General features: G+C 43.2%; 1 protein-coding gene and 1 long non-coding RNA gene across 6 annotated transcripts in view; one reads left to right on the top strand and one right to left on the bottom strand.

The window, feature by feature from the left end:
* Window positions 1-6580: 6580 nt before the first annotated feature.
* LOC112403383 (uncharacterized) lies at window positions 6581-62902 on the bottom strand. 4 transcript variants are annotated; one of them, XR_003003894.1, is made up of 4 exons: window positions 62649-62902; window positions 48305-48419; window positions 25057-25251; window positions 6581-10258 (listed from the first exon to the last, which is right to left on the bottom strand). It is a non-coding gene; the product is annotated as an uncharacterized LOC112403383 (long non-coding RNA). The 4 variants fall into 4 exon arrangements; XR_003003895.1 differs by lacking the exon at window positions 25057-25251; XR_003003893.1 differs by lacking the exon at window positions 6581-10258 and having other exon boundaries at window positions 24940-25251.
* Window positions 62903-111085: 48183 nt separating this feature from the next.
* FUT8 (fucosyltransferase 8) overlaps window positions 111086-112090 on the top strand; it is a 321926-nt gene continuing 320921 nt past the window's right edge. For both annotated transcript variants that reach the window (XM_024750842.1, XM_024750839.1), the window contains exon 1: window positions 111086-111251. The gene's annotated coding sequence lies outside the window, so the exon portion shown is untranslated. The remainder of the gene's footprint in view (window positions 111252-112090) is intronic.

Genomic DNA, 112090 nt, shown 5'->3' with positions numbered 1-112090 from the left:
CGGAAAAAAAAAAAAAAAAAATAAAACAGCACAACTAGTCTCTTCTCAATGTGGCTGCCATGGCTTATGAAAAGTTGCTGGTGGCCCAACTTTTCTCTCCTGGAGGCAGAAGATAGGGTACGGTCTAGGGTACAAGCTGGAGGGCTTGGCTAAGCCAGAGCTGAAGTTAGATTTATCTGGCGTACAGAAAACTAGAGAGCCACCTCTCTCCCGAGGCATATATTTCTCTAAGGACCTGTTTCTGCTGAAGAATCTTGTGCGAAAGGAAACGAGCAGCATTTGCATGTGGAATTCAGAAATGGATAAGAAAATCTGAGAGCCTTCCAGGCTATAGAAGGGGATGCTAGGGTCCCTAAGAAAGCATTTAACATAAATTAAGCATGATCCAAGCTCAACTATATCTGTCTGATTTCACAGTGGGCAAGGCTGCATTTGGAAGGTGGAAAGTACTTTATTAGGGTCCTTTGTGGTTGACTCTTGAGCTCCCTTTCAAGCCAACCACAATGATCTCACTCCCCTTGCCAGAGATTGGTTTAAAAATAGGAAGGTACCCAATTCTGGCTGATGAGACATGAAAGGAATTCTACAGGGGACTTTTGGAAAAAGTTTCCATGCTTCTAAGAAGCAGACATAGGAAGAGTTTGCTTCCTCAGGATGTTTCTGTGTCTGATGAAGACGTCTCGTTACCACATAGGGAGCCAGCTGGAGGACAAAGCCAACATCTTGAGGACAGCAAGACAGACATGAAGACAACTTGAGTCCTTTACACCTTGAGCACACCTTGTACTACACCTGGAATCCACTACTAAATACGTAGAAATACTTCTAATGTATTTCTTTATATGTTTGAATCTGGGTTTTGTATTACTTGTGGCAAAAGCATCCTATTATTTGCAGCTAGAGCATCCTAGCCAACGGAGCATGGGACTGGAATTTCTCCCTTAGCTGACGGGAGCTTAGAGCTGATAAGGTTTGGGTATTAAGGTGATGTAACTGGTAGCTTTGCCAGGACAGTGGGGTCATTCATGCGGCTATGCATGTCAGGATGTGACTCTTACTTTAGAACCCAGCTGAGCTAGGGATATTGTATTCCTCTGCTTTTTCTTTCTTTTCTCTTTAATCAAGGTAAACCTGATTCTGAGCCCCCAGTCCTGTTCAGTGGGCTGATTAATCTGTCACTTCAGGGGCTCAAGCCCCTGAAAGATGGTGTGTAATTGGGTGAAAGTGTAGAGGTGTCCAGTCCACTCATCAGCCTGTAGTCCACACTGAGTTTTCCTCTGATGCCTCAGGTCTCTTGTAGTTTGGTGATTTTGTTGTTTCCGAGTCATACCCCAGGATCTTTGGTGAGACTGGAAATTCAGTGCCTAAGGCCTCACGTCCTCTTGAGATCTGGCCATTACCCAGGACCCTGGAATGGGTTCTCATAATCAGCGTTTGTTTTTGTTTGTTTGTTTACCTTTTTCTATCTTTCTGGTTTCTGATGGCTCTCTTTGCCCTTTCCTGGTCCTTCAAAGCCCTCCTGTCCCTTACCCCGACTCCCCCCTCTCCCTCTGAGTATCTGCATCATCTCCTCAATAAGCCAGGGCTTCTACCCAGACAGGAAGATCAGTTAGCTTCAAGAAGCTTTTGCTTTCTGTCCTGCAAGAATTCCTAAGGCAAGAAAAAACAAAAAGCCTGATTAGCAGTGCCTGCCCGGAAAGAGAAGGAGGCAATGGAAAAATACAGCAAGTGAGTTAACATCGCAATTATCTTGTCACAGGTACCTCAGAGGCGACTTGGGTAAACTCAGCCCAATAGGAGGGCTGACCCCATGGTGAGTGGCAGCCAGCCAGCCAATGAGAGTGAGTCAAAGAGAAAGAAGGCGGGTCCTCAGTACTGCCGGAGAAACATTCCTGGTAGCATGCGACACCTGCCTCACAGCCTGGAATCGAGAGCCTGGGAAGCAGGCTGCCTGTTTCCTACCTCGGGTTTCTGGGTGTTCTTAAAAATACATTTCCATTCCCATAAGCATTCTCTCCATCTCTGCCTTGTCACACCTGGGGCTACTATAAATACTAACTTCACTAGGGAGTGGGAAGGATCCAGTGAGATAATGTAAGTGAAAGACCTTTGAGTTTTCGGAGTTGGGAGGCTCCTGGTCTTCCCCACCTCCTCTGTGGGGGTCATCCGTCTTGTGGCCATGGAGGTCCCTGTCAGCCTGTATCTGCCCCAGTCCTCCAGGTGGCACTGGGACTCCTGGGCTTCTGGGCTTGCCTCAGAGGTAAACAAGAGCAGCAGTATATGCCCCTTGGATTGATACTATCTTCCCACCCATAGCTGAAAGGACCTTCGAGATCATTAAGGCCAACTCCCTAATTTACAGATAAGGGCCCAGAGAGGCCAGCCAGGGGACTTGGCTCAGGTCATGTGAATTTATAAGGGAATAACACCAGGGTGTGGGCTCTTTTCTCCCAACCTTCCCTTATCACCCTGTTCTCCCAGTCTTGGTTCTGTCCCTGGATCCTCAGGTGCTTTTGAATGTTTGCCCTGTACTCTCTTCTTGTTGCGTCTGAGGCCAGCACACCTCCTGCTGAAGGATCTCTCTAGGTTGTTGGGTTATGGAATGATCAACCCAAGGACAATGATGGCGTATAGAGCCCACAGGCCTCATATCTTGGGCTGGGCTCTTGCTCAGTCTCTCTCATCCTTAGAGCATTTTTGGAAGGAAATGGGACTGTGGGTTACTCAGAAGGCAGCCATGGGCATTCCCCATTTTACAGTTATTTTCTGGGCAAGCTCATTTGTGACTCTGGCCTGAAGCATTTCAGTCTAGAGATAACCTGCAATCTAACCATGGGGCAAACAGATCTAACAAAAACCTTGGGGCATTCTGATGCAGGTAGCCTATAGAGTACCCTGTAAGAAACATTGGGAATTCCCTGGTGGTCCAGTGGTTAGAGCCCTGGTGGGGGAACTAAGATCCTGCAAGCCATGCAGCGTGGCAAAAAAAAAGAAAGAAATATCAATTGGTGAGACTGGGCAAAAGCTTCATAGGGTGATAATGAGAATTAAATAAGATGATGAGATGATGGAATGTAAAGTGCTTAGCACAATGTCATACACGTGGTAAGTTCTCAACAAATGTTCACTGTTATTGCTGTTATGATTATTTGAATCATGTCACTGTTCAGCTAGGCTCCTTGGTACTACTTCCTGTTTCTCATCTCTGCCTGGTCGGAGAGATCTTCTATTAGTCTCCTTCCTCAACTTTCTACCTCTCCATCCCATCAAATAGATTTCTGATTACTTACTCCTGGCGTAGACTAAAATTCCGGGATCACCTCCTTCCCCCACTCCCCCACTCCTCAACCACACACACCCAACCTGTGCTCCAGCTTGGCTCCTTGCCTCCTGCAAAATCTGGTTGTCAAGGTGTTGAGAGACTTAAAGACAACTTAACAGAAGTTGTCTTTGGGTGGGTGAGATTGTAGGTGTTTTTTTTGAAATTTCCTTTCTTTGCTTGTCTGCATTTTCTGATTTGTTTGTCATGGGCATGTATAGAATTTGTACCAAGAAAATATTATTTTTAATTTTTATGAAATCTACTCACTACCTCTAGGAAACTTTCCCTGAAGGGTTCTGCTGCATTCTGAGCACTCCTTTTCACTTCCCGCCCCCTCAGTATCTCTCTTCTCTGTGCTCTGTACTGTATTCGCATTCACTTGTGAGTCGCTCTGTAGATGTTCTTAAAGGGCTTCAGCATCCATGAGCAGGCAGTAGGCACCTTGAGTGTAGAGGCTGTATCATCTCTTCGGTAGAAGAAATTTTCTACAGAAAATTTCTATTTCCTGTAGAAATAGCTTGAATGTTTCTTAGATGATTTTGGCTCTACACCCTCTTCTGTACCACTGAGCCTAGGTGACTGAGAGTCAAAAGAGTGCTTGGTTAAACAGGACTTGGTTCTGCCCAGCTGAACTTCCCATTGTTCCCGTTTTACCCTCCCTGACATCAGGGCTAGCAGCAGAGGGTGGTTTCTGGGGAACCCTGATGGATATACAGGGTAGCTTTCAGCAGGGACTGACTGCATCATGGGGCTTGGGGCAGTGTCTTAACCTGAGCATGGATTCAACCTAGATCTTGCAAAACCTCCAGACTGCTACTTGTGTGACACAGAGAGAGTCTCAGGTAGCATAGCCATAGGTGGGAGAGAGTGAGGGGCACACAGTACATGGAAGTGCTGAGAGTGTCATACTAAGGGGAACAGTCTGGGAAGTCTTCAGAAAGGAGGTCTTTGATGGACCCAAAGGGATAGGTGAAGAGATGGAGAGAAGGGGGTGGGAAGAAAGGCAGGGGGCGAGGTACAGTACAGAGGAGAGAAGGCGGTGGGTGGGAGGATAGGAGCTGGCTAATAGCAGTAAAGACTAGTGGTTAAGAGCTTAAACTCTGTGGTCCAAAGTCCTGTATTTGAGTCATTCACTAACTATGTGATCTTGGGATAGTTACTTACCCTCCACAGGCCTTGGTTTTCTTTTTTTTTTTTTTTGCGGTACGTGGGCCTCTCACTGCTGTGGCCTCTCCTGTTGCGGAGCACAGGCTCCGGACGCGCAGACTCAGCGGCCACGGCTCACGGGCCCAGCCGCTCCGCGGCATGTGGGATCTTCCCGGACCGGGGCACGAACCCGCGTCCCCTGCATCAGCAGGTGGACTCTCAACCACTGCGCCACCAGGGAAGCCCCAGCCTGGGTTTTCTTATCTGTGTAATCCAGCTACTGGTAGTTCCTTCTTGTTAGAATTTTTATGAGGAGTTAATGAAATAATGTTTGTAAAATACACTTTAAACATCTAATAAATGCTAGCCAAGGTTACAGATATTATTATAATTACTATTATAAACTCAAACCTGGTATTTGTTTTGCAGAAGAATCCCATTGCGCATCCATTCAGGCCCTCCTTTCCCATATTTGTTCGCCTGCATGCATTCATCTATCACATAATGGTAATAGGTAATACATATATATACTAACGTAATAATAATAGATAACATTTGAATTGCATACTCTATGTGCCAGCCGTTGTACTAAGTCCTTTATATGTATGAGGCTCATTTAATCCTCCCACATATGCTGTGAAGTAGGTACTGTTATTATGTACCCTTTGTCGAGGATGAAATTGAGATACAGAGAAGGTCACACAACTAATAAGTGACAACACTAAAATTTTTGGTTCCAAGGAATCTGGTTCAGAATCCAGGCTACTTGGCTATTGAATGCCCTCGCTGTTTTCAAAGACTCTGGAGAAAATGGAAGGACAAAAGTATACATTAAACACTGATCCTACCTGTAGGAGATAGTAACCAGGAGGAGTGCTAAGACGCAATAAGATCATAGCCAACCAGGGCAGTGTGATCATGGCTGCCTGGAGGTTTAGGTAGAGCCCGTGTAGGCCTCTTGGCATGCCTGAGTTTTCACTCATAATTAGTTTGGGCCATCAATGAAGTCCCTGTTGTAGGTTATCTAAGGAGACCCCACTAACTTAGTGCATTGCTGATAGCTTGTAGCCACAGTTGGTACCTCCTACCACATGGAAGGCTGGATGACAGAATGTGGTTGGATGGGTATAAATCCCCACAAATGATTGAACAAATCACTCAAAGTACACAGCCTATTGAGTGTGAGTTGTGTCGTTGCCTCATTGGGTTGATGTATCATTCACTGGCTGGCCACCTAGTTTTCGTTCCGTGCTGTTTTTCAGTTCAGTGATGTGACATCAGTAGCTTGAAAGTAGCCATGGTGGTATTATCTACACCACAGAAGTCAGCAAACACTACAAATCAGCACCCCCATCTCCGACCAAGCTTGCTGTTAAACATTTCTCAGCACCCTGGCCCTAGAGATAATCAGATCTGGTGATTCTCACCTTGTTTCAGCTGACAGGATGCGCTGAGGGTGCTTGGTTGCTGCCTGAAGGAGAAGGAGGTGGTGCTGGGCAAGGTGAGAGTATGTGGGGCTCTGCACCGAGCTAGGCCAGCAATGTGTTTGCTTGTTTTTAATATGAACTTATGTGTAAGACTTTGTGTGACGACAGTTCTTTTCACATTAAAGCTCTTTTCACAGTTCTTTTTACAAAGTTCATTAAAAGCAATGGAAAGTGACTAATCTGGTCTAATCTTACATTATGGTCAGGAAGTGGAACTTTTTATAGTTCAGAGCCAGAAAAGTGAAGTGACTTTCTCTAGGTCTCCCAGAGCCTAGTCTACTGCTTTATATGAGGAAGTGGACACCATGGCACCCACAGTGGGAGACAGACTCCTGCAGACACTAACAGGGGCTTCCCTCGGCCCCAAGCCTCAGAGACTCTCACTGCGCTGCTCAGATAGGTGTCTTCCCTAGAGCTGCGTCCTCTGTGCCCCTTTGTCCTGGAGATGGGGTGGGCCTCCAGCTGAGCCTTCAGGTGTTTTTCTCCCATAATGAACCCCCTCCTGGTACCTCAGGATGACTTTCTGCTTTTCTGAGCCCATCGTCTCAACTGATGTGAGGCCACGTTGAAAATCTTACCCTCACAAAATGGTTTTAAAACTTGCTCCTGACTTTTGGTTCGGGAGATCTGCTTAAAGCCTTAAAAACAAACAAAGCAGCTATTTTATTTTTTATTAAGGAAAGCTAGAAATGGATGTTAGGGCTTGCTGGAGGGCAAGTGGATATGGTGGTGTAGGGGGTACGGTTTAGGGAAGAGTAGAAGGGTGGCAAAGTGGGAAGAGAAGAGGGTATGGAGTGAAAAGATAAAAAGGAACATTTAAAAGAATCATTTTTAGTGGTAAGAAAATTTAGCTACAGGTGCCAAGGGGTATACAATTTCCTGAGACTGTAGAAAGTCTTGCCCATTGCTTCCCTCTAGCAAAACCTGATCTCTTGTGCTATCAGTCAGTTGTGCTTTATTTTGTAATCCCAGTTACCCAGAGCCAGTGAGTACATGAATGTGTTGTACAAACACAGCTTTGTGGTAACACCTCAGTGAGGAATTCTGTAATATATGTGGTATTAGTTTGCTAGGGCTGCCATAATGAAAAAGCACAGAGTGGGTGGCTTAAACGGACATTTTCTCACAGTTCTGGAGACTGGAGGCTGAAGTTTAAGATCAAGGTATGGGCAGGTTTGTTTTCCTCTGAGGTCTTCGCTCCTTGTCTTGCAGGCGGGCACCTTCTTGTTGTGTGCTCACATGGTCCTTCCTCTGTGAGTGCATACATCTGGTGTCTCTGTGTGTCCAAATTTCCTCTTCTTATAAGGACAGCTGGATTGGATTAGGGCCCTTGCTAACAGACTCATTTTAACTTGATATCCTTTCTAAAAACTTATCTCCAAATGCTGTTATATTGTGAGGTAACTCAGATGTCTGAGATAATTCATATTTTGAGGTTGGGACTTTAATATATGAATTCTGGGGCACACAATTCAGCATATAACAAATGTGTAGGCACTGTTCATCCAATATATATGCGTAGGACCCAGATCACATACTTGGATATTAACAGTGCCCCCTCATTGACACTGAGAGGTTTTATCATCTACACAAATTGACTGCCATGCCTTGGACTGAGAGCTCATCAGGCGACATGCCTTTACAAAAAAGTCTCATGTTGACTTAAAGATTTTTGGAAGTTTCATCTCTCCTTTAAATTCTCTCTTGTTTTGTTTTCACCAGGAATTTATTTTCCTAGGTGGGATGTCCTCAAGGGACTTTCAATACTAGCAGAAGCTAGTGATGTGGAAACAGGTGCACTGGCTGAGCTTGACCAGTCGTAGCAAGGAGAGATCATTGGTGAAGGTAGACAGGGCAGGTGAATGTCAAGTCATCCCCTTCTAAAACATGTATTTAGTACTTTCTCTTGTGCTGTGTCTCCCGTTCCTTCATTCTTTCCTGAATCCTGTGATATTTGTCAGGCATCTAAAATGGGCTGGACAACTGCAGATGGACAGGTGATTAATGTCATCAAGTTCCTGCCAGAATGAGTTTACAGTTCAGCTGTGCTAAATATTAAAGAAAATGGTTCAAATAGACACAATTCCTGCATTTCAAGCAGAGAGGACCCTGAAGGGATCATGACCAGCAATTCTCTTGGACCTGGAATAGTGGTTTCATTCAATCTCCAGAAAAAGACTTAAAAGGTTTCTGTAGACTTTTTATGAGCTGAAGTAAAACTACTTCCTGTTTCCCCGTACACACACATTCAAATGATTCAGAAGTATGAATTTTAGGTGTCCCTTTAGTGACCTAGGTAGTGAAAAATAAACAAGAAAAATCATTATCTATACATTTCTTGCCCCCTGCCCCATTGGATTATAAATCATTTGAGGATAAGAACTGAGGTATGTACTCTACAGCCCCAAGTGTTCTCTGCATGAAGTGAATACTCAATCTATATACTCACTGATGTGACCTGAATCTCCAAGAGGAAAGATAGTTTAACCAAAAGCACTAGAATACTCAAAAATGTCATCACTCTCTCAGACTAAGGAAGGAGGAAAGACCTGATTACCCCAGGAAAAAAACCCAAGTGACTATGAGAAAGTCAGCACTCTCCTTACTTCAAGGGCACTAGAGGCCTGTGTTCTTCAAGCAGTGAGTTGGAGAGGAGGGGTTGGCAGTAAATTCCACCTGAATTTCCTACTACCGTTCTAAGGTGTGGACTTGAATAGCCTATAACTTCAGTGTAATTGCTCTGTGGTCTGCTCTCTATAAGTAGTGGCTTATTTGTGGGTAACCCAGGGCTGCCTATGAAGCTGCCAGACTCAGAAATTAAATCAATTCAATTCAACAGATATTTATTGTGTAGTTTAAGACAAGAGAACTCTCAAACAGCCTAGATTATAAGGAGAGAAGAATCTAGGAATCTGGAGGGGTAGCTTAGAAGAAAGTTGGCCTTTGTATGTTGACAATTTCTCTTTTAGTTCTATACACTGGACCGCAAGACAGAGAATAAGTAGAGCTGGGCTGCTAGATGGGAAAATACAGGTCTAGAAAAGTGGAATGCTCCTCATTCCACACTGGTGATTCGATGATTAGTATAATCCAAACATGCACTTGTATTCCCTTGGCTAGTGATAGTTTTAGGTCATAGGTATGTGACCCAGTGCTGGTCAAGAAGAAATGAAAAGAACCAATGCAGGAGGACAGGAAGGGGAGAGGAAGGAAGGTTTCTGGGAAAGGCTAATACTGATAAAACGTTCTTCAATCATTGTTATGTTTCAGATAACAGACACCACTTGAACACTCTAAGCAGAAAAGGATGTAATTTAGAAAATTAGGTGCTTAAAAATCTGTGGATGGGCTAGAGGAGAAGGTCCTAGGCAGTAACCTGCAGAGCCCTGCAGAAACGTCGGCTAGGGTGGCTGCTACCTGTGTCACAGTGGGGAAGCTGGGGGAATCAGGAAGGCACCACAGCAAGTGTAGCTCCAGAACTACACCCTTTATCCATATTTAGGAATCAGGAAACCACTTCCAGGGCCAGACTGTCCCTGCTTGGTCTGCCTGGGCGAAAATGGATGCCCCACTTCCTGCTTCTCTGTACCCAGGAAGCTGGTGATGGGGCACTGGGACTTCTGCTGATAGTAGAACAAAAGTCCAGTGCCTCCATGACCATGTTTGCCAGGAAACAGCAGGTGAAACAGACCACACTCTCCTCTCACATCTTAAGAAGGTGCATCTGATGTGCATTCTTCCATGTGGAGGAGCTCTGCTAGTGCAACCCTCCTGCACTCCCTCCATCCCTTCATACACCCCTTCCCAGGGGAGGTGGAGTGACGTATCTGATTGGTAGATTTGGAAGAAGAAACTTGACACGCATGAACCAGTCCTTCCTTCTCTTTCTTTTGGGAGTAAGTTGCCCACAGGAAGTATGTTTTTCCCTCTGCAGTTCCAGGGACAAGCTTTCTCCTGTCGGGGGGAGGTATGGTCCAGAGTTGCCTGGGACTGGTTGGCCTAATGTTGAAGTTCAGAGTTAGGAAGCTCACTTGCCTACAGCTATACTTGCTAATACAGACTTATCAGAAATAGGGTAATGTTTGGACCTCTATATGCCATCTTTTTCTTTTTTTAGTTCTTCTTATTTCTTTGTTGATTTGGGAGTCTGGTGAGGAGACTAGGACTGGAGACATGGAATCAAACTCTCCTTGTGCTACTGAATGACACCAGGCTTGTGGTCTGTCACGATGCCTCCAGTTGTATAACCATCAGCAGTTTTGAAAGCATTTCATCCTATATCTCATGTGATCCTCACAGCAACCTGTTGACAAAGGCAGGACAGAGTTTGTTAGCTGAGGAGCTAACGCTGCAACTCTTGGTGCTTCCAACCTTTTCCATATTATGATACACATAGGACGTTGCAAAAAATGTGTATATGTGTACATACATATATACATACACATACACACATACTTGTATATACATACATATGTGTGTATATGTACATATCTCACTATGGAAAAGGGATGTGGTTGCTGGCGCCGGAGGTGATGAGCCCAGAGATTCTGGTTGCCCTGGGCCTTACCTGGCTACTCCAAGAATTGAGAAGATCAAAATCTCAGCACACCTATAACCCAGTCCCTGTCCACCGGTTGGGAAGTTCTAGCTTAGAGAAGTGTGCCAGCATTCAAGGCCACAAAGTTAATATACAGAAGTTTGAACCCAGATCCTCTGAATTCAAATCCAAAGCATGTCAATGTAGCCTGAAATGGGGGAGGCATTTGTTACCATCACACGTCCTCACTGTAGCCTACTAGGTCAGACAAGTTTCAAAGGAATGGCTTCTCCATCCAGTCTCTGTCTACCAGCCTAATATCTATAAATATCTCAGTAATAAATCTATTTGTAGAATATGCCTACTACATGCCAGGCATATTCTGGGTACTGGGGATACCTCAGTGAACAACACAAGGTCTCCATAATCATAGAGCTTACATTCTACTAGAATCTTCTGTAAGTTCCATTTTGGGTTTCTTTAAATTAGAGCAAGAACTTAAAGACACAAGGCGATCTGAGTACAGACTTATCCTAAGATGTTTAGGACTTTTTCCCAGCCTTTTCCACATGTCGTTCCCATACCACTTCAACAGGAATTTTGTGTGTGTGACTTGTCTTCGTCAAGCCTTTCCAAAGTATACAGCGTCATTTGTCACAGGAACAAAACCTCTTTTTGCACTCTCATTTCATTGGTTTTCATAATAATTAAATTATATAATCAGAGTTTCAAGAACAACAGGCAGAAATGGGTTTGGGAACAGATAGCACTGACCCTGGTGAGCACACAGCTCAAAATTTGTGGCCCCAGAAGTCCCTGAGAGGACCTCTACTACCTGAGTATCTGGAACGCCGTGGACACTTGTGGGCTTATAGAGGGAACAGCGTCCGTTAACCTGGTGACTTGTCAGGTGGAGGTCAGTTTTAAGAGCTTCTGCCACACTGATTCGCTATCTTCCCCAGACTGTATGCATATTGAACTTTGAGAGTAGCTTATGCCACTCTTTTACTGAAGGGCTCAAGTACTTATTCCAAAGCTTTACAAAGGTGGGGGAGACCAGGATTTGTACTTTTGTTTAGCTAGGTTTTGTTTTGTGTTTTAGTAAAATTTCTAAAGGGAAAAATATGACTCTGTGTTGCCTTTTGTGTGATATCTCATGATATGTGAGATGTTCTCTTCTCCACAATCCTCCCTTATGTATCTCCCCAGTCAGGAGTCCCAGCCCCTTCCTCAGATACCACTTCTTCCCTCAGGATAATGCAGCCCCAGTGCCAATCTTTTCTTGTGCCTTACAGATCCTGTCTCTCAGGCACCAAGTGAGTATCACTGCATTTTCCCTTAGCTCAGGCTTCTGCAGGCTCTGTAGGGGGGAAGAGGTGAACTCTGGTATGTGATTGGTACCAGAGGAGGGTAAGAGAGTAGAAGCAGGGGAAGACTAGCTTCTTTCCATCTGGAGGCAAATGTAAATCACTACCCCCAAAATGCAGATTTCTTCAGAAAATCACCCAGTCTGGTCTTCTTTATTTTGCATTAGAAATTTATATTTATTTTATCATTATGGCTTGGCCCTGATTTTCTTGGCCTGGACTTCATGCAAATGAGTGCCCCCTTTAATGGATTTTATAGTTTATAATGTGTAAAAGATAGCCATTAAAAAAAAAAAAAAAAAAAAGAGTGCCCCCTTTACTGAAAATGCCCCTTGCAGGATCATTCAGGACATGTGGTACTGTGTTCAAATAGCATATCTCTGATGTGCAAGTTTCTCCCCATGAGTAGAGGTGGTGTATTCAGTCCATCCTCTATAATAGAACACCTGCTCTATGGGAGAGCCAGTTGCCCTTCCGTTTGTAAAGGGATAGGAAGAGAGTATGTGCCCATGTGTATATACTGACAACAGCACACCAGAAAGAGCAAGCCATATCAGAAACAAACAGGCAATAATACTGATAAGTCAATGATAAAGATTGTTCAGTGTCCCACAGTGTGCCTAAATTGACAGTGAGATGATAGAGATTATTTAATCCAACTTGTTTATGTGGCAAATACAGAGACACTTGAGTGAAATGACTTGCAGTAGACAGAACTAGCCTGAGGCAAAGCTGGGGTAAGAATTCACTGACCTTTAGTCATTCGTTGCATCTCCTATACCTGCTGTTCTCAAAGTGTGGTCCATAGACCTCTGAGGAATCTCTGTGACACTTCCTAGGTGTTCATGAAGTTGAAACTATCTTCATAATAATATTACAACACTTGTTGCCCTTTTCACCTTATTGACATTTGCACTGAAGGTGCAAAGGCAGTGGTGGGTAAAATTCCTACCATCTGAGCGTGAATCAAGCAGGCACCAAGTTGAAGTAGTCACCATTGCCACACACTTGCAGTAGAAACAAATGCCAGTTTCATTTAAGAATGTCCTTGATGAAGCAGTAAAAATGACTAATCTTATTAAATATTGACACTCTTTACAACATTCTGTGTAGTAAAAGTTGGCGGTTTGCAAAAAGTACTTTCATTGCATTCTGAAGTGTGATGGTTATCTCTAGGGAAAGCACTTAGGCAATGGAACTGTGAGCTTGTGAGTAGAAATAGCCATTGTTTTCATGGAACATCTTTTCTTTTCTTTTCTTTTTTTTCCTTGCTTGAAAGACTAAATGGCCAAGAATGCTTTTTCAGGCTGGGTATTTGGCAGCTATTTTCTCAACATGAACAAAGGGGGCCTGTCACTTCAAGGAAAACAAGTGATAGTATTTATTGCCAATGATAAAATTTGAGCTTACAAGCAAAAATTAGAATTTTGGAAAACTTGTATTCACCACTGTGGAGCTTGACAGCTTCCCCAAACTTAAGGATTTTTCCATAGAGATCAATGGTGATACTGATGAATGTGATTCTTTGATATTATATGATGAAATGGGTCAACATTTAGAACATCTCCATAACTCAGCGAGGCAATATTTTACAATGACCTATGCGTGGTATTACAAAACCATACGTGGGTAAAAGATTCCTTCAAGGCGCACAATAAGCCAAATGGATTTTAATGTAACAGAACACTAGAAGTTCATTGGGATGCTTTCAGATTCCACATTGCAACTAATCTTTGAGAAACTTGTTACGTTTTGGTGCAGTATCAAAAAAGAATATCCACAATTATCTAAAAAGACTATTGAATACTCTGTTTTTCCAGCTCCATATCTGTGTAAAGCCAGATTTTCTTCACATGCTTCAACCAAAACAACATATTGCAACACTGACTGTCTATTAATCCAGACCTTTAAAAAATTTGCAAAAATGTAAAACAATGTCACTTTTCTAATTTTCTTTGTTTTAAAAGTTTTTTAAATGAAAATATGTAATTTATGTTAACATGTAATGGATTTATTGTTATTTTAAGTTAATTAATAAAGATTTTAGATTTTCTACCAATAGATACAACCTACATAAAATTTAAGAGTAAAAGGGTCCTGAGACTAAAAGGTTTGAGAGCAGCTACATTTCACCATGCTGCCTTCCAGAAAGTGGGCTGGAGGATGTACTTCCTTCCCCTTTACCCAAATAAATCAATGCTATTGCTGTTTTATTTTTAAATCCAACATGCCTTCTTCCTCCAAAACTGTTAAAAAGTAAACGGCAAAAGTGCTGTAAATACCTGAAACCAAAGGACCCAAAACAATGAGAGAAGGCAAAAGAGCGAATAAAGGAGTTTCTCCAAAGCCTGAAAGGCTGACCAAGCACCACCTACCCTCTGGCAGCCTGGCAGGAGTTGCCTATTTCTTCTTTTTTTAAAAAAAATTAATTAATTTATTTTTGGCTGCATTGTGTCTTCATTGCTGCATGCGGGCTTTCTCCAGTTACGGCCAGCGGGGGCTGCTGTTCATTGTGGAGCACCGGCTTCTCATTGCGGTGGCTTCTCGTTGTGGAGCATGGGCTCTAGGCGCGCGGGCTCAGTAGTTGTGGCTCGCGGGCTCCAGAGCACAGGCTCAATAGCTGTAGTGCACGGCTTAGTTGCTCCGCGGCATGTGAGATCTTCCCGGACCAGGGCTCGAACCCATGTCCCCTGCATTGGCAGGCGGATTCTTAACCACTGTGCCACCAGGGAAGCCCCGCCTGTTTCTTTTTGCTTCACTGGACTAATCTTACATCCATCCACCCTCTCCCACCCCTTAAGTCTCAACCCTGTCCTGGAACGCTACTGTTCTCTGGGGCCTTAAAACATAAATGGCCTTATTAAAGCTTTGGGCTGACACTCACCCCCAGGCCCCTCCTTTCATGTGTCCCCTCTGGGATGACAGTGCAGGGAAGGGTTCTCTCAGATCGAGCCTCCACCAGCTTGCTGTCTTCAGGCTCAGGGCTGAGATGGAAAGGGAAGGGCTCTGTTTGAGGACTGAAAAGGAAATGTAAATCTCTCACAGGCCATGTGCCAGAAGCTGCCAGGAGACCATTTCCCTGTTAGTAAACAGGGCCACCGGGGCCATCCTTCTCTCCTTTAATAACCTGTGGGACACCTATTGATTGCACATGCTGGTCCCTCATAAATTAGAACAAGGATGGCTTCCGGTTGCTCAGGAGCTGTGTGGCTGAAGAAATTGCTCACTGATACTTCATGCTCATAGAGCACAGTGCATTGCACCACAAAAACAGGTGCTGAGAACACGTGGGAATCAACTCCAGTGGCTGCGGAGGCTTAGGGGCGTGCTGCAGACCTTAATTAGGCTGTTTCTTGTGCTCCTACTGGAGACCTACAGACACACTGATTGCATGCCTCCTGCTACAGCATGCCCTGCAAATGGGAGGGAGCACCAAAATCTGGTGGGTAGGAGACAGGCCTGCTCCCATCTTTACCTCCTCTCCAGTATGGGAGCCAGCAAGTAGGAAGGAATGTTCATGTCTTGTGCTGTGGTGGAAAGAGCACCGGGTTAGGAACCAGAAGACACTTTCTAAACTCCTGTTTCAACCATTTACAGCTCCGTGATCTTGGGCAAGTCCCTCAATCTCCCTGAATCTCAACATCTCATCTGGAAAGTGGAGAAAGTAATAATACCTAAGAAAATAAGCCTGCCTGATGTGCTCTCAGTAAATGAGTATACATTGCTAACACTGAATTTGAATCAGTTAAAAGACATGGCAGCGACAGGTATAGGACTGAAACGATTTCTTTCTCCCACTTCCAAAACCTGGCATCAGGAACTTTCCATCGTTATCCTTAGCCAACACCTTGCTCTTAAGTAAGAAGTGAGGCCATGGAACTCATAGCTTGATATGTGGGAAATGTTTCTCTCATCCTTCTGTCTTCCTGTGCCCCTCCTGACTTGGCTTCCAGGTTTAAAATTCACTTCACAGGGACCTCTCTAAAGTGGATAGCAAACACAGAAAAACGTGCCAGCATATCTCACCATTCTACTGAAAAACTTGACATCCACATGCCTATTCTTGGCAGAACCTTCAGAGTTTCCCTGACTTTAAGGCTCTGGGTAATTGTGTCCACTTAACGCTTTTCCAAAATGAGTAGCACTCTCCCTGCAGTTCTACCATGGTCCCTTTTGCCATTGCTAATTAAAATGGACCAGAAGGACAGTGTGTATAGCCGTGTTTTCCTACCCCTTCCCCTGGTCCCGGAAATGAAATCTGCTGTTCTGGGACAAAGTGTGTAGTGGGTTGGATGGTACCCAACCCCCCACCCCTACCCCCACCAAATATGTCCACATCTTGGAACCTATGAATGTGACCTTACTTGAAAAAAGGGTCTGTGTAGATGTAATTAAATGAAGGATCTTGAGATGAGATCATCCTGGATTACCTGGGTGGGCCCTAAATCTCCGGTGCAAAGTGTCCTTATGAGAGACAAGAGGAGAAGAAACAGACATGGAGGAGAAGTCTATGTGAAAATGGAAGCAGAGTGATGTGGCCATGAGCCAAGGGATTCTCAGGCCACTAGAAGCTGAGAGAGGCAAGAAAGTATTATCCACTAGAGCCTTTGGAGGGCGTGTGGCCTAGCTGACACTTTGATTTCAGACTTCCGGCCTCCAGAACTGTGAGAGAATACATTCTGTTGTTTTAAGCCACCTAGTTTTGTTACAGAAGCTCCAGGAAGCTACTACAAGTGTGCTCCCCTGGGGATGGACCCCAGCTCAGGTTCTTCAACAGGAGATGTTTCCTCCCCCTATGAGAAGATCTGTCTGAGAACAGCCTCAGATGGCCCGGTCAGCAGCCAACTCTCAGAAAGTCCAAACCCCCATCTGGGGCTGTGGCTAAGCATCCACATGGGAGAACGCATCCTGAGGTATTTTCAGCAACCATTGGTGGGCAAGGCATAGGGGAAATGGCCTGAATTTTGGAAATAGACCTTGGTTTAAAACTCAACTTCACTATTGGCTCTGTGCCTCTAGACAAACTACTTGCCTTCTTTGTGCTTCAAGTACCTCATGTATAAAATGAGGAAAATAATGCCTACCTTGTAGGCAGGAACGGATCCAGGATGTGAGGCATGCATAAGTTTAGGGACCCTTTCAAAAAAAAGAATCCAAAGGTTCAGTGAGGAGTGGGGCCTTGAAAGGGCCTTGTGTTAGTGAGGGGCCCTGAGGCTTAAACTAAGCCTGCCTTTGCTCACAGGGTGTTCTGAGGATTATAGAAGAAAACATGAAGCCCTACGCAGTGCCTGGCTTCTAGTGGGTGCTATGTGAGAGCTAAAGCTGTCTGGATAAAGACTTGAACACTAAGTGTCTCCTGAAAGGTACATAGATATGTTTGCAATGCGTAGAAAAGTGTCTGGTAGGATACATTCCGTGGCACGTTGCTAGCTGTTGCCTTGGTAGCCATTTTCCCTTTCTTTTCCATAACAGAAAACTGACTTTTGGGGGGATGGCCATGTACTCAGCTAAAGCCTAGCTTCCCAAGTGTCTCTTGCAGCAAGGTGTATTTATGAGACTAAGTTCCGGCCAAAGAAGTCTAAGCAGAGAGGTGTAAGAGACTTCTCTAAAATCTTCTTATGGGAGAGTGACATGAGTTGAATTGTGGACCCTTGCAAATTCATATGCTGAAGTCTTAATTCCCAGTATCTCAGAATATGACCTTATTTGGAAATAGGGTCCTTGCAGATATAATTAATTGAGATGAGTTCACTAGGGTGGGTTGTAATTCCATATGAATGGTGTCCTTATAAAAATGGAAAATTTTAACATAGACACACACACAAATTGGGAGAATGCCATGTAAAGATCAAGGCAGAGAATGCAGTGATGCTTACAAAGGCCAGGAACAACAGATTGCCAGCAAATTACCAGAAGGAAGGAGAGAAGCACGTAATAGGTTTTTTCTTATAGCTCTCAGAAGGAACCAACCCTGCTGACACCTTGATTTCAGACTTTTAGCTTCCAGAACTATGAGTTAATAAATAGATTTCTGTGGTGTAAGCCACTCAGTTTGTGGTACTTTGTTACAGCAGCCCTAGCAAACTAATACAGAGAGATATGCCCTTCTTCACCACTTTTCCATTCTGCTGCCTAGAATGCAGATAAGAGGGCAGAGCCTCCGTTAGTCATCTTGGCCTTGAGAATGAGAACTACATTCACAGATGGTAGATCAGAGAGCTAGCAGCCTGGGACCCTAAAAACTTCATGGAGCTACCAGACTAGCCCTGGACTGCCTACCTTTGGGCTTATTTTCCTGAAAAATGAATAAACCTGAAATTTTGTTGTTATTGTTTTGTTTGTTTGTTTTTTGAACCATAGCTGAGCATAATCTTATACACACAATTTTGATAAATTAGTTACTCTTTGGAGAGATGACTAGGATTAGGTATCAGTGGTAGGGAAATTTTAGCTTTATCTGTAATGTCTTAATTTTTATATCAAGAATATATTCATGTATTCTTCTGTAATTAAAAATAAATTTCTTTTATAATAAATTATAAGGAAAAAAAGAGGGATGAGAACCTATAGATAAAAGAGACCAAGAAATACACCAACCAATTGCAATGTGTGACCCTTATTTGGCTCCTGATTTAAACAAAAATATTTTAAAAAATTATTTTAGATAATTGAGGGAATTTTAATATTAATTGGATATTTGATATTAAGGACTTACTGCTAATTCTTCTGTATGCTAATAATATTGTAGTTATGTATTTAAAACGTCCTTCCTTATCTTTTAGACTCTAGAACAGCGCGGCTCAGCTTCAGCGCCGTTGTTATTTTGAGCCAGACAGTTCTTTGTGGTGGGGTGTTCTCTTGTATGTCGTAGGATGTTTGCCAGCATCTTTGGATTTTACCCACTAAATGTCAGTAGCAACCCCCCCCACACACACGTTGTGACAATCAGTAATTGTCTCCACACATGGCCAGATGTCCCCGGGGTGGGGTGAGGGGCAAAGGGCACTGGGTTGAGAACCAGTACCATAAAACTGAGAGATATTTACTGAAATATTTATGGGTGAGGTGCTTGGATGTTTGGGTTTTGCTTCCAGATAATCCAGGTGATGGTGTGGGTAAAGTGTTCCACAGTAAAAAGTTTAAAATATATTTTAAAAAGTTGAATCTATTTAGACTTCTCTTTCTATCAAATGGTAGACTCAATATTTTAAAATATTTTCTTACAATGAAATCTGAATATATTGGATTTAATATGGTAAATATTTACCTCTCTTCGTCACAGATTTTTGTCTCACGTCTCCTACATGACCATTAAAATGCAAGGCTCTGGATTCCAGGTCTGACTGTGGGCAGGGCGCCCTCCCTCCCCAGCACTCTCTCCCACGTGCTAGCTCAGCTCCACCCTGCTGCTTTTTTTTTACCCAGGGGCTCCTCTTGGGCCCTACTTCTCTTACCCGGTGACCTAACTCTTGAGGCCTGCCTCCCAGCTCTGCGCTGTGGACCTCCTCCCCTAGTCCTTAAGCTCTAGCCCAGAGCGGGCGTGTTTAGAGCCGGATTCATTAGGGCCTTGCTGCCTTGCCTGTCCCTCAGAGAGTCCAGCCCGTTAGCTTCTGGCTCCCTGTTTGCAGAAGCCTTGTGCCCTGACAGCACCAGGCCAGCACACTCCCTTTACACACGCACCACACCTCCACCCGTATTCTGCACCTGCTGCTTCACTTGGCCACCTGCTCCGGATGCTCTTAGGCCTCCGTGCTGCTTATGCTCCCCTGGGGCCTCTGCTGAGACTGACTTTCAGGCCCACTTGGTCCTCTCAAGGCCCTGAGCTTTCTGGGGTTTAGGCAGGACCCCCTCACGACGTCGGCTAAGAGTTACCACCCGAGTCCACCAGGGGTCAGTCGGAGTGTCGGTAGGGGCAGGGGCCTCTGAGCTGGAGCCACTGGGGGTTGAAAGTTCTCTCCTGAGGGGCTATGCAGTGGGCCCTCTGGGGCCTTGGTGGGGCTGCAGGCTCAGCTCCCCACCCGAGGTCTGAGGGGCAGTAGGCTCTGTTTGCAAGATGCCCAGGAGCCTATCCGCGGCTGAGACACCTCCATCAGCCCGAGGCGGGTGGAAACAGCTGAGGCACCGAGTAAACTGGGACTGCAGACAGTCTTCAGACAGAGCAGGGTGCAGCGTGGAGTACGATGGGCCTGGCTCTTTTTACACAGACACTGTTCCAACCACAACTGACAGCTTTCAGACGTGGGCGGTATCTATCTGGTGGAAGGATCTTTGAGGTGAGAGCGTGGCAGGGGGCCTGAGCACCCCCACTTCCTCTGCGTTTCTGGGTATACTGTTGTCAAGCTACTAATCCTGGTTCTGCTCCATTTTTGTGCCCCTTAAAGGAGTAGAATGAGGTGAAATCTGGCCACCTACTTGCCTGGGAGGCAGTCATGGCCACTGGTGAGTTTCCAGTGCTTTGAGAGCTGTGGGTGGCTTTATGTGAGGAGTCATTTCCCTCCCCTTCATAGAAACCGGATGATGTGTGGGTTTACAGCAGGGCCTAGGATCGGAGAGCCCTGGGTTCAAATTCCGGGTCCTCTATTTATTAGCTGGTGAGACAGGAGGCAAGGTGCTCAACGTTTCTGTGCCTCACCTTCCCCATATGTGAAATGAGGATAATCCTGCCTGCTTCCTGGGTTGTTGTCTATTAAGTGAATTTATATGTGTGTATATATATAAAATATATACTTATGTATATTATGTACACATACAATGCAGAGGCAGGACAGGAAAGAGTAACGTGGCGTTTCATGTCAGAGAGGTGGGGGATTGTTCTCAGTCTTCCTTTCCACAGTCTCAGTAGACACGTACTTATGATATTTGAGGGGTCAATAATACTGCCTGTGCCCATTACCATAGCTCTCTCTAACAACAGCTACAGTTTATTGCGAACCTGATCATGTATAGGTAGAGACCCTATTCATCCTTGGCCCTTTTGTCAAGCAAGTGAAGTAGACCCAGCAGGAAGATTGCTCACTGGCAAGGGTGTGTGTGGGGGGGCAGGGGAGAGCCATTTAAGATTCTGGAGGAAGAGCATTATTGAAATAATCAAATACAGGCACAATAGGACTACTGTTATTTGAGGGTGGAGGCCTACTGATTGCTCAGAGGTGTTTGAGGTTAGGGCTCACCAGCAGCAGAGCTCCTAGCCTTTGTTTGTGGAAACTTGTTTTTGCCTACACACCATCCCCTCCCCCTTCTTCAATACCAAAGGGTCCTTTGGGAACCACCCGTCTTCCACTCTTTCCGTGTAGTTCAGGTGGGAATGACCTCACCCCCACCACGCCCACTCTGCTTCTAGGGCAGGTATATGACCCAGACTTGGCCAACCACAGTCACAGTGATTGGTTGAGGAGTAAGTCCTTTGTCCAGGGAGGGTCAATGAGAGTCAGCACTTCTGCTGAAAGAGGCACTCTTTTTCCACTGGAGTTGCTAAGCTGAGAAGACGTAAGCCAAAGCCAGTGGTGGCCACCTTTGCCACTGCATGGGCAGAGTCTACCTGAGAATAAAGACAGCAGAGGGAGAGGGCAGATCCAAGAGACAGAGTCACGTAGAGTTCTTGTTGCCCTTGCTGAGCACCTGAAACTAGCCGTTCCTGAAGCTGTCAAGTTTTAAATTACATGAGCTAACATATTGCCTTTGAAAAGACAGCTTGAACTAGGTTTTTGTTAATGGCAACCAAAGGGGTTCTGACTAACTCATCTTTCTGTTTACTTTTATTTTGATGAAAAATTTGCCATTTTTTACATTGTGGCGTAAAAAGAGAAGTCTGACATGTTTGACAACATACTTTTGACAGTTCTATCTATTTCTGACAAGGACATGCTGGGAAGTTGTGGGAACGCATCCCCTGTGTCCGTCCCCCTCCTTTCTGAGTACACTTTTATTCAGAGCTACATAAATATATGCTAATGACCTTACGATGATGACAATCAGATCTGCGCTCCAAGAATATTATAGCAGAGTCATGAGTAAGATTAGAGTAGGGAGAGACAAGAAGCAAAAAGTCTACCCAGGAGGCCAATCTGATGATTCAAATGAGAAGTGATAAGGATCTTTATGAGGTGGTAGCCACAGAAATGGAAAGGAGAGAGCCTGCAGAGGTGGGATTGTCATGGGTTTGCAATATGTTAGAGGGTAGAAGAGTCAAAATAAAATGTTTTCATCTGCAAGGCCTGACCGCCCTGTTTTGTACTTGACTTATCTCATAGCACTCTTTCTCTTGCCCTGTCTGCCCAGGTACACTAGCCTTTGTGCTCACTGTGCCCTCTGCTCAGGACACTCTTACCCCAGATAGATCTTGGTTCATTTCTTCACTTCCTTCAAGGCCTCTGCGCAGCTGGCAGTACATCAGAAAGGCTTCCCTGAACTTCCCCTCGAGCTGTTTATTTTTACAACCCCCATCCTAGCACTCCATATACCTGCATAATTTTTCTCCATAGTATTCAACCCCTCATTGACTATGTGTATATATATATATATATATATATATATATATATATATATTTCTTTTCTGTCTTTCTTGACTAGAATGCAAGCTCCACGAAGGCTTGGTGACTTCTGTTCACTGCCAAGTCCCCAGAACTTAGTACAGAATCTGGCACAAAGTAGGTACAAAACAAATACAAGTAAAGAAATCTTGAACAACTGGGACAGTGATGTGGCACTGACAAAAACAGAAACACTGGGAGAGGAGTGGGGCCAGGGTTGGTGGAGTGGAGGAGTGAGGTGGTGAGTTCAGAGCCCATGGAATTTCAGTTTAGATGTGCAAACAGCACTATCAGGCGGGTGGCCCAAGTGCTGATCGGTCTGGCACTCGGAATTAAGCATTAAAGGCTGGTGGAAGCTCTGGTGTCAGTGAAATTCCTGAGGAGACCATGGAGAGAGAGACCAGACATGGGTTCAGAGCCCTAGGGAAAGCCTACGGTGACCAACTAGTCCTAGGGTGCCCAGCACTTTCCTGGGTTAAAAACTGGAAATCTAGCTTGGGAACCGCCTGAGTGTCAGGCAAATTGAGAAGGGCCTAAGAAGGCCCTTCCACTGAGGTAGAAGGAGGGGAAGGACTGGTTGGAAAAGGCAGAGGAAAAGCAGCCTGGAGCTTCCTCACAGAACCCAAGGAAGGGGAGGACTCTGATAAGGACATGTCTCCACTCCTTTCTCTCCTCCCCCGAGACCAGTTTGGTTCTAACTTTCTGAGCCCAGGAAGGCTGAGTTACCTCTGAGCTTCGCCCGACCCCACCTCCCAGCAGCAGTTGATGGCTTCCTGGGAAGCTTGGCAGTTGGTTTAGTTCCAGGGCCAGGCCCCAGACCAACTGGAGCAAGAGTGAAGCTTTAAATTCTGGTGTCTGGGATCTTAAGTGATACCTTGGGTAAGGAGCTCTCAGTCAGTGATCATTTTCTGCTTGTCCCAAAGTAGAGTTTAAGAGGGTAAACAACTCTGCGTGTGCCTAGCCACTGGGGCTAAAGAAACAGGAAGTTGCCTCTTCTCTTGTAAACAACACCAGCCAAGATTAGCAGCACTTGTAAGGTGCTAGCTCTTAGCAGTGGGCACTGAGTTGAACCCAGGACTAACTTTCAAGTGAGGGAAATGATTGCTGGGTAGATAGAAATTCAAAAAAATCCTAAGGGACTTTTTTTTTCTTTTTTCACGGTACGCGGGCCTCTCACTGTTGTGGCCTCTCCCGTTGCGGAGCACAGGCTTCGGACGCGCAGGGTCAGCGGCCATGGTTCATGGGCCCAGCCGCTCCGCGGCACATGGGATCCTCCCGGACCGGGGCACGAACCCGTGTCCCCTGCATCGGCAGGCGGACTCTCAACCACTGCGCCACCAGGGAAGCCCCTAAGGGACATTTTCAAACCTCTTTCTGAACTTGGTAGTTCTTGGAATAAGTCTTGAACTAAGTATTTGGAATCTTGGTTATTCTAAAGAGCAGATGAGACAATAAATTATAAAGTACCTCAAGATGTGTAATTTAATTCCATAATTAAAAGTGTATAATTATTTTAAATAATTACACAAATACAAGGTCTTATCACTAGGTCTCATTTGAAATGAAAGAACTGTCAATATGTGATCTGTAGAAAACATGGTCCCTGTCCTCAGAGAATGCTATGGCTTACCTATAGAGTCAGTACATATTCCCAGCTCATGATAAGAACTTAACTATATTTACTAACTGATATTTAAGGAAGTAGAAATAAATGTTGTGTCAACTCCCCGACTCTCTCACCCCTTCCCAGCTCCCTACAATATTCACATCCACCTTCCCATTGAGCATGGAGAAAAGGCCAGAGTGCGGCCGTATTTCCAGCCATCTTTCTTCACCCACAGACCTGTTCTGGGAAGAAAGGGTCAGGAATGTGGCAAGCCTGAGTTTAAATACATTGCCTAGAAATTTAATTCAGTAAGTGTTTACAGGCCATCTACTTGAAGCCTAAGGCTGCATTGGGCCCTTTGGGGATCTAAAAGAAGGTCCCTGCCCTTAATCTCACTGGAGTGAAAAACTCCAAAAAAGTCCCCCAAATGAGGTCCTGTGTTATTAAGTGCCAGTGTTAGCTATAAGTGTGAAAAAATTCTGGAAAAGGGAAACATTAATATTTTAAGCAGACTTTATATTTCATGGAGGCTAGGCCATGAACTGGGCAGCCTGTCAAGAGAAGGAAACTTGATGAGTCAGGGTGTAGTAAAATGAATAAGTATGGCAGTTGGAAAAACAGTGACAAGACTTTCTGCTGAGATCTAGCTTGAGAAGGAAGGGGGAAATGCTTCATCATTCCTTTAAAAATATGGATAGCTTTCAGTAGTATAAAAAAACCCCATGGCTCTTAAGAAGTTAAAGGGCTTAAATGAAGACACCTCCATACCCTAGGACTTGAGCAGATAACCTGGCACTTAGGCATTTAAAACCGCAGGTCTCTCTGGAATATGAAAGCCCACTGTGCTGGGAAGAAGCACTAGCAACTGGTCGATACAGCTTTATAAATTCATCAGGATAGGAGAGGTTACGCTATGGTAACAATGAACCTCTAAATCTCAGTGTCTTGATACAATAAACATTTACTTCTTGCTCATGTTACGTGTGCAATATAGATAACAGTGCAGCGGGGTGAGCTCTATTCCGTAGAATCTCCCAGGAACCCAGGCTGATGGAGACTCACCATCTTGGAATGTTACCATCTTATCTTATGGCTTCCAGGGTTGCTGTAGCAGGGGAAAGAAATCTGCAGTATCACGCAAGATGTTTAAACGACCCAAGTCTGTAGGTGGCTTATATCACTTCTACCAACATGCAGTTGGTGAAAACCCAACCATAAGCGAAAGGAACAATGGGATATATCAACTTCTTTTGAGCCCTGAAAGAGGAAAAGTGAAATAGGATTTAGTAAACACACTGCGTTATATTCATCATGACCTATGATGTAAAGAATCTTACTCTATTGATAATAGCTAACACATATTTTGCTAATCCTTATAATAATCCTGTGAGGTAACTTTTATTGTTATCTCCATTTTAAAGATGAGGGAAGTGGAGGAAAGAGGAGTTAAATCACTTACTCAAGATCCCACAGCCAGTAAGTTAGCACAATAGAGTTTCAAACTCAAGTAGTTTTTCTCCAGAGTTCACACTCTTAACCATTATGCTATACTACCTTTGTCATTGATTTAGTTAAATTGGAAGTCAAATCATGGCCCCATGTACCCTGAACCTCTCACACTGGGGTAGAGAAAGCTTCTAGCAATAGTGCTAAGCTTGACTTTCACCAGGCCCCCTTGCCAGTATTGCCATAGCATCCGTAGTATAAATATATTCACAGTGTTTTTGACCTGCCTATCTTGGCATTCTATCTGTTCTAAGGGATGTGGCTGAGAACTTAATGGTGTAAAAACTATATGGGTAGGTGCTGTTTCTAAATGCAACACATTCTTGCATAGGCACCAGCAATTGTCAAAAGCATTGTGTCCTCTATTTCTGTCCTTGGGTGAGGCATTCTTGTTCCCCTGTTCTTAAGTGCTCTCCAGCATAAGTTCTTTTCATTCTTTGTAGAACAGAGGTTACGTGAACTATATTTTTCTTCTAAATCAATGTAATGGAGCAGCTTATGTACAGCCAAGTGGTGGGGGAGACACTGGCAACTGGCCCTGAGCATGGCTGAGTAATGGTGTACTAGGAATCCAAGTTATCTCAAGCCTCAGACTTACTGAGGTTTGCTTATGTAACCCACGTGTCCAAGGTTAGACCAGCCTGGAAGCAACATTACGGCTATAATTTCAATTACGTCCACAATTTTAAACCTAATATGAGCTGGAATTTTGTTTATTTTGTTCACTGCCATATGGTGATCATCTAGAGCAGTACCTGGCATATAATAGACATTCAATAAATGTTTGTTGACTGAATTCTGATCCTCTTTGGAGACACTGGTGTACTGGGAGAGCACTGACTTTAGAATCAAATAGACTTGGGTTCAAATCTTACAAGCTCTGTGACCCCTTGTAAGTTATTTTTTCTCCCTAACTTCATCCTTCCTCATCGATAAATGAGGCTAACATTACCTACCTCTTAGATAGCTATGAGAATTAAATGTGTTAATTCATGTCAAATACTCAATACACTGTAGCTAGGTATGGCTTCTGTCCTTACCAGAAAAATTCCTGGAAATCCAACTGTTCCTCAACGTTCCCCTCAAACATTTCTGAGTCTTCAGGGGTACCTTAGGTACATTCACAAGTAAGTCTTCTTGGCTACAAAATCTCACTCTTCTCTTGGGTTCCCCATCAGCTTCCTCCTCCTCTGCTCTGGTTTCTTTTGGTCTTGTCTGATGCTGAGTTCTCCACTGCCATTTTGCAGTGCCCACCATGTAGGGTGCTAATATCTGAGCTGATACACTGCCTCCTACTGGAAGCCAATGATGTCAACGCTGAGTCAGCAGCACTGAGGCCACTGCTGCTGCTGCCATCCCCTGAAGCTTTCACCAAAGGCACCATCATTGCCCATTAAAGTCACCGTGTGCTTCTCTGCTAGGCCATCTCACTGGGCTGTTGCTTCCAAGCACAAGAATCCCCCTGCTGAAGCAGGAAGCATTCTTAGGCTGTTCCTATTACCCTGGTCACAAATGGCTCTGCAGATTGAGGAGTATTCCTCATCCACACTCCTTTCCACATGTCCCCATTGTGTTGTTTGTGTACCCCAATATCTCACAGAAATTTTCTGTGACTGTGCCTACCTCAGTTCTCCACCACCCCAGGCCCATCCCGGGACTTAGTCACATCCATAGCCTGCTGGGTGGGAACAATCTGAACGGCACACACCAGCTGTTACTCAAACCAGTCCTTCCCCCACAAGTCATCTGTGGCAGCTCGTGTCTACCAGTTTCTTCCTCTCCTAGAAAGAGTCCTTCCTTGGTGGTTCCTGGGTCCCTCATACAAATAGGTTCCTGACAGGCCTCCCCACTGGCTCTCTAGACCAGCCCTGACATGTCTGAGCCCCAGAATAAATATGGCTGTCTCCAGCCCAGATCCTCACCACTTTTAAAAGGGGAAAAATCGACAGTAAAGGTTAAAACATAACTTTCTTGGGACTATCAGAGCTGATCAACAGAAACTTAATACTGAGATTTCAAAATAAGGACTTCTTGGATAAACATTAGAAAAACAAAGGGGGCACTGATTGAGATGATCTGGTAAAAAGTCCTACCCTTTAACAGATGGGCGAAATTGCACCAAAATCAGTGACAAGGAAGTTACCTGCACATCTGGCGTCAGTGATCTGCAAAAGCTGATGGAGCTGGGAAACTCAGAAGAGCTAGAGGAGGTACCTTTGGGGATGTTTGACGAAACAAGGGCTATCACAGTGCTAGGGGCTGTGCTAGGAGCTTTTCATACACTATCTCTAGTCTTCCACCCTGTGTTACTGGAAAAAACCACCCGTCCCCATCCACTCCCTCCCATGCTCACTAGACGAGGCCTGGGAGGAAAAGAGCCTTGTCTCTCAGAGTGAGTGTAATCTGGGGCCCTCAAAAAGTACAGTGGGTAACTTTAAAGCTTTGACAGAGTCCTTGGACATGTTAAGGGAAAGCAGCATTTGCAAGTAGGGACTGGAGAGAGATTAATTGCTCTCATAAGACCATAGGAAGAATCTGTTTTTCCCTTGAGGATGGCAGCAGAGATGAAAACAGGCAGAAGAGAAAGAAGAGGAGGTCTGAGAGCCGTGGAAAACACCTGAGGAATGAGAGACCGAGAGAGATGATATTCATTTTTTGGTATGCTTGCCTGGCTGTAAATCCCTCTGTGCACTATGAACAGGCCTTAGACGAGTGAGTTTTCATTGAAATTAAGGAAAAAGCTGAGCTCCACAACTAGATTGACATGGCACAGTGCCGAAGCAGTGTGTGGGGATGATGAAACACTATTCCAGAATTCAGATAACCTTGGGGAAGCAGGAGCTCACAGAGAGACCATTCACATCCCCAGCAAGTTTTCCCAGGGGGCACATGGGACACTGTCTGTACCTGTGTGATGGGTGTCTGAGCACATCTTAGCTAAAATTCAGGGCCAGGAAGACCCTCTGACTGACCTCTGCTTATTTATCCCTGTAGCCGCATGCTTTCCCAGGGGGCACATGGGACACTGTCTGTGCCTGTGTGATGGGTGTCTGAGCACATCTTAGCTAAAATTCAGGGCCAGGAAGACCCTCTGACTGACCTCTGCTTATTTATCCCTGTAGCCGCATGCTTTCCCAGGGGGCACATGGGACACTGTCTGTGCCTGTGTGATGGGTGTCTGAGCACATCTTAGCTAAAATTCAGGGCCAGGAAGACCCTCTGACTGACCTCTGCTTATTTATCCCTGTAGCCGCATGCTTTCCCAGGGGGCACATGGGACACTGTCTGTGCCTGTGTGATGGGTGTCTGAGCACATCTTAGCTAAAATTCAGGGCCAGGAAGACCCTCTGACTGACCTCTGCTTATTTATCCCTGTAGCCGCATGCTTTCCCAGGGGGCACATGGGACACTGTCTGTGCCTGTGTGATGGGTGTCTGAGCACATCTTAGCTAAAATTCAGGGCCAGGAAGACCCTCTGACTGACCTCTGCTTATTTATCCCTGTAGCCGCATGCTTTCCCAGGGGGCACATGGGACACTGTCTGTGCCTGTGTGATGGGTGTCTGAGCACATCTTAGCTAAAATTCAGGGCCAGGAAGACCCTCTGACTGACCTCTGCTTATTTATCCCTGTAGCCGCATGCTTTCCCAGGGGGCACATGGGACACTGTCTGTGCCTGTGTGATGGGTGTCTGAGCACATCTTAGCTAAAATTCAGGGCCAGGAAGACCCTCTGACTGACCTCTGCTTATTTATACCTGTAGCCACATGCTTTTTGAATTGTTTGTCATTTTGCATCACATTTATAAACATTTCCAATGTCATTAAAATCTCTTTGGAGACATATTTAAAAATTTTTTGCACAATATGGGTGTACCTTAATTTTCTTAACTCTATAAAACTGAGCATTCTGGCTGTTTCCAGCCTTGTTTTCTGTTTGTAAATAATTTTTTACTGAGCAGCAGTTTGTCTGATACCAACCAGGGTTCTTGGCCTTCCCCAATCAATAGGAATTGACTAGAGGACAGGCAAGGCTTTACTGGGGCTCCTGCAGCTGCAGGAGGGAGTGAAAACAAGTAACAGTTTCCCTGGCTCATCCTGGAGATGCGGCAAGCGGGTTCCTTATATGGGGTGAGGGTATGGAGGGGTGGCTTAGGTGTTTTGCCCACCCCTTTGGTGGTGTTGAGTGCAGGGGCATACACAGTACCCCGCTTTTGCTCCTGATACCCTGTTTTTGCTCCTGGCTCTTCAGAAGTGGCAGTTGGGATTTTTTGGTCTTTTTGTCTCTTTTGTCCATAATCTGCCCGCAGTTATTTTTAGTCCCTTATAGTTTCTTTGTATTTTGTTGTTTGAGGAGATGTTTGTCCAGGTGCAAGCGCTGCAGCAAAGGGTCCCAGGCCCAGCCTGTCTCATAACTGTCCCAACATGAAGTTAGGTAATCTAGACTAACTAGCAGTCTCAAAGCTAGTCTCTGTTGAGAGCCTGACTATACAGATGAACAATGGCCAGACCATATATGAAAATTGAACTCTGACCCACAAGCTCTGCAACAACGGCCCAGGAAGCCAAAATACAGCGTCTGTAGCCATCAGCCCATAATCGCCAACTTCCCTACATTTTGCCCCTGCATTCAAGTCAGGACCAACCAGAGACAGTCAAATACGCTTTCCAAAACAATCACATAGGGTGTTCTGCTTCCAGGTAGCCTCATGCCCAAAATCTCCAATCAGAGCCTTGAAGCCTTGAAGCCTTCCCTGTTTTTCACCATGAGGTTTTCCCACTCCACTACCTGTCTTTGAGTCTCTGCCAAAAGCCAGTGATCGTGGCTGAGTCCATTGCTATAGCAAGCTCGGCAAAAACAGTCTCTGCTTGTTCTCATCTGGGTGGTCTTCCTTTATGTCCACACTCCCCTCGAATTAACCTGGTGGACACTGACCCCAAAGGAATGTCACAGGCAAAAATACTGCTTCAGAGTTTTTTCCACCATGAGCCATTGGAAAATACCGGCTAGAGAACCCAGAAGCTATTTTCAGCCAGGGGCCTCTCTGTGAGTGGTGTAAACCCCACCCCATGGCTGCCTTAAACCTACCACCCTCCGCAGTACCAGGAAGCTTAGGCTCTCGTGAGAGCTGGATATCCTACCATCACCCCACCACCTCCAGTCCCCAGCATCCTGCCACCAAAAGTACCCAGTGTGGAGTTAATGCAGTAAGAAGAGCCCTGCTGTCTACCTTCCTAGCTGTGTGCTCAAGGATAAGAGGTCTAGAAGGACATCTAAGAGAAAAACACCTCCATACCCCATGCACCCCTATCAGACAGAAGGTCCTTGGCCCAGTGTCTTTCTTGGCTACTTGGTGCCTGTGGACACACAGCAGCAGCGGAAGGAAGCCACAGAAAATAAATCAGCTGCTCCGTTCAAATTGCTCCAGTCCATCACATTGCCACGTCACCAGCCCACGGTGCTGTGCTAATTACCACAACATGCACCAAAGTCCCTTTTCAAAACGTGGTCAAACAAACTACAGCAGGGCTGGCCAGGCATTAAAACACTCAGGCACAATTGTCAAAGCAAAGAATTATGTGGCAGTAAATACGAGTCTGGACTCCAGTTAAGGCATCACCTGGATGACAGCCTGAAGGTTGCTAACCCTTTGTGGACAGACTGGCTCATCACCACTTCTGCTAAAGAGAGAGCAAAAGAGCATGGGATGGGAGCGACCAGGCATGAGATTCAGTCAGACTGAAACTGGGGTGGTTTTCTCTACTGTTATCCCTGGGCAACCACAACTTCGGGGGCTGTGGGTGACGCTGTCACCTCAGATTATCTGAGGCAGGTGTAGGTGCTTTACATACTTTCTTAAGCCTCTTGGCCAGTTCTCCCAAACCACTGGGAAACTGACAAATGTTTCCTGATAGACTACTGTGTGTCTAGCACTGAGGTTCCTCTGTGGTTGTCCTTGGAGGACACAGGACAAAAGCCCCAGTTTGTCTTCTCAGGGCTTCTTCTCTAGGAGTATTATCAGAGCCACTGTAGGTGCTGATACTTTGGGCTCCATGGAAAGTTCTGAAGAGCTCCTCGCTAGCCCCACGTTCTGAGAAATGGTGTGGCTAACACTTGAATAGGCTTCTAAAGTCTATTAAGCACCATTTACAAAACCCACTTGGTTTAATCTCTGCAAACCTTCCAAGTCGGTATTATCATTATCACTATCCTTCTTCTGAGGCTCAGAGAGTTTGACTAACTTATCCTTGAACACGCAGCTAGGAAGGTAGACAGCAGGGCTCTTCTTAGTGCACTAACGCCACACTGGGTAACTTTGGTGGCAGGGGGGCTGGGGAATGGAGGTGGTAGGGTGGTGGTAGGATATCCAGCTCTTTCCAGAGCCTGCGGTGCTTGCCTTAAGCTTCCTGGTACTGAGGGAGGGTGGTGAGTGTAAGGCAGCCATGGGGTGGGGTTTACACCACTCACAGGGAGGCCCCTGGCTGAAAATAGCCTCTGGGTTCTCTTCAAGATCCAGAAAGGGAGTGCCTAAGTGAAACAACTCCTCTGCTATTTTAATGGGAAAAGAAAAGCAGGAAATACAAGGAGTTAGCTGGTTGCCCGGATGCCCCTAACACACACTTTAACTGTAGAACTGGTCACTTCCTGGATGTAAAAGAAAGGTTTACGAAAAAAGTGCCCGAGAAGTCTCCCACTCCCAGCCACCAGCCCAGCCAGATGCAGAGGGGGAAACAAATGAACTTCTATAGATGGAATCCTTTGTTGGAATAGAGGTTAATTGTGGCTTCTCTTTGCTTGTAACCTGGGGTGTGGAGGCTAACACTTTAATGCTTCTCTTGGGCCGTAACTAGGAGTCCCTGGAGAGATGACCATTGTCAGAACCCCAGAGGGGACCACTTATAAGAAAGGTCATGAATCTGGAGAAATTAAGGGATCAAGTCAGAGGGGTAAAGGGACTGTGGAGCTGGGAGAGAAGGGATGTTTTCCTGCAAAGGGTTTCTCTTCTTATCCTCTTTTCCATGCTACAATTAGGTAACAAGACCCCGTGCTAATAAATACCCCTTGCCAACCCTCAGCCAACCAGGGTAGGAATGCCCAGACTGGCGGGCAGCCTGTGCACAGAGGCCACGGGTACTGGCTGAGTGCAGAGGTGCCGGGGCAGGCCTTTGTCTCTGCCCCTCCTGACCCCAATACCACGACCCTCCACCATGGTGACTGAGTACCTCCTGGAGGCTGGGAAGACAGAGGCCCTGCCCATTTGCTCCCCCCCTGTCGTTTCCCTCCCCCACTGCCTCTGCACAACTTCCACCCACCAGCTCCTCACACCTCAAACGGCCTTTCCCACAGGGAGGTGTGGCAGAGACAGCTCGTGCATTTTATAAGTGGTGCTGGGAAAACTGGACAGCTACATGTAAAAGAATGAAATTAGAACACTCCCTAAGAGCATACCCCAAAATAAACTCAAAATGGATTAAGGACCTAAAAGTAAGGCCAGACACCATCAAACTCTTAGAGGAAAACATAGGCAGAACACTCTATGACATAAATCATAGCTCGTGTATTTAGATTGATTCTGTGCTTTGTCTCCTGATGACTACGTCACTCAGGGTACTAAACTGCTTCCTGGCCTGGGAACAAGAGAGAACAAGGAGCTGGAAGTGGAGAAAGCCATTCTTCTGCCTTTCTTCACAGGTCGTGCCCCATGAACGGCAGTGTCATGTTGGTCAGTGACTCTTGCTGTAAAACTGTTGCAGGAAGGGGGATCCCTTCCAGGGCCCAAGAATGGGCTCTTGTCTAACATCTGGAAGTGAATTGTCCGAGGAGACACACATGCTTACAGAGCAAGAGCTTTATTGGGAAGGGATGCCTGGATGGAGAGCAGGAGGGTAAGGGAACCCAGGAGAACTGCTCTGCCACGTGGCTTGCAGTCTCAGGTTTTATAGTAATGGGGTTAGTCTGGTTGTCTCTGGCCAATCTTTCTGACTCAGGGTCCTTCCTGGTGGCACGCGCATCACTCAGCCAAGATGGATTCCAGAGCGAAGGATTCTGGGAGGGTGGTAGGACATATGGACTGGTGTCTCCTCTCTCCTTTTGACCTTTCCAGAATTCTTCTGGTTGGTGGTAGCTTGTTAGTTCTGCGTTCCTTACCAGGACCTCTTGTTGTAAGAGAACTCATGCAAGTGGTTACTATCTTGCCTGGCCAGGGAGGGCAGTTTCAGTCAGTGGTTTCCCTAACAAAACCAGCCTCTGGGCACTGGGTGGTGTGCGAGCAATGGTGGTCAGTGACACAGATGGGGAAGGAGATCTCAGTGTCATGGTTGCAGGGCTGGGCCATGTGCTTCAGAGACTGTACAGGGAGAAGGGAGCACAGGATGCATGAACTGGGACTGAGTTTTGTCCTAAAGACCTTTGAAATCTTCGTGAAAAGAATAGAAGACACATACGGAAAATCACAGTAAACCCAGATTTTAAAGAGTCCATAAATGAGCCTTGGGTTTTGCAAGATGCAAGACTTGGATACAGCTTTAGGGCAGATGGTTACTTGGTTCTGGGAAAACCAATGTAATGGCCCATTTAATTATGCAAATGTGGGAATACAGTGGCTGGAAGAGAAAAGTTCTCTGGGTGGTAAAGTGAATGAGTGTATTTGTTGTTGGAGTCTGATACAGGTCTCCACTATGCTTTCTTAGGAAAAACTGGATTTGCTGAGAGAGAATTTGGCCTATGCCAGGCTGATGCCCCATTGAAGCTTGCTTATGTTTTTGCATAGCTCACCGTAGATGATGGGCCTGCTCTTGCAAGGGTTTTATTGGTACCCTGGGCACAAGCAACACAGATTTGGGGAGATTCTACTAGGGGCCCAGCCATACAGGCTGCTCTGGCATCTCCAGGAGAGACCCCCTTGGCGAGGACATTGGCATCCCCTGATGGACACCATTAACAATAAGGCTTTTTTGAGGGGCTTCTCTAGTATCAAACATTCAGTACACTAGGCACTGGAGTTCTTACCCTGAGTCTATGCCCCCTAAGAGGTCAGTGAGTAGAATTCAGAGACTCTATGTACTTGAATGAAAAACATTTAAAAAAAAATTTTACTAATTTCTAAATGAAATACAGCATTTCCTTCAATAATGATGTAGGCAATAAACTGCAATAGTCTTAGCAGAACTTATGACTTTGTTACCAATAAAAATCACAGATATTTTCTTATCACTTTGCTGTTGTTCCTGTTATCTTAAAATCTTTTTTATGTTCATCACTGCTTCAAAGCTACAGTAACTGTTAGATCTGCCACTAGAACCTGGCAGGATTAAACTAACCTTCTAGTTGGGATTAGGTAATAGAATCATTTGTTAGGTAGCTTTCACTGGATTAGATTGAATCCTTGGCTTAGGCCATCCTGAAGGACATCAGTTATTGAACTGTTTGGGCAACATAAAATACCTATACTATATTTTTAGCCAATGCACCTATCTTGAACACAACTCATTTTACCAGTGAAAACTAATATCTAACATATACTATGCTAACTAACAAGCCCTCCGGTGTTATTGTAGATAAAGGTAGTTGAAGTTGTTGTGGTATCCCTCTCTTGTTAGAGTGTTTTTTGCTTCGAGTTCTGCTTAGGGTCTTTTTTCAGATGCTATTCATCTCTGAAGAGTACATCTCTTTCTGGGGACTCCAAATGTTAATAACTGCTCCAACAGTGGAGGTGGCACATTTGTCATGTTAACTATGCTGAAATAGTTTAAATTAAATGACAGCAATAGAACACAAATCCAGGCTGACCCAGAGGTTTGGTAGGAATTGTAGGTTATCCGGCACTTAGTGAATACTTGTGCTTCTCTTGAGTAGCTAAACATCAAACTTCTTCTTGAATTTACAGTTGAAACCATTTGGGAGATAGCACCAGCTATATGGGCTCACATCCTATGAATCCCTTGGTCATGGGTAGACAGCCTCCAGGGCAGGTTTGGCAAACTCTGTAATGCCAGGTCATTAGAAAAAGAGTATCCTAAAAGCAGGAGACCACTGCTGCATCCCCTTGCCCTTTCTTTGGAAAGAAGCGTATTATTTCACGGAAAACAGATAAATGCTGAGTGGCTGCCTTACCTTGCTCTTAGCTCTGTATTTCAAGTGTCCTATTCCCAAAGGTGCCAGATCTAGCTAAAAATAGCCAAGACATTGAACCCAAGAGCAAGAGGATGCTAAGTTTCACTACCTTTGGTATCAGTTTCAAATGTAAAGAGGTTCAACGCCCTTTAGCAACTAGAACTACAGGACTGTTTTCTCCCCTTTGAAATTGAACTGCATTTTGACCAGAAAGAAAAAAAATTATTTAAAGCCTTAGTATTATTAATGCAGGAAAGGACTACAAGGAGCATTTGGTCCAACTTCCCCATTTTAACAGATGAGGAAACAAAGGCCAAGCGAGATAGCTTAATAGCTACATAGCAGGCATGCTGACCAGTCTGAGAGGATCTTCCTTTAACACAAAGATGAGACAGCGGGAGATGATGGAATTGAATCTTCAGAGCAAGCACGTGTGCATATGCTAGCAATAACGCTCAGAAAATGCAATGGGAAAAATATCTCACTTATAGTAGTAGAAAAATGATAAAATTGTCTAGTTAGATTTCTCCTTCATTTCATCCACAAAAATAAATTCTAGATGGATTAAAGATCTAAATGTAAAGAAAAAAACAAGTTGATAAAGGTCCTAGAAGAACATATAGGTGAATATTTTTATATTTGGGTAGAATGAATGACCTTCCTAAGCAAGACACAGAATCCAAAATCATAGGAGAAAAGATGTACAGATGTGATTGAATAAAAATTAAAAACCACTGTAAACCAAGGCAAATAAGAAGCAACAGAGTAAGAGGAAATACTTGCAACATATATTACAAGCAAAAGGTTAACATCCACAATATATAAAACTTTTCAACAAATAAATACAAAAAATAAAAATAATTCAATAGGAAAATGGACAAAGGACATGAACTGGCCAATCACATAAGTTTCAGAACCATCTAGGCAAGAGTATTAAATCATAGGCAAGGGATGGTCTTCAGGGAAATGGGCTTTCCAGAAAACTGCAAAGGTATAGGCAGAGCTATTATTCAGGGAAAGCCAGCCTTAAATTTGTTTCAAGAACCAGGAGAGTTCAAGTTGGATAAACCTTTCCTTAGACAGAAATATGGCTTGTGTGTATAAGGGGACAAAAACTCTGAGTATGGAAAGTTTAAGGCATAGTCAGACTTGAATTTTTCTACATCTGGCTTGACTCCCCTTGTAGGTGTGGTGTGCCCCACCCCGAGGCCTGGGGCCAGGGAAAGATGCACTGAGACATCCACCTTTGCTCCATGTGGCCACCCCACTGCTGATAAGATTGTATATCACTGGCCAATTAAATCCAGACTTTACTTTTTTTCTGCATTGGGTGTGTGTGTGTTTTGTGTGTTCCCTTCCCAACAACTGGTAAGCACCTGAAATGCTGCAATGTTTATTCTAATTAATATAAGAAATTTAGTTCAAAATATGATACATCTATTTTTGTCTAAATGAACAGAACAAATGAAAATACCCATAATATCCAGTGCTGGCAAGAGGTGAGGCCAAGTAAACTCCAACAAACTGTTGGTAAGGATGTTATTTTAAATATTTATTTATTTAGGCTGCGCCAGGTCTTAGTTGCAGCATTGCAGGATCTTTTTTAGTTGTGGCACACAGGCCCGTGGTTGTGTCGTGCGGACTTCTTAGTTGTGGCATGCAAGTAGGATCTAGTTCCCCGTCCAGGGATCAAACCCTGGCCCACTGCATTGGGGGCATGGAGGCTTACCCACTGGACCACCAGGGAAGTCCCAGTAAGGATGTTATTAATAAACCATTTGGGGGCCAGTTTGGCATCGTCTCTTAAATACCAAATGTAGTTTTCCCATTGACTTAGCAATTGTAATTCAGGAATATGTGCATATGCTTAAGCCAAGTGGATAAAGATTTTATTGAAGTATTATTTTTATTGAAAAATCAGAAGCAATAAATGGCATTAATAAGAAAATGATTAAATAAACGGGAGCATTAAATAAATCATTAAGAAAATGATTAAATAAACATTAGTTTGTGTTCTTCTGGAAGGAGATCTTGTGCCTAGGATTCAAGTGCAAGATGTTTGGGGAGTGTAAGTAGGGAACTGGGGAAGTGATGCAGGGAAGGACAGATGGCCAGTAAAGGGTGTGTTATTAAGCCAGTGAGTGACTAGAGTTTAATCTTTCAGGAAAACTCTGAAGGTAGTGCAAAGCACGTGACTTGGAATTATCCTAGCCAATGGGCCAGGGAGCTGGGGTATTTATACTCCTACAATTTTTAGTCATTGTTGAAGCTGTCTTCCAGAGGTACATTAATTCTCGAGTACTTCCACTCAACCATCCATTGGCAAATTGGTTTCAGTGGCTGGAGGGAGCTACCCAACAAAAGAGGAGGTACTGCCCATTGGCAGTCAGGCTGTAATGTGTGGAAATGATAAGGGTTTCCAAAGGGATATGAGTGGATCATGGACAGTGTCTGCTACATATGCTAACAAATGCAAAGAGGCCATTAAAAAGAATGAGGCGAATCAAGGAGCAAATAAATATATCGTATACTCTCACTTTTGTAATAAAAATACACATCACATAGTCCACAGTGGTTACCTCTAAAGAGAACAAAGTAAAGGAAAGGATGGATTTTTAAAATTTTATTTTATACCTTTCTGCCATTTCTTTGTTTTACAAGCCTATAGAATCTTTTAAAATTAAAAGAAATAAGGGAAAAATGAGGAAACATATTCATGACGTAACAAGGAAAAGATGAAGAAACTGAAAAAGAGTATGTAACTAGGACCAAAAAATACATTCACTAATTCAGTCACTCATCATATTTTTATCAAATGCCTTCTACGCAGCAGGCTTCATACTAGATTAGATACTGGCTAAAGTGGCCAGTAAAGACTTTGCCAACTGATGTACTAAACTTGCTGATCCAAGAACCTCTCATGAGTTCCTGGCATTGGTGGAAAGTGTTATTTTTTTTCCTTGAAGAATCCATCCCATTCCCAAAGCTTCCGAAGCTAAATATTCATGCTCTTGAGAAATTTCTAAAGTTGGTCCTTTTTAAAAAGGGAAAGCACAGAGCTTTGGAATACATGTGGATATGCTTTTAAAAGTTAAAAAACACTAATGCATAGTATAGGGTTAGCCAAAACCCAATAAATTGTGATTTTTTTTCATATGTATCTTGAACGGAAGTGAAGTGTTCATTGACAAATACACAGGATGGTGGCTCTTTCACCCACCTGAGAATTTTAAATGTTTTTTCTGGATACATGACTCTTGTGCTAAGTGGTTATGCTATTGGGGTTAGCAAAGTCTTCTCTGGGGAAGAAAAAAAAAAGACTGAATCTCCTTTCCCTGAAATCATATATACCGACTCTATGAAAAAGAAGAATGTACATAGAGGGCCCCTTTTAGCTCCCAAACATGGACCTCCATAACTTTTGTTCCTTCTTGTCTAAAGCCTTGGGAACCATTGAGGAGGTGGTATCAGTGTGACTTAGGGTGAATTGCTTCAAACTCTTTGTTTCTAGCTTTCTCATTTGAAAGGTGGAAGAATAGTAGACAACTATAGGGATGGTAGAGGACCAGAGGTAGTCAGTGGAGAGCGCTAATGGAACTAAGTGTTCCACTAGTGTTAGCTTCTGTCCTTCCCCACTGGCAAGACCTGTCTCCCCCTGCACCTCTCCTAACCTTAGTGAAAAACTGTATAAAAGTAGCTGGTGAATGAATATTGTTCTACGTCCTGATGAGATCTCTGTGTCATTGTAAGGTGACCTGCAATGATGTCCAGTCTCCTGTGTCCCCACCTTTGTGTAATCCTCTGTGCTTGAACCACAGGGAGAGCCTGTGACTTGCAAAGGTCATGGGATGTCACTCCCTTGATTAGTTTACATTATATGGCAAAGTGGAGGGATACTTAATGTAATTAAGGTCCAAAGTCAGTTGATTTTTGAATTAATACAAAAGGAGATTATCCTGGGTGTGTCTGATTCAATCAGGTAGAAGCCCTTTAAAGAGGACCAGGGCCCTCCCTGAAGTCAAGAAACTTTCTCTCTATTGCTGGCTTTGAAGAAGTAAGCTGCCATGTGGTGAGAGGGCCACTGGAGAGGATCTCACTGCAAAGAACTGAAGGTGGCCTCTAGGAGCTGATAGTAGCCATCAAGGAAACAGGGGCCTCAGTCCTAGAGCTGCAAAGAGATAAATTCTACCAACAACCCGAGGGAGTTTGGAAGTGGATCTTGCCCCAGTCAAGCTTTTGATGGACTGTAGCCCCCACCAACACCCAGATTTCAGCCTAGTGAGACCCTAAAGCAGAGAACCCAGCTAAGCCAGCCCTGGACTCCTGACCCACAGAGACTGTGAAATAACGACCGTGTGTTGTTGTAAGCTGCTGATTTTGTGATAACTTGTTACACAACAGTAGACCACCAATACAATTTCCCTGTAGCTCTTCTGCTTTATACTGAGATAATAAAGAGGATGGTGAGGATAATGAAGGGATGGGGGAGGGGGAGGAGGAGAAACACGAAACATTTATTGAACAGTTATTATATGTCAGGCACATTAGTCATGGTCCTGAAAGGAGATAAATGGGACACTCAAGTGGTAAAACAGGGAGAATCTAGCAAAAGGGCTATATACAGAAGCATGCATAGGGTTACGATGCCCAACAAGGGATGCTGGGGCCATGAGCATCTCTAGGTGTGAAGGTCCAAGGTGAGAAAGCAGAGTTAATGGAACCTTTAGAGAGCTTAGCTGCAGGACGGGGCTGCCTGGCAGGAGCTGGGGATGGAGGTAGAGGTATACAGCCTCTCTTGAAATGGTGGCCCACCATTGTGAAAGCCAGGGAAATAAATACCATGGGTTCTTATTCCTGTGAGTAGCTATTCTTCTACTAGTATCTCCTCTTTGGCTGAATCCAACCAGAAGCCAGAGGGCAAAGGACACTTGGTGATACAGTCTTAGAGGTCAGTCTCTAGGGCACAGAGCAGGGATGAAGAAAGGGGTGGAGAATGCAACTGGATGGGTTTATTATGGAGAGTAAGAAACCCTCATGGATTAGCTCATTGATTTTTGGCACATGAGGACTGACGCATGGAGATGTTACATAATTTGCCCAGGGTAAGAGGATCAGTAGGTGGTAGAACTAGGACTGGAACCTAGGCATATCTAGTCCCGGAGCCCGAACTCTTGACCACTCCAAATACAGTCCTTAGGACCCTTTGTGCCTGCTGCCTTTCTATTCTGGGCTTTCCTCTGGAGCCAGGAAGTCCCTTCCACTCACAGCAGCAGTGCAGGCTTGAGTACCTCTTTCTTCACCGTGGCCACCTTCATTTCATCAAAGTCAGGTACCAGCATCTTGCTTGTGGGTGGCCAGAATAGGTCCTCCACAATCAACATGTATGACCAGATGAGGGGAGAAACAAACCTTTGCTCATGAAATTTCCAGCCTAGTTGTTCAGGACCAACAAGAACAGAAAACTCTCCAATATTTCAAGAAACATGGATCAAAGCCTTTGACATTTTCTCCTAGTCATCCCCAAATTACTTCGAAGTGTTTGTTCACACCTGGCAGGAGGGCAGGAGAGGGAGCTTCAAAGCCATCTGTGGAGACTTCCTCCTCTGAAGAGGTGATGAATTCAGCTATTTCAGGAGCAAGAATATAGATGTGACCCTGGCTCAGCTCGGAGTAGCTGCCTAGAATTCCCACCAATATCAAGAAGGAAGGAAAAGGAAAGTTAAAACCTCTCAACATAGTTCATAAACCTGCCAAACGCTTAATTAACTTCTTTATAGGTCCACTTCCCACTTTCTTCCAGAAAGTGTCCTGGTAGGACAGCAAGGATATAGGATTTGGGGGGACAGAGGGCTTGGTTCTGGTCCCAGCTCAGCCTCGTATTAGCTGGGTGACCCTGAGCAAGTCATTCACTCAGCAAACTTTTATTGAGGGCTTTATCCTTGAGAAGTGCAAAGATGAAAGACACAGTTTTTGCCCTCAGGGAGCACACAGAAAATTGAGTAGAAAATGTTATATAAATAAATAACGATATCCCATTGTGATAAATGCTGAGGTAAGGTCCCACCAGGGGTGCCCGGAGAAGGGGAACCTAGCTCAGCCTGGAGGGGCTGATCTACTAAGCTCTCTGGGTTTCCATCCCTCAGCTGTGAAATAGAGAGGTTTTATGTGTTTGTGAGGGGAGCTAATACGTTATTCATTCATTTAGTGCTGGGCACTGAGAGGAATGCAAAGCTGTATAAGACTCAGCTCCCACGCGAAGCCGCATCAGTGACTTGCACCTGTCTCTGTGAGAGGGGAAGAAAACCAGCATGGCCCTCAAGCCCTTGCTCAGCATACTTGTGAGGAAGAGCTCTTGCCTCTCGCTGCTCCTGCCTCCGTTTCCTACACATTATGTGCTTTCTTGACTATCCATATGTTTCTGGTGTACTGTCCCTGTAAATATGCTAAGCTGAGAGAGGTGAGGTTTACTGGATTGGCAGAAGCAGAGCTGCTTGACAAAGGGAGTCAAAACTCAGCTGGCGCGAGACCCAGAACAAGGAGGACGGGAGAGAGTAGAAGGGAGGGAACCGGAAAAGCTAGAGGAAAATTAGACCAGCTCCCAGGAGAATCCAAGGCCTGGCGTGTGCCTTGGTGGCTCCAGAAGTTCAGGACAGATTGGCTTTTCATGAGGATGAAGAAAAGCCAGCAGAACTGTTTCTTATTAGCAGCCAGATTATTTTAGCAAAAGTTCTGCCTTCTAAGGAGGTAAAAATCAAGACGTAATTAGGAAGTGAACACAGACTTCTTGAATAACTCGGGAGATGATACCGCTGCTTGCAAAGGCGTATGCTTTTCTTCAAAGGCAAGTCTAAAACGGCATTTCTCATTCATGAATGCCCCTGTCATTCATTCATTAAGTGCTAGGCATTGAGAGGGATGCAACGTTGTACAAGACTCAGCTCCTGCCTTCAGCTTTATTCTAGTGAACGTTTATTGAGCACCTACTATGTGCCAGGCACTGGACCCCATCCTAGAATCAAGAATAAATAAGAGCACAATTTCTTACCTCAAGGAGCTTATAGTCTAGTGGATTTGCTAATAAAATGTCTTCCCACTTAGAATATTCTAAACACTGACTTGAACAGATAGTATATATTTTTCTCTCCTGTGATTCTCTCAGTTCTTTGGCCCTTGTTGGGAGAATAAATCTTCTGGATTTATTCTAGAAGCTCACCAGTTCGGCTCTGAGCTCGCAGTTATTTGTGACTGAGAGAGAAAAAAAGTGGTCTGTTCCCTATCTCTCTCCACAGGTTTAACAATGCACCCGGCTGCATCAGGAACATCCAGTTTGTTCTCCAGATGAGGTGTTACACACTCTGAGTCATTTTTCTGGCTTTTGAAAAAGCTCAGTTCAACCCTCCAATTTCCTACCTTTCTCTTCCACCTGCCTTGTTTAATAATTAGGCTATTTAATAAAAGCTTCTGATGAAGAGTGGGGGAGGAAGATGGTGATTGTTCTGGTTTACAAGTGCCTGGGGAATAGAGCAGCTACCTCTGCCAGAGTCATCATGTTCTGGGTCATTCCCTGGACATCATGCTGAATGAAAAGGCCAGAGGCCTTTCCCACTTCAGGGCCCAGACATGGCTAACCGGGGGTCATTCTGTCTCCAAGGGCCCTGCCAAAGAATCAAGTTTGGTTCCTGTCTCCAAGATGCCTTGTTGTTCCTGCTCCTGACTTTTCATTGCATATACTTACTTGGAACTTCTACTAACAGCAGACGAGTTCAAGTACACACTGGGTTTGGAGGGTAGAGAGCAGATCAGACTGGGTAAAGGTAAGGAAAAAACTGCAGGTCAGCTTATAATGAGGCAGAAGAGTCCAGAGGCCTCACTGGAGGAACACATTTCAGTAGGAGGGCACTCAAGGCATGGATTTGAGCACAATAAGTGACAAGTTCCTGCAGAGAGAGGGAGAGAACATCATACTGAAAGGCTACATAGCTTGGGGGGAAAGAGCACTGGTTTTGGAGTGATCGAGATGTCAGTTCAGATTCCAGCTCCACCATTTACTAGCCATACGATCTTAGGCAAGTCGATTAGCCTTCTCAAGCTTCAGTTACCTCATCTATAAAATGGAACTAATAATCTTGTATAGTCATTGTGAGAACTAGGAATAAAATATATCAAGTTACTGGCGTGCAATAGGCCCTCAGTAAGTGGCGTCTGTAATTATTTATTGAGCGCTTTTAAAATACTAGGTACTAGGTACCTTATATAGTAGGTTGGGGGCATATGTGTAGAAAGTGGTTTGACCAGTAGGACTGACCAATGTATTATCCCAGGAGATTTTCCTTGGGTTGCCAGGCAGTGGGCTAGCTCCCTCTTTCTCCAACAGGGGGACCGGCTGTACCCAATCTCAACTTCCTGTGGGACCAGGAGACCTCAAGCTGGGCAGTTCAAGCACTTCCCTAAGCAATGGGCCCCTAAGCTCATACTGCTTAGTGTCTGAACCCCGAGATATTTACCCCCTCAGCACAGCCCCTCTCAAGCTGACCTGTGTAAAGGAAGAGCAGCAAGTGATTCCTCCTTAGGAGTGCTGCTCCAGAGCACATCCAGCCACACCCCACCCAACCCTGCCTCTCTGCAGGATCCAGAGAGAACAGAGGATCTGCGTACCTGCCCCTTTTATGAGCGTCACCTGCACCAGTGATGGTACTAGTACTGAGTCCTTTGCCAGAGCAGAAAGCCAGTCTCTACTCAGAAACAACAACTCTAAATGCTGTATGAAAATATTATGCTATGATACATGGTCCTATTGGGGTGCAGAGGAGAGACGTCTAATTGCCTTTTGGAGAATGTGCTACTTGAGCTAACTTTGAAAGGAGAGTTGGCTGGGCAGATGTGGGGAGGGACATTCCATTCAAAGGGAATAGCAAAGCGTGGAGGTGAGAGAGGAAGTCTAAGGAGTTCTGCTTGCTCAGTTACAGGAGTAGCGATGTGACACATGGTGCTGGGAAGGTAGACACGTCTTTGAGGCTTGTGCTGAGAAACTGGACTTTATTTTGGAGGTAATGGAGAGTCACAAAAGTACCTGAGGCAGATGTGCAGTTTAGAAAGATCATCTTGCAAGCTCTGTGAAGCGTGATTTTGGAGGAGCAAGACTAGAGGCAGTTGCAACAACCCAGGGAAGAGCTGATGATTGCACAAACCGGGGTGGAGCAATGGGAATAGAGCAGAGAGGATTGAGAGAGAGGATTATAGTCATAACATGTTAGGATTAAAAGAGAATTTAGGAGTCATTAGTTCTTTCATTCACAGCTCAGGAAATTGAGGACTAAAGAGATTGTATAACTTCTTGCAAATTGAATCTCCTTGCACCCAAACCTCCTTTTTCTAGGGAATTTCCCAGGTGGCTAGGAAGACCTGTCATGTTTTTCAGGGTCCGCTTCCCTAGGTATGGTATTCTTGGTCTTTGGAAGTGTAAGGGTGGGATAGGTGGCTGACTTCTAATGAAGATTACGTTAGAAAAGGGAAGGGAGCGGACTGTGGCAGTCTCTCTCCTTCTCCTGAGGGTCTCTCAAAGCCTCCTTCATTTTAGAAGGATGTGGGGTTTATTTGCAGAACCGCAACCTCTTGTGTTGGTTTGTTTGTAGAAGGATTGACAGTGTTACCTCCTGGCAAACAAAACACACCCAATTTGTTCACAGTTGTGACGAATGCATGGGAGTAACCCTACAATGTACACAAAGAAGCAGAAATTCTATCTCATGCAGTGAATGTGGGATATCAGCAAAATCTGATTGGTCGCCTGGTGTGCTCTGACAACCAAGCTTTCAACATCCTTTCTAGAGAGTGTCACTTGAGATGTGTATATGAAATAGTCCTGTGATATAGGTATTATTGGGCACATTTAACACAGAGGGAAACTGAAGCCCAGAGAGCCTAAGATCATGCCTGTGGACACAAGTAAGTAAGCAGCAGAGCTGGGGTTCAAACTCACAAGTGCTCGATTCGTATTCCCTATTTTTCCCACTCCACCTGTTTACCTTCCTGGAAGTTGGTGCAGGACTTGCCATCGTTTTCTCTTTTAACCCTAATGTGTGCACATCTACGGCTGTATGATTAGTTGATCAGAGAGAGGGTATGTACAGCCTTATATTTTTGATCCTCTGACTTAAGCATGGACTGAACCACCCATGGATGAGTTTGAGTTGTTCTCAGAAACAGATGTCCTTCAACAACACAGCTGTCATGCTAGCCCTCTGCAACATGGGGTTTGTATAGGGCCAAGGGGACAAAACTACTGGAGTGGGGTCCTGGCCTTATCAGAGTCCTCCCTTTTAAGGCCAATTTTCCAAATATAGTACAATCTACACGTTTAACAACAAGCACTTCTCTTCCCTTAAGTGAGGGTGGGAAAAAGAAATGCTAACACCAGTTAGCTTTTTTCTTAAACATACCTTGTTATAATGTTCTTTAATTATAAAATATCATATATTATAAATATTATAAATATATTGGTTTGGCCAAAAAATTCGTTCGGTTTTTTTCTATAAGCTGTTATGGAAAAATATCTATAAAATTAACAACATAAAATAATAATATTCACTGTAAAATTGTATATATAAACATTTGAATATATACTCATATACATGTATCTGTATATTTGCATATGTGAGTATAGATACAATGAATAAAGCTATCTGTGTATGTACATACATAGGCATAACCATATTTCTTTTGCACGAATGGGCTCACGATGTACAGACTATCCTGCAATTTTCTTTTTTTTAGTTATCAAATAAACTGAATTTCTTTGTAAGATCATACTGATGGGTTTCTCTGACGCAGTGGTTGTGGGGAATGTCAGTACCCCCACTGTTTCCTGATTGCTCCTGACACCTGCTCATCTTGATAAGGCCTGTATGTAACCGGATCAAATAATATCATGTATCTGAGAGCTCTTTACAAATGTAGGGCGCTGTACTCATATTAGTTATCAAAATACCATATGTAATGTGAAGATACATTTATATAGGAATGGATTGGATGCTTCTTATAGTGTTCTTGTGCCATAGCTAGGGGAGAATGTTTGCACTTTGGACCGGGAGAAGAGCAGACACTGAGGTTGATAATGTAGTTGGTCCTGCCTGCTGTCAAGTGCTCACCGTGGAAGGAGTTTTTAGCCCCCTCTGTGCCTTGCTTCTGGTCACCTCTGTCCCTCGAACCACCTGGGTGATTGATCTGAGGAAGTTTCCTAATCACATCTATTTCACCAAACAAGGCGACAGCCACAATGGGGGCAGGGATTTCTTCCAACCTCTCCTGGGAGCCCAGAATCTGAGGACGGTTGAGTTGGTGGAGAACAAGGGGCACCTTTTAGCTCTTTAAAACACCCCTCAAAAAACTCCAAATCCCTTTTTGGTTCAGTTTAACGTTTCACTTCTCCCTGCTTCCAGCTGACAGTTGGAGAAAAACCAAATTGGTGGTTGGCTGGTTGGGGTTTTTTTTAACCTAATGACAAGCCTGGCTTAGAACTGCTCAACCATCCTTCAGCTCCCAATACTGTAGGTCTATAGATAAACAGGCATGTATATAATCTACTTTTGTTTACTTCTCCCCAGATGGAAGTCCATTAATTTCCCAATATATTTTACAGAATGACTTGCCTGTTTCCAGCATTGGGAAGATATATTAATTCTTAGTTCTGAAATGTTTAAGTTAGAAACTAATAGGAAATAGAAGAAATAGAAGGACTGAGATGACTCATTTATCTCAGATGTTCACCCTAAACTACTTCAGAAATGCCAGCAATGAATTAAAACCAGAATTCCAGAGGAATGACCTAAATCCTACTTCACCAGAGACACTCTTCAAGTTCCTTAGCAAAAATTGCAGTTTATCTCTAGAATGGAGGAGCTTGATGATGACTTGAGTCAAGTAGCATGAACTTAGCTCCAACTGGTCTGGGGATGACAAATCAATATTGTCTCTCTATGGGCAGAGACCTCCTTAGAAGATGACAAAGGGAAGACACAGTCAAGTATAAGACACTGATTTCCTGTGATATGTTAGTGCCGAGAAGGAGAGCTGGCTTGGATAAAGAGAAAGATCTTTTCTTGCTCACTGAATTGTAAACCAAATCTGCTCCTCTGCTTGTTCTGTGGTGCTCCTCCTACTTTAATTTTTCCCTAAGCACAAATGAAATGGCCCTACAGAGATCCATCAAGTAGCTGCCCCATCTTGTCTTTGATCATGGGGTCCTCCCCACAGGCGTCCGAGTTTTCTGTAAGGTGATCTGAAGCCTGGGGATCCCACCATGCAATGGATATAAAGACTAGCGTTGTGGTTGAGTCAAAAATCAGGGAAAAGATAAAATTCAGGTCAAGGGACAGAAAACTTCTTCGTCGAAAGATTAATAAAACTTCATCTTTAACTAGCAACTGCAGGGAAGAAACTAATCTTACAACATAATAGATGTTGTTGATAATGTTAATTACCTCCTTGGAAGCCACCAAGAAGTGGCTTTCAATTTTATGCATTTATTGTCCAAGTTGTAAATTTGGTCTTGGAATGAACAGGTAGTAAAAGACTTGAGAAGCTTAATAAGGGAGGTTATTTACTTTGTGTATAAATGAAGAGAAGGTTTTGAGTGAATAAAGATTAAGAGACAGAGAGAGAGAGACTGACTAACCCTAACCCCGGGCTGGTACCTTAGGTGAGCCCTCCATAGGGTGTTGGTGAAGGTAGTCTCAGAGGCAGCACTGGCTCTCGGTCTTGTGTATGCAGGACCTCCATTTTATCAGTCCACTTGGCAGTGAGCAGGCTCTAGTAGGGTTGACAGAAAAAATACAGGGCAGTCAGTTCTAAGTTTGATAGATAACAATGAATATTTTTTTAGTATAAGTATTGCCCCTGCAATATTTGTGTATCTATTTGGTAAATCTGGCAACCCAATCTAGGAGGCTTCCATTAATTAACTCACCAGAGACTTGTTTATAAGTCAGAATGCCAGTGTGTGGATTTTCAGGGCAGGGTACACCTTTCCACATATCAGAGTCCTTGTGCCTACTATCTGTACCACTGTCCTTTAGGTGTTTGGAAAACCAAGTTTGCCATGGTTAGTGAATCCCACCTTGTAGTAAAGTGGTAAAGCAGGCTCATGGGCTGTGCACCCAGGCTGCAGTAGAACATGGGAACCCTGGGTGTTTGACTACAGGGACACCACCCAGAACCTGGAATAGCAATCCAGTCAGACACAGTGTCTCTCTCTCTCCACAATAGTGTTGCAATAATGTTGGGCTTAAACTCTCCTTTTTCAATATTTATTTATTTTTATTTTTATATTTATTTTTGCGGTATGCAGGCCTCTCACTGCTGTGGCCTCTCCCGTTGCGGAGCACAGGCTCCAGACGCACAGGCTCAGCGGCCATGGCTCACTGGCCCAGCCGCTCCACAGCATGTGGGATCTTCCCGGACCGGGGCACGAACCCGTGTCCCCTGCATCGGCAGGCGGACTCTCAACCACTGCGCCACCAGGGAAGCCCTTCAATATTTATTTTTAAAAAATTTTTTACAAGTCACCAAAATCTTACTCCTCATCGTAGACATGCTGCCATTTCCAAGATATCTGCTGACTCTGCTGATTAAATCAATTTACATTTTGAAGGAGTCATGCTAGATGTCTTTTGAGGTTTAGGAAACTTGATAGTCTTAACTAGTAGATGTTAATTTTACAAGATAGTTTCAGGTACATACATATGTGTCTTTGATTTTCTAAAACAGAAGAGTTTTCATCTCAGACTCCCCTTCTGTGCGATGCAGAAAAATTAATCTAGGAACTACCAAGGAGATTAATTCTATTCTATTATTCTACTCACATTCTCTCCCTTGCTCTACTTTAGATGGACTCTCAGTGGGATCGGAGTGAGAGAGGGGGGACCATGTAACACCATGTGCTCTGTGTTGGTGGTTCCCAAGATGAGTAGCTGCCCCATCTTGTCTTTGATCATGGGGTCCTCCCCACTGGAGTCCAGAGTTATCCTCAAAGGTGGCTGCGTGCCCATCTGGTTTGCTCAGCTTGTTCTGCCATCCATTGCTCTTCCTCCATGGTGTGACTCCTTCGGGCTGCTGGCTGTCACTCTCAGCTAACTTCTCAGAGTATGAGTAGGGTTGAGCTCCTCTCCCACACCTCTTTGGGGCCACAGGAAACAAGGCTGTCACTGAGTTCTCTTCCTTTATCACCTGTAAAGCCATCTCTTCTCTGTTGACCCCATGTCAGTGTGGCATAAGCACATCTGTGGAGTTAGCTGCCCTCCCTAGATAGGAAGTAGACACAAGCCTCCTCCATTCTCAGTTTCCTCAAAGCTCATCTGGTGTTCTACCCCCAACCACATTTCCCTCTCTTCTGAGGGGATTCACCCTGGGAAGATGACAGGGGGCTGGGGCCTCTCTTGGAGACCACGCATCCCTACTGTCCAGGTAACCCTATTGGACTGCCTGAGGCCTGGTTATCTTGGACGGTTCTTTTGGATCAGTCCTATTTGTCTACTGGTTAGGCTTAAATAGTTGTTGAAAGCTCAGAAAGTCCTTTCTCCCAAGTCTAGGTCTTGTGTTCAGTACTCTAATTTGAATATCAAAAGCTAAGCACTGACTTTCTTGCCATTCCAGCTGTAGTAGTATCACTTTTCCCTAGCACAGGGCATGCCTTGGATGACACAGTGGGAGAGGACAGTGAAGTGTGCGGTGTTGATGGGTGCAAGGAAGACCTAGTTAATGTCTCAAAATGTCCTTCTGCACTGGCAGTGGACCTGTCACTGCACTCTGTGCCTTAGACCCACATAATCCTCAGAACAATCCCCCAAACTATTATCATTCTCATTTCCAGATGAAGAAAGGAAAGGTCGAAGAGAGGATAGGTAACTTGTTCAAAGATTCCAGTTATAAGTGATGGAGAAAGAATTGAACTTAGGGTAATCTAATTTCAAAGCCTTCATTTAAAATCCTAACAATGGTCTCTTTACCTTGGTGAACCACTGACTCTCCAGGAGTTTGTTAAAAACAATTTTGATAAAGACGCAGTGCAGGAGATCCTGATCCAATTGATCTGCGATGGGGCCTGGTCGTCGTATTTTGAACTGTCTCTGTAGGTAATTCAGACGCACACCAAAGTTTGAGAGCTGGCTCTGTCACTTGTTAACTGTGTGATTTGGGACAAATTACTTCACCTCCCAGGGCCTCAGTTTCCTCATTTGTTAAATTGGGGATGGTGATACCCCCTACCTTTGTGTTACTGTGGGAATTAAATGAGTTTAAAATAAAAGCACTAGGAAGACTGCATGGCACATAGTAAGTGCTTGATAAGCATTAAAGATGATTACTTTCTCTGACTCTTGGCAGCAACTTACTTAACAAAACATTTTTTAGGAGCTCTATTTCCTGGACAGATTACATAAAAGAGTAATTGCCTGCATTTACATAGATTTTTAATAGTTTGTATCTCAGAAAGTGATTTTTTATTTAGCTTCTTTTCCCAAATCTCGGTTTATGCCAAATTTGGATCCCATGGTCTCCTGTCGTCCTAACCATCTGGAGGCCATATTTTGAAGGTAAGTTGAAATTAAGCCACAGATGTAATGACGATGGCAGGTCAAAGAGAAATAGGTCTATGAATCTTGACCTTGGTTGTAACTTAGAAATACAGAGAGAGCTTTAGACAATACCCAAGTCATATCCTAGAGCAGTTAATATCAGAATCTTGGGGAATAGGGCCCAGCCATCAGTATATTTTAATCTCCAGGTGATCCAATGTGTGGCCATTGGGCCCCACCCTAGCTCTACTAAGTAGAAACTCTGGTGGTGGGACCCAGTAATCTGTGTTCTAATAAGCCTTCTGCAAACCTCAGGACCTTTGATGTGAACCATTTCATTATCCTCCGCATGTCCAGGTCTCTGTTTCTGCTTCTCTGTCCAGTAGGGACAAAAAGCAAGAGAGAAGATGTATTAACTCAGTTCCCTTAAGAAGGCACAAGTGGGTCAGTACTGCCCTAGCCAGGCCTGCCCTAGTATGGGGCAATGAGGGTCCTTCAGCCTAAATGCCTCAAGTATCTCAAGGGGAAGATGATCCAATTAAGAGAGGCCCCACTTTCTCAGAATGGAGACCATGTCAATATTTGCCTAAAATACCCCTTTTTTCCAATCCTAACTCTGCCCTGGAAGCTTAGCGGAGACCAATAACACGTAAACAAGTTCCACACCAACCCATCTGCTTCTCATTTCCTGCGGAATGCTAAAATGAGTCTTTTAAGGTTGCTTACGATATGTCCCTCTCCTCCTGCCCTGCCCCTGGGGCGCTAGCTCTGCGTCCTCAGACCACCTCAGGCCCTGCCGCCTCCTCCTCCACCCAGGTCCTGTCTGCGCAGACTTGGCTTCACACAACGGTCACAGTTATTCCTGGCATTTGCTTTTTTGGCTTAGGGCACAGCCAATGATATCGTTTTCTTCTTCTGTTTAAAGCACTGTCTTCAGTCTCCTCCTTTGTCCCTTTCTCCTCTGGCAAGTGTAATGCTATTGACAATTGAAAGTGGCCTGGTTCCCTGGAGCCTGGTAAATGGCCCTGCTGCTAGAATTAGGGTGAGAACCGTGGGCAGAAGTGAGAGCTGGGCTAACAGGACCTGCTCTCCCGGGGCTCCAACGCCCCTCTTGGGACCTCCCCAGCGTACTTGGGAGGTCGGAGTACTGGGGGGGCGGATTGGGGGGGGGGACCTGGAGTAAGTCTGAATTTCCTTCCTAAATTTGAGCAGTGACTCCATGTGACCTTAAACCACTTGTGGCTTTGCTCTCTTCTGTTTAGCTTCTCTTAAGTAGACCTTTGCCGGAGTGACGCCCTATTCAGTTGCATACCTTATTTTACTGTACTTTGCTTTATTTCACTTCCAAGATATTGTTTTTTTTTTTTTTTTTTACAAATTGAAGGTTTGTGGCAACCCCATATCCAGCAGGTCTATCGGTGCCATTTTCCCAACAGCACTTGCTCACTCCGTGTTTCTGTGTCACATTATGGTAATTCTCACAATATTTCCACCTTTTCATTATTATTATAGTTGTTTTGGTGATCTGTGATCTTTGATGTTACTATTGTAATTGTTTTGTGGTGCTATGAACTGTGCCCATATAAGATGGTGAACTTAATCAATAAATGTTGTGTGTGTTCTGACTGTTCCACCAACCAGACATTCCCCATCTCTCTCCATCTCCTCGGGCTTCCCTATTCCCTGAGACACAACAGTATTGAAATTGGGCCAGTCAATAACCCTACAATGGCATCTAAGTGTTCAGGTGAAAGGAGGAGTCCTACGTCTCTCAATTTAAATCAAAGCTGGTAATGATTAAGCTTAGTGAGGAAGGCATGTTGAAAGCCGAGATAGGCTGAAAGCTAGCCCTCTTACGCCCAACAGTCAGCTGAGGTGTGAGTGCAAAGGAAAAGTTCTTGCAGGAAATGAAAAGTGCTACTCCAGTAAACACATGAATGATAAGAAAGCAAAACAGCCTTATTCCTGATATGGAGAAAGTTTTAGTGGTCTGGATAGAAGATCAGACCAGCCACAACATTCCCTTAAGCCAAAGCCTAATCCAGAGCAAGGCCCTAACTCTATTCAATTCTAGGAAGGCTGAGAGAAGGAAGCTGCAGAAGAAAAGTGTGAAGCTAGGAGAGGTTGGTTCATGAGGTTTAAGTAAAGAAGCCGTCACTATAACATAAAAGTACAAAGTGAAGCAGTACGTGCTATTGTAGAAGCTGCAGCAAATTATCCAGGAGATCTAGCTCAGATCATTAATAAACGTGGCTACACTAAACACAGATTTTCAGTGTAGACAAGACAGCCTTGTCCTGGAAGAAGATGCCACCTAGGACTTTGTAGCTGAAGAGGAGAAGTCAATGCCTGGCTTCAAAGCTTCAAAGGACAGGCTGACTCTCTTGTGAGGGGCTAATGCAGCTGGTGACTTTCAGCTGAAGCCAGTCCTCATTTAACATTCCAAAAATCTTAGGGCCCTTAAGAATTATGCTAAATCTACTCTGCCTGTGCTCTGTAAGAACAAAAAAGCCTGGATGCCAGCATGTCTCTTTGTAACATGGTTTACTGGATATTTTAAGCCCACTGTTGAGATCTATTGCTTAGAGAAAAGATTCTTTTCAAAACATTACCACTTATTGACAATATACCTGGTCACCCAAGAGCTCTGATGGAGATGTACAATGAGATGAACGTTGTTTTCATGCCTCCTAACACAACATCCATTGTGTAGCCCATGGATCATAAGGCTATAGCTGCCATAGACAGTGATTCCTCTGATGGATCTGGGCAAAGTAAATTGAAAACCTACTGTAAATGATTCACCTTTCTAGAGGCCATTAACAAGATTCATGATTCATGGGAAGAGGTCAAAATACCAACATTAACAGGAGTTTGGAAGAAATTGATAGCAACCCTCATGGATGCCTTTGAGCAGTTCAGGACTTCAGTGGAGGAAGTCCCTGCAGATGTGGTGGAAATAGCAAGAGAACTAGAATTAGAAGTGGAGCCTGAAGATGTGACTGAACTGCTACTATATCTCATGATAAAACTTGAACAGATGAGTTGCTTCTTATTGATGAGAAAAGAAAGTGGTTTCTTGGGATGGAATCTACTCCTGGTGAAGATGCTGTGAAGATTGTAGAAATGATAACAAAGGATTTAGAATATTACATAAACTTAGCTCATAAAGCAGAGGCAGGTTTTGAGAAGATTGACTAATTTTGAAAGAAGTTCTACTGTTGGTTCAATGCTACCAAGCAGCATTGCATGCTACAGAGAAATTGCTCATTAAAGAAAGAGCCAATCTATGTGGCAGACTTCACTGTTGTCTTATTTTAGGAAATAGCCACATCCACCCCAAGCTTCAGCGACCACCACTCTGATCAGTCAGTGGCCATCAGCATTGAGTCAAGATCCTTCACCAGTAAAACGACTACAACTCACTGAAGGTTCAGATGATGGTTAGTATTTTTTAGCAATAGTGTTTTTTAATTAAAGTATGTACATTGATTTTTTAGATATAATGCTATTGCACACTTATTAGACTGCTGTATGGTGTAAATATAACTTTTATATGTACTGGGAAACCAAAACGTTTGTGTCTTGCTTTATTGCAATGGTCTGGAACTGAACCCACAATATCTCTAACATATACCTGTACTGTTAGAATGTGAACAAACTTGGAAAGACCAGTTCCAGGGGACACTGTGGAGTAGGAAATGTGTTCCTGTATTTTCCTTTCAGTTTCAGAGAGATGCTTCTCTCCTCTTCCTCAAGGACTTAATCTGGACCCTATTCTAAGGGCAAACCCCAAGCCCTCTCCTAAATGTGCTGTCCTATCCCGTACTTCATCTTCTCATCATCCTGCCAAGACCAGGTTAGAAAAATGATAACTCTCATTATCCTAATATATTTTTTCTCCGAATCTGTCAACAGCATAAACTTTGGAATGCCCTCTTTATACCAGACATTGTGCTTTAAGACTCAGCTCTGGCCCTTAAGAAGCTTGAAGAGACAGGACATGCACATGCAAAGGTAATAGCTTTGGACCATGTCAAGTGAATCAAACAGATAACAAAGCTTAAAGGATTATGCAATTATTCAATAAATATATATTGAGTGCTTATTATATGCTATGTTACATGCTAAACCAGTGAAAAAACAGATAAAACCCCTGGCTTCATGGATCTTAGATTCTAATGAGACAAGACAGTGTTAACAAATAAATATATAATACATCAACTTGTGACAAGTGCTCTGAAGGAAAATGAAGCAGAGTAAGGTGAATTTTTTTAGATAGGAGGTCAGAGAATGCCTCCCAGATAAGGTGCCATTTGAGTCAAAACCTGAAGAAAGAGGGAGAGCAAGACATCAGAATATCTGGAAGAATTTTCCAAGCAATCTGAATAGCAAGTGCAAAGGCCCTGAGGCGGGAGTGTGCTTGGTGGGTTCTAAGAAGGACAAGTAGGCCAGTGTGGCTGGAGGGCAGTGAGTGAGAGGGGATGGGCAAGATATAAGGTTAGAGAAAGGACAAGTGTAGATCGCCAATGTTCTGGAGGCTGTGGGAAGAATTTTGGATTTTATTCTGAAGCCATTAGAGAGTTTTGAGAGTTTTGAGCAGAGCAGTGACATGATCTGAGTTATACATTGAAAGGATCATTCTGTGTGAGGGTAGATTTAGGGGTGCAAGAGGAGAAGCCTGAGGCCAGTCAGGAGGCTACTGTAATAATCCAGGGGTGAAATGATGATGGCTTGGACCGAAGTGATAGGACTGAGGTTGGTGATATGAGGTTTAATTCTGAATATATTTTGAAGGTAGACAAAATAGCTAAGGTATGGGGTTATAAACAGAGAAATTAGGAATGACAGCAAAATTTTTTACCTGAACTGAAGGTTATACATTCATAGGAGAGAGTGGCTGCTTCTGGCTCAGCTAATCAGAGTAGGATTAATGAAAGACCTAAGATTTGAGTTGCACTTGAAAAAACTAGTAGGGTTTTGTGGCTTGTGGAAATTCTCAGTGGCTTATTCTGAGACCATTTTTTCTTCCTAGACCCCATCACATCACCCCAAACCCACCTGGGATTCACCCAGCCCAAGAGAGGCAGATCTTGATTCTTTAAGCCAATCATGGAAATTCCTTGCTCTTGCCAGTAACTGGTTTAGAAATGGGCTGGTTTAGGAATGGGCATGCCCTACAATTCTGGGCAATGGAACGTAAAAGGGAACTCTGAAGAAGGGACTTCTGGGAAACTTTCTGAGTCTGAGATGCCCTGGATTTGAGATGCTGTCGTGTAAGGACATGGTACTCAAGCTGCCATTGTCATCTTGCAAACATAAAGGGGGAAGATGAGGTCAACAGCCACATTTTGAGGGTGGCAGAGGAAAAAGGTTGGAAAAAGCCTGCTTCTTTGAGGACATCGTTGAGTCACTGAGTTACCCAACCTTGGAATTGTGCCACTTCTGGACTTCTTTTTTTTTTTTTTTGCGGTACGCGGGCCTCTCACTGTTGTGGCCTCTCCCGTCGCGGAGCACAGGCTCTGGACGCGCAGGCCCAGCGGCCATGGCTCACGGGCCCAGCCGCTCCACGGCATGTGGGATCTTCCCGGACCGGGGCACGAACCCGCGTCCCCTGCATCGGCAGGCGGACTCTCAACCACTGCGCCACCAGGGAAGCCCTGGACTTCTTATTATGTGAGATTAAAGAAACTAAAAAGCCCTCCTTATCATCAAATGCTTTTTAAAAACTATTTATTTATTTTATTTATTTATGTTTTGGCTGCATCGGGTCTTAGTTGTGGCATGTGGGATCTTCACTGAGGCATGCGGGATCCCTTTTTTTCGTTGCGGCGCAGGCTTCTCTCTAGCTGTGGTGTGTGGGCTCCAGGGCGCGTAGGCTGTGTAGTTTGCAGCACGATAGCTCAGTAGTTGTGACGCATGGGCTTAGTTGCCCCACGGCATGTGGGATCTTAGTTCCCCGACCAGGGATTGAACCCGCATCCCCTGCATTGGAAGGTGGATTCTTTACCACTGGACCACCGGTGAAGTCCCTCATCAAATGCTTTTGAGTTGGATAGTTTTTGCTTGAAGCGGAAAGTAAGTCATTTTAGATGAGGAATAAAAACTTTAGGTAGGAAGACATAGCAAAATCAAAGATACTTTGAGGCGAGATTTCCTTTGAGACAAGAGGAATCAATACACATTTGGGAAAGAGTAGGTGGAGTAATTTGGCATTCATTCATAGGCTTGTTCAACAAATATTTGTGGAGCCCCTACTATGCGCCAGATGCTGTTCTAAGATGGGGGATGCTGCAGTGAACAGGATAGACAGGATCCCTCTTCTCGTGGAGTTTATTACCTTGTGAAGGAAAGACAGGTGGTAACAAAGGAAACACAATAAGAATAATTTCAGGAAGATGTAAGTATGATAAAGGAAATAAAATACACTGATGTGCTAGAAAGGGACTAGAGAGGCTTCCTGAGGTTGGGAATGGTACATTCAGGAGACTTAAAGAGGGAAAGGAGTCAGTCAGGTTGACAAAGTGAAATGAGGCTGGTGTGGCTGTAGCCTAGGGAGAGAAAGGAGAAGGAAGAGGCCAGAGAGGGAAGCAAGGCCATGTCCTTTGGTCTTGGGGCCAAGGCAGGCATGCAGATTTTATTCTAAGTCACAAGGGAAGTAGCTGGAGGATGTTTAGCAGGGGCGTGATATGACTTTTTATCTTTGTAGATCTTTCTGGTGACATCATGGATGGGCCCAAGTGGAGGGATGTGGGAGACAGAGGGATATAAGTCTGGGAAAGCAGTCCCTGCCAGGTAGCTTCCTTCCATTTCAACAACCCAACCCGACATTGTGGCTCAATGGAGAATTTCAGGCATGGGAGCAAGGGCATTGGGGGAAAAATTATGGCAGAGGCCCTTTCCTCTGCCGGGTCATACATTTATCCTTCCTCTTCCTTTTTCTAGAAAACAAGTCAGCCTTGCCACAGCACTAGCTACAAAGAACCATGTTGATTAGAAATAGAGCTGATTACCTAAGATGCTGGTCACATTATGTTACAGAAATACTAGGACAGTGCTGTCTAAAAGAAATAGCATGTGAGCCACATAGGTAGTTTAACATTTTCTCTTAGCCATATTAAAAAAGTAAAAGAAAGTAAAGATAAGAAATTAATTTTAATAGTATATTTTATTTAAGCCAAATATCCAAACATTATCATTTCAATATATAATCAATATAAAAATTATTAGTGATCTATTTTTATCTCTTTTTTTCTTCCCTTTAAGTCTGAAATTTGGTGTATATTGTACACTTATACACATCTCAGTTTGGACTAGCAACATTTCGAGTGCTCAGTAACCACATGTGGCTAGTGGCTACTGTACTGAAAAGCACAGGCATGGGAATATGGCCTGGGAAGGCCCCGTACAGGGAGGCCATGTCAGGATGGAACCCTGGACTTTGGCAATGGTTTCATGATTCTGCTGCTCTGCTCTGGATCCATTCTCTAAAAGAGATGTATTAGGTCAAAGGACATGAACATTTTTAGGACTCTTGATTATTTTCCTAATTGATTACATCTATTTATGATACTACCCACCATGAATACAGGTGCCAATATCACCAGCTCCTGATTTAGAAATTTGCATTTTAATTTGGGGGGGTGGTTAAGTTTAAATTTAATTTAGTGAAAGAAATACCATGCTTCTTTTAATCTGCTTCTCTTTGATAACTAGTAAAATTGAAATTTTTTTACATATTTATTAATATTTGTTCTTTTGTGAATTGTTTTGTTACAAATCTTTGTTCTGTTATCAGCTAAAGTCTTAATGACATTTTTGAGTGGATCAGAATGCTTGCTCAAGTCAGCCTGACGATCATATTTTGTCTCCTTAGATTGGCCTCAGGGGCAGCCAGATTATCAGGCAATGCTTAGGAAGCATGAAATCAGACCAAGGACGGAGCTGATCTCAGGTGTTTCTCAGCTAAGTCAGATCACAGCCCTCTATGGCTGGAAGTGTATGTGGGAGTCTGCTTAGTAAAGAGATTCCTTTCCTTTAGCTGTGTTTAGGGGGAACTGGTGTGCTTGCTTGCTGACTAATTCCCTTGTATGTACTGGGTCTTTTTTCAACTTATGTGTAAGTTTCTGTGTTCTGCACTACTGTTGCATTCTTTCCGTGCTCCCCTGAAATTACTCCCGGAGCACCTGGGCTGGAATGCTGGCTCTTCTCAACCTTTCAGTCACAAATTTACAACCTCTAGATTTACCTCTGTATATAACCAGTCATGTTTGTGATGGGGGAAATCTTACCAATTTAATATTGAAATCAACTTTATTTCCAGTTTCTTGGATAACATCTTGTGATCTTTAAGAAGTGACAACAGCTTCTACAAAATCACCATTGAATATGATGTCCAATGTTAGGCACTCTTTCTTATGTGAAGAAGACTCATTCTATCTCTATTAAAATTTTTTTTTTTTGGCCGTACCACGCGGCACGGGGGATCTTAGTTCCCTGACCAGGAATCGAACCCGTGCCCTGTGTGGTGGAAGCGCACAGTCCTAGCCACTGGACCACCAGTGAATTCCTCTATTAACATTTAAAAATGAATGAATATGGAAAATTAAATACGCTTTTGCATTTATAAAAATAATTTTAAAATTTCTAGTTTAATATCTTATGATATTCTTCAGTTAAGGTATTTTTTATCATTGAGATTGACCCCTCCTTTTGTTAATGAATCATTCTGAAAAGCTAAAATATACACATGGCATAAAATTCAGAAGGTACAAAAAGCTATATAATGAAAGTAGTCTTCTTTCCTCCTCTGACTTCTACCCACTTAACTTCCCTCTTGAGGGCAACTGATGTTATCTGTTTCTTGTTTATCATTCCAGACATGGTTTTTGCATTTTCAAATATCCAACACATACACACACATACACATACACACACACACACACAAATAGTAATGCACCATTCTATATTATTCTATCCTGCATATTGCTTTTCTCACTTATCAATATTTATTTGATGTATTTTCACGTCAGTACAAACACAATTGTTTCCTTCTTTTTAATGGCTGCATATAATTCAATATGAATGTAATGTGATTTATTAATTGGTTTCCTACTGCTGGTCAAAGGGCTAGTTTTCAGCCAATTTGCATTTACAAACAATGCTGTAACTAGTATCATTGTGCATGTTATTTTGCTCACATGGAAGTGTGTCTATAGGATGAATGCCTAGAAGTAGAGTTGTTGGGTCAAGTGCATTTTTAGTTTTGACAGTTATGGCCAAATTGCCTTCCATAGATTTATACTGTTTATAATCAGCAACAAATGGGTGTGCTGGTTTCCCCTTGGCAATATTGGATATTATCAAGCTTTTTGATCTTTGACAAAGATCATTGTAGCTTTAAAGTGCATTTCTCTTTAAAAGTGAGGTTGAGTTTTTCATATGTTTAACAGTCACTTTTGTTTCATTTTGAAGCTGAAGTTTGTAGCATAGTATGATCTGGCCTTTGCATCTCAAATCCTGCCTTGCAGAAACCAGAACATGTCTTTTATATCTCCACAGCTTTGCATCAGTTTAGGTTCATTTTGACTGCAAGTAACATAAAACCCTGACTCAACTGACTTTAACAATAAGGGAAATCTTTTATCTTACATGACATCATGTCCTGGGATAGAGTAGCTTTAGGATTGGTTAGTTCAGCTACTCACCAAGGTCACCGAGGTCCCTGGTCTTTCTATCCTTCTGATTGCTGCCCTCTTCATGGTCACTACATGGCTGCATTACAGTCGGGCATCCCATAGAGACAATGCAGCAACCAGTAGAAGATGAGGGATGTTTCTTACCATAAGTCTCTTTTTAAGAACAAGGCAACTTTTCCTGAAGTCCCCTTTCAGAAGATATGCCCTTGAATCTCATTAGCCAGATCTGAGTTTTATGCCATTCCTAAACCAATAACTGGCATGGAGAATGGGACCATCACAACTGGTTCATGTTAGTCAGGAATTTTCCCTGAATTATATGGAGTAGCAGGGGACAGTCCCCTGCCTTCCAAAAGTAATTGGGGCACGACCAACAAGAAACATGTGGATTGGCTGTAGGGGGACAATTGACTGTGGCTGCCACAACTCTGCACATGTTATTCTCTTTGCCTGATACAGCACTCCTTTGTTTACTGTCCCATCTAACTACTATTCATCTTTCCAGTATAGGCTCGGGTTTGGCTCCCAGGAAACTGACTGTTTCCTCTAGGAAACTGACTTTGTTTCCTCCATTCCCATGCAGCCTGTGCCACCCTCTTCACACTGCATTCTAAAGCTGGCTTCGCCTCCCAGTCTCCCACCACATCCCAGATCCGTGAGGGCAGGGGCTGGGTCTGATTTCTTTCTGTATCTCTGGCTCCTAGGACATTGCACAGTACAGAACAGACACTTAACTCATGCTTGTTGAATGATGTGTCTGCTAGTATTTAGAGTTTCAAGTCTAGATTTACAACAGAAATCAACTTAGAGTTTTGTGTTTGTGAATGATTTGCTTGTTGAAATTTGGAATTAGGATTATCTCTTCCACATACAGGACACCGGAGAGTTTACAGAACAAATTGTTTAACTTGTGGATTATTGGTTCCTTAAAAGTCCAGAAGTTCAACAAATATTTCCTGAACACATATTATGTGTTGGGCACTGTCCCAGTGGCTCTTTATACAAGAGTAGTATGAGGGCTTGTCTTTGAATGTGAGTTTATGCTTTAAGGCAGCATTTTTCAAACTGCAGGTCAAGGTCTCTTTCTGGGCAATGAAATCAATTTTGTGGGTTAAAACCATTATTAAAATGAAAAAAAGATTAGAATAAAATATATCCGAGTGCATCCTCTTGGTAAAACTTTTGGTTTATATTTATGTCTATATTTATATGATGTCCTGGGTCAAGATAATAAAATGTGTTTTTTACTATGGGTGATGGTCAAAAAAGTTTAAAACCAGAGAGACTGCTTCAAGATGGTGGAGTAGAAGGACGTGCGCTCACTCCCTCTTGCAAGAGCACCAGAATCACAACTAACTGCTGAATAATCATCGACAGGTCACTGGAAGTCACCAAAAAAGATACCCCACGTCCAAAGACAAAGGAGAAGCCACAGTGAGATGGTAGGAGGGGCGCAATCACAATAAAATCAAATCCCGTAACCGCTGGGTGGGTGACTCACAGAGTGGAGAACACTTATACCACAGAAGTCCACCCACTGGAGTGAAGGTTCTGAGCCCCACGTCAGGCTTCCCAACCTGGGGACCCAGCAACGGTAGGAGGAATTCCTAGAGAAACAGACATTGAAGGCTAGCGGGATTTGACTGCAGGACTTCGGCAGGACTGGAGGAAAGAGAGACTCCAGTCTTGGAGGGCACACACAAAGTACTGTGCGCATCGGGACCCAGGGGAAGGAGCACTGACCCCATAGGAGACTGAACCAGACCTACCTGCTAGTGTTGGAGGGTCTTCCGCAGAGACGGGGGGTGGCTGTGGCTCACTGTGGGGACAAGGACACTGGCAGCAGAAGTTCTGGGAAGTACTCCTTAGCGTAGGAGCTCCCAGAGTCCGCCATTAGCCCCACCAAAGAGCCTGGTAGCCTCCAGTGTTGGGTCTCCTCAAGGCAAACAACCAACAGGGAGGGAACCCAGCCCCACCCATCAGCAGACAAGCAGATTAAAGATTTACTGAGCTCTGCCCACCAGAGAACAACACCCAGCTCTACACACCACCAGTCCCTCCTATCAGGAAACTTGCACAAGCCTCTTAGATAGCCTTATCCACCAGAGGGCAGACAGCAGAAGCAAGAAGAACTACAATCCTGCAGCCTGTGTAACAAAAACCACATTCACAGAAAGATAGACAAGACGAAAAGGCAAAGAGCTATGTCCCAGATGAAGGAACAAGATAAAACCCCAGAAAAACAACTAAATGCAGTGGAGATAGGCAATCTTACAGAAAAATAATTAAGAATAATGATAGTGAGGATGATCCAGGTCCTTGGAAAAAGAATGGAGGCAAAGATAGAGAAGATGCAAGGAATGTTTAACAAAGACACTAGAAGGAATCAATAGCAGAATAACTGAGACAGAAGAATGGATAAGTGACCTGGAAGACAGAATGGTGGAATTTATGCCATGGAACAGAATAAAGAAAAAAGAATGGAAAGAAATGAAGACAGCCTAAGAGACCACTGGGACAACATTAAAAACAACGACATTCGCATTATAGGGGTCCAAGAAGAAGAGAGAGAGAAAGGACCCAAGAAAATATTTGAAGAGATTATAGTCAAAAACTTCCCTAACATGGGAAAGGAAATAGCCACCCAAGTCCAGGAAGCGCAGAGAGTCCCAGGCAGGATAAACCCAAGGAGAAACACACCGAGACACATAGTGATCAAATTGACAAAAATTAAAGGCAAAGAAAAATTATTGAAAGCAGCAAGGGGAAAAATGACAAAAAACATACAAGGGAACTCCCATAAAGTTAACAGCTGATTCCTCAGCAGAAACTCTACAAGCCAGAGGGAGTGACATGATATATTTAAAGTGATGAAAGGGAAGAACCTACAACCAAGATTACTCCACCCGGCAAGGATCTCATTCAGATTCAACAGAGAAATCAAAAGCTTTACATACAAGCAAAAGCTAAGAGAATTCAGCACCACCAAACCAGCTCTACAACAAATGCTAAAGGAACTTCTCTAAGTGGGAAACACAAGAGAAGAAAAGAACCTACAAAACCAAACCCAAAACAATTAAGAAAATGGTCATAGGAACATACATATCGCTAATCACCTTAAACGTGAATGGATTAAATGCTCCAACCAAAAGGCACAGCCTCGCTTAATGGATACAAAAACAAGACTCATATATATGCTGTGTACAAGAGACCCACTTCAGACCTAGGGACACATTCAGACTGAAAGTGAGGGGATGGAAAAAGATATTCCATGCAAATGGAAATCAAAAGAAATCTAGAGTAGCAATACTCATATCAGATAAAATAGACTTTAAAATAAAGAATGTTATAAGAGACAAGGAAGGACACTACATAATGATCAAGGGAATCAATCCAAGAAGACGATATAAGAATTATAAATATATAAAAGAAGAAATTGACAGCAACACAATAATAGTGGGGGACTTTAACACCTCACTTACAGATCATCCAGACAGAAAATTAATAAGGAAACACAAGCTTTAAATGACACAGTAGACCAGATACATTTAATTGATATTTATAGGACATTTCATACAGAAACAACAGATTACACTCTCTTCTCAAGTGCACACGGAACATTCTCCAGGATAGATCACATCTTGGGTCACAAATCAAGCCTCAGTAAATTTAAGAAAATTGAAATTATATCAAGCATCTTTTCTGACCACAACGCTATGAAATTAGAAATCAATTACAGGGAAAAAAACGTAAAAAACACAAACACATGGAGGCTAAAGAATACGTTACCAAGAGATCACTGAAGAATTCAAAGAGGAAATCAAAAAATACCTAGAGACAAATGACAAGGAAAACATGACGATCCAAAACCTATGGGATGCAGCAAAAGCAGTTCTAAGAGGGAAGTTTATAGCAATACAAGCCTACCTCAAGAAACAAGAAAAATCTCAAATAAACAATCTAACGCTACACCTGAAGGAACTAGAGGAAGAAGAACAAACAAAACTCAAAGTTAGTAGATGGAAAGAAATCACAAAGATCAGAGCAGGAATAAATGAAATAGAAAGAAAACAATAACAAATATCAATAAAACTAAAAGCTGGTTCTTTGAGAAGATGAACAAAATTGATAAACCATTAGCCAGACTCATCAAGAAAAAGAGAGAGAGGACTCAAGTCAATAAAATTAGAAATGAAAACGAAGTTACGACAGACACTGCAGAAATACAAAGCATCCTAAGAGACTACTACAAGCAAATCTATGCCAATAAAATGGACAACCTGGAAGAAATGGACAAATTCTTAGAAAGGGATAACCCTCCAAGACTGAGCCAGGAAGAAATAGAAAATATGAACAGACCAATCACAAGTAATGAAATTGAAACTGTGATTAAAAATCTTCCTACAAACAAAAGTCTAGGACCACATGGCTTCACAGGTGAATTCTATGAAACATTTAGAGAAGAGCTAACACCCATCCTTCTCAAACTCTTCCAAAAAATTGCAGTGGAAGGAACACCCCCAAACTCATTCTCTGAGGCCACCATCACCCTGATACCAAAACCAGACAAAGATACTACAAAAAAAGAAAATTACAGACCAATATCACTGATGAATATAGATGCCAAAATTCTCAACAAAATACTAGCAAACAGAATCCAACAGCACATTAAAGGATCATACACCATGATCAAGGGAGTTTTATCCCAGGGATGCAAGGATTCTTCAATATACGCAAATCAATCAACGTGATACACCATACTAACAAACTGAAGAATAAAAACCATATGATCATCTCAATAGATGCAGAAAAACCTTTTGACAAAATTCAACACCCATTTATGATAAAAACTCTCCAGAAAGTGGGCATAAAGAGAACCTACCCCAACATAATAAAGGCCATATATGACAAACCCACAGCAAACATCATTCTCAATGGTGAAAAACTGAAAGCATTTCCTGTAAGATCAGGAACAAGACACGGATGTCTACTCTTGCCACTATTATTCAACATAGTTTTGGAAGTCCTAGCCCTGGCAATCAGAAGAAAAAGAACTAAAAGGAATACAAATTGGAAGAAAAGAAGTATCCACTGACAGACGAATGGATAAAGAAGATGTGGTACATATATACAATGGAATATTACTCAGCCATAAAAAGGAATGAAATTGAGTCATTTGTAGAGACGTGGATGGATGTAGAGACTGTCATACAGAGTGAAGTAAGTCAGAAAGAAACAAATATCGTATATTAACGCGTATATGTGGAACCTAGAAAAATGGTACAGATGAACCGGTTTGCAGCGCAGAAATTGAGGCACAGATGTAGAGAACAAACATATGGACACCAAAGGAGGGAAAGTGGGGGTGGGGGTAGTGGTGTGATGAATTGGGAGATTGGGATTGACATGTATACACTGCTGTGTATATAATGGATGACTAATAAGAACCTGGTGTATAAAAAAAATTTTAAAAGTCTATGTGTTTGAAAAAAAAAGTTTAAAGCCATTGCCCTAATGGTAATATATTTTCTTTCCTCTTTCTCTTTGAAGCGTGTGTTCTTGTACTTCTAAAGTCTGGGCTCCCAGAAACAGGGAAAGACAGGGCTTTGAGATTCTATCTCCCACACCACACTCCTGCCCCAAGCCAGGCCCCCAGCCTTAAATTTCATCAGCCTGGCACAGATTTTAGAGTCAAAGGCAGAAGTTCAGTCCTAGGCTCCAGCATTTAGGATCTCAGCAGCCTTAGGCAAGTCACTGGACCTTTCAGAACATCTATTTCTCTCTCATGGAGATAACGATACCTGTCCCACAAGGCAATTAAGGAGATCGATATGTGAAAATACGGTGTGGTTTAGTAAACTCCTTCCTGTTCCTCAGTGGAGAAAAGCAAACTCAGCTCCTGGTTGAAAAAGTTCTGTCTCCTGAGGAGGAAAGACCTCAAGGAATAGCCCTGCAGAGAAAGTTAAGAGGGGGCTCTAAACACCCAGGGGCTGAAGATGTTTGAATCAAAAAAGGGGAGACGGCTTGCCTGGTGGCGCAGTGGTTGGGAGTCCGCCTGCTGATGCAGGGGACGCGGGTTCGTGCCCCGGTCCGGGAGGATCCCACGTGCCGCGGAGTGGCTGGGCCCGTGAGCCATGGCCGCTGGGCCTGTGCGTCCAGAGCCTGTGCTCCGCAACGGGAGAGGCCACAGCAGTGAGAGGCCCGCGTACAGCAAAAAAAAAAAAGCGGGGGGCAGAAATCAACGGGAAAAGCTCAGGGCTGTCCCATTTCTCCAATGAGCAGTTATTTTTCATTTCTCCAGGGAGCAGGAGGTCAGGGGGTGTCTGGAGGTGCTGACAGTGCACAGTGCTGCCTCTGGAGGGGAGAGATGCTGACAGTGTTCCTTTTGCATAAACTTCGGAGGAAGGACTAGGCGTTGGACTCTGTCCTCCCTTTACCCCTTGCAGGAGGTGTGGAGGGGTCGTGCAGCCTGGAGGTCACTCAGGGTGGACATTGTGGTTGAGGGCTGAGGTGGGAGGAGTGGGATGGGGTCAGGGGTGGGGACTCAAAGGAGAAGCTAATCTGAGTGCTTGTTACGTCTTGAGGCTCATTCCTCACACTCTGAAGTTCTCTATTCTGTGACTGTCTCTGAGCAACAGTCACAGTGGACAAGTTGGGCACAGGCTGTCCTGCCTGTTCCTTTTCTCCCTGGAAAACTCTGCAGCTTTCACATCCTGGGTCCTTCTGTCATCAGATGTATTAACAGGAAGACAGGAATGTGCTTCTTTAAATGTTATTTTTACTTATTTGTTGTTACCCTGTATCGTTGAGACAGAGAAAGAGGGAATTCTAAGAGTTTTAGGTGAAGACCGGTGGTCTCCAAAAACCTGGTGCTTCTTTGTTTGTTTCTTTGTTTCTTTCCATAGATGCTGTCCTTAAGAAGTCCCATCCAGGATCTTGACACCTCAGTCTCTATTCTCTGATACATTTCAAATCAGCCTTGGCCCTGGGGCTGCCAGTGTTCCCCAGAATGCCCAGTGGACGGCGTAGGGAAGCATGGGCAAGGGCAGTCATCCCCACTGCCAATACAGGGAACGAGAAAGGCTTCAGCTGTGTGTGAACAGCTGCAGCTCTGACAATCTCCCCAGCACAGGGTTGGTTGTCCATTTGCCAATGTTTGTCTCTAGTTGTGCTTTCTTTTTTTTTTTTGGCATGGGGGGCTCTCACTGCTGTGGCCTCTCCCGTTGCGGAGCACAGGCTCCGGACGCGCAGGCTCAGCGGCCATGGCTCACGGGCCCAGCCGCTCCACGGCATGTGTGATCTTCCCGGACCGGGGCACGAACCCGTGTCCCCTGCATTGGCAGGCGGACTCTCAACCACTGCACCACCAGGGAAGCCCCTCTAGTTGTGCTTTCTTAAAGGTCACCAGTGACCTTTAAGTCACCAAATCCAGTGACCTTTCTCAGGCCTCATCTTCCAACTGACCAGCCCCTTTCTTAAACGCTCCCCTGGTGAGCTAACTCTCTCCCCTGCTTCCTTGACAGCTCTTCCTCTGGCTCTTTTTCCTTTTTTCTGCATCCTCAGTTTGTAACTCCTACAAGCTTCTGTCTTTAGCCCTTTTCTTTCTCTACTCTTCCTCTGTCTGGGAAAACTTTGATTTCCTTTGGTGGTATTTTAGTTGAGACTTTTTTTCCCCCAAGTAACAGTAACTAGTTTAGGCAAAAGGAGGGTTTACATTATAAGGTGTCTATAGAGCTCAGTGGAAAAGTGAGGGTGAGCCTCAGCGGGGGCTGAACCCAGGACCTAGTAGGCACCCAGGAAGCCAGGCAGTTTGCTGAGGAACTGGTCTCTGGCTCTTTGCATGTCTGCTCACGTTCTGTTCCTAAATGTCTCTTTAACTTCTCCCTCCTTTTCTGGACTAACCATCTTACCTGAGGCCTTCACGACCTCTCTAGTGATTTCCCTACTGTTGGTCTCATTTCACCAGTCTGCCCTCTGCCTTGGGTCCCATGCTTTAGAGGGACCCCCTCTGGCCCACTTTGGCTATAACTTTCTAGGAGGAAAGAATCCACAGGGCCAGTGAATGTTTCTAGTCAAAGCCACCATTCCCTTTCTAGAGCCTGTTTCCTGGGCCTGGGCCAGCCTTTTCCTCCAGGTGCATTCTCCTGAGGGCAGACCACACAGTTGTTGTATTTACTCCTGGGCTTAAAAGGTGCCCAAGGGATAGTTGTCTGTTGGAGAGAGGTATGGTAAGGTGGGAGCAGGACTGTGAACAGAGCTTGGACGCGTCCACTGAATGTACTCAAGGCTCCTTGTCATGTGGGATGGAGCCCGAGTTGAGAAGTGAGGGTGGCCAGGGGCCAGGGGCCAACTTTCCCTCATTCTACCTTGTCCCAGCATGGAACTCTGAGAAGTTCAAGAACTCTGTATTTGAACCTGGACTTTCACATTGTTATGAAGGGTTATTTGTTAGTATAGGAGGATGGAACATATTTTACTTCATAGTTTGTTGGTGTGATTTATAACTTTTAGACATGTGGCATGTGGACCTCCACTTGTACTAATTCCCTGGGCTGTGCAAACCTTTAGGGGGCAAGTCTGCATTTCACGATGGCCAGTTTTAAATATATATATATATTCCCTAAACAAGGCTCTGATTATGTCATCACCTGCCTCGAAGCTTTTGATGATGACTACTCCTGCTTGCTGGGGAGTAAGTGGCTCTGGTTGCTCATTATTCTGTGTCAGATAAAACTGACAATCAAGTGGGACCTGCCTTTCATCAGAAAAAGGGTCAGGCCAGGCTCGAGTCTGCAAGGGAGCAGCTTGCTGCTCAGAGCTCACAGGGGAAGCTCAGAGAACAGAAGACATGGCAGCCTGACAACTAGCAATTGGAGCCTCAGCAAAGATGGTGTAAGTTGATGCAGACGAGTGTCAGAAAATCAAAGGCAAGTCTAAGGTAGGCTGTCAAGAAGTGGCCAGTGTGAAGTTGTTGAGGAGAGCAGGGCACACACCACGGTAAAGGAGAGTTGATTCCTGGGTCACTTTTGGCCTCCGTTCCAGATTTTCCTATAGTTCCGATGTGCCAGAACTTGTCCTAGCCTAACCCATGTACAACCCTTCCAGGGGGTGGGAGTGGACCACGGAAACAAAGCTTAGTAGTTAGCAGTACTCAGCAACAGCTTCCAGTGAGCAACTCAGAACAATAATGAGCATACTGTGTTTAAACCAAACAATAATGAGCATACTATGTTTAAATCAAACAATAACGAGCATACTATGTTTATAATCAAACAATAACGAGCAGGCGATGTTTATAATCAAACAATAGCGAGCATACTATGTTTATAATCAACCAGTAACGAGCACGCTATGTTTATGATCAAACAATAACGAGCAGGCGATGTTTATAATCAAACAATAGCGAGCATACTATGTTTATAATCAACCAGTAACGAGCACGCTATGTTTATGATCAAACAATAACGAGCAGGCGATGTTTATAATCAAACAATAGCGAGCATACTATGTTTATAATCAACCAGTAACGAGCACGCTATGTTTATGATCAAACAATAACGAGCAGGCGATGTTTATAATCAAACAATAGCGAGCATACTATGTTTATAATCAACCAGTAACGAGCACGCTATGTTTATGATCAAACAATAACGAGCAGGCGATGTTTATAATCAAACAATAGCGAGCATACTATGTTTATAATCAACCAGTAACGAGCACGCTATGTTTATGATCAAACAATAACGAGCAGGCGATGTTTATAATCAAACAATAGCGAGCATACTATGTTTATAATCAACCAGTAACGAGCACGCTATGTTTATGATCAAACAATAACGAGCAGGCGATGTTTATAATCAAACAATAGCGAGCATACTATGTTTATAATCAACCAGTAACGAGCACGCTATGTTTATGATCAAACAATAACGAGCAGGCGATGTTTATAATCAAACAATAGCGAGCATACTATGTTTATAATCAACCAGTAACGAGCACGCTATGTTTATGATCAAACAATAACGAGCAGGCGATGTTTATAATCAAACAATAGCGAGCATACTATGTTTATAATCAACCAGTAACGAGCACGCTATGTTTATGATCAAACAATAACGAGCAGGCGATGTTTATAATCAAACAATAGCGAGCATACTATGTTTATAATCAACCAGTAACGAGCACGCTATGTTTATGATCAAACAATAACGAGCAGGCGATGTTTATAATCAAACAATAGCGAGCATACTATGTTTATAATCAACCAGTAACGAGCACGCTATGTTTATGATCAAACAATAACGAGCAGGCGATGTTTATAATCAAACAATAGCGAGCATACTATGTTTATAATCAACCAGTAACGAGCACGCTATGTTTATGATCAAACAATAACGAGCAGGCGATGTTTATAATCAAACAATAGCGAGCATACTATGTTTATAATCAACCAGTAACGAGCACGCTATGTTTATGATCAAACAATAACGAGCAGGCGATGTTTATAATCAAACAATAGCGAGCATACTATGTTTATAATCAACCAGTAACGAGCACGCTATGTTTATGATCAAACAATAACGAGCAGGCGATGTTTATAATCAAACAGTAACGAGCACGCTATGTTTAAATCAAACAGTAACGAGCACGCTATGTTTATAATCAAACAATAACGAGCATACTATGTTTATAATCAAACAGTAACGAGCATACTATGTTTAAATCAAACAATAACGAGCATGCTATGTTTATAATCAAACAATAACGAGCATACTATGTTTATAATCAAACAATAACGAGCATGCTATGTTTATAATCAAACAGTAACGAGCATACTATGTTTAAATCAAACAGTAACGAGCATACTATGTTTATAATCAAACAATAACGAGCATGTTATGTTTATAATCAAACATAATGAGCATACTATGTTTATAATCAAACAATCTCCTATTGAACATCTTTAAAGGGATTGAATTTGGATATCCATTGAGACCAGGAAAAGGATAAGTGGGTAGGACTGAAGTTGAAGAAGGTAGACTAAGGCAAGATGATGTTCCAGAACCTTCTCCTACTTCTGAAGTTGAGTCAGGTGCTCGTGCTGGGAAAGAAGGTATAGGACTGAATCCAGGCTTAGGCTTCTGTTGGGCACAGCTCCATCTGCCGAAGCAGTGCAACTTGTAATGTTCTCATTTCAGATGTGCAAGGATAAAGAGCTTCACAGAAAAGCTGTTGTGAACTTGGGAGACAGATAGGTAACTTTAAAAATAGGGAACATGAAGAAATGCATATGCTAGGGAAAGCCTTGAGTTTAAATTAAAAAAAAATACTACTTGTACTTTATTTATTTTTAATTAAAAAAAATACTACTCGTACTTTATCTATTTATTTTTGGCTGCGTTGGGTCTTCGTTGCTGCGTGCGGGCTTTCTCTAGTTGCGGAGAGCGGGGGCATCTCTTCGTTGCAGTGCGCAGGCTTCCCATTGCAGTGGCTTCTCTTGTGGAGCACGGGCTCTAGGCTCACGGGCTTCGGTAGTTGCAGCATGCAGGCTTGGTGGTTGCAGCACGTGGGCCCTAGAGTTGTGGCGCACTGGCTTAGATGCTCCACGGCATGTGGGATCTTCCCAGACCAGACCTCAAACCCATGTCCCCTGCATTGGCAGGCGGGTTCTTAACCACTGTGCCACCAGCGTAGTCCCAGGCTGTTTTTTTACATAAACTTGTTTTTGTTCAAATTCATTGATAAGGGCCCTAGTGGAGGGACATCCTGCCACTTTGGATGTCTTAAGTGGGCTGATGTCTTAAGAGGGCTGCCTTGTGAGGAGCTTAAAGAGTCCACTTACCCAGCGCTTCTTAAACCGGCATACATCAGAGCCACCTGGCAGTGCTTGTTCAATATGCAGAATTTATAAGAATATTTTTCTTGTTTATCCAAAATAATCTCTTGAAAGCAACTATAGTAAGGATTTCATTTCTCACAATAGACCAAAAATTATTTTCTATATTTAAAAATTTTTTTAAAGCTACTTTAGCTTTACTAGGGAAATTTTTTTCTAAGGGAAAATCAAATCTCACTTGCAAAAACTTGGGAAAGGGCAAAATCAAGTTAAAAATTTCCCCCTATGAACTTAGAAATATTAATAAAAGCAAAATGTTCTAAAGGTTACATCAGTCAGGGTCCTGACCCCCCTTCCCCCCAAAAAAAAAGCCTTATATTGAGTCATTAGAGAATATTGTAATAAAGGCACTATTTGCAAGAGACGTGTTGGGCTGAGATAAAGAACAAAGGATGCTACACAACTCTTAGACCGGTAGGTAGGAGCCATTACCACCACTAGACCTGAAAGGGCCAGGGAGCCCTGATCCAGTTAAGGGAACCTAGAAAGAAAGCAGATGGAGAGGGCCGCCTGGCAGGAAGGAACCAGGGAAATAAATATGCCACCCTCATTGGCCAACTCTTCCAGAGGCTAGAGAGCAAAGGGAGCCCATGGATGCATTCCCCGTGGCTCAGTGTCGGGGGGCAAAGAGCAGGTGGAGAAGGGGAGAGAATGGATCCTGAGGGACAAATGGAGAAAATCCAACATCCATCAGAGGTGTCTAAGTGACAGGAGTGGCTATTGTGTATCTTAACAAGCACTGAAGAAAACAGTAAGATTTCCTTTCTACCATCTTGTTTATGTTACCCTGTAGTATGTTTATAAGAAATGTATTATCCTTAAGTGTTATGGTCTTGTATCTGGGGAGCAGAACCCTGTGCCCCGCTCCCAGACGTATAGAATCAAGTCTCACCCTGGAAGGGGCCCAGAAATCTGAGCTTTAAACAAGCACTCCAAATCATGCACACACAACTTTTAGAATCATGGAGCTACAAAATGAAAGGCTGGGCTGTAGCAGTTACGTTGGTAGGAAAGTGGTAACAGTTATCTATGTTGAGAAAACAACTCTACACAAAAAGTATGTATGCACATAGACAAGGGAAGGGGTGAGTTCTAAAACTTACTTTCCCATGATAATGTTCATGTAAGAGCCTATAAAACTAAAAACACTCAGAGAAGTTGGGGTAGGTAAAACATTAGGTCACCACAAGGGTCTGGGCCCCCTCCTGAGGAGTCCCAGGACCCCAACCGGGTACCTAAGTTCTCTTGGTCCCTGTCAGAGCTGCTCAGAATCCCAGTCTCCCAAGCCAGCTCAGTCCTAAACAGACATGCAGAGGGAACATCTGTGGCTTGAAAGAGGAAGGTCAGACCCTGACCTGGCTTCACAGGACCCCACAAGCCTTTTAGGTACCAATGGGCAGGCACCCTCCGTGGACAAGTCTTACCTTCCCCTGCTCCTGGGGTGAGTGGCTGAACCTTTGTTACTTGGGCTGGGGAGTTTGGTTTCCTTGTCAGCGGTTCCCAGGTGGTGAAAGTTATCTGCCCAAGGTAATGTTAAGCACAAGGGAAATAACCCTTGGGGCTAGAGACAGCAAGGTTGTTCTGGAAGTTTCCAAGGCAGCACAGCTCTTGTGGCTGTGTCCCTAAGGAGGCCCTGAGCTGGGCTTTTTGCCTCTCCTTGAAGTCTTCTGTCTTTGACTGGACTGCTAATGATCTGTGAAGCTTGGGACAGGGCAGGGGAAGCTGCAGCGTCAGCCTAGCTTCCCCCAAGAAGCCAGTGAGTTGCCTGCAATGAGGAAATTCAACTGTAGGCCTCAGGGCAGAGAGAGAGGCCTTCTCTAACCCCAGAAGTTAGGAAATGCTCATTATATTCTATGTAAAGGGACCCCCAATACTTTCTGGGCTGACACAGAGAAGGACTCTTTATTTCTCAGCAATGCTTGTCTGAGTTGGCAAGCTTGGGCTGGAGCAGGGAAAAGCAGATACAAAACAATCATGTGATGGAATTACACCTGCTGAGATAAAGAACAGTGTGGCTCCCCGAGCAAACATTCTTGCAGACTCTGCATTGTAAACTCTGGCTCAGGAGGTGCTGGGTTAATTTGTCTTTTGCCAACTAAAGGCAAATGGAGGGAGGCAGAGCCTGGCAGCTTCTCCAGGTGCCTGGTGATTTGAGGATCACTCTAACCGCTCCCCTCCTCCACCACTGCCCTCACACCCATGCTTAAATAGCTGATATGAATTTGCTCCACTTCATCAAGGAGCAAGGAAATGCACAGCTCTTTATTTTTCCAAATCAACTGAAATGAAGCTCTGAGTCCATTCTTGGCCTGGCTGGTGGGATCCCTCTTCCCTTAATTATTATTCCCTTAATTATTATTGAAATTCCCTCTCCCCTTGCACTGGGCAGTACTAGAATCCAGGCATCTGCTTGGTAACAGGAAAGTGGGACAAGGGTCTGAGATAGTCTATAAAAAAGCCACCATTATTAATATTGCTTCTTTTATTATGAGATGCAGATATTGGACTAAAAGATTTCTAATCGTAGTGTCTACTTCATTGCAGGCTCTGCCGTAAGAGGGCCCTTGACCATGTTTTCAAGGTCATAAATTAGAGCTTGTCCCTGAGGCAATAGTTTTGTGCCAAGTTTGGGGTAGAGGGAGGGTAGAAGGAGCTTTAAGGAAACTTTAGATCTTCCGCCCATAATCTGGGTCAGTTTCCCCATTCTTTGCTATAGATAAGTAATATAATTGCTCATTTTCATGTATATAGCCATATAAACAGCTGAGAGCATCCTCCTCTTCTCCCCAGATTGCTGCCACTGAGACCCTCCTACAGAGACATTTTGGAGGCTTAACTGCCAGGCACCAACTGCTCTCCCGGAGCCCTGCACAGAGGCGGCAGGATCCCCACCGTTTGAGGATGCCTCCCTGTTAATGTCCCCCCAGGCTTATAGAATTCAACTCTCTCCTTCATTCAGGAAGCTCCAGCTTCTCTCCACCCATCCCCACTCCACCCTCTGGGGCACCTCCAGCTTAATTCTTTCCTGGGCCTGACCCTTGAATTGTAGAGAAGCCGTTAATTAGCTCATTAGCTTACTGCCGTCATCCCCCAAGAAAAAATCAGGAGCCGAGACCACTGAACGTAAAGCCTTGGCTGATTTGTAGAGCCAGTGAAGAGGAACAGAAATTGTTCATTTGTTTTTCTTTCTTTTTTCCCTATAGAAGAAAGGAAAATAAGCCTCGTTTGATTATCACAGCTGAAATTCTGTCACCAGAGAGTCAGTGCTTCATGTGGGATATTGCTGTCTCCAAGGGATCCTAAGATGTCCCCTTGGCAAAGTTAACAAAGTATTACAAGCACCGGAGTTCCCTGGTGGTGCAGTGGTTAAGAATCCGCCTGCCAATGCAGGGGACACGGGTTCGAGCCCTGGTCCGGGAATATCCCACATGCCGCGGAGCAACTAAGCCCGTGCGCCATGACTACTGAGCCTACACTCTAGAGCCCAGGCTCCACAACGAGAGAAGCTGCCGCAGTGAGAAGCCCGTGCACCGCAATGAAGAGTAGCCCCCGCTCACCACAACTAGAGAAAGCCTGCGCGCAGCGACGAAGACCCAATGTGGCCAAAAATAAATAAATAAATTTATTTAAAAAAAAGTATTGCAGGCACCTTACTAATAGGTGCTCATTTGACACAGCCAGACAGTGGCAGGTGGGAGAATATGGGTGGGGAATGTGTGTCTTGGGGAGGCCTAGCTTTGCCCCACTTTACATTCAGGTCAAGTGGCTGGCTTTGTGGTTGGCCGTATCAAGTGACGCTGACCAGGAAGGCCTCTCCTCTTTCTGTTGAAGGTAAGCTTGCACATTTCCTGTGGATTATTAGGGCTGGGTCACTGCATCCTAGGGAGGTAGCAAGGTGGGGTGATTAGTTTGGATATCAAATCACCTGGGAGTTATTGCTGTTTTATAAGAAACAAAGAATGACAAGGCCAAGTTCAGAATGAGGAGGGAATCAGAACATACGTTCACATAGTGTCTGGCAAGGCACTGAGGGCAGAGGCCTCATTTAGTGCCACTACGGTGGGGATTGGCGGTGACTTCATTAAACTCACAGGGTCAGGGGCAAGCACTGGGATAAGGTCTCCCCAGGACTGCCAAGAACCACTAGGCAGCTCCTGGGTCCCATCGGTATTAACAGAAGCTACAAGCAGCCTCTTGTTGGTATCAGTGCAACCTTGGCACTTATGTTCTGTGCCTCAGTTTTCCCCTCCCTAAAGTGGGGATAATAACATACCTACTCCATGGGGGTGTTGTGGGGATTTGTTAGTATATTTAAAGCACTTAGAAGAGTGCCTGGCGCATTGCAAGTGTTATATGAATGGTAACTGTTGTAGTTATTGTTGTCTGTTTAAAGCCAGGTGGATCACAGAACCAGGAGCCTCAGGCAAGCCTGTGGAGCTGCAACTAGAAACAACTATTTACACTCGCTTCCTGCCTGCCTAGGGCTACAGATGAAATAATAGCTGTTAAACCCTCTTGGAGTCTCCCTGGGAAGGGCAAAATACCTGGATTTGCCACCACAATCCAGGTAACAAAGGCTCTTACTTAGGATTCTGCAGGTTAAATAGACACTACCCTAGGTGGTAAAATACCCCCTTAATAGCCACGGTTTGAGGGGCTTTGCAAGGCTTTCCGGTTCCAACACACCTCTGTCAAGGGCTTGCCTCCGAGCCTAAAGTTGTCTCCAGTGCTTCCAGGAGTTCTGAAGAGGTAACCCAGTCTGCAGCCAGATTGTGTGGATCTTGATGCTGTACTCACTAGCTGAGAATCTTGAAGAAGTTACTTAATTTCTGCATCTCAGTTTGCTCATCTATAAAAGTAAGACTAATGAAAGTACCCTCTTTATAGAGTGTTTGGGAATTAAATGAAATAGTATGAGTAAAGGTTTAGCAAAGTGTCTGGTAAACCCAACACTCAGTAATTGGTGGTGATGGTGGTTTTAGCTAGAGAAGCCATCGATTAGTGATTTAATAGTTATTAATCCACAAATACTCGATTTTTAAACATTTTATAATAAAATTATTAAGTATACAAAAATGTTGAAAAAGTAATACAGTGAACACCTTTATACTCACCATTTAGATTCAATAATTGTTTTATCTTTGACTTTGCCATTTTTCCTGCTATTCATGATTTTGTGTGGTTATTTTGCTATCATGTGCATGTGTGTTTTTCCCCTCAGTCATTTGTAAGTTGCAAGCATCATGACACTTCACTCCTAAATATTGCTACTTCAGCATGTAGCTACTCCAAATGAGATTCTCATTACCATTACTAAATCTAAAACAATTGACAAAGATTTTTAAATATTTTCTAATGCTGAGCCAACATTCACACTTTTTCTGTTGTCCCCAGTATGTCTTTTAGAGTGTTTTTTTCCGACTAGGAACCAATCATACATGCATGCATTGTGTTTGGTTATGTTTCTTTAAATCTAGAATCCCATCTTTCTTTTATAGGGCCACTGACTTTTGAAGAGGCCAGGCCATCTGTCTGATAAAATGTCCCACGTTCTGGATTTGCCTTATTGTCTCCTTGCAGTGCTGTTTTCAGTGGGAATTTTGAGATAGGATGAAAAAACCTGGAGCTTGAATCTAGGGTCCCTGGGCTGTCCCAAGGACATATAATACTACTGCCCATAGGAAATGAGGGAGGAAACCAAAAAACAAGGCACACTCGTGTTTTTGAAACTCTAAACCTATTAAACACTAACTTCCTATTCTCCTCTCCCCCAGCCCCTAGCAACCACCATTCTGCTTTCTACGAATTTCATATTAAGAGCCTCATATAAGAGGAATCTTACAATGTTTGTCCTTTTGTGATTGACTTATTTCACTTAGCATGATGTCTTCAAGGTTCATCCATGTTGCAACGTGTCAAAATTTCCTTCCTTTTAAAGGCTGCATATCATTCCACTGTATGGATATACCATATTTTGCTTGTCCATTCGTCTGTTGGTGGACACTTGGGTTGTTTTCATCTTTGGGCTATTGTGAATAGTGCTGCTATGAACATGGGTGAATAAATATCTGTTCACACCCTGCAAGGCACACTCACTTTTACCTTTTATCTTGGAGCTAGCCCTCATGCTGCCTCCAGTAACTGGTAACTTTAGAAAACATGTTTTAAATCCAATTTTCTTTTCCATCATTTTCTCCCTTTTACTAAAGTCTAACATAAAACTACTCCTTCAGTTTTGCCATTATCTGAAGCTTACAGCCATCTATAAGAAAAATCTGGACACTACTCAAAGCAGATATTTCTATGCTTCCTAATGTGGCAAGTATATTGATTATAATAATATCAAGGTGTGAGAAGCTGAAAGCTCCAAGCTTTTAAAGCCACTAAATGTAAAAGGTCAGAGATGCCCTTTTAAATCTATTTAATGAATTTAAAAAATTTTAATGGGAACCTGTTAGGCTCCCATACTTTAGGGGGCTGTCTTATTAAAGGTATTTATTCCAAGTTCCAAATTAACATGTGTGATTTATTATCTAGCTGCCAACAGAATACAAGAGGAAGCAAGACAAAGAACAAACTCTGAACTGGGTGATCAGAAGGTGGGGATCCAGCATCTGAGCTCTTTTCATAACCGTGTGATCCGGGGCAAAAGCCTCCACTTTAAGTGGTTTAGTTTTCTCATTTGTCAAATGGGAAGTTGGCTGATAGCCCTCAAATGTTACGATAGCCAGAGCTACATTTTATTTATTTGCAGAAATCAACAATAGGGAGGCAGTTGAAGAAATGGGAAAGCCCTGAAGTTGAGTTCCAGCTTTTCTGCAAATTAGTTGGGTGATCTTCAGCAGGTCCCTTAATTTTATGAGTCTAACTTTTCTAACTTACAAAATGGAGATGATAAATATTGCAGAGCAGTGATAAAGGTTATAAGTAATGAAGTATGGTGGAAGGGCTTTGTAATTTTAAGGTGCTATAGGATCCCTTGAGAGTTGTTACATGGAGGATTTTAAGCCATAAAGAGCTGTACAAATGTAAGGTATTTACTATAGAAGTAAGGACGCTACTCTTAGTGACTCACTTATACAAACTTACAACATTTTACATCAAAAATGGATTCTAAATCCTGCCCCCCACTTCCTGAGAATCCATTCTCTATTGGTCCTTTTTCCTTAAACTGCCTTGGATATTGTGGTAGATCCTCCCCTCATCCTTACTTTGTAAACTTTCAACAGCTGTTTGAAAGTGCTTGCTTTATTTTGCTCCAGAACTTGTTGCAACATATCTTGTTTTAACAACCCTCCAGCCTGCCAGTGGAGCTTTGGTTTTGCCAGCTGTGATGACTCTAAAGCCCTTCATCAATTCTTCTGAGTCCTGGAACACTTGATCAGCTAGTTGGGTTGCAAGTTGCTTTAATCACTGAAGAGCAAGCAGCTTCCCAGGCTTTGCCATGTTTTACAACCTGCAGTTTAATAATGATTGTTTAACAAGTGTTCCTCGCTGGAGCTTCAAGTAGTCCCTATTAACGTTTGTTCACCCTTCTCTTAATAACCACACAACCCTCTCTTCTAAGGAACTCCCTGTGTTTCCAGTTCAAATAGGGAGTATTTGAGGAAAAAGAACACGGGAATAGATGAGCTCAGAATTGAGCGAAGAGCTCCAGGGATTACAAACTGTTTTAGAGTTGAGGATGGTATGCCAGGCTAAATGATTCGTATGCATAAGGATTACCTGGAATTCAAAAAAAAAGCACAGATTTCTGGACCCTGACCCCAGGGGTCCTCTTATTAAGGATTTATGAGGTGGGTCATTTAGAATATGCTCCTCAGGTGGTTCTTTTTTTTTTATATAAATGTATTTATTTATTTATTTTTGGCTGCATTGGGTCTTTGTTGCTGCACGCGGGCTTTCTCTAGTTGCAGCGCACGGGGCCTACTCTTCGTTGCAGTGCACGGGTTTCTCATAGCGGTGGCTTCTCTTGTTGTGGAGCATGGGCTCTAGGTGCGCAGGCTTCAGTAGTTGTGGCTCGCAGGCTCTAGAGCGCAGGCTCAGTAGTTGTGGCGCATGGGCTTAATTGCTCCATGGCATGTGGGATCTTCCCGGCCCAGGGCTCAAACCAGTGTTCCCTGCATTGGCAGGCGGATTCTTAACCACTGTGCCACCAGGGAAGCCCTGTTTCTCAAGTGGTTCTGATGCAGGATTCCACATTTTTAGAAACTTGTGGAGAGAGCACTGTTTCTCCTACTGTTTTAAGCAAGTTGATTCTAGGCAGGCCACAAACTTACTGTGCTCAGTCTCCGTGTTTATACACGGCCATGAAAACAGCAACTGCCCTCCCAACCTCACGGGTTTGAAATGGGAGTAAAATGAGGTAACAGACATGAAACCATTTTGGAAAGTGAAGAGCTCATACAAGTGCAAGCATCCTCTTGCCTCAAGGGAGCAGACCCCAGCTGACAGCATCCTGCCCCTACCCCACTAGGTGCTGGAAGGTATTCATTTGAAGGAAGGGAAGTTCCACTGACCTGCCTTTGTCCACTTGGTCCAGACAGGCTCACCTAGGTTTATGCCTTTCCCAATAGAGTGCTATAGGACCACACATATTTTTGTCTGAAATCTTGCCAAAAGGGATCTGGGATGACCCTCCTAATAGGCCCAAGTCCTTCTTGAAATCTAGTTACATCCGTATCATTAATGAGCCTGTTGATTTCATGTTCTACAATGTCACATCCTTCCTGGGCCACACATGCCTTCTCTTTGAGCCAGGGCTTGCACCTGAGGGTTTGCAATCCACATCCGCCCTCGTGTTTTGGCCGTGTTCCCAGGTACAGTATGAGTATGTACCTTTTGAAGTTCAGAGTGATCAACTTCACGTTAATCTTTTCTCCCTCACTCTATTCTAATCTCTTTGGCAAGAACTTTTCCAGGGTATTCTATCCTTTTGGGCTACATTTATCTTGGGGAGTATCACTTCCAGTTAGAGCACACCGGCTTTCTCTTTCAGATATATTGGGCAGCCTACCAGCAAGACCCTTGGCTGTTTGTGGCTTCATTTAAATATTCTGCAATTTCCAATGAGTGGCTGAGTGTTTGCAATTACCCTGGCCCCCTAAAGAGCAAAGAGGGGCATGACTCCTCTCCTAATGCCTGGTAAATTCTTCCCTTTGCTCACTCTCTCATTCACTCACTTGTTCATTCAGCAAATAATCATTGAGCACCTAAGATGTGCCAAGCCTTGGAGACACAGCACAAGACAGACAATAATCCTCTTGTGGCATTTAGGTTCTAATGGGGAAGACAGCCAGTTAATGAGCGAGCAAGAAAATTTAAGGTAGTGGTAAATATTATGGAGAAAGTGATACACTGCCGTGTTATGCAGCGTGAATGGGGCTGGGGAATTACTACTGTAGAGTAAGTAGTCAGGAAAGACATCTCTGAGGAGGTGACATTTGAGGTAAGACTTGAATGAACCAACCTTGGAAAGATTGGGCCCTGGAAAGCTGTTACACAAGTTTTTATTCTGATTTTTAATACTTCTCTGGTATTTTGCAATGAAAGGAAATCCTTAGAAAGTCTTACACTCTGATCACAATGACATTATTATAAATTATTGCTATTAATACACAACAGCACACCAGATCAAGTACTCAGCATATGCCCTGCCAAGGCTCTGTGCCCTTTTCAAAGCATCACTTTGGTCAGTAGTGGCAGTAGTGGCAAATGAGCTATAGGATCCCTCAGAATAGACTCCTGAAAAGATCTACTTCACCCAACTAAATTAAGCAGTTTACTAAAGTGTTACGCTTTCACAGCCCTGGGAAAGGGCTCCCACCCCTCAAAATATCCTAGAGTTTCCAACTATATCCTGGAGACTGAAAGTCTTTCTAACCAGTTTTTCATTCTGTAGCCAGTTAAAAGGCTTAAAATGCAATACCGTCAGGAGAAGTAGCAAACTGGCCCTGCATACACACTATGGTTCTACAGAAGATACAGACTCTTTCTGGAAGGGGAAGAGGGAGAGCAAGAGAGAACTAGAAAAGGAAAGTTGGGGGAGAGGGAAGAGTTGAAGAAATGGGAAATGGAAAGGTGGAAGGCTGTGTGTCCTTGAGCAATTTATTTAGTCCCTAGGGACGGGACTGCAGCTTCTCTAGACCTCTCCAGAGCCTGAGGCAGCCGGGCACACTTGGAGTTGGTCAGATGAATTGGCTATGGCTGCTGTCTGTCTCTTGTGCCCCCATCCTGAAGACTTTTTCCTACATTTCAGAAGGTGGATTTCCCCGTGAGAGGGAGCAGTGTGTATCTGGAACCATATGCCTCAGAGGAGGTATAGAGTGCCTAATAATTAATGCCCAGGGACAGTAGGAAAGTGACATCTCAGTAAGCAAATGATTCTTCATTTCTAAAAAGGAGCCTAGTGGGTAAGACAGGTCTCAATTGGGATGAGACCTCCATTAGTACTATCACCTGTCAACTCCACAGGAATGCTGTGTGAGGTCTAACGGGACAGGAGATCGGGTGGATGGGGTGGGGTGGGAATCCGGAGGGGTCGTTCCAGCACTGAGCAACCTACTCTCATACTCTGGGCCCCAGTTGGAAGAGTGGGGAAAACAGATGGAAAGAAAAGTCCTAAAAATCTATCTGGACTAATTCAATGAATATTTAGAATAATAAAGTAACCTGAATAAATCCTGAAGCCCTCAGGAAGCTCAGTTTCCCAGAATCATAATCAAAGAAGGTAAACCAGGAGCCAAGAAGAAGTTAAACTTGCATTACAACCTGTAGAGATGCAAAACTCTAAAAGAACACTAAAGGGAATCTGATTTGTAACCCAGGAATACTTCTTAAATTCCTTTTTCTCTCCTTAATCTGCACCGGGCGGAGACTTTTACTCACGGGACCCCTCAGACTGTCCCCTGTACCCAAGCCATATGCTCATTCCCCCTCTTCATTGCCCCCTTCCCTTTCCTCCCTCCTCTCCAATCCCATTTCTCTTCATCTTCCAACTCAGCATAACAAAAGCCTGTAAACTGATTTGGAAAAGACAGGATTGACCTTAGAACAGTGCTGTTCAGGGAAAATAAATGAACCACATATGTAATTTAAAATTTTCTAGTAGCCATGTTTTAAAAAGTAAAAAAGAAACAGGTGAAATTAATAATATATTATGTTTAACTCAATATGTCCAAAATACTATTATTTCAACATGAAAACAATATAAAAATTATTCAGGAGAGATCTTTTATTTTCATACTATGTTCTTGTAATCTAGTGTGTATTTTTCACTTACAGCACGTTTTAAAATGGACTGACCACATTTCAAGAACTTAATAGCCCCACGTGGCTAGTGACCTTATTGGACAGTGCAGCCTTTTAGGGTAGGTGAGTGGGCAGGGGGAGAGGAAAAATTGGGTCCCAAATCTAGCAACATAGCCTGGTTCATGAAGATGTTTTCACAAGTTGGTGCAATAGCAAAGTTACAAGAAGAGAGACAATGTGCTGAGTTTCACTTAGAGGCAAACGCATTCAATTTTAAAGAGATTGTATCACTGCCAAAGTAAGATGCCCCTCACAGAAATAATTATTTATGAAATGTTAGTAATAATTGATGGTAGTTTTATTCTTCTTAACGTCATCCTGTAGTGAAATAAAAAGATGGTAACTAGTGCTCCCTGACCATGAAGTCCAAATGTGAGGAAACCACTGTTTTATAGCACCCATAGTCTTTTATATACATTAGCCCATTCAATCATCCTGACAACTGCATGGTATATATTTTTTTTGGTTGTTTTGAAACAATCACTTTCAGAAAAGTTGCAAGTACAATGTACAGAACTTTTTTCCTTGAACCACTGAGAGTAAATTGTTGATTTGATGCCCTATCACCCCCCCAAGTTTTAGTGTGTATTTCCTATGACATAACCTACAAAACCACAATACAGTTATGAAAATTAGGAAGTTAACATTGATATATTACTATACACTAACTTAGGTCCCATTCAAGTTTTAATAGTTGTCTCAGTTATGTCTTTAGTTTCCTTCAGTCTAGATTCCTTAGTCTCTTTGACTTACATGATTGTGATGCTTTTGAAAATTACAGGCCAGTTATTCTGTAATTAAGAAGTATTTAGGGCTTCCCTGGTGGCGCAGTGGTTGAGAGTCCGCCTGCCGATGCAGGGGACGCGGGTTCGTGCCCCGGTCCGGGAAGATCCCACATGCCGCAGAGCGGCTGGGCCCGTGAGCCATGGCTGCTGAGCCTGCACGTCCGGAGCCTGTGCTCCGCAACGGGAGAGGCCACAACAGTGAGAGGCCCCTGTACCGCAAAAAAAAAAAAGGAAAAAAAATAAGTATTTAGTGGGGAGTTAATTTAAAATATACAAATATGGGCGATCCCTGGCAGTCCAGTGGTTAGAACTCAGTGCTTTCACTGCCGTGGGCCTGGGTTCAATCCCTGGTCGGGGAATCAAGATCCTGCAAGCTGCGCAGTGCGGTGAAAAAACAAAACAAAACAGAACATCAATAAATTGCTATTAATTACTTTCACCCTCCTGCCCCCCACAGTACTATACAAATATCCCCTTACTCATCAAATGTTTAATTTATTCAGTATGTCTTTTGATGCTTGGATTGCCCCCAATTTAGTCAATAGGAGTCCTTCAAGCTGCCTGTCATGTCCTTTTGACATATCCCCATCATTCTTTAAGCAGTTTTTTGCTTTCCAGCACAATGTATTCTTTCAGGTTTACCTTGTACTTCTCCTGCCTTGTGCGGGGGCGTTTCCACACAGATATCTTCCTACCTGCCTCGGGCTCCAACACCCCACACCAGACTTCCTCTGCTTATCTTCCAACCTTATAGTAAAGTTTTAATTTCCAAGAATTTTCTTATTTTCTGAACTTTCTTCCTTCTTCCCCTTTCTCCCTTTCTTCTTTTTTAAAAGAGAATACTGTTCTTGTTTCATGAGCATTTTTTCTCTGATCTCTCTGATGACATTCATTCTAGGACATTTAGTTCTCTTCTGTTTCCTTCAGTGTTTCCGTTTCTTCTGAGTTCTTTTGTACCGTTAGTTGGTTTGGGCCCCTGTATTTCCTGTCAGAGGCTTTTCTCACACATCTGATGTTCTTAGCTTTTGTTCCTGTATAAGAATGAGGCACTAAGAAGCCGACTGGAATTTGGGGAGGAAGATAGAGATGCCAGATGAAATACAGGATGCCCAGTTCAACTTGAATTTCAGATAAGCAAGAAATAACATTTTAACATAAGTATGTTCCATGTATTGCATGGGACATATTTGTACTAAGAAATTATCTGTTGTTTATCTGAAATTCAGTTTACCTGGGCATGCTGTATTTTTATATGCTAAATTTGGCCAATCTAGGTGGGCTCTGAGTCAATAACTGGGATCCCAGTTTTTCTTGGGCCTGTCAGTTTTCTCAGAAAAATCCCACAGTTTGACCTTTGGGCTATAAGCCCAGTGACTAATGTGCTACAGACCAAGTGTGGGAAGGGAGCGGTGTTCAGACTGTCTTCAGTGTCACCATCCACCCCTCTTCAAACTGTGTCTAGTGTCCCTCTCCCAAATAAAATCCTGGAGGAGTGTGGGAGGGGCAGCTGCCTGGAAGGGAGGGTTCAGGGAGGGGAACTAGAAGTGATCTGAATGGGTCTTATACAAACTTTCATCCAATCCTCCTGTTTTTAGGCCTGTCCAGCACTCCGACCTTTGGAGGTATCCATTGCCCCAGTGTCTGAGTCTTTCTGGAATTCTGAGACTGATTGTTTCTCCTGTAAGTTTAGTTTTCTGCTTTCTTTGACTATTGTTTCTCTCATCTGCTGTGTCTTTATCTAGTGTATTTTAGTCTTTGTGGGTTTATGTCACTGGAAAGTTCCTTTGCTGAATTGGTTTTGTGAGAATAAAGATAAATGTGAGTGTTTAATCTGCCATGTTTAACTGGACAACAACGATTTTTCTATTTAATTAGTCAGTATACCTGTAATGTGTTACATACTCAAATGTCCTGGGAAAAAGGTGTTTGGGTAAACCCAGGATTTTCTCTTCTTCTCCCTTTTATCCCCTGCCCTCAATGAAACACCAAAGGTGACACTGATACAGGTTATTTGGCCTTCTAGACCTGTTTCTTTGGCACTGTTGGCTCCCCAAGGAGAGCTGGACTAGAGTGCCTATAAATCTTCGATCTTAACCAACTGTGAGTTTTAAACCTAACCATTCCCTACAATCTGTGGCTTAGAGCAATGAATTTAGATACGGTAGGGTTTACTGTTATTTATTGCTTTACAGTAAGTGCTGTTTGCCTGTGGTAATTGGTTTACAAAAGCTCTTCAGTCTCTAATAAATAAACATCCAGGGTCATTTGTTAAGTTGGAAGGTGAGGGGGGTTCCCAAGGCTCAGTGAGGACTGAGAACCTTGGTCTTTGCCTAGTTCCTTGGACCACTCTCTGAAATGAGCCCTGGAAATCGCAAAATTAGTCTGATCACTTTCAAAAATTTATTTTCTACCAACTCATATTATCATAATTAAACTAGTTGCTACACATGGCAAATATTGTAGGCAGTAAAATTCAGGGTGACAATCACCATAGTCAAGGAATGGAAGGGAATAGCAGGAATGCGGCAGGGGTACCATGAGCTCTCACTAGACTTGGCCCCATTTTACAGATGACGAAATAGGCTCAGAGAGCCTTGTAACAAGTAACTGGTGCCACCGGTATTAAAATCAAGTCCGTCTGACGCTGACTCTTAGAGAGGGATTTAGACCCTCTGAATTTAAGAATATAAAAGGTCTCTACTCATTCTGGGAAAGCAAAGGGTAAAACTGAAGAACTTTCTGTAGAAGGAAATTTCCTGTTCTATTTGGCAAACAGAGTTTTCCACAATGGATTATTTCTCTAGCAGATATTGCAGGGCAGTGGGATTTGGTAGACAGTTGTCGGGAAGTCTTCTGTTTTGGTGGTAATATCAGCCAGACAAAATCAGGAAGAACGTATGGCAAGAACTGGGAATCTCTCTTGGTTCAGTCCACAGTTAAACAGCACTGATTTATTTTATAGTGGATAAGCTCATCTTCAGGAAAACCAAGAGACCTCTTGCCCTGACACAAAAACAACTCCAAGCTTGATGGGACCCAGACCTGGGCCTGCCTGTCACCTTTAGGTAGGGAGGTGTTAGAGAGACAGCTGAGTTCCTGTGAAGAGTTTCATGTGAGAAGGAGAACGATGCATATGTCAGTTATGCTCATGTAGTCCGGAAGAGTCTGGCAATGTTAGATTTCTATGTTCATTTTAATTGTTTTGATATCTTAACCTAGTAATAAATTGTCAGTTAATCATTTTACACAATAATAAAAGGTACATAAAACATTAGTGCTGCTTCCTGCTCAGGGCCCCCTCCCCAGCATGGAGTGTTATTGAGATACATTTCATTCAGATAAGTTGGCAATTTTATCAGAGTTAGAGGACACTGACAATTATCCCTCATGCTGCTGCAGACAATGTAGAAAGCCTCCAAGTTCTAATTCCCTTTGGCCCCAAGAACATATCTTACAGAAGGAGCAGCTTTGGTGGCCCTGGAGAGTTTGGTCACCAAGTTTCATTATTTTGATTGAAGGGAAAGCCCATATTCCTGCTTTAGAACTTAGAGCCTAGGGGTTAGTAGATAGGGAGGTAGGTGATTAATAAATGTGATAAAATCGGCATTCCGTGTTAAATCTAAGCTACATGGGTATTTAACTCAGGTTTGTATAAGAACATTCTTGAATTCTTTCCAACTACCACGGAGATCAGAGTGTCCATGGAAAGCTGCCATACACAGACACTGGAAAGACAGAATCATTCCCAATTTCTGCCGTGTGACTCCAGTATGACCTTGCTGATGTGTCTGAGTTTTAGTCCCTTGATTTAAGTGAAACCTCTTTACAAGGTTACCAGGTAGAACAGTACTTGTCAACCTTGACCTGGCGAAAAGCAAGAGCCCTTCTGAGGTTGTTGCAAATTCCTGAGTGATTTCAATCTCTCCTAGTGAGCCCCTCCCACCAAGTGCATGACATCAGGAGAAGCAGCTGTGAAGTTAAACAATGATGGGGTAATGCAACTCCAAAAAGGTTAGAAATTCTTAATAGCATAAGGTCATAAAGCTACAGAGTAAAGAAATGACTTGACTTTATGGTGACTAATATAACAATCTCAGCACTTGGTTTGGGCGCTGTTGCCGAAGGAGGAAGGAGGGGGAAAGAAAGACGGAGCCGGGGGCGGAGGGAGAGCTGCCTCAGTTGTGACAGTTCTGTTAGACCATAAATTAAGTTAATTATTAGTACCAGCTGTTACTTATTATTTAATTCAGTAATGCTGCTCTGTAATTCTATAACTCTTAAGTTGGCAAGCCACTTTGCAATGGAGCTGTATGAAAGATCCTATATAAAATTACGTTTACTGTTCTTATTATTATAGTTTAGGAGTTACTTGACCAAGCTGGTGTGGTCATGAATTAAGAAGATGAGCTGCTAAGGAAAAAGCTGAGAGAAAGCTGAGGTTTGTTTTAAGCCAATTTGTCTATAATTCCAGCCACCAGGAACAGAAGGCCTGTGGATAAAAGTTAAATAGGATGAAATCTGCAATAAAACCAAAGGTGTGGGTTCTAGTTCTGATTTTGTCGTCCTTTTGACCTTTTAGAATGGAGATGAAATGAAAATGTTTGTCTTGTATCTACCTGCCCAGGATGTAATAGAGAAAAACTAGCCTCTGGGAGAGAAATAACGCGTTCTCTTAAGAAATGCATTAAGTAAGTGTCAGGTGATATAACCCTTGAAGGTCTTCTAGCCACAACAATTTCACTTGAAAGCTATTAATTTCGGAAACAGAGGACAGAGCACCCTGGAGTTTCAAATTCATACTCCCTCAGTACACCTGTGTTAGAAAACTTTCAGGACTATAGGCAAAATAAGTCCACAGGACGATTAGGAAAACGTCTGCCTGTCTACGTAGTGAGTATACCTTATAGCATCAAAATTTTCCTTTGACTATTTAAAGAATTATGAAAAAATATAGTAATACTTAAAACTTTACAAGGAAAATTTTAAACAAATAAAAATAATATGTAGGAACACTAGAAAGCGGAATCATGTGAGCAAAGTTCGCACATTCAGTAACTACCTAGTGAGCACCGACCTCCTTACATGCCGGGCACTATAGTCTTTTAAGGCAAGGCTCAGCAGCCTATGGCAAGGGGTCCAAGAATGGCTTTGGAAATAATTTATAGTGGTTCAGTATTTAAGCTGTGGAGAGGCAAATAGGGGTGCTACCCTGAGTTCATCCCAGCCTTTCCCAGCCTTCCTGCAACCTCATCTCCACCTCCACTCCCACTGAACTTCTGGAAGCTGAGAGATCATCCTTCTGGGGCCCCTCAAGGCTCATTCCAATAGGTTGGTCAAGTCTTCTGCCTTTCCTTGCAGCTATGCCCACTCCCCCATTTGGTTCGCTGGATGTCAGTGAAGGAAACGCTTGGCAGCTACTTCTAAAGGTCCTGATCCCAACTTTGGAGAGTGTTTCTAAGAGAATAGGACAGCCAGTGTCACAAGTTTCCCATCTAGAGGCTCCATTTGCATCTGGAAAATTGGAAGTCATCTAGCTTGCTGGCCTGCTTGCCTGTACCACAAGGCATGGATAATAATGGGAGGGTCTGGCAAAGTAGGACGGCTCAGTCCTCAGCTGTTACCCACTGAGTCCACACCATTGCTCAGGCATTGTAGAAGGAGGTAGCACAGCCCTAGCCCTTGATGGACTTGTAAACTCAAGTTACATTTTTACATTTAAAAGAGGAACTTAAAAATACGCAGGTTAATTCTACTTCCTAAATATTTATTGCCATTCATTCAGACCATTAAACACTAACTTTTTGAAACTCCAGTTCTCCTTGCACTCACTAATGAAACGTTCCCAATAATAGGCCTTTTCTCTTTCTTAAGTGTTCTTCCATGGCTTTTCCCTTTAAACTAAACTAAGGAAATATTTTCATAACTGAAATCTTTCCCTATTCAGGTAGAAATGAGCATTTAACTTAAAACTAATTGCAGGCCAAGCTTTAAAGGGCCATTAATTAGTAATGGTACCAGAGGAGCAAGGGACTAGATGGCTGAAATTGGGCAGAACAAGCCTAATTATTTGCTTCTTATTCCATCTGACAACATTTGTCCTTCAAAAGCACATTTAATTACCAAATGGGGTAACTTGGTAGAATTTCAACATAGTCCCTGGCACATGGGAAGCTCTCAATAATTCTTCTCTGCCCTGTTTCCCTCTTCCTTGTGCCTTCTTTGCTTTCTGCAGTCACCCACGTCTTCCAACTCATTATGAAAAAAAAGGCTTGAACTCCTTCAACTGTTCTCAAATGAAACCCGTCTCTTTGGTATGCCTTTCCTGGTCTGACTCCCCTGATAACCTTGATGCCACCCCCTCCAGGCTCCTCTGCAGCCCTGCTCTTCCAGTAACCCCTTCTCTATGGTGTATCTTCATTACCTTCATCAACTAATGCATTCCTTTTTTTAAAAAATAAATTTATTTATTTTTGGCTGCGTTGGGTCTTCATTGCTGCGTGCAGGCTTTCTCTAGTTGCGGCGAGCGGGGGCTACTCTCCGTTGTGGTGCGCAGGCTTCTCATTGCGGTGGCTTCTCTTGTTGCTGGGCACGGGCTGTAGGTGCGCGGGCTTCAGTAGTTGCGGCTCGTGGGCTCTAGAGCGCAGGCTCAGTAGTTGTGGTGCACAGGCTTAGTTGCTCCGCGGCATGTGGGATCTTCCCGGACCGGTGTTTGAACCTGTGTCGCCTGCACTGACAGGCGGATTCTTAACCACTGTGCTGCCAGGGAAGCCCTGCATTCCTTCTTAAAGTCCAAAACACTTTCAATGCTTTTGCTCCTTAAGTTACCGGTTATCTTCTCCTACATAGCTAACCTTGAAAGAGTAGTCTACCCTCCCGCCCTCCAATTCCTTATCTAAAATCTGCCCCTTGCCTCTTGCAAGCTGGCTTCTGCAGCAACTAAGACTGCTTTCCCGGAGATCAGTAATGACTTCTTCTCATTCCTCTTCCACCTGTTCATGGCATGTGATGTGCTTAGCTACTCTCCTGATTAAATTCTTTTGACTGCCTTTATCTTTATCTGCCACTCTATCGTTTCCCGTGTCAGTACCTTAAATGCTGCTGTCCTCAAGTACCCATTCTTAGTTGCTCCTACTTTGCTCGATTAGTGCTTCTCAATCTGGATGCACATAAGAATTACCTGGGAGCTCTTTTAAAGTGCAAACCCAGATTACATTCAATCAAGTCTGATTAAATCCATACCAATTAAATCTGATTCCTGATACCACCAAGAAATTGGATTTGATTGATCTGGGATTGAATCCTGGCATCTGTCTTATTTTTTTTAAACAGATGCTTTTTTAAAAAAAATTATTTATTTATTTTTGGCTGTGTTGGTTCTTTGTTGCTGCGCATGGGCTTTCTCTAGCTGTGGCGAGCGGGGGCTACTCTGTTGCAGTGCGCGGGCTTCTCATTGCGGTGGCTTTTCTTTGTTGCAGAGCATGGGCTCTAGGCACACAGGCTTCAGTAGTTATGGCACGTGGGCTCAGTAGTTGTGGCTTGCAGGCTCTAGAGCACAGGCTCAGTAGTTGTGGCACACGGGCTTAGTTGCTCTGTGGCATGTGGGAATCTTCCCGGACCAGGGCTCAAACCCATGTCCCCTGCACTGGCAGACAGATTCTTAACCACTGCACCACCAGGGAAGTCCTGGCATCTATTTTTAACATGCTCCTTAGGTGATTCTCAAGTACAGCCAGGACTGAGAATCATAGCTCTAGAATATCAATTTTTATCTTTAGGTCTTACATTCTCCTGATACATAGACCCAAATTTCCAGCTCTTTGCTGAGCATCTCAGACTGGATGCTCCATAGCACTTCACTTTCTGGGTGATCCAAATCAAACTCATGTTCCCCATTGAAAGAATCTCTGTCTCTATGTTTATAGGGCTACCATTCTCACATTATCCCAAGCTGGAGACCTAGAAGTCACCCTTAAAATTTTCTTTGGCTTTGCCGCTCAATTCACTTATTTGCCATGCCTTGCAGATTTTAATACTGACCAATTTCAAATCCATTCTCCCTACCACCATCCTATGCCCCATTTTAGGACCTTGCTGCAGTAACTTCTTACTTGGCATCTTCACCTTCAGGCTCTTTCCTCTTCATTCCATCCTCCACATGCTTGTAGAAAGATCTTCCTGGAACACAGATCTGATTGTATCCACTCAGTAACCACCACTGGGGGTGGGGGGGGGGAACCACCATTGGATTATGCTTACCCAAGAATAAAGCCCAAATTCTTTAGTGAGGTGCTCACAATCTGACCCCAGTTCTCTAAAACCACTCTCTTCTAGCCTAGATTCCCACCCCATGAGGTTCCCCATAATGCAGTCATGGTTCCTGAATCATGACATATATTCCTTCTTGCCTTTGCTTACACTATTCTCTCTGTCTAGGACTGAATTCAGCTCAGATGCTTCAAACAAAGGGACGACTTACAGAGATACAGTCAAGGTAAAGGGAAGCTACAAGAGTGGCTGAGACATCCATAGAGTAACAGAGTGGGATGCTCTTATTTTCTGTAGGCTCAAAGGCCAAGGGGGTGAAATACCATTACCACATCTCGGTGAGAGCTGAAGCCTTGGAGAGAGGGCCATCACTAGGAACTGTAGGCAGGGAGGGTTAGAGCCACTGCCAAACCACATGCCGTAGCAGAGAGGGGACAGTGAATAAACACCCTAAACTCTCCTCCTCCCGCTAATCTCTGGCAGGTGTCTTTAATTGGCCAAACTCAACTAGGAGCCAGCCAACCACCAAGAATGGTCAGATGATGCAGTCTATTGATTAAAAAGTGAGGCAGAGAATAAATGGTGGTATGAGGGAGGGGGAAATTAAATGGAGGATAACCAGGTAATCCCCATTTATATATAGTAAAATCCCTTGTGTCTTTTAGCACACAGTTCAAATGTCACCTATTATGTGAAGTTTTCCCTTATTTTCCTACCCCAAGAACCAGTTATTTCATTCCTCTGGTCTCCCGTAGCTGTTGTTATGTCTACGTTATTGCAGCTATCAATCTGACTTACGATACGATTATTTATGTATCTGCAACCATCTCTTGCATCATATTTTGTGCTGCTGGAGGAAAGGGATAGTACTTCATTTGGTACAGTGTATTGCAGATAACAGGCACTCAATAACTGTTGGTTAAATTTAATTGCATTTCCATGTTATCTCCTCCTCAGCCTCTGTCAGGGAGATTCATATACACTTGTAAACCACAGTCCTCACATTTTTTCCCACTTTACATAAGAGTTCCTTTTTTTGGTCCTACTTCTGCTTCTTGCTTGATTTTCTCCTTCTTATCTTTATTTCTTAGGTTAGGTACTTCAGACTGCAGCTCATCAACAAATTGTTGGGAATACTAACATCATTGATCCCGGCAAGGGTCTAAAAATCTCTAGCTTTATTTTATGTCTAAGTGGTACATATAGAACTTCTTTCTTTAATTTACACATGTACCAAGCTTAAAAATGAAGTCACAGAACCCAATTTTTTGTTCTTCATTGGACTTTAAACACTTCTGAATAGAAGTTATGCTTGGCTTAACATGTTTTGCATATAGAAAAAGCTGTGCGCTGCTCTGTTCTTTATAAATACCAATAGTGTGTGCAGCTAACATATTTTTACTGTGCAAACACTACTCTACATTGATGGCTTTGATACACATTGAGATTTTTATATGAAAAGGAGTATTTTTAGACCCAATGAAAATATTATTTTCATTATGGTGTTGATAAGATGGAAATAATGGCAAAAATTATAATTCCCATAGCAGTTCAGAGTTTTCATCTAAAATATTGAATTTTCCGTCTTAGGAAGCTCAACTTTGGTCTTTTTAAATATCTTCCTTCTCTGGGACTTCCCTGATGGTACAGTGGTTAAGAATCCACCTGCCTATGTAGGGGACATGGGTTTGAGCCCTGGTCCGGGAAGATGCCACATGCCGTGGAGCAACTAAACCCGTGTGCCACAACTACTGAGCCCACACTCTAGAGCCTGCGAGCCACAACTGCTGAGCCTGCATGCCACAACTACTTAAGCCTGCGCGCCTAGAGTCCGTGCTCTTCAACAAGAGAAGCCATCACAGTGAGAAGCCTGCGCACTGCAACAAAGAGTAGCCCCTGGTCCTGCAACTAGAGAAAGCCCGTGTGCAGCAACGAAGACCCAACACAGCCAAAAATCAAATAAATAAATAAATTAATTAATTAAAAAAAAGAATAGAACTTCATTAAAAAAAGTCTTCCTTCTCTCTCCTTAACAAGCTCATTCCTTCCTCTACTTTCTTAAACATATAGAGCACAGTTATAAGAGCTGTTGATAATAGCAGTTTTAATGTCTTTGCCTACTAATCTTATCACCTGTGCCATATCTGGCTCTGTTTCTATTGAAGGATTTATTTGTTTTCCTCATTCTGGGGTTTCCTGCTTCAGTTTGAATGCCTGGTTAAAGAAAGAGTACCGATAAAAAATTGAATCACAAAAAAAAAAAAATTGAATCACAGGCATTGTGAATTTCACATTGTTTGAGGCTGGACTTTTTTGGGGGGAGGGGGTTTATTCTCTTAAATATTTTTGAATTATGTTCTGGGACACAGTGAAGTTACTTGGAAACAGTTTGATCTTTTTGAGGCTTGCATTTAAACTCTGATGGGCAGAAGCAGAGCCGCCTTTAATATAGGGCTCACTTGGCCTGCTAATGAGGCAATACCTTTCTGAGTACTCAACACGACACTCAGTGTGTTAGAAGGTTTTTCCATTCAGGCTGTTGGGAATGTGGATTATTTCCAGCCCTGTGTGAATGCCAGTAATTGCTCCTTTCAGGTGTTTCTCTTCCTGTCCCCAGGTAGTTTCCTCACGCATGTGTGCTGATCAGTATTCAGCTCAAGACTCAAGCGGAAGGCCCTGCGGAACTCTAGAACTCTCTGTCTCTCTCTGTGCAGCTTTCCTACCCTACGAATTCTAGCTACCTTAGCCAATCTGAATTCTTAACTTCAGGGAAGCTGCCAGGCCTGGTGGGGTTCCCTTGCCTGTGCTGTAGCCTGGAATCTCTCTAGGCAGTAAGCTGGGGCAATTATAGTTTCACGTCATGTGCTTTTCTTCTTTCAGAGATGACTGTTTTGTGCTGCATGTTGTCTAATATCTGAAAACAGTTTTTTATATATATTTAGTCTGGTTTCCATTTGTTTAAGATAGAGGGTAAATCAGGTCCCTATTACTCCATCATGGCCACAAGTGAAAATCAGTTTTTATTTTTAAATGGAAGATGGGGGAGTATATTGAACCAATTTGTATCAGAAAAATAAGCTAGAGTTTGGCCATGGCCCAGCCATTTCTCCTTAGCCCGTGTGCATTGCGGTACGCGGGCCTCTCACTGTTGCGGCCTCTCCCGTTGCGGAGCACAGGCTCCGGACGCGCAGGCTCAGCGGCCATGGCTCACGGGCCCAGCCGCTCCGTGACATGTGGGATCTTCCCGGGACCAGGGCACAAACCTGTGTCCCCTGCATCGGCAGGCGGACTCTCAACCACTGCGCCGCCAGGAAAGCCCCATTTCTCCTTTTCTCAGCTTTACTTTTCTCATCTAGAAAATAAAGAGGTTGGTTTGTATGATCATTAGTTTTTTCCCTGTCTCTTAAATTCTGTAATTCTAAATTAAGCACAGGTGTATCTTTGCAGAGACTTGATATATAGTCTCCGATGTGACAGTTAAAAGATTTGTAGTTATGGAACTCCCACTTTGCCATAGTAAAGTAAATTTAGAAGAGAAGATTAGTGTTTTAATAGATGAAGAAGGAGTCTTCAGTTACAGACCTGGAGGGACAATTACAAATCCCAGAGCACACACATGTAAAATGACCAAACAATTTGAAGAAGGGGAAATGTGTAGGAATATTCTTAGTTTCATTATTGTTTACAGGGCCTGGTGCTATGTATTGGATAGGTGTTCAATAAATATCTGTTGAATAGCTCAGTAGTACTTGAAGCCATTTTCGTAACAGGGAGAAGTAATTGAAAAGCTTTTATTATAGCAAAAGTTGGAAACAAACAAAAAGTTGATCAGTATTGGGAATGGTTAGTGGTACATTCATGCAATGAAATATTATACTATAGTCAAAAATACTGAGCCAGAGTGCCATGCACTAATATGGAATGCTTCGAAAGATTATATTATTAAATAAAAAAAGATCACTATATATATTTTATACTCTTGCAATAAAGAAGATTTTTAAAGGAATTAAATCTGTTTTAAGGCAACATATACATACATGCTTGTATATTCAGAGAATACATCTAGAAAGATATACAAACTGGTGACACTGATACCTCAGGGGAGAAAGATTAGGAGACAGTATGGAAGAGGGACTTTTCCATATCCTTTGAATTTTTTTATGTCCTTTTACATATCCTTTGAATTTTTTTAATGATGTATATATGTTATCTAGTTTAAAAAATTTTGCTACTGGATATATATATGTACACATATTTTTTTAGTGAAGTAACTGAAATTCTCTAAAAGGGTTAGATTTCCATAAAGCAGTCTGGGAAATTTCCCCATCTCTAGATTATGTGTTTAAAGGAACCAGACCACACCTACTCTTTCTACTATTACTCTAGGAAAGTACAGGGTACCTCCATGGCTGTGATTAATTTCCCATTCCTTATGAAAAGAATCATCGTGCTAGATACCTAATGACTGTGGAGCCTAATGCCTGCTTGAATATGGGTGCTTGAGAGAACAAGGCCATTTATTTCTAATGGTCCGATATACATTTTATGGTGTTTAATTAGCCTTTAAAATCTAACCCACCCATCTTTCTGGCTTCCAGATGAGCAACCAAGAAAGTACAGGGTGCAGGAGCTGGACAGTGAGGCTGTGAGATTCACAAGATGTTAACTCATGGCCCATTTGCTCCATTCCAAGGCTGCAGGTAACGTGTAAGTGTGTTTAGAAGAGAATGAAATAACACCCACCAAGTGGAGGTGCTACCTTTTATGTTTGAGGGAGAGAGTTACATCTCTGGCAAGCTATCTTAAAGGAATGACTTCTAGGCATAACCTGTGTTCCTATGAGTGTCTGATTCACCTCAGGTAAAACCCAGCCAGATATTTCCTGGAAGACGTGGGGAGATATTTGGAAACGTGCAAATCCAAAATTAAAAATCCATGGCTCATAATGTAAGTCAGAGAAAGTGCTATGATGCCCAAGGCATTTTCTTATGACTCTGTTATCTGCTTTAAAATTTCTGGTGCTATTGCTGGTTTTGAATTCTTGAAACACTAATGTAGCAAGTAGATAGTCAGTGCCAGAAAGATGGCTCCGAGGTCCAGCCAGCCAATGAAAGAATAGGAAGAAGAATATTCCTGACTTCACGTAGCTTATTTTTGTCATATGTGGGATATTACTGTGTAGAAATTACTATAACACATGAATAACAGGGAGAAAAACATTCGTTGAGGGGGGAAATGTTATTTAAAATGGCAGTGTTTTTGGTGGATTATGCATTGGCCGGAAGAGTCCTGCTTCCACCCGTCCCCACCCCCAGTCTGAACCAAAGCTCAAGAATTTAACGAAAGGGAGGCCTCTATTGGGGGTGCCAGATCTAGCAAATAAAAATGCAGAATGCTCAGTTAAATTTGAATTTCAGGTAAACAAATAATTTTTTAGCATAAGTATGTTATGCAATACTTGGGATGTGCTTATACTAAAGAAATGATTTGCTGTTTATCTCAAAGTCAAATTTAATTAGACACCCTGTATCTCATCTGCGAATCCTAGCTGCTACACAGAGTAGGAGTAGCTGTATTATATGTTGTTGTCTTTCCCTCACCTCTTGGTTCCCTCATGGTAAGATGAGTTGCTAGTGACACACTGCTCACAAGTAGGGTCCAACCAGGTGTGAGAATACAGCTGATTTCTTGTTATGCTGCAGAACCAAAATGGAGGAGCAGGCTCTAAAGTGAATTAAGAACTCAAGAACAGCTGTGAGACAGATTCCCCCTCCCCCCACAAATAAGCAGATGGAGGTGTCCTTACAATACACAGGATGAAAGACGAGCTTTTGAATCTGGATATTAAAGGAAAAGGTGACTCCAGAAGGCTTGGAAGCCTTGAAGAAATTCTATACTATGGAAATTCTCGGAGTCAGTGAAGGTGGAGGTTCCATAAGCTAGGAAAATGAATGCCTGTTCTGTGGAGTCAGGCTGAGGGAGCTCCTGGCTTCATGCCATGCAGGCTTCCAGAGCCAGAGAACACGGGTGTGTGTGTGTGTGTGTGTGTGTGTGAGAAGACAAAGGTAGTATAACTAGGATGCATGGGTGGATTTGTTCAATGAATTGTGGAGGGTCTTGGAGACCATGTTAAAGATTGGGGCCTTAATCCATGAAGCAGTGGGGCCCCTCTGGGGGTTTCTGAGCAGGAAATGGCATGATCAGAGTTGTGCTTTAGAAACATTAATCTAGCATCCTCTTATAGAGGGATTGCAAAGTGGAGGCAGGATGATCAATTGAGTGGGGATTCAGTCAGGGCCATGCTAGTCCTATGGCATCTGTATGTGAATTAGAAGAGGATGAGATGCAGACAAGCTTGAGATGCAGACAAGCTCACTCATTTTGGTAAAAGACTGTGCCAAGGCATGTGGTTTGGTAATTAAGTCAGGAGGTGGATTTTAGCTGCCCATTATCCTCTCAGCCGGTATGGTTGTTGGTTAATTAACACTAGTGGCTTAAAGCAATAAAGGTTTATTCTGTGCTCATGTCACAGTCCAATGCCTGTAGGGTGGTTTTCCTCCTAGTGGACACTCAGGGATCTGGGATGCCTACCTTTTTCTTAGTGTGAGATCATGTGGAATATGCGGGCTCCAAGATCACCGAGGCAGGGGAAGAAAGAGCTGGAGATTCTCACAGGGGCATTTATGACCAGACTTGGAAGTGACTTAAATAAGTCACTTGGAAGTGACTTAAATAAGTTCTGTCCACATCCTAGTGGCTAGAACATGGCTCCAACCTGACTACCAAAGAGGCTGGGAAACATAAAGGAGGATAGTAACTTGAGGTGCTCTTGAGTCTAGAAAGCTTTGGGAGATGATTCTAGCAGTTGGAGAAGATTGTAGGGATATTAGGGGAAATCTGATACACTTTATTCAGTTTTCATTTTGACTATAATAAAAAGAGCAATATCCTTTCTTTTGTGCAAAGCAATTTAAAGAGTATCCATACCCAGCAGTTTGGTTTTTCTAGAACTATTTAAGTGGAAAATTATGAGTCATGAATACAGGAGGAATCTCCAGATATTACATGGTCCATGATACTGTCAGAGCACGACTGACTTACGCCTAAAACCAAAAAACCAAACCAAACAAAACCCCCCAAAATCAAAACTATTCAGGTTAGTTTCTACCTGTCAAAATTGGTCTTAGTTCACAAATATCATATGATATCATTTATATGTAGACTCTAAAAATATGATACAAATGAACTAATTTACAAAACAGAAATAGAGTCACAGGTGTAGAAAACAAACTTATGATTACCAGGGGGAAAGAGAGGGGGAGGGATAAACTGGGAGATTGGGATTGACATATACATACTACTATACATAAAATAGATAACTAATAACGACCTACTATATAGCACAGGGAACTCTACTTAATACTCTGTAATGACCTATATGGGAAAAGAATCTAAAAAAGAGTGGATATATGTATATGTATAACTGATTCACTTTGCTGTACAGCAGAAAATAATACATCGTAAATCAACTATACTCCAATAAAAAAAATTTTTTTTAATTGTCTTCATCTGCAGCTGATAGTGGAATTCTAGATTTGATGTGATGAATGTAACATTTATCCCAGGTCCTTTGATGAGCAAAGTGGTAAGTAGTAATTGGGAGAGAGTGAAGGAAGGATAAAAACTCTCCTACCACAAAATCAAAGTTATCTGTGTGCAATCCTGTTTACCAGAGCTTCACTTAGCCTCCCTGCCATTAAGTTAAGCTCATGGATGACAAATATATTCTTTGAATTTTCGAAATACTATTACATGGGCTCAGACGATAAAAATAGACTCCTGACTAATCAGAATTTTGCCGTATTGGTCAACATCAGCCCTGCTGTACAGCCAAGGACACTTTAAGGGCATGGTTGTGAGGAAGCATAACTATAATGCAGACTTTAAATACATATTTCAGACTCATCCCTATCGTGTCCATATGTCTTAGGCTTTTCAGGAAAATTCATATTCAAGTATTAGGTTTAGTTGTTAGGTTTAGTTTCACTCGGTGAAAAAAATATGGCCACCACAGCCATATCTATCTGGGAGGAGTTGGTATATTCATTCATTGTAAGTTGTGGAGAACTAATCAAGCACATTTTCTCTTAGAAGCACACAATGTTAAAAGCGAAAGGACTGTATAGATTATTTTATTAGGCACTTATTTTTAAAATGAAGAATACTCCTATAAAAGGAAAGACAAAGTTAATTGGATTTCTTCTATTATTTAGGAATGTGGACATAAGTATATATAAGGTTTCCTATGATCCTTTAAAAATAGCTATTAAAAGCTATTAGAAATTTATTGGAAACCGTTTGCAAGATCTAGCAACATGTAAAGACGAAACTTCTTTTATTTAGTCAGATCCTTTCTGTGGAAATAAATTCCACTTTCTTCATTCATTCATTCACTCATCCATTCAGTCAATTACTATTCATTGTGTACATCTAAGAGGCCAGGCACTATTCCAGACGCTGGGGATAACAATGATAAATCCATCTGATTCAGTGATTGTTATAATTTTGCTTTTTTGTAAATGAAATATTGAGCCTGACACAATGAAAAGAATATTTGGTTTGGGATCAGAAGACCTGAATTCTAATTGTGGTTATACTCAACCATGAATTATTTTAATGGTATCAAATAATGATTCACTCAAGCCTCAGATCTCACTTATCTTTAGTCACTTTTTCACCTAACCAGTTATCATGTCTTTTATAATTTCTGGAATTCACCTCCTGCTATCCATTTCATCTCTTGGTTATTTCTTAAATTATTGCATCCAGAGCCATGCCACATATGATTGCGTAGGTCATCTGCTGCGTGTGGCAGAGACATTAGTTCCAGTCTCCCTTGTTGTTAATTCAGAGCTATATGACTTCTATTGCTACTATTTACATACTAGACATTCGTAAACTCTTTGTTTCAACACACGATAGCATTAGCTTTTAATAAAACTTGTTTAGAGATTAGCTTTTAAAATGTCTGTCTTTCCTATGTGAAGACAGTTTTGTCCCATTATCGTAGGGCTTTTACCTTTTTGCTGTTTTTAGAAGGAGCCAAGTGTTGCATTTACACAGATTATGATTTCTCCTTGTGACCACAGCTCACCTTGTGATCAGACCATTGTAAGGCAGGCAAGTTATTTAGTTGGTGGGAAGCTTGATGGTCCATGTGGAGACAAACTCCAACACAGCCCACCTGACTTCATAAACAAAATCAAGACTGACATTTACTAGAAACAAATTTACTGGACTGGGGAATTTTCATAGGCCAATATGAAGGCTGAGATTGAGTTGAATTGCTAAGTAGAAGGATAGAGTTGTAAGGTCTACATGTGAACATTAGAGGGATTAGTAGAGTTGTAAAAAATTGAAGGAGAAAGCAAGGAAAAGGAGTACAGCTGGGTACCAGAGATGTCAATTCTTGTCTGCCCACCTCCTGCCTCTACTAAAGGGTCTGCCATGCTCATGCCCATACCCCCTGCTGAAGGGGCAACCTCCATGACCTTGACACAGTAGTTTGGACCAGAAGTAATACCTGACTGAAGGCCAGAAGATCTATGATGTAACTGAGTAAAGAAAGACTTGAAGACCCAACAAGATTTCCTTCTCTGGAAGTTGGATGGACTTCTCAGCTGTTTGACATGTGAGTGTAAGAGCCCAGAAGACTGGGAATGTATTATAAACTTAAATGATCAACCTTGAAATACATATAAGTTAGCCCCACTTGACCCTATCTGTGTGAGTTTACAAGTCTACTTGTAAATCATGCCAGCACAATGTATAGGGGGTTGTTTTTAAAATCTTTACTCTTTGTTTTAAATACCAACAGTTGTGTTGTAGCATGTACTGCAGAAATGAAATGATATTCAGCCTTTGGTCCAGGAAATCTTGTCAATCATTTTTTTTTTCTTCTTCCTGAGATTCTGTTTTCATGTCATCTTGACTTTGGATTTAGATCAGATAATAACAGTAGTGTTCACAAAGGCTTGCTTTAGCTCAGGGTTTTTGTAGAGCTATAAATGGCTAACATTTATTGTGTGCTTACTCTGTGCCAGGCACTGTTGTTAAGAGCCTTATAAGTAATAACTCAGTATACAGTCACAACAACCTGATGAGGTAGATAACATTATCATTCCCATTTTACATGACCGAAAAAATAAGACAGAGATTTAAAAACTTTCCCAAGGTCTCATCACTATTAAGTGGCAGAGCAAATATAGTCAGAATCTACGTTCTGAACCACAACTCTATACTGCCTTGTTCCCATGGAAACTGTAGAAGATCCTGACTAACCAGAGGTTATTACTTTCTTGATTTTCCCCTTGGCAGGTCTATGGCAATGAAAATGAATGAACTCATTCAACAAATATGCTACATAGGGGTGATCAAGACAGATAGGCAGGATCTCTGCCCTCAAGGGGCCTTCTGGTATTTCAGACTTTTGTCAGTTTGGTTAGAGTTAGTTTTTACCCTCAGAACCCAATGTTTCCTCGGGTGAAGTCATAGAGTTTTTGCCCCTATAAAGTGGAACATTGGAACTTTGGTGACTTCAGCGAAGCTCACTCTTACTGGAGCAAGTATTTATAACATTTTGACAGGGGTAATTATTTTTTTGGCTGGAATTTTTCTCTCTGAAAAAATTATTTCTCTTTCACCTATCCCATCCTTCCCCAGACTGTAGTTTTAGTTTTGGTTTAAAATTTTATAGTAGTAGCATGTACTTGTCTTTGTTAAATTTCTTTCAAATGTTTTCAAACATTTTGGGATTTGTTTCTCTTTTTGCAAAGCATTAACAATCCAACTTAACTCAATATAATTTATCAAACTACTATGGCATTGTATCAGGATTAGGTTCAGTGGCATGTAACAGAAAAACCTAGATGATAGAGGCTTAAATAAGATAGAAGCTTATTTCTTTTTTGCATAAAAGAATTTTGGAGGTAAGCACTCCAGGATTGGCATGGAGGGTTCACAAATTTGTCAGGGAGCCAGCCTCTTTCCTACCCACTATTATGCTATCCCTAGGGTATGGCTATTCTCCTCGTGGTCCAAGATGGCTGAAAGGGCTCCAGTCATCATATCATGTCCCAGGTAATAGGATGGAGAGTAGGCAGAAGAAGAGTATAACTCCTTTCTTTTTATGACTTCTTTAAAAAAAAATAGAAGTCCCAAATAACGCTTAGATCTCAACAGCCAGAATTTAATAATGTGGCCACACCCACTGCAAAGGAGACTGGGAAATGTAAGATTTTAGTTGATTGGCAATAGGACCATGAAGGAACGAGAGAATAGATAAGAGAGGGTAATTTGAAATCTCTGCCACAGGTACTTTTCCTGTAGTTGGTATTTGATAAAAATTTATTGATTCATTTTTATAAACTTGACAATTATATTCTTAGAGGTATCATTCAAGTTGTCAATAAAGATAATGAATCTAAGATTTTCCCTTTTTATTTTATGATATCATATAGCATATCATTACATTAACTGCATCTAAAGTAAACTCACCTGGAATTCGTTTATGCAAAATGGGAAATATATAGGAAGAATATGGGGGAAATCCTTGGAAGAGGCAAACCTAAGCAGAAGGAAAGGCAGAGATTCCATCAATTGTCAAGAAAACCTGGAACTGGGAATTCGAGTATAACAAAGACATTTTCTGCATCCTCTCTGCTTCCTGTCCATTGACTGTATTTTCTCAATACAGAATGTATTTTTTCCACTTGGCAAAAAAACATGTCCAATGACATTTCCCAGATTTTATATCTAGGTGAGACTTGGCATGACCTCTCTTCCAAAGTCAAAATCTTGGAGGAATGGCTTCCTTGGCTCATCTTGGGTCTGATATCCACCTCTTGAACAGTTAGCTGTGGTCAAGGGGACAGTCAGCGGTAATATGACTTCTCTAGCTGCCATCATATGATAGAATTTTGAAATGGGAGGAGCGTTTTTATAGGAAAGGTGTATACTGGCTACACAATTGTATAGACTTCACTATAATTATATATTATGGAAAAACATAGGTCAGCGGCCTGAATTAAATGATAAAGGAGAACAGGCTCTATCTTAATAAAAAAAAAAAGTTGATTTAGCAATAAATAAACATCCTTTGATATGGCTGCAATATATAGAATGTTTACTATGTGTCAGGCATTTTGCTAAGTGCTTTTTATTTTTTATATAAATTTATTTTATTTTTGGCTGCATTGGGTCTTTGTTGCTGCACGCCGTCTTTTCTCTAGTTGTGGTGAATGGGGGCTACTCTTCGTTGTAGTGTGCGGGCTTCTCATTGCGGTGGCTTCTCTTGTTGTGGAGCACGGGCTCTAGGCATGTGGGCTTCAGTAGTTGTGGCTCGCGGGCTCTAGAGCTCAGGCTCAGTAGTTGTGGCGCCTGGGCTTAGTTGCTCCGCTGCACGTGGGATCTTCCTGGGCCAGGGCTCAAACCCGTGTTCCCTGCATTGGCAGGTGGATTCTTAACCACTGTGTCACCAGGGAAGCCCGCTAAGTGCTTTTTATATGTTGAGTCACTTATTCCTCACAACTCTATGAGTTAGAGATTGTTATCCTCTTTTACAGTTGGAAAAACCAGGGCTCATGGAGGTTAAGTACCTTTTCCAAGATCATATAGCTAATAAGTAAGCTACTTTTGTCTTGATTTCAAAGTTTTTAACTACCAGGGTAATATACTGTCTCATTACTTCTCCATCTTGAGTTGGAAACTATTGTCATTTTTTTAAAAGTTTAATTTAATTTTTTTATATAGCAGGTTCTTATTAGTTATCTATTTTATACAAATTAGTGTACATATGTCAATCCCAATCTCCCAATTCATCCCACGCTCCCCCCCTCACCCTGCTTTCCCCCTTTGGTGTCCATACGTTTGTTCTCTACATCTGTGTCTCTATTTCTGCCTTGCAAACCGGTTCATCTGCACCATTTTTCTAGATTCCACATATATGCATTAATATACAATATTTGCTTTTCTCTTTCTGACTTGCTTCATTCTGTATGACAGTCTCTAGGTCCATTCACGTCTCTACAAATGACCCAATTTCATTACTTTTTATGGCTGAGTAATATTCCATCGTATATGTGTACCGCATCTTCTTTATCCATTTGTCTGTCAATGGGCATTTAGGTTGCTTCCATGACCTCGCTCTTGTAAATAGTGCTGCAGTGAACATTGGGGTGCATGTGTCTTTTTGAATTATGGTTTTCTCTGGGTATATGCCCAGACTACGGTCATTTCTGATGAATCAATTATTAGGTTTTTTTCCCCTTCAGTTCTGCCATAACAATGCTATGTGAACTTCATAAATTTTGTAACATACCTGGGTCTTCTCTTCACCTGTAAAAAGACTGAGTTGAATCAAATTACTTTTCCCCCTTGTTAATGCAAGTAATATTTTATTTCTGAAGGCAAGAGTATGAGCTATTATATTTTAAAAATTTTTAATTCATCCAGTATTTTTGAGTGCTTCTTGAGCTAGATCTGTGTTAGGAAATGTGATGAAATTAACGATATTCAAGGTGTATTTTCTGCTTACAGCATTTTGGAGAAACAAACAAGCAGAATTATTATTTTGCAGATTTAGAAGTCCACAGAAGATTAGCCTTCAGGAGTGATATAACCTTCAGCTCAGTCATATCTTCAAGTGTTCTTCTCTCTGTTTGCCATCCTTAGTGTGTCGACTTCATTCTAAGTTTAGTTCCTCTTGTGGTTGTTGGATTGCTGCCAGTGGCAATCTGGGTTATAGGCTGACCTGTTCATACCTGGTAGGAAAGAGAGAATCTTCTCCCCAAAGCATGGGCTCAAAATCCTTCCCTTCAGTTGATGGGACCAGTTTACCCCAGGACTACAATGGTTTTCGGGTGTAATAATTAGGGTAGTCTAGGACCTAGCATAACTTAGATTCTAGGTCACACAGCAGTAAAAACAAAAAAACCCCCAAATCTCAGTAGCTTAAACAACAAAGGTATAGTTTTTACTCAAACTATATATCCATTCTGACTTGATAAGGGTGGGAGGTGGGCTGTTCCACATTGTTCTTTCTTGGGGACCTAGGTTGACAAAGGCTGTATCATCTTCAACAATACTGGTCTTGAGACTGGGGAAGAGTAACACTAGATGGACTTATACTTGCAATTAGGTGTTTTATCTGGAAGTGACACATATCACCTTTATCCACAACCCATTATAGACTAGTGACTATAACTAGTCACATGGTCCACCGAACTACAAGTGTTGGGGTGGGTGGCAGGGATGTAATCTCTGTACGTGCCTGGAAAGACAGGGTAAGCCTTACGAGTCTCTACCATACAAGGGAATTCATTTACTGATTGACTCAGACTAATTGAGTTGCCCTTCTGTAGCCAGAGGTTGGATGGTTACCTAAAAAACAAACAAATAAAAATAAAAACAAGGAACTCAATAAGGAAGGAACAGGAGTAGATATTGAATAAGAAATCAACAGTGTGAACTATCTGATACTTTATCCTAATGGAGAAGACAGTAATTTCAGCCATGCAGGCAAGTCACAAGGAGGGATAGTTTGGCCAGTTTCATCAGTCTTTACATCAGTCACTTTATTTAACCTTCTGATTGGAAAGACTGGCTTTGGCTCTTTAACGAGTAGGTGTAGTTAGACAGAGTTTCTATTTAAGGAGTTGACTCAAAAGTGACTTAAAATATTTATTGGATTTGAAAGTATGGGCTGTTTTTCCATATTTCATTGTTGTAGTTACTGCCAATGGTGTGTCAAACTAGCTAGGTTTATTGTTTTAGAACTGGCAAACAACTAAAGTTTATCTAGTCCAACCCTTTTATTTTGCAGATGAGAAAACTAAGGCCGAAATTGGTAAAATGATTATCTCAAGGTCACACCTTCTTGCCTGTAGTAATAACAATGCTGTCCTTTGGATGATTTGCTGCAAAAAGGAATCCTCTAAGTAAAACGTAGATAGAGCAATAATTAGAAAACAAGAGCAATTAAAATTTATCAAGAATGTTTCTAGGGCGGGCTTCCCTGGTGGTGCAGTGGTTAAGAATCCACCTGCCAATGCAGGGGACATGGGTTTGAACCCTGCTCCGGGAAGATCCCACATGCCGCGGAGCAACTAAGCCCGTGTGCCACGACTACTGAGCCTGTGCTCTAGAGTCCGCGAGCCACAACTACTGAGCCTGTGTGCCACAACTACTGAAGCCTGTGCGCCTAGAGCCCGTGTTCCCAACAAGAGAAGCCACCACAATGAGAAGCCCACGCACCACAACAAAGAGTAGCCCCCGCTCGCCACAACCAGAGAAAAGCCCGTGTGCAGCAACGATGACCCAATGCAGCCAAAAAAAAAATGTTTCTAGGGCTGATATTCAGTTGGTCCACAATGACAGAGATGGAGAATTTTCTAAACTATTTGGTAAGTAGCTGCTGCAGAACCTCCTGAGAGCCTCTTCAACCTTTCTCTCTGATCCCCCCAACCATTGTAATAAGGGGCCCACCTCAAAGGGTTGATTTGAGAATTAAATAACGGAGGTAAAGAGCTTATTATGGGGCCTGGCACTCAGCAATATTACACCTCATCTATTATTTTTATTATAGTCATTAATGAAATGGTAGTCAATTTCAAACTAGTTCCTACATGAATGTTCAAAATTTTGGAAATGTGATAGTATTCAAGTTCATTAACTTTGATCTAGCTAATCTCTCAATAAAATGGCCACTCATGTACTCACTAACTTTCATTTTGATCTTTTCCATTGTCTAATGGTTAATTCCTCCTCACCCCATCCACAAAACTCCACAGCTCTAGTTGATAACTAAGAATTTCACGCAGGCTTATGAAAAAGAATAAAATGTATGGACAAGGTTCTATTAGTTCTCAGTACAACATGTCATGAAGAATGTTCTGTACAATGTTTTGTTGAGCAGAACTTGCCTGTAAGTTTTCAGATAAGCAGAGATAGGCGTAAAACCTAGTTGGTGAGGGAGCCATGGAGGAAGTGGTGGAGCAATTCTACTTGCTCAGGCAAATATAAGAAACTAGGGATGATGAGAGGCAGAGGCAGGCAGCTGGGGTAAGAAGAGCTAGAGGGCCTAGAAGCAGAGGGGGAGGCTGGAGCTTATGGAGAAAACAGCCTTTGACAGAGATGTCTTCTGGTGGCCAGAGATGTTTAGAATCTTTTGGGGATATTTTCTCTGTCAGAAATTTAACCTAGCAAGAAGAAGGCAGAGTTTCAGTAATTATCTCTCTTGTGAGAGTAAAAGAAATGTTTTTTCTTTTTTCGGTACGCGGGCCTCTCATTGTTGTGGCCTCTCCCGTCGCGGAGCACAGGCTCCAGACGCGCAGGCTCAGCGGCCATGGCTCACTGGCCCAGCCGCTCCGCGGCATGTGGGATCTTCCCAGACCGGGGCACGAACCCACGTCCCCTGCATCGCCAGGTGGACTCTCAACCACTGCGCCATCAGGGAAGCCCCAAGAAATGTGTTTTTTAAAAACTGGAATTGTTGGGAATTTTATGGAAATTCATTATTGGCCTGGACCTCAATGTGTAAAGATTGGTTCTCACAAATCAGTTGTTTAACCGATACTTCCAGTTCTGAGGTGGCATCTAAATGCTGGGCATGTCCTGGAAAGGGCTTTGATAACAGTGTTCTGTCAGAGGCTGTGACGAACACTGACTCAACAGAACACAATCCGAATTGCTGAAGAACTAGTTTTTGAGTATATTTTAGAGACACCAAAGTTATTTGGTGTTTCAATATATATTATGCCACCCTATTAAAGTGCACTAAATCCTAGATGAACATTCCTTGGACAGAATTTTTTATTTTTTTTTTAGCAGAAGGAGGTAGAGAATATAAATATTTCGATGCCTAGGTTTTTGGAAAGGAAAAATGAAGCCCAGATTAAAAAACCCAGATGTTTTGAGGCAAATATAAATTAAAGCTTTGAAGTTGGAGATCTTAAAATATTATACGAGGTAAGCTTTAAACATGCTTGCTAAAATATTTTTTTAAAGTGCTGTTTAAATTAAAAAGTAAATATCCACCTCATCTCTGACTTCTAAAAATTACCTAGAGTTTGACTGATAAGACTTTGGCTTTAATCTATCTTACTATGGCATAAACCTAAAACTTCTGATAATTTCCAACAACTAAAGTATGTGGCTCTTATAGCAGAATTTTGCTCAATTTATAAGCTTAGAGCAGAAACCTCTTCAGTGGAGGATAGCACCCATGGGTTAGATAAATGATGGTTGAATGATGGTGTCTAAACTCTGAGCTAGAGTATCATTCTGGCTCTGCCAGTATATTTTTGTGTGACCTTAGCTAAGTCAGTCCACTTTTCTCTCAAATTTCTCTTCTTACAGGGAGATAACAATCATAAAATGACTGGAAACTACCACTTCGCTGACAGCTTTTTGTTTAAAGGTCTGAGGATAAATACCAGTCATAAGGTACAGCAAACCTCTTTCAGAGGAAACTGAACTTCTTGAGGACAGGAACTTTTTTCTTCTTTGAATCAGCAGCATCTTATTTGTATTTCTGTAATACAGTTTCTGGCCTATAAAAAGGTGTCAGTAAATGTAAATTTATTAGTGTTTTCAGGCAGATTGCAATCTTGGCAGACCACTGCCTCTTAAGTCTCTTTTCTGTGATCCGTTCATACTCGGCATGTAAAAGGCCGCCTCTCTTTGCTCTGGGATAAGTACCTAAGGCATTTACTTAAAAACACCCAAGTCTAGAGAAATAATTTTTTTGTCTTTAGGGCACCATTTCCTTTCCCAAGGTATTGCACCCCAGGCTTGGGATCTGGGTCCGCAGGCTACAGGGAAGAGTTCGGTACGGGAAGCTCATCCTCCAACCCTCTGATTGGCCGGTTCGCACTCCACTCACGCGGCTCGCGTCTCTGATTGGCCTCCATGGCACTCCCCTCGGCCCGCGACTACTTTGTGTGCCTGGGCTGCGCGATCAGGTCCTCCGGCTCAGCTCGCCGTCTGGGCTTGACTGGTCTAGCTCTTCGGCCCACTGCTCTGCATCGCGGGCGCCAGGAATTTCCCGAGTCCGAGCGGTAGGAAGCATCCTAGGGAAAAGCCCCCTCCCCCCCGCCCCATGTTCTCCTTCCCGTACTGAATAAACTTCCGCTTCGGAGGGGCTGTTGCAGCCGTGGGTCGGGGGAGAGGCCAGGCACCGAACTCGGGCCCTCGTGGCGGCGGTGGGGGGGTGGGTCTTTCTGTCGGGGTGAATGTGGAAGACCAGCTCTCACAAGATAAAACAGGGCTTCGCTAGTCGCATGTGGCTGCGATGCCATTCTACGATCGTGCTGCAAGCTGCAGCGGAGCGGCCAGACCTGGGCTGCAGGGGCTGAGCAGCAGCGATCACTCCTGAAAAGTAGCAACTAGCAAGGAGCCTGCTCCAGATCTCCAATACCAGTGCTCCTTAGGGCCGCGGGCTGAACTGGCACGGGCCAGTCCGTTTCCCGGCGGGCATTCCCCGGAGGTGGCGCTCCCTGGAGTGGAGAGCCCGGCTCCACTCGCGCCCCCTTTAGCCTCCGGCCTTCAGGCGGTAGAGGGCGGCCTACGCTCGTGTCGGAGCCGGCGCCCGCGCGCACAGCTGCTGCCCTGCTGGAAGTCTCCGGCTCCCGCTGTAGCCCGCAACTCAGCCGGGCGGTGGATGCTGCGACTACGTTATCAACGGGTGCGGCGAGAAGGGGGCAGGGAGAAGCCCTGGCACATGCCGGGGTCCCCGTAGGTGGCAGCGGCCAGCGCATGCGCGCCTGCTCCTAGAAGCCTGGAACGCTGAGGGGCGCGCGCCCCCATTCGCGCGCGCACGCTTGCGCTAGCCGAGGTTTCCCCGCCTGCGCTCGTTGTCAGAGCAGCTCCGGCGCGTGCGCGTGTTATCTCCGGCAAC

Source organism: Neophocaena asiaeorientalis, unplaced genomic scaffold (genome assembly GCF_003031525.2).
Source record: "Neophocaena asiaeorientalis asiaeorientalis breed wild unplaced genomic scaffold, Neophocaena_asiaeorientalis_V1.1 scaffold140, whole genome shotgun sequence".
Taxonomy (NCBI): domain Eukaryota; kingdom Metazoa; phylum Chordata; class Mammalia; order Artiodactyla; family Phocoenidae; genus Neophocaena; species Neophocaena asiaeorientalis.
Note: the sequence above shows the minus strand (reverse complement) of the source record. Positions and strands in the feature narration are given on the sequence as shown.